This window comes from Durio zibethinus, chromosome 2, assembly GCF_047325235.1.
Source record: "Durio zibethinus cultivar Kanyao isolate XHJ-2024 chromosome 2, ASM4732523v1, whole genome shotgun sequence".
Classification (NCBI taxonomy): Eukaryota; Viridiplantae; Streptophyta; class Magnoliopsida; order Malvales; family Malvaceae; genus Durio; species Durio zibethinus.
The window spans coordinates 34955707-35099885 of record NC_143163.1 but is presented as its reverse complement, the minus strand read 5'-3'; the positions used below and the strand labels follow the sequence as shown (position 1 = coordinate 35099885).

General features: G+C 31.4%; 14 protein-coding genes and 1 non-coding gene across 29 annotated transcripts in view; 9 read left to right on the top strand and 6 right to left on the bottom strand.

Moving 5' to 3' along the window:
* Positions 1 to 1686, top strand: part of LOC111318013 (squamosa promoter-binding-like protein 16) — a 3939-nt gene extending 2253 nt beyond the window's left edge. For all 4 annotated transcript variants that reach the window (XM_089753509.1, XM_089753517.1, XM_022920618.2 and 1 more), the window contains exons 4-5: positions 652 to 788; positions 944 to 1686. In XM_089753509.1, coding sequence (XP_089609635.1) covers positions 652 to 788; positions 944 to 1524 — 718 coding nt within the window. In that variant the 3' untranslated portion in view covers positions 1525 to 1686. The remainder of the gene's footprint in view (positions 1 to 651; positions 789 to 943) is intronic.
* A 25786-nt stretch (positions 1687 to 27472) lies between these two features.
* LOC111318012 (agamous-like MADS-box protein MADS4) lies at positions 27473 to 35657 on the top strand. The gene is made up of 8 exons (XM_022920617.2): positions 27473 to 27981; positions 30656 to 30734; positions 32914 to 32981; positions 33094 to 33193; positions 34473 to 34514; positions 34607 to 34648; positions 34894 to 35033; positions 35255 to 35657. Exons 1-8 carry the CDS (start codon positions 27797 to 27799, stop codon positions 35328 to 35330), a joined length of 732 nt encoding a protein of 243 aa, XP_022776352.2. The 5' UTR covers positions 27473 to 27796; the 3' UTR covers positions 35331 to 35657.
* A 7571-nt stretch (positions 35658 to 43228) lies between these two features.
* On the top strand, positions 43229 to 59820 carry LOC111318011 (agamous-like MADS-box protein AGL70). Its single transcript, XM_022920616.2, has 7 exons — positions 43229 to 43544; positions 55578 to 55653; positions 56561 to 56598; positions 56678 to 56777; positions 57689 to 57730; positions 59021 to 59062; positions 59195 to 59820. The coding sequence occupies exons 1-7, from the start codon at positions 43360 to 43362 to the stop codon at positions 59306 to 59308; spliced, it is 597 nt and encodes a 198-aa protein (XP_022776351.1). The 5' UTR covers positions 43229 to 43359; the 3' UTR covers positions 59309 to 59820.
* Positions 59821 to 72750: 12930 nt separating this feature from the next.
* LOC111318009 (uncharacterized) lies at positions 72751 to 75263 on the top strand (the record flags this gene model as incomplete). The annotated part of the gene is made up of 2 exons (XM_022920615.2): positions 72751 to 73157; positions 74983 to 75263. Coding segments are annotated over 2 exons (591 nt in total), but the record flags the coding sequence as incomplete, so codon positions are not given.
* Positions 75264 to 75695: 432 nt separating this feature from the next.
* Positions 75696 to 76791, bottom strand: LOC149520158 (uncharacterized). The gene has a single exon (XM_089753487.1). It carries the CDS (start codon positions 76296 to 76298, stop codon positions 76089 to 76091), a length of 210 nt encoding a protein of 69 aa, XP_089609613.1. The 5' UTR covers positions 76299 to 76791; the 3' UTR covers positions 75696 to 76088.
* A 2353-nt stretch (positions 76792 to 79144) lies between these two features.
* On the bottom strand, positions 79145 to 79842 carry LOC111317697 (uncharacterized). Its single transcript, XM_022920126.2, has one exon. It carries the CDS (start codon positions 79652 to 79654, stop codon positions 79445 to 79447), a length of 210 nt encoding a protein of 69 aa, XP_022775861.2. The 5' UTR covers positions 79655 to 79842; the 3' UTR covers positions 79145 to 79444.
* Positions 79843 to 84793: 4951 nt separating this feature from the next.
* Positions 84794 to 91980, top strand: LOC111318006 (calmodulin-binding transcription activator 4-like). Of its 4 annotated transcripts, XM_022920611.2 has the most exons (14): positions 84794 to 84882; positions 85047 to 85181; positions 85326 to 85451; positions 85567 to 85682; positions 86064 to 86152; positions 86256 to 86301; positions 86581 to 87358; positions 88486 to 88604; positions 89019 to 89109; positions 89206 to 89429; positions 89546 to 90225; positions 90413 to 90995; positions 91176 to 91478; positions 91677 to 91980. In XM_022920611.2, exons 2-14 carry the CDS (start codon positions 85169 to 85171, stop codon positions 91767 to 91769), a joined length of 3261 nt encoding a protein of 1086 aa, XP_022776346.2. In that variant the 5' UTR covers positions 84794 to 84882; positions 85047 to 85168; the 3' UTR covers positions 91770 to 91980. The 4 variants fall into 4 exon arrangements, with proteins under 4 accessions (XP_022776346.2, XP_089609600.1, XP_089609606.1 ...); XM_089753474.1 differs by having other exon boundaries at positions 84794 to 85181; XM_089753480.1 differs by lacking the exons at positions 86064 to 86152; positions 86256 to 86301.
* A 142-nt stretch (positions 91981 to 92122) lies between these two features.
* LOC111318007 (uncharacterized) lies at positions 92123 to 93395 on the top strand. Its single transcript, XM_022920613.2, has 2 exons — positions 92123 to 92460; positions 92733 to 93395. The coding sequence occupies exons 1-2, from the start codon at positions 92212 to 92214 to the stop codon at positions 93168 to 93170; spliced, it is 687 nt and encodes a 228-aa protein (XP_022776348.2). The 5' UTR covers positions 92123 to 92211; the 3' UTR covers positions 93171 to 93395.
* Positions 93396 to 93820: 425 nt separating this feature from the next.
* Positions 93821 to 95583, bottom strand: LOC111318008 (nuclear transport factor 2A-like). Its single transcript, XM_022920614.2, has 2 exons — positions 95197 to 95583; positions 93821 to 94145 (listed from the first exon to the last, which is right to left on the bottom strand). The coding sequence occupies exons 1-2, from the start codon at positions 95488 to 95490 to the stop codon at positions 94071 to 94073; spliced, it is 369 nt and encodes a 122-aa protein (XP_022776349.1). The 5' UTR covers positions 95491 to 95583; the 3' UTR covers positions 93821 to 94070.
* Positions 95584 to 96469: 886 nt separating this feature from the next.
* On the bottom strand, positions 96470 to 96551 carry TRNAS-UGA (transfer RNA serine (anticodon UGA)). Its single transcript has one exon. It is a non-coding gene; the product is annotated as a tRNA-Ser (tRNA).
* A 167-nt stretch (positions 96552 to 96718) lies between these two features.
* Positions 96719 to 103780, bottom strand: LOC111318005 (histidine kinase 3-like). Its single transcript, XM_022920610.2, has 11 exons — positions 102688 to 103780; positions 101965 to 102246; positions 101487 to 101656; positions 100921 to 101133; positions 100420 to 100606; positions 100285 to 100336; positions 99918 to 100147; positions 99670 to 99768; positions 98119 to 99242; positions 97482 to 97845; positions 96719 to 97272 (listed from the first exon to the last, which is right to left on the bottom strand). The coding sequence occupies exons 1-10, from the start codon at positions 103174 to 103176 to the stop codon at positions 97548 to 97550; spliced, it is 3144 nt and encodes a 1047-aa protein (XP_022776345.2). The 5' UTR covers positions 103177 to 103780; the 3' UTR covers positions 96719 to 97272; positions 97482 to 97547.
* A 15275-nt stretch (positions 103781 to 119055) lies between these two features.
* Positions 119056 to 123020, top strand: LOC111318004 (uncharacterized). 3 transcript variants are annotated; one of them, XM_022920606.2, is made up of 2 exons: positions 119056 to 119326; positions 119867 to 123020. In XM_022920606.2, the coding sequence occupies exon 2, from the start codon at positions 119991 to 119993 to the stop codon at positions 122337 to 122339; it is 2349 nt and encodes a 782-aa protein (XP_022776341.2). In that variant the 5' UTR covers positions 119056 to 119326; positions 119867 to 119990; the 3' UTR covers positions 122340 to 123020. The 3 variants fall into 3 exon arrangements, with proteins under 3 accessions (XP_022776341.2, XP_022776339.2, XP_022776340.2); XM_022920604.2 differs by having other exon boundaries at positions 119823 to 123020; XM_022920605.2 differs by having other exon boundaries at positions 119321 to 119423; positions 119823 to 123020.
* Positions 123021 to 126659: 3639 nt separating this feature from the next.
* LOC111318001 (F-box only protein 6-like) lies at positions 126660 to 131584 on the bottom strand. 5 transcript variants are annotated; one of them, XM_089753459.1, is made up of 3 exons: positions 131265 to 131584; positions 129725 to 129807; positions 126660 to 128143 (listed from the first exon to the last, which is right to left on the bottom strand). In XM_089753459.1, exons 2-3 carry the CDS (start codon positions 129805 to 129807, stop codon positions 126898 to 126900), a joined length of 1329 nt encoding a protein of 442 aa, XP_089609585.1. In that variant the 5' UTR covers positions 131265 to 131584; the 3' UTR covers positions 126660 to 126897. The 5 variants fall into 5 exon arrangements, with proteins under 5 accessions (XP_089609585.1, XP_089609578.1, XP_022776335.2 ...); XM_089753452.1 differs by having other exon boundaries at positions 129638 to 129807; positions 131265 to 131583; XM_022920600.2 differs by having other exon boundaries at positions 129638 to 129824; positions 131265 to 131399.
* Positions 131585 to 136962: 5378 nt separating this feature from the next.
* ACOS5 (acyl-CoA synthetase 5) lies at positions 136963 to 141045 on the top strand. Its single transcript, XM_022919931.2, has 6 exons — positions 136963 to 137767; positions 138158 to 138745; positions 138832 to 139030; positions 139146 to 139291; positions 140451 to 140518; positions 140598 to 141045. Exons 1-6 carry the CDS (start codon positions 137339 to 137341, stop codon positions 140848 to 140850), a joined length of 1683 nt encoding a protein of 560 aa, XP_022775666.2. The 5' UTR covers positions 136963 to 137338; the 3' UTR covers positions 140851 to 141045.
* A 3072-nt stretch (positions 141046 to 144117) lies between these two features.
* The window catches only part of LOC111318000 (squamosa promoter-binding-like protein 2), a 7072-nt gene continuing 7010 nt past the window's right edge, over positions 144118 to 144179 (top strand). The window contains exon 1 of one of the 3 annotated variants that reach the window (XM_022920597.2): positions 144118 to 144179. This exon is cut by the window's right edge and continues 166 nt beyond it. The gene's annotated coding sequence lies outside the window, so the exon portion shown is untranslated. The other 2 variants (XM_022920598.2, XM_022920599.2) reach the window with 2 other exon arrangements.

The following is a 144179-nucleotide window of genomic DNA, read 5'->3' as shown; positions in this document are numbered from 1 at the left end:
TTTTGTATAAAGTGTTTGAGATATTGAGATTGAGTTTCAGTATTCAATAAGCTTTATTTGTTGGTGTTTTGGTATCTGAATTCCGATATGTAACACCATTTATCGTGAAGTAGGCTTCAATATTGTTGTCTGAAGTCAACCTAATCCTACACAATGCAATTGTTTCTTTGTACAAGAAATCTAGAATCCGTATTTGCAAAATCCATGTTCAAACCAGTTTTTCAATTTGACCATAGCTCTTATGTGAATGTCCATGCCTTAAGTGTACCCAATTACAAAGAAAAAACATTCTAACCTATGATTCGAGAATACATGGTAATGAAGAAATTGAATTTCTACTAACATTTTCTGCTGTCTTATTAGAAGATTATTAATGATTCCTTAAGGGCGATTTATGTCTAGGATTGTACGGCTGCTTAATCTCTGCTAAAATTGTCCTTCTGACACGAGTCTATTTAGTGCAAAATTCTCTTATGATTTTCTGACAGCATAATATTTTCTCTATGCATCATGAATGCTAATCAAATTATTAAATGCTTTAATGTGATTTGCTCCTTACAAGATTGTCTGTCCCTTGTCCTCATTCATTTTTTGGTTGTATATTTCATTTATAAGGATAAGAGTTAGTTTCTGATGAATGCATTTTATTAGGTTTCATTCGTTGGTGGAGTTTGATGACGGGAAACGAAGCTGCAGGAAACGTCTTGATGGACACAACCGACGACGGAGAAAGCCTCAACCTGATTCGCTGTCCGTAAATTCAGGAAGGTTTCTTTCTAATCATCAAGGTTTGACTGGATTTTTAATGTTCAAATAAGGAACTTGTTTTACCTTCATTTTTCATGAACATAGAAAGAATTAAACCAGTTTTCTTAATATTTCCATGTAGTAGCTTATATGTGATGTATTTTGCTCTGTTTGATATAATGAGATTCGGCTGCAGGTACTAGATATTTACCGTTCAGTAGCCCCCAAATATTTTCCACTACCGCCATAACCTCTTCTTGGATAGGGGCTGTGAAAATGGAAACTGATATAAACTCAGAGTTAAATTTCAGCAGCAGAAATAGCTTGTTCCCTGGATCCTCATCTAATGACTACACAGGAGAAAAGCAGCTCTCATTCTTGCAAAGCACTAGTTCATCACTCCCTGGAGTTTCTGTGTGTCAACCACTTCTCAATGTCAGTCCTTCATCAAGTGATAGTGGCTGCAGCCGGAAAATGTTCGCAAATGGGTTAAATCAAGCCATCGACTCTAATCGTGCTCTCTCTCTTCTGTCATCCCAATCAGCTGAGACTCGGGAGATTGGTTTGAGCCCCATGGTACAGTCTGGCCTAGCTTCATCCTTGATCCCGAACTTGCAATACAATGGTCTAGGAATGGAAGGTGAGCAAGTAGGAACTATTTTGGCCTCTGATGGCAGTAGTAACACCAACCACCGTGGACATGAAATGTTTGGAATTGGCCATCCTGTGTCATCTGCAAGTGGTACTCATCAGACACTCTCCTTCTCATGGGAGTAATATTGTGCCATTTCCATCTACCTTCAAATCAGATGGTTTGAGTAATCAAAATTTCTTATCCCTTAGAAATAGACTGTTTAGAGCCTTTTAAGCAGTGGCAATTTGAAGTGTGTACAAGTGTGTTTTGCCTTAATAATTTTTAATGTGGCCTTGTTTAAATGAGTTCCCAATTATGCATGAACCTTTGAGACAAACTATTTTCTTCTGCAGTTGTAGTTGTTCGATCTCATTAGATACTTCAGTTGTGAGCACTAATACGTTCATTTATGCTGGCGAAAGACAGAGTTCCCAGCAGAAGCTGCCCGAGCTATGCCAAAACTGTTACTACTGTTAAACATTCTTTAGAGATCTCAACACCTGAGCTGAAAGTGAAGGTTATTACATATAAGTCTTGATGCTTCAAGGTTCAACCCTGCGAAAGATGGATAGTTCAACCAATTACCTGCTGGTCCATTTAATACTAGGTGTTTTAGCTGTACATTTGGTTGGCAATATCTGTCAAAACGTTGGCAAAGGAAATTTGTTTATCAGAAAAGCTGGATAAGCTTTCATTAGCAACTTGGTTATGGTCTAAGATTGTTCCAACGCAGCTTTTATTTTTAAATTTCCAAGTTGAAAGTATCAGATTTAAGGAGAATGAAAAATACATGTATCCCTTGTTCAAAGAGCCGAATATAATTATTTTTCTTTAAAATAAAATAATGATAATAAAAATCACAATTATTTGCTGTTGTGACAACTGACAAATGAAAAGTTTTCTTTTCACCACGTCCATACAAAAGAAACGTTCTTTTTTCTTTTTATCTAAGCAAGAATTGTCCTATCCAATGTATTTCATGGACTGAGAGAACCAATGTTTAAGATTATCCGAGTTCATCCATTCCCTTCTTTATAATTCTTTTTGCCTTTCACGTATTTCCATTGAAGGCAGATAAGAACTGAGCTCGAATCAAATGCTATTACCAAACAACAGAACATGATAAACATAACAAGACAAAAAAAATACTAGACCGGTTGGGATTGAGACGATCGGTGATGTCGTGGCATATTCTTTGACAGCATTGTTGACCGTGATAATCCATCCTCTCTCGAGATGCCAGACATCGGCGACAGTTTATTCTTAAAACCAAAACAAAAAAACAAAAATCCAGAACAGAGCCTAAACACGAAATATGTCATATAAAGCTGGTTAAGAATAAAGACTAAAGCATCAATGGATCAAACTCTTTCGGTTAGGTAAAATGCCTAAACGGGTTAGCAATTAAAAAAAGAAATTCTACTCTTTGGTGTACAACGGAATTTGGCCAAGTTCTGCTACGTTCAAACTGATTTTTATAATGGGCAAGGTCATTGGTCAAAAGTTTTAACAGGGATCAAATAAATCAATTCAAATTAGGCTTAGGAATTTTGTATGAAGTTCAAAACCTTGCTTTAAAAGAAGATAAATAAAAAAAATCTATTGAATAAAGATCTCCTAATTATGTGACATATCACAGTCCTGGAAAAGCAAAAGAGACCCGCCGTATCTTTCAGGGGGGGCGGAAGTATCCAGGGCAAGTTCTGATCGGCAAACCACATCTTGAAACACGGTTGAAAGCACAATACAATAGGCCAGGAATATATCCGTTATCCAGTTCGTACCCTGTCTGGGTCTGAGATTTATAACATTTTGATTATCGATTTTGTTCTTTTAATTGATGGACGGCGTGGGCCAGCCATGGATTTCATTTCATGTTTATCTAAAAAGCCCAGTTTTGCTCAATTCACACAAAAACTCTTTTACAAGAGTTTCTTTAGTCTATTATTTTTTCATTCAGTCACTGTAACTAGATTCTAAAGGGAGATTGTTGCATCAATTAGAGGTTGGTCAGGGGTAGATTTGTCATTTTGGATGATTGGAAGGCTCAACGCTCTATATATAGAGGAGAACTAGCCCATCGTTGTGAACAAGCCAACCATACCATCTCTTCTAAAGCTTCTTCTACTGAAAGAGTTTACTAGTCTTTGATTTGTTATAGTTAGATAACTCAAATGGAGGCAACTCAGAAAAGGGGGTTCTTCAAAGGCAAGCTAGCCAAGTCTTTCTCTCGAATCACCAAGCTACGAACTACATCTCATCAGCAATGTGATAGTAGTAGCGGAAGCAGCAAGGTGGTTCCCTGCTCGGCATCATCAATCTCAAACGGTTCTTCTGCAAGTGTTTTCACAGGCCAGAACTTGGCAAACTATCCGTCAATCCCAAGGGTGTCCACCTATTCCTGTGCTAGCTCCAAGCAGCCAACTAGTTTCCATGAACTGAAGAATGTTGCAAATCTTCCATCATCAACGCAAAAGGTGTCTTATGCCAGCTTTAAGCCACCAAGCTTCTACGACCAGAATGGCTATGCAAATGACACATGGGGTCATGGCGACGAAAACGTGGACTTCAAGGCGACAAGCTATATTTCAATTGTCCGAGAACGTTTTAAGATTGATAGAGTTTGATTCCGCTGGTAAAAAGTAGCATGAATGCTCCAGAGAATAGAGTCTCTGCTAAAGGCAGAACTACGGTAATTATGATAGAAGATCTAGTTGAGCTAATTGTTATAAGGAAGGATTAATAAGTCTAGTGGTATTGTGACCTTTTGAGTTTTGAACGACCTTGGATTTGTATTAGTGTACAAGTTTTTACGTGTACACACTTTGAACTTAATTAATTAGTACTTGCTATATGCATCTGGTGCCATTTTTCTTATATCCTGACAGATAAGCTTCATTTAAGCAAAGGGTAAAACCTAAATAAAGAATAATTAAAAATTAAAAATTTAATTTAATTTAATTGATTTCTGTAATTATCTTTAAGAAATAGTATTTAATAAGTTTAGAATTTGAAGCTTAATACATATAATCTCTTTCTTTATTTTTAGATTTCAATCTTTTATGTAAAAAAAAAAAAGAGTAAATTGGGATGAGAGGGGGAGGGACATGAAGAAAATATCGTTTTAAGCATTTTGGCACATTAATATTATTGAAACCACGTAAAAAAAAAAAATACTCTCTACTAATCATGAATCATACTATACATTTTTTAATACAATCAAATGTATTTTCAAGTTTTGTTTGAATTTAATATTTGTTTCAATGATTTTTAAGAGCATATTACCTCACATATAGGTTTAATATATTCAAGATTTTAATCCCAAAATGACATTCATTTTGCAATTGGAGATTTCGCATATCCAATTAAGAAATGCTAAAAAACAAACTACTATTTCTTGTTAGGGCTTTCAATTCATTCCTTTGATAGAACGAACCTCTTTGATGCAGACATACATGAAGGCTGAAGCATAGTAGTACATGAGGTAATAATTTGGATGTCAAGTTGGAAAATATTCCATCGTGAACAACACACAAGTTTGAAGTATATATGACCAATCAAACTATTTGCAAACCCATAAATTCATCAAAAGAAGAAAATTTTGCTGATTGTAAGTCTAGAACCTTGATTGCACCTAAAAGATATTTATCACAACGAAATTCTCGTAAAATAAATTAAGTGGCTCATTCCTCAATAATTTTTTAAAAAAAAAAGAAAGAAAAAATGGTTCATTCCATTAATTAATTAATTAATTAAGTAATGAGCATTAAATTAATTTAGACTTTTTTAGTTACAAAAGTTGAGACCTAACGAAACCAAATGATTGGTATTAATCTTATTGAAATCGAACCTGAAATAATTATAAACAAACCAAAAGGAGTTGAGCATAACCTAATTTCTTTGGACTTTAGGTTAAAAAAAAAAAATCGCCCCATACCGATTCTAATACACTCGATGGAATCTTCAAGAGAGAGACGCGATAAAAGAGCTCTACCTAGCTATGGTGGTAGGGTTGGTGCAAAGGATATATAATTTAGGGCAGACCTGGTTCTGGACTGGATGAGAACCTGCAATGCCGAATGTGAGAAACAGTCTGGTAGGCATGCTGCTGCCTATGCGGTTCCTAGTTGCTTCATCGGTTAGGCAGGAATTCCGAATCAAATAAGTATCAAATTCAATTATATCACCAAACAATCAAATAAGACAAGGAAGCAATAAAATGAAGATGAAGTTTGTAGTAGTATTGTTTTAGTACCTTTTGTTCGACCTTCTTCTTTTTCCCTAGGCATAATTCCCTCATCAACTTTGTATATTATAAAGCAGGCCAAGCCTAGCTAATATATTCCTCGTATCTTTGCATATCAAAGTGGGCCAAGCTTGTGAGCTTAGAAGGATCAATAATATATTAATAATTGGCTACCACTCCATAACTGGCATCTCAGGATAATTTTGATTACAGGCTTGGCAATTTTCTTTTTTGAAGTAATTAAGATCATTTCAATTCTAATATGACGGTAAATTTGATCATTTTCTTTTAGAATTAAGAGTTTAGTTGTTCAAACAGCTAATAATAAACCACTTTTTTTCCTTCTATTCTCTACTTTTCTTCATTTTTGGAACAATTCCCTCTATCACCTTGTAACCAGACTTCAATTAACCCTTTTTCAATTAATAAAACAATGTTTAAGATTGTTAAAATGATATTCTTTTACATCTAATAAATATTTAATTTTTTGTAATCTAATATTTAAGTTAAATACCTTAACTTATTATCAATTGATTTTATATTAAATACTTAATATGTTATAATTATCAAGATTTCTTTCTTGTTACTCTTTTTAAATTTGTCATAGGATAAACTTTACGTGATGAGACTTGTTAAAAGTTATATTATTTTACATCTAATAAATATTTAATTTTTTATAATTTTATATTTAATTAAGGACTTTTTACTTAATATCAAATGATTTTAAGTTTGATATTTAATAAAGATTACGTGAACAATTAAAAAAAAATTAGTAAAATAAAAGAACCTAATAAAAAAAATCAAATAAAGTGACAATTTATAAGAAGGGATTGAAGGAACATAAGAAAAATGAGACAAAACCGTCATATATGTGCTCCATATGCTCTACTTATTTGGTTTGTTAATGTATGTGATCCGCATTGTTTTTTCTCTTTTTTCCTCAAAATCAAATAGTACTCCCGACCATAGCGATAAGCGAGAATTAAGGAATATGACGTGCCTACAATGGACTTGACAAACGTAAATGGCTTCCACGTGATTTGCCCTTGACATTGCCATCTAATTACTATTTCACACCCAGCAGTTTCACCACCTTAATCGTTCCGTCATAACAATGAGATTATGTCCTTCTCTTTTCTTTTCTTTTTTTTTTTTTTCACAAAAGTGACTGCAATTTGGATAAATGAAAATAAATTATATATATTAAAATTTGAATTTTAAATATAGTAAATATTTTTTTCAAGTGTGATTTCATTAATAAATTGAGTCAAACCGTAAGTTCTGCTCCTTTTAATCTTTTACATATTCATTAATTAATTGCAAGATGATTTAATTTGACATTTCTTTTTCTTATAACAGAAATACCTTCGTGTCCAAGTTTTGTCCGAGTAGAGACAATTTTCTGCGCATCTTGTCTTTATGAATGATAGATCACTTTGTATTGGTTTAGTAAATATCATAAACTTTTTTTAATCGACAAGGGATTTTTAACTTTAACAACATTTATGTGATCTATAAATTTATTGTAAGTTAACTAAGTAAACTAACTATGCCCATGGAGCTGGTAATTCAGAAATGATTTTAGATGTTGTGACATCATATATTAAATATTTTGTTATTCGATGGTAATATTAATTAAATTAATAAAATTAACTATATACTTAAGTTGGTGCTTAGCGAATTTCTGTATACAGAGTGAGGAGAGGGTTAACTTGAGGCGGCTGCAAGAAGGAAATGGTTATTGAGATGTAACATGTTATCTGCTAACCAAAGCTGATCCTTTGATCAACCGACCGGTTCAGTACTTTATGTCTTCACATGAATGATGCAGACTAGTCGGTTACATTCCTTAAGGTTTATCAAATCATGTTTTCATCATAGTTAGAGCCAGATTGTTTAACCTTAAAGAGGTCAAAATAAAAGGTCCAGAATTGGTCCATGAAGAGAGAACAACCTCTCTATCCCATCTTTTCTGACAACTACTCAAAGATGATAATCCGAGGTCTTCTCCTTTAAATGGGTAATCAATAAATCTGGCAATTAGGATTAAAGGATTTTTTTTTTTTTAAGTTTATAAATACAGAACTTTGGAGGCCCTTTTGCTTTGGTTGTTTTGTCTACGATCTGTTGCAAATATCATGCTCTTAAGGTCCAAGATGTGGTTTTTAGAAGGTAATCTGTGGACCCTTTTCAATTTTCTGGTGGATTAACATCACTAAATTTAGGTTAATTTATGGCCAGATATATATCAAAGAACAACATGGACATCATTCCATGAACATAATATTGCAGGGCAGCCAAACAAATGAAAGGAGGTGAACGTGATTTATGCAAAAAAATGACTCACAGCTTTACATTAAATTTGGAATGTGTGTCGTTGTTACTTTCTGCCTTTTTCCCATGTGCGGTGGTCGAGAAAATTTTGTCTAAAAGTAAGCATTGTTCATGAAAAAAGTTGAACAAATTTACTTTCACCAAATATATAGTGTGTTTTCAAGCCCATGGATGATGGATCGAAGTTTAATGGCGTATATATTCTCACTAATCACTATCCAGGGCTCTCTGCTTGGAAACATGCTTTTGAAAGCTTTGCTTTCTATTTTAAGTCGGAGAGAGTTAGGGATGCAAGAATGGATATTAAGTGGTGGCAACCACACGGTTAATTTATATGCATAATAATGACTGGATCGGAATAACATTGATCACTGTCATAGTACTGTATTTTGTCCGTGAAAGAGTAAATTTCCATTGTACTTTTCTCTACCACCAGTCGTTGGGGTTCGAAAGCTTAAGGAGATAATTGCAAACTGCATCTTAACTTGGTGCAAACAACCACTCCTTGGTAGTTATGCATTAATTCTTGCATTATTCAAGCCTGGATCCATGGAATCATATATTGAACTAAATCCCTTCCCTCGTATATCTGCTTTATATCATAATTCTAGAGAATCATGAGGATTAAAATCTGCTCATTGCTTAATTCTTATCCTCAGGATTTACGACCCCTAAAATAACCCGTGTGTTTCATGTTGAGCATTATAAATTTTATGTTGCTTGCTTTGACTCATGTATGCATGTGGCACATGCATGGAATGTTCAATTGTTCATATTTTGTCTGTATTTTTGAAGATGAACAGCTTTCTTAACCCATATTTTTCTTCAAATCTTTTACGTTGGAGAGGGAGAAGGAGAGACTATGATTTTGAAATTACTAATTAAAAGCATATAATGTGTTATTTTTTTATATTTAAAATTATCCAAAATTTTTATTACTCAAACTAAAAATTAACATTCTATCAACAGGCCATATATTTATATACAATGTGTTACTTTTTCATTACCATGTAAAGTGCTGAAATTTTGTACTAGCTTTTTATTTTTTTTTTTCCCAATGTTATCTCCTTTTATCATTTTCAATTTATTCTTTTCTGTTCTAACCTTTTATACCAAACACATGCTATAAAGTTAGAAACTGAAAGTCAACAAAACCGAGTGAAGATAAAAACACGATGGCGTAAGGAAGTCAAAAACTTACCGACCCAAGTTTCTCCAAAGATAGAAGTACTGTCCCAAATCTATGGTGGAGTATGTTATATGAATAGAAAAATGTTGGGAGTACGGTAATTTCTCATCCAAACCATGGTAAAAATATATATATATGATCATAATGTTTAAAAATCTCCAAATTGTAAAGTACGATGACAACAATAATGATCACGATGACCCAAACAGAAGCCAAACAAAAGATGGCTGTTTCTTTTACCTACAGTGGTTTACCCACTAGCACCGCCCACAACCAAAGAGGAGTGTAAAAATGGTGCACTGAGAACGAAAAGAAATGTTATGGTCCTGCAAAAAACAGCCAGGTAAACGAAAAAAGAAAAATAAAATAAAGGAGGGGTTGGGGGAGGGGCGTTGGGTTCTGCTGCCTCTTGCTGCTGCTGATAGGACCTGCCCTTCCGGCTAACCCCACTAGACGTGATTACCTTAAAGAGAAGAAGCCAAAATGGAATAAGGTCCACGTGTCATTATGGTTGACACTGATGGTGTCTGCCTTAAAACGGAATGAAATCGACATTTGCAATTGTACCTTGGGGGGACCCCCCGACCTTTATCATTTTAGCTTCGGCCTTTGGATTTCAATCGGACCTTACCTCCCTCACTGGTCCCCCCCACCATCGCCTCACCGCATTGGTTTAGATCGCTCAAAATTCAACTTAGTTTTTTGTGATCGAGGTAATTGAATATCACAGTTTCCTTACATGCTAGTTTTGGGGTTGAGCCATCGTTTCTAGTTTGGGTTTTGGGCACTAACCAAAGCTGCCAGTAATTCAACATTAATTTCCTTTCTACTATATAAAACAATATCCACTTTTGATTCCTTAATTTTTAACCTATACATCAAAAAATTAATTTTCTTGCAAACTCCTAATTCTAAATCCACTAGTAAGAAATTACAACTCCTGTTTGTTTGAATTCTAGCTTTTAACATGGCTTTCCGACAATTCCATTTCTCCGTCGGAGTTGTTTCGAGGAAAGAAGGGAAAAAGAGATAAAGAGAAGGAGTTTGATAGTGAGATGAGATCAGCTAATGGAACACGGCACAGAAACCAGGCACGTGATAGTTACAAACTGTAAAATCAAATTAATATATAGTATCATACAATTGAATGCAATGCAATGGATTATTTGTTTCTCGCCAAACCACCAAATCCACCAAGAACCATGCATGACCTTAAAACCCCAAGTAGAAAACAGCAATTTTTGAGTAGAAAAGTGGGGTTAATACAGAAAATCAAGACATAACCCGGGGGGTAGTACAAAGGGAGTTGATGAATCACTGTGCTTTGCTTTTGACAGATTGACTAAAGCCATCTGCGCCCAATGGGCAATGGCCCACTTTGTGATTGATGATTGAAGGGGTGCAAATAAAGGCAAAGAGATGCATAGCCATCGCAATCAATGCAGAACCTTACTGTTCAGTTTTCCCCCTAGAGTACTGTACATCGTCCCTACTGTCTATTAAAAATTATTAAAATTATAAATAAAATATTAATATTAGTAAATTATTTTGAATTTGATTTGAATAAAATTTAAATTTAAATATATTATTATTGAATTAAATTAAATTTAAATAATTTAATTTATCGATTGATTTAAATTTAAATATTTTTATATTTAATTTTAATAGTTCCTAAATTTAATTAAAATTTTATATTTAATATATTTTTGTTATTTTAATTAATAAAATATCTTAAATTTAAACTCAAATTAGAGAATAAATAATCAAATTTTTATTAAATATAATAATTAATTTTATTTTTACATATTAATCTAACATAATACGAATTTAAATAATTCGATTTTTATTTCGAATTAAATTTAAAATATAAAAATAAAATTTGATCGAATTCGAATCGAATTTTAAATATTAAATTTTTAATATAAATTTAAACTTAAATTTAATATTATATAATTTGAATTTAATCAATTATATTTTTAAAGGTTTGTGTGTTTTTACTTTTAACTCCTTTCTGTAAATAACTTGGACGAATTTCTACACCGCAGGCACATGTTATGGCTCAATCTCAATGGACCAAACAAATCCAAGGATCCAATATATCAATGAATTGTAATTAAGCATCACATTATTAATTCGTCTTCTCTATATATTGACTATTAACTGAATTCTAGTACCATTAACTTTGATTTCCTTAGTTTCAAGGCTGCTGAGAATATGAGAAAATCACAACCAAAATCATGAAATTAAGAAAAAAAAACTACCGATCTCTGGGAAATATATAGGCATAGGGCAATCACAGTTACCGAGTTACAGACATAACTATGAATTTTAACTTGCTACTACCGTGCGTATATCACTTTGTAAAGAGACGTATGGCCAGACATTTTTTTTTTTTTTGTTTAACGTTTTGTTCATAGGTGCATAATAATATATCACTTGACATTGACCCCATTGATAAAGAGGTAATACGTCAAGGTGCACCTTCTTAGTCCTGTATTATTGGACCACGTTACAATTCTCGCAACTTTGCTTTCAAAGAGAAACCCACGTGGTCTTGATCACGTTACAATCTCCTGGTCAAAAGTACAACTTAATTTCAGTACCACTATTTCCTCGAAATATCATTTTTCTGGGAGCTTACAAGGAAGAGCAACTTGAAGATCCAAAAGCAAACCCTATAACATGATCAGTTGCGTACGGGATTACATTAATTCTTAGATGATTAATTATTCAAGGCTAAAGCAGTTTTAGCCACAAAGTTCCTTGTACTTCTCTGTAAAGGCTAGCTAAGCTTACTTTCTTCTGATTTTTTCCCCGGGAATGCCCAGAGGGGGCGGAGCAGGCGGGTTAAAGTAGCTTCTGGGGTGCTCCTCTTAAAAACCCAGCTAACACCACTTCCTTTCATATGGAATATCTAATTATATCATGTGCAAAGAGGCCTAAGTCAACCATCACTGTAATTCTTGCCCAAAATAACAATTTTTTTTTGTATGAATTGAATTTATTACCATAACCCTTTTTTTGTTGTATATGAAATATTTCTTTGCAACTTTATTTATAACAATGAAAGAATTTTCTTTTTACAAAAAGAAACTGCAATTTAGAGATATAAAAAGAGGTTGTAAGTGTTAAAATTTAAATATTAAATTTATTGAATATTATCTCATAAAGATAATTACATAAATTAATTGAATTAAACTGAGTTCAATGTAAAAAGTTTTTAGCTTAAAGAAATCGTTACCTTATTATATATTAGGTTACAACTTGCAATTAAAAGTGCTAATGGTTCAAGGTTTTGTTGCAATTTTAATTACTTAATCTCTGGGAATTTTATTAAGAAAACTTTAATTGTATATATTAATTTAAGAAAACATATTTATATACATATTGGAACTACAAGTATTAACTAAAATACATTATTTATTTATACATATATGTTAAGAGTAATATCATGTTTAATTCATGCTAGAAAAAAATCTTAACAAGCCGAAATAAGACTTTTACATGTAGACGCAATACAATTTTCTTCAAAAAGGTGTTGATTTAGCTCCACCTTTATAAAAACTTTTCAAGTTTTCATTCTTTCATCAATTTTGATTGTTAAAATACATTTGCACAAAAGTAGAAAAATTGGAGATTTGATGCAAAAAATTTGGATTGTTAATTTTGCCAATTCTATGTACAAATTGGACAAGCACACAAAAGTTGACATATTAGTTTGAAAGCTCTTTCAAAGGGTATAAATAGATTATAACTAATGAGAACTCAAAGGAAGACTTTTTGAAGGACCAGAGACCTTTAATTTATATTAGGTGCAAGGCTTAATAATTTGGTAAAATCCAAATCTGTGTGTATATTGTTTTCAGATATCTGATATCAAATTGCATTGCACTTTATGTGGATTATGAGTACGGATTTCTTTTTATTTTTGCTAAGCGATCAGATTTTAATTGACAAGAAATAGGCCGTTACAGCTATAACTAGCATATATATGGAGAGTTGGAGACTAGCATAAATTAAAGATTAAAGATTTATTTAGATACAAATTAAAGATCAAAGACTTCAAGAGTTTATTTGGATGCAATAAAAATATAAAATCTTACCTAAGTGATAGAATTAAGAGGCTTTTTAATTATTGTAGCCTTTAATCTTATATATGTATGAAAAAGGTGTTATTAATATTTTTTTTTTGAAATGAAAAAAGTTTTACTAATGAGTGAAATCGGTTTGAAAATTGAGAGTTTCGAATTCAAATTTCAATCATAATCCAAAGACAAAAAAATAAAAGATAAAACATATAGAAAAAAAGTTTAAGAAATGGAAATAGTTATAAGTAACTTGTAGCTTGTGGCATAATAATTTGAGTTCCCCACCAAATGGTTCCTGAAATCTATTATAACTGAAAGCATTGATTATTCTTTTCTAGATCTGTTGATCTGCAACGAGAAAACATAGGTGTTTCCAGCAGCTATATCATACCTTAATTAAAAGTTGAATTGATATATCTTACAAATATTAATCACTTAAAAAATTCACTTTTCCCCATTGAAAAATTCCACAAATTAACACGTTACTGGCAAATGTTTCCCAATTAAGCTTGTAGCTCTAAACTCATTTTGTAGGAAAACAAACGTAATCCTTTAAATAAATTTTTTCTATGATACGTTTGTGTTAAACAGAAACCCACCTCAAAATTTTGAAAATTTTCAATCAACTTCAAGTGAGATGCTAACATGAGTTTTAAAAACAGTTATATGAATTAACTGATTAAGTCTCGGATTCCATTAAAATATATATTTCACCTTTGATTTATATTTCTTTCCAAAATATTCTCAAAGGTGTTATGCTTTTACCCTATAAGAGTCTTTGAGTTCCTAAGCCCTGATTAGTTGTTTTAAGTAAAGCGGCAGTGGCAGATGGAACTGCCTGCTGCTGAAGTATCCATCACACCCAATAACATTATCAGTGACAGTTCCATACTATTTCTTAATTATGGAAGGAGATAGAGAAGTTTCCCTTTCAGCAAAATATGCTTCCTGGTGGAAAATAGTCGGATTATTTTGGCCTTTGTCTATAATGAGCAGATGCTCAAAGTATATATTCAAAAAAATACAAGGCCAAGATGATGAAAACAAGTCTTATCTGACAACAAAAACACAATTTCTTACCTTCTAAATTAATTATTGTTCATTTCAATGAAAACAAAACAACACCAAAAAATGCCCCAACCAAATGAATTATGGTTACTTGCAAGTTTCCACCAAATGTATGATCTTCAAATATTGTTTTGGTCTTTAATTAGCATTATCATTCACTTTTTGTGTGTGCATGTGTGTGATCGAATTGCCTATAATTTGGTGCCTGTTGGCAGATATAGAATTGAATTTACAGATGACAACTGACTGTTTCATCGTTATAGAGAAATCTAAATTGTTTATCTTTTGGGTTACATATCCTTGAATCTAAATGTTGGATACAGATTAAGTCTCCTTTAACTTTGTTGAAATCATAATGACACGACTCACTTACAATATAAGAACACTAAAGTTTTATATAGACTTGTACACGGGTCAAGTTTTGAATAAAGTTTTTGAAGTCTATGTTGGACTTTTTAATTATTAAAAATTCTTTTTTATTTAATTTTAATTTTAAAATATTATATATTAATATATTTTAAAAATTTTTGAGTTTATTGAACTTGACACATAAAGCCGGGTCTTGGACAAGGGTTTCCAAAGATCAACCAGATTAGCTTGATTCGGCTCGATCCATGCATGAACAATTTTAATTTTAACAGTGGATCATCATTTATTCCTCAACAAAATCATTTTTATAATCCATTTGTTTGTTTTGTTTAACTTTTTTTTTTAACTAATTCAACTTAAATCGTTGTTTTAAAACACATTTTTTGAAAAGTTATATATGCCAAAATGGATCAATCAATGTACAATTGAGAAGTTTTATACTATTTTCTAATAATTGATTTCAATAAATTAAAAGAACAAGAGAAACAAGTCAAAAAGAAAAAAAATGATTTACTCTTATTTCTTGAATCTATTAAGATCAATAATTAAAAAAAAAAATGTATAACTTTTTAGTTTTATACAGGTGTAAGTAGATTCCCTCTCTCTATATAAATTAAATATAAATTAAAGGTAGCATTTTTATAATCTAAGGCTTAACCCAAATAATTCACCTGCCTTTCTTAGGAGGTGATTTCAAGTAAGGTTAGGGTTTAATTTTCGGCACTTGCAAATTTTCTTTCTTTAATTTTTTTTTTAGATCTTGATCTTCTATATATTAAAAAAAAAATAGCATTTTTATATATAATTTTTTTACTACAATCTTATAATAGTCTAATGATAACAAAAAATTATATGGAAATTCGTCATTTATAATTACAACGTCCATACAAAATATAAATTCTACACAATTTTAAAATTAAGATTAATTAATTGTAATGTAATAATTGTGTATAACATTTTATATATATATATATATAAAGTCGACAGGATTCAAAATTTTCAATTCACAGTCAATTTTAAATTTCAAGATATAATTTATTATTTTGGAAAATTTGTTACTTGGCCATTTAACAAAAAGTCGTTCACGAAACATACAGCTCTTTCTTTTAATAATTGAGGGTTTTTTTTTTTTTTTTTTTGCCCATCTCTTAATAATGGAGTTGGACGGAAGAACTTAGGCCATGCTTTTAATAATTGAGGTTTTTTTTTTTTTCCCCATCCCTTAATAATGGAGTTGGAAGGAAGAATTTATGACTGTTTCGTTTATAAGATAAAATAATAATTGTTGAGAGATGATTTGTTATATTTGAATAAATATATGTTGGACATTATTTGAGTATAAAAACTTAAGTTATGGGGTTTTTGAATTTTTCATATACATATATATATATATAAATATATATATGTATATATATATATATGACATCTCAATTTCATTTCTTAATGATGTGAACTTTTTTACTCACATGTAAATCATCACAACAATAATTGTAAGCACCAATTTTGTCTGATTCTATTTTAACTTAAATATAATTTTGTTTATAATAATAATAATAATAATAATATTATTATTATTATTATTATTATTATATTATTATTATTATCATCAATTAATCTTTAAAAAAAAATATAAAAAAAATTGGTTTCAACTCTGGCAACTGAAATCAAGCTACCAAAGTGGTCATTTTTCTCTCCTAACACTTTTTAACTTGGTAGCATGAAATCCAATAACCAAAAGTTATTGGACAGGTCTCCAGAATTTTTCATATAAGGATCTCAGGAGATTTTGTTTTTGAATCTAAAAAACTCTATAAATAAAACTAATTTCTACAAAACATGAAATCCAATAACCAAAAGTTATTGGACATGTCTCAAGAATTTTTCGTATAAGGATCCCAGGAGATTTGGGTTTTGAATCCCAAAAAATCTATAAATAGAGCTAATTTCTGTAAAACATGAGAAGGGAAACAAATGAAGGGAATATTGTAAAAAAAAAAAGAAGAGGAATACAGAAGATGCCTTAGGGTTCTACCAAAAAAAGAACAACATACACACGCAAATAAAAAATAAAATAAAAACAATCACAGTCCTCTTTGATAGAGGAACTAGCAGCAAACATTAAAAAAAAAATTTAGAAACAAAAAAAGACTCTAAGAATGAAATTCTCGATTTAGGAGGTTTGAGATTTTCTTTTGAAAAATTTGATTTCAAGATAGTGTTTAGAAAACAAAAAAGATCAATTTAGGATTTTTTAAGAATTTTTTAAATTTTTTTAAAGTATTTATATTCTAAAAAACTTTGAATTTTTTGATCACCTTTAAAATTTTTAGTAACCAATATCTAGGAAAATGATCGAAATCTGAAAATTATTTGAATTTACCAACTTTGTTTGAAGTTTTCGACCACAACATGACAACAACTAACCAAAAATTTGGTAACTATGATGGACGATGGAAGGGGGTCGATTTTAGAGAAAAAGGCTCTGGATTTGTAGAGAGAAAGGAAAGAAAGAAAAAATAAAAATAAAAAAGGCCTATTTATAGGACTTCAAAACAATGCCATTTTATACGTCTGACCCTCCCCCGACCCTTACAGGATCTATGTGTTAACCCGTGTTTTGACTCAACCTGTTTGATAGTTTTTTTTTCTTTTTCTTTTTATTAATTTTATTTTTATTTTATTTATTTTGTGTTGATTTTTATGTTATTTTTTATTTTTTATGATATTGTTAGTATTATTATTATTGTTATTTTATATTATTTTATATTATTACCAGTAATAATTTTTTTAGAAATAAATAAATAAAATGAAAAACAAAACTAACATAAAATATGGACCTAAAAAATATAAAATGCAAAAAAAATTAATAAAAATAATAACTATTTAAGGAAAATAAAATTTTATTACAAGCAAAAATGTTATTTAAATTCCACCAAATTGTTGAGATAATTTAAAAAATAATAATAGCATTATAAATAAAGATAAATAAAATAAAATAAATGATAAATTATTTAATGAATCTTTTAAATGTAATTTTTATAGAAAATTAAAAAAATTTGGTTTTCTTTAATTATTGCAAGTAAAAATAATTTTTTGGATTTCACTATAAAGTTGTAATAATCTAAAATTATTTTTACTAGAATAAATGTTCATTTAAACAATATAAAATATAATAAATATAATAATGCAATAATAATAATAATAATTGATATTTTGAATAAATCTTTTTTTAAATGTAATTTTTTAAAGAAAATTGAAAGAGTTTGTTTTCTTTAATACAAGTAAAAAATTAATATTTTTAGATTTTGCCGATGAATCTGGATAATATAAAATTTTTTAAAATAATATAATAAAAAAGATAAAAACAATAAATAGTAAATAATAACAAAAAAAATTATCACAATAAAAATTAATTAATTAATTCAATCCCTTAATTATTATAAAAAATGATTTTATTTAGAATCTCGTCAGAAAATTGGGATGATCCTAAAATTTATTCAAAATTTTTAAGATTTTGTTGAAGAGTCGGGATAATCTTAAATTTTGTTTAATAAATTTTGAGAACTTACCAAAGAGTCGAAATGTCTCTAAAATTATTTTATTAAATAAATAAAATATCTTATAGTGAGATTTCAAGAATTTTATGAATAATCAATTTTTTTGAAATATTTTATAAATAAAAATTTTCTATAAATTTCATCAAAGTGTTGACAAATTCATAGAATACGAAATAATAATAATAAATTTTACAACAAAGAAATATTGTTTTCATAAATAAATTTTAAAAAATTAAATTTAAATATAAAAAGATCGTATCATCAAAATTAAAAGATTACACAAGTTTAATCAGTACCGTTCCTCAAATGAGTGACGTGAGGGTGCTAATAACTTTTTCACTCGTAACCGTATACTCGAATCTAATCTTAATTTCACAGACCTAAACTTCTTTCAGTAAATCTTAATTAATTTCAAGATTTTTATTAAAAGATGATTTTTTAAGTGGTCAATCACACCCTACAAGAAATATTGGTGGTGACTTCAAAAAATTTTTCTAAATCTAACGATCGAGTCTCTCACGGACAAAAATCGTTATAATAATAATCATCCTATATTATATTTGGTTTGCATATAAAAAAAAAGATAAGATTGTAAGAAGGGTAATTATTATCTTGATATATGATGATTTAATCGTCCCAAAGTGGAGAGATTATTTTTAATTTATGAGATTAAACTTATATATCTTATTATACTATTAAAAATTATATCAATAATTTAAATTATATAAACTTTGAGAAAAGATAATTTTAACCAATAAATAAATTATCCTATTATAATCATTATACATATCAAACATAAGATAGAATGATATTATTTAATCTAATTTTATTCATAATATCATTTTATCTTATCATATCATACTTTTGTATATCAAATACATTCTTAATCAATTTTTTTCCTTCTTAATATGCCATGAAGACCATATATATATATATATATGACAAATTTAATAAAAAGTATTTTAGGTATATATATAATTAATGTGTGTTTGTATATTGTTGCATTCATAGTTACATAGCAATGTAAATTAACTCTTTAATTTTTCTCTTCACTTTCAAAATATTTTTAGAAAAGAAAATTATATGCACGAATTGTTACTAATTAATAATTGAAATTCACCAACAATGATGAAATAATGAATTTTAATTTATGTCGCACTATCATGTTATTGTATTTGTTTTCTTTGATTTTTATCTCTATCATCTGTGTAGACACCTCATTTTGTCCAAGGTCTTTTGTCAATTGAGACCGATCCAAGCTCGATTGTAGGGATTTTTATTCATTTTTATTTCAAAATTTTATTTCAGATTTATCATTTTTTTATTTTTATTTTATGGTCTATCTGTTGTATATTTTCTTTTTCTTTCTTTATTATCTGATTAATTAAAAAAAAAGTCAAAAGATCGAGATTAGGCTTGGTGATGATTGTGATGATTGTTATCAGAAAGCATACTAGATGCTAATATTTAGCTTTGGATGCTAATCAAAATTGAACTAAAACTCTATCAGCATGGTTTTATAAATAATTGTGATTCACAGCAATGAAAAACAGAATAGGAGTACAGTGATCAGGGAAAGGATCACAGAGAGAAATAGAAATACACGGCACTACCAGTTTCCACCAAGCTAATTTTACCACCATCTTTCACACTGCTCATTTTTTCCACCATTGGCAATCCACACCATTAGTAGCCTAGCCTTGAAACTCAATTTTGTCTCTATCACTAGTTGAGGCCATATTCATCTTAAACTCACCCTCAGCGACCATTATTGTTAGTAGCATAAACACAGAGACAAAACCTAGCATCCAATTACACTACAACATTCAAGTAAGAAAAAGCCATTCAAGAGAGCTACACCATTCGAGTAACAGGAAACAAAAAAAAACAATAATTTCAATTCCTATTCCAGCTACCAAAAATCACTCAATAAAACATAAGCAATTCTATCAGCAAATAGAGAAATGCAAATTTTTCCTTATCTGTTTCAGTCGCTTCCACCATCGGGTCTTCCCTAACTTTTAGTATGTAATTTTTCTCGTCAAGCTCCACGTCTTCACCGACTGAATTTTTTAGAAGTCACATCGATCATCGCTTGTCACCATTGCCATCAGGGTAGGTTTCGGGTTTCCCTTTTTATTCGTCTTTTTTTTTATTTTTGATCTCCTATGGTTTTTTACTTAGCTTTGTTTATTTTATGAATTTATGTTTGGGGTGACTAACTGTCGATGGGCAATGGTCTAACAAAATCCCAATGATGGTGACTTATTGATCGATGGGTGGGGATGGTGTTGAAGGATAGCTAAACACATAATCAATCTATTGAAAGGTGAACTTTGTGACTTTTTATGTTCTGTGGTTTGCTTTTGATTATATTCTGGAAATCGATTTACAAGGTGTTGGGTTTTGGCTGACAATGGCATAAGGCTTTCTAGTCTGTGATTTTGATGAAGGTGAAGTTAATCACTTGGCTTGACAAATGAGAATTTTTGATATGTAAAACCCTAAAGTTCGTTGGATGTGAATCTCTAAAATTTAAGCAAAAAGCTTTAAACTCAACTTCTAGATATGAATCTTTAAATTTTTTAGTGAAAACCTTTGAACTTAGATATGAAACTCTAAGATTTCTTGAATGTGAATCTTTGAATTCGAATGAGAAGTTTTAAACTTTTGGATGTGAATCTCCAAAATTTGAATGAGAATCTTTGAATGTGGATACGAACCTTGCAATTTACAAATACGAATCTTAAGATCTTTCAAATTTAAATTCTTGTGAAACTAAAATTTTGGGAATCAAATTTTAGTGAATTCTTGTAAATCTGAACCTTTGAATTTTGAACTCAAATTGTAAATCTTTGAGTTTTCATTACAAATTTTATTAGATTTGATCTATGACTCCTCTGCACATAATCTTCAAGGAGCATTTTTATTTTTCAAAATTGTGATGCCTCTATTTAAAAGAGTATTTATTTTTTTCAAAGTCATTGAGCTTTTGTTTATAAGAGCTTTTTTTATTTTTTATTTTTAAAATAATAACAAAAAAAAATGTGTCGAGCTGATTATCTAGATATGAGAGGTATCTACACCTTTGTACAATTCTTGTTGCATAAGAACTGTGCAAAAAGGGATAGCTGTAGATACCTTATTTTATCTAGGTTTTTTGACAATTGAGACCAATCAAAGCTTGATTGTAGGGACTTTTATTCATTTTTATTTCAATTTTTTTATTTCATAGTTATCATTTTTTTTTATTTTATGGTCTATCTGTTGTATATTTTCTTTTTCTTTCTTCATTATCTGATTAATTAAAAAAAAATTGAAAGATCAAGATTAGGCTTGGTGATGATTATGATGATTGTTATCAGAAAGCATAACTAGATGCTAATATTTAGCTTTGGATGCTAATAAGAATTGAACTGAAATTCTATCAGCATAGTTTTCTAAATAATTGTGATTCACAGCAATGAAAAATAGAATAGGAGTACAGTGATCAGGGAAGGGATCATAGAGAGAAATAGAAATACACGGCACTACCAATTTCCACCAAGCTAATTTTGCCACCATCTTTCACACTACTCATCTTTCCCACCATTGGCAATCCACACCATCAATAGCCTAGCCTTGAAACTTAATTCTGTCTCTATCACCAATCGAGGCCATACTCATCTTAAACTCACCCTATGTGACCATTATTGTTAGTAGCATAAACACAAAGACAAAACCTAACATCTAATTACGCTACAACATTCAAGTAGAAAAAAGCCATTCAAGAGAGCTACACCATTCGAGTAACAGGAAACAAAAAAAACAATAGTTTCAATTCCTATTCCAGCTACCAAAAATCACTCAATAAACATAAGCAATTTCATTACCAAGTGATTAACTTCACCTTCATCAAAATTCACAAACTCAAAAGCCTTATGCCATTGTCAGCCAAAACCTAACACCCTGTAAATTGATTTTTAGAATGTAATCACAAGCAAACCACAGAACATAAAAAGTCATAAAGTTCACCTTTCAATTGACTGATTCTGTGTTTGGCTATCCTTCAACACCATCCCCACCCATCGACTAGCCATCGTCAGTTAGTCGCCCCAAACACAAATTCAGAAAATAAACAAAGCTAAGTCAAAAACTAGAGGAGATAAAAAATAATAAAAAAAAGATGAATAAAAGAGGAAACCCGAAACCTACCCTGGTGCCAATAGTGTCAGGCGACAATCGACGTGACTTCTGGAAAATTCAGATGGTGAAGACGTGGAGCTTGATGAGAGAAATTACATACTGAAAGTTAGGGAAAATCCGACGGTAAAATTGACTAAAACAGAGAAGGAAAAAATTGTAACTTGAATGCCAGATTTACACCTTTAGAAAGCGATTTATGAAAAACCAAGCTCATATTTAACATGAGAAGAGCAAGAAGTAATGATGGGGAGAATTTTGGCTTAATCGATCGTCGAAAGATGACGGAGTACGACGACGCCGGTGGTGGATCACGACAATGTCGATGCAAGAATATGAAATCCTTTAAAGTTTTCAACCAGGTTCTTTTGTCCATAAATAAAGAAAGATAGAACAAAAGTTATACAGAGATAAAAAATGGTAAAATGAAAAAAAAAGCCTAAGAGTAGGCTTTTATAGGATCAATAAAATGGTGTCATTTTGGCCAAGAAAATCGGGTTTCCTTTTATTGTTTCAAGGATTTACGTGTCAAATATTGGGCGATCCAACCCAGTTGCTCAGCGCAATCTTCTGTTCCAGTCTAGCTTCGCGCCATTTGAGTTCCAAGCCGAGCCGTTTTCTTGTGTGAAACTGAGCCACGGTGATTTTCCAGAGCCAAATCACGAATTGTTTTGGGTATTCTTTATCCATTTTTGTCAATTTGCTCATTATTTGTCTTTTTTTATGAGTAAAAAGGGATAAATGAATAAAGAAAATTTTTCAAAAAATATTTTTGAGGAAAAGTTAAAAGTATCAATTTTTCTTGAAAATAAAATTTCTAAAAAATATTTCCAATTTCTAAAAAATATTTTTCAAAAAAAGTTGAAAGTATCAATTTTTCTTAAAAATAAAATTTGAAGAAAAATATTTTTAAGAAAAAAGTTGATAGTATCAATTTTTCTTGTATAAAAGCATGAGTTTTTTTTCTTATAAAACAATAAAAAAGAGATCTCTATCAAAAGTTGAATCATCATCCATTTTTCCTTTAATTTTTTCATTTCTCAAATTTTTTTAATGTTAAATAATCCAACAACGAAATATCCGCAAAAGAAACAGTAATTTTCTTGCATACTCTTGAAATGAGAGAATTTTTTTAGTTTTCTACCGAAAGTATTGGAGTCAATCAAGAATAATTTTTAAAAATTAATTACTTGGTAAAATCTTTAAGGCTTAATAGATGACACGAAATCGAACTGGTACTATCTTTCAATGGGCATTGTGAGGATGCTATAACTTTTCTCACACGTAATCGTACTCCCGAATATAGTCCTAGTTCTGCAGTCATTGAATTTACCTTTTTGAGATACCTAAGTCAAACTTAAGATTCCTCTTTAAAAATGATAGATTTAGTTAGGTGATCAATCACACCTAAACAATGATTGATAGCGATTTCTTAAGTCAATGTCTAGCGATAGATCCATAAATCTAGACGTTATGACAATTTGTCTAACAACATGACTCGTGAGTCGTGAAGTAGTAACATGTTGAGTCTTTAGTTTAACGATTAAAGGTGTTTAAAAAAACATCAAGAGATTGATTTCTTATCAAATTTCTTCTTTTTTTCTTACTTATATTAAGATTTTACTCTACTAATGTAACAATATATATATATATATAGTACGCCACCGCACCCTAATGCAACGCGTGTTGAATACCATTTCCCTATTGTCGTGTTTGACAGATTCGGTAATGTCCGCATTTTCACGGTCTTCTATTGCGGGTCAAAGAGCGGAAAACTATATCAACCAAGTTGAAAAATACCCAATCAATTTTCCAAGCAACGGATGAATTTTTTATTTTTTTTCAAAATGCTCACTGGAATTTTTCCTTTTCACAATTACTTTTATTTACACTTTAGACATTGACTGTAAGCAAGAGAAATTATCACATTTATTGTAATTGAAATTTTTATATTTTACAAACAAATTTAACAAAATGACACGTACTATTTAAAATATAACAAGATAAATTTTAAATTCACAAATTATATCTATAGATTTTTCAAATTCACCGTTAAATAGACATTCACCAAATCCATAAATTTGAAAATGATCATGAAAGTAGTATTTACATATATATGCCTTATCATACAATTTATATTAAATTTGAAATTTAATCTCTTTTTTTAAAATGCAACCATATATTTTATGCTATATATCCAATAAATCAATGGATTGTTTTTTGTTTTTAGCAAAATTAACTCGGATGTTCCCAATTGATTGGGACAAAGAAAACAATATGATGGCCTCAACTCACTATCTTGGCAAAAAATGGCATAGTTAAAAGTACATTTCACAAATGCACCACGCTTCTTTTGGTGAATAATTAATTATATTTCAACAGAAGGCCGTAATTACCCTTTTTTTTTTTTTTTTACATGAAATCACCTATAGCCATAGCCATATTCCACTAATCTTCACTAAATCCCCCAATAATTTTTTCATGAAAGTCCCACGATGAAGACAAGTACATATTAAAAAGATTTATATATAGTAATTTTTTTTAACAATAAGAGACTAGGGTTTTTTTGGATGGTGTAAATAAAATTTCAATTACTTCAAAATGAGGCAAACAACTAGAACATTGAAAATATTTGAATCTTCGAAACACCTACAATCTCTTCCTCTATTTTCATGTTATGGCATATTTTTGTAAAAAAAAAATAATTTTCCAGGCTTGTTTGGGCAATGAAAGTAGAGTAATTAACGTTAATACTAACATGTTTGATAGCCAAGAGTATTTCCATTCTGATCCAAGAAACACAAGTTGTATATTCTAAATTATAAGGGTTTGGATCATTTATCTGAATTAATCTATCGGCCAAAAATGGCACATTCTCTTCATGGCTTGAAAGAAAAGTTTATCTCTGATTTTAATGTGTGTTTCTTAAACTAGCAAGAAAAGCTGAAAGGGTACTTATTTCTCTTCATGACCAATTAACATAGGACGGTAGGATCATTAAATTCGAAGGTTCTCTTTATTTCATAGAAATTGACTCCTACATTTTTTAATTTTCCTAGCAAAAAATTATTTGATCAATGGAAAAAGATTTACTGATCAACATAAAAAAAGTTATCTACGGATATAAGGGCTACTTGTTAACTCTGCGAACTTAGTTTGACTCGAAGTGAACTTTTGACATTATTTTTTAGGTTCAAACTTATTTTAACTTGACTCATAATAATATTATTATTAATTATTATTTTATTTAATTTTAATTCAAAAATTTTAAAATAATAAATTATTTTTATATAAAAAATATTTTAATATTTTAATTTTAAAAAATTCTTTTTGAATATTATATATCAAACATAAATATTTCAATATTTTATTAATAACTATTATATATTGTTCTTTTAATAATAAATATTAATATGATAAATAATATTCTTATTAATTTAATTATGAATTTTTAATTAAAAATATTATTTTAATAATAATTTTTAATAATGTGAATATTTTTAAATTTAAAATATATAGTTTTTAAAAATCTTAATGATAAATGTTTTTATATTACAATTTTAATAATAAATATAAATAAATAGTAATTTTTAATTCCATATAAAATATTACTACTTTAATCCTGTAAATATTTTTTTATTTTAATAATAAATATTACTATTTTAATATTAATAAAATAACAATTCTATTGTAAATATTTTAACATATGAATAACATAAATAACATTTTAACAATAAATAGTATTTTTTAAGTATTTAATATTTTAATATTAAATAATATTATTTAAAATTTTTAATACCAAAATTTTACTAATTTGAATATTTCAATCATAAGTATTTTCACTAGTTCAATAATAAATTATTTTTAATGTTTTAATAATAATTAATTTAATATTTTAATAGTTCTGTCAATTATCTATTTCAAATGAAAAAAAGAAGAATTTTCAAAAAATTATTAAAACAACTGAAAATATTTTTTAAAAGTCAATTTTTGTGAACTGAAACATTTATGAATGTTGTGAGGATAAAGTGGGCGTCGCCAAACAAACATGCAATTAATTGATCAACAAAATTTTCACATTGCTTGCAAAATGTATTGACGGGTTTAAGACAATGTGAGAGCCGCATTTAGCAAGTTTCTTTCTTAAAATTCCTTCAAACCCCTCCTCCATTCGAACTGATCATCAAAATATTTCTGCTTCTATTCAGCTTTTCTTTCCCTGCTCAGTATAATTTGCTTTGGTTCTAATCATGCAATTCTTGTTATAATATTTAAAGATGTGGATTTGACTCGACAACTCAAGTAATTCTCGTTAAAAATGGGACATGCACTAACCTTTAATACAAGGCCATGGTAAACTTATTATAGTAAAATCAAGGTTTTTTTAAATAAAAAAGAAAAAAATTGTTATATGATCGATGTAATGTTAAAAATTAACTCAAAAATATATAAATTTAATAATTTTAAATACGATATGATAACATGATACAAAAATAATATTATAAAAAATATATATAATAATTTAATTTAAAATATTAACAAAAAAATTATATGATTTTGACAAAAATCAAAAATATTTTTTATTTAATATAACATAAATTATAAAATAAACATATATAATATACATGAATTGTTAGGAGTACATATGTATATGATTGTTTGATTATACTATTATTACATGAACAGGTAATGTCGAAAGAAGGAAGATTTTCAGCAAAAAAAAAAAAAAGGAACGAAGATTTTAAGACATGAACTTTTCTTAAAATAAAATGCTACAGACAGAGATTCGGACATGAAAAGTGAGCCACCTTGAAGGGTAATTCCGTAAATATACGGTAACACACGAAGGTTGCCCTTCTTAAGGTTAGGTCACATGATTGCCCGAACCCGAAAATGGTCAGGTGGAGTATCAGAGGTCTCTTAACTTCTTCTCTCGACACGTAGCACTGTCCTTAACCTTTGCATTTATTGGTTGAGGTTTCCCATCTTCTCCCTCTTTGCTCTCTCTCAATCCCTTCTTTAAATTCTTTTCCATTTCATCATTTATTTTTCAGCGTTGGATCCTCCATCCAACGACAGACATTAACTAAACGTACAAAATTAGGACCCCAAAGTTACATCAACTCGCTTTTGCTACGTACTTGTTTAGGCGTTAAACAAAGCAAAAGATTTTATTACCATAATTATTTTAGAAGGGTTTTAGTATGTCATCCAAAATTCTAATGAAGTTCTTAGCTGACTATCTAAAAAGCTGAGAGTACAAATAGAGAAGGGGTTATTAAAGGTCAGCAAGAACAAGAACAAGAACACAGCTACCCTTTTCATTTCTTTGGTTTTTGGGAAGCTTTTTAGGGTTTGGGGTTTGTTGGAGATCAGAAACAAATGGGGAGAGGTAGGGTTGAGTTGAAGAGGATTGAGAACAAGATCAATAGGCAAGTAACTTTTGCTAAGAGAAGGAATGGACTTTTGAAGAAAGCCTATGAGCTTTCCGTTCTTTGTGATGCCGAGGTTGCTCTCATCATCTTCTCCAATAGAGGAAAGCTGTACGAGTTTTGCAGTAGTTCAAGGTATCACCAAAACAACTAAAGCTTTTTTTTTGTTGGTACCTTCTTTCAAAAGCAAAACCAAGCAAAAAAAAAAAAAAACACAAATACTACTACTACACTTCAGAAAACACAAAGGATTTTCCTTTTTTTTTTCTTTCTTTTTCTTCACAAAACAAAGCAAGCTCTCTCCTCTTTCTCTCTTTCTTCTCTTTACTTTTCTTTTTCGTTGTTTCTTTTGGCTTGCTTGCTTTGAATTCTGACTTTAGATCTTGAGAGGTTAAAGAGGTGGATTTTTTTGCTGTTTTGAGTGATTGGGTATTGAAGGTTAGAGAGAAATTTTGAGAAAAGAGTAAAAAAGTAAAGTTGTGTTTCAGTTTTGCCGTTTTGGTGAATGTCTCGGCGTTTATAGCATGGCCTGAGTGTTTTTGCTGTTCCAATTGATGTTAGATCTGCAAGTGAAAACCATATAAAGAAGATCACTGTTATATTGACCCTAATTTCATGTCTTTTTTCTTTTCTTTTTAGTTTCCCCAAAGCCCTTTCATTCCTTCTCTTTTTTCCCGTTTTATCTTCTGAATTTCTCTTCTTTTTTTTTTTTTTGCTTAATCCTTTATGCTTATAAAGTTTAATCTCTGATCTAACATTTTTCAAGTTTAACATACAGTTTTTCTCTACATTGAAGAAGCTCAGAGATCTGTTCCATGCTAGTAATTTTCTTTGGAGTTAATGAATTAGTTTTTTGTACCTTTTTGTTCCTCCAAGATTTAAAAAAAAAAAACTGAATAAAGGTTTACTTTTGTTTTTTTACTTGCTTTTTCAATCATTCAAGCTTTGATTAGATCTTTTGTCTTTCCATTTTGTTCTTAATCACTATAAATCAAGGTTATTAACTACTCAGTCAAACCAATATTCAAAATCTTTTATACAAAAAGCTTTTAATCTTCTTTTGTAACTTCTATTTAATCAGTTTAGTTTGCTTAAAAGTTTACAGGATCTTCCAACTTTGTTAAGCTGCAAGTTTCTGTTCCTTGGATGGATTGTAAAGTCTTTTACACAAAAAGCTTTTAATCTTCTCTTGTAACTTCTATTTAATTAATCAGTTTAATTTGCTTAAAAGTTTACAGGATCTTCCATCTTTGTTAAGCTGCAAGTTTCTGTTCCTTGGATGGATTGTAAAGTCTTTTACACAAAAAGCTTTTAATCTTCTCTTGTAACTTCTATTTAATCAGTTTAATTTGCTTAAAAGTTTACAGGATCTTCCATCTTTGTTAAGCTGCAAGTTTCTGTTCCTTGGATGGATTGTAAAGTCTTTTACACAAAAAGCTTTTAATCTTCTTTTGTAACTTCTATTTAATCAGTTTAATTTGTTTAAAAGTTTACAGGATCTTCCATCTTTGTTAAGCTGCAAGTTTCTCTTCCTTGGATGAATTGTAAATTTGGCGTTGAGCAATTTGGAACTATGATTTTGTTAGTGGAAAGTGAAAACATTTTTGAAAACAAAACAGACAAAAAAACAATGGATCATAGTAAAATTGCTCAAAGCTGTCTTCTGATCCATACGGACAGCTTCGGATGTTACTAATCAATCAAAGCAGCGAAGACCAATAAGAGATTTCACAGAATCGTTTCTATTCTTTGGGTGATCGAGTCTTTTCTTTCATACAAACGAACTCCCTTCTTTCCAGAGGATTATATTACCACTCTCTCTCTCTCTCTCTCTCTCTCTCTCTGAGAATATATCAATCAGTTAAAAGTGGATGGAGACATCTCCATGAATGCCTCTGAGCTCTTAGGGTTTTGATTTTCCCAAAGCTGGTTCCCCAGGATAGGGTTTCAACTTTCAATTCTTTAAGTTTAAACTTAAACTCTCTCTTCCATAACACCCCCGTTTTCCTCAGATCTAAATTTTGTGGAAGCTGGATATATATATATATATATATATATATATATATATATATATATTTATATATGTTTGCTATCTACTTTTTTCAAAGTTTAAAAACTGGTTTACTTCCCATTGATCTGGTTGTATACCCAATTTTTGTCCTAATTCCTTTGCCTACTAATTTTAATTAAAGTAATTGAATTTATTATGTTATTTATAGAGCTAATTAATCTCTATTTCATCATAAATTTGTAGTAAAGTATGAACTTTTTTGTAAGTTTAATAAAGCATATTTAACTTTAGGTGTGTTTTGAAACATAGGATGAGGAATTATTTAATTTGTGGGAAAAAGGTTGGAAAGTCGATAAAGAATTTTATCAATAGGGAACAAGTACAAATACCCAACATTTGGTGAATAATTAAACCAATTAATTTATTATACCAAAAAAATATATGTACTTAAAGAACCCAACTAGTTGATTCTTTTGATTTTTATAACTGGTTTTAATACCATATATCAACTAAAGGATCCTTTGCATTTCTTTATTTAAAGGTGAGTAATGTTCAGCTAATCTTTTTTTTGTCAGAATAATCAATTAATTTAGGGTTAATATTTATTCAAATCATTTCTTAATAAAAATTTTTTATCTTTATATTTAATTTAAAATCATTAAATTTTTAGTCATAGATTTAATTGAGAGTGCATTACTCACTTTTGGGTAAAGTAGTGGAATGTTAATTAATTATGTTCCTGTCATTATGTTTGTTAATGGCTTGTATCCTTGAACTAAAGTTTACCATGATAAATAGCATGATCAAAACATTGGAGAGGTACCAGAAGTGCAACTATGGAGCTCCAGAGACAAATGTATCAGCCAGGGAAGCTCTGGTAATGCATATTAACCTCTGCAACTTATTTTTACTTACACTGCCTCTTGCCTTCTGCTTGCTCTTTGTTCTTTATTAGAGTTTAGACTGCTTCTCTATATTACATTAATTACACTTGACTTGGCAATATTCATGTTACTCTTTGTTGTCTAAGAACTAATCTTGTTTAACATGTAGTTAGAAATAGATATTTTGTCAAAAATATTACGGAAAAACATATGCCTTTGCTACAAGTGATCAGATCTTTCCCACTTTGCTTTTTGTTGTTTGTGTTTGCATTATTCCAAATAAAATGTGCCCAATGACGGATTTTAATATAAAATTTTGAAGGAACCAACTAATAATATATAATTTTTTATTTTTTTTAAAAATGTATTTTATCATACTATTAATATATATATGCAAATAATATACTAATAAAAACATGATAAACTCATAAAATTGTAAAACAAAAATATTTCTATGACAATATTATTCTTTTAATAATAACATGATTTACAATAAACCATAACTAATTACATAAGCTAAATCTCTCACAATGAACTATAGAATTACTAATTACATAAGCTAAATCTCTCTTTCCCTAAATTTTCTAAACGTTGACTTCACTTGTATTAAAAAAAAAAAAGAAAAAGAAAAACACATTTGGTGCTTGGTGGAAAACTTGAATCTTGTTGAAAGAGTTGAAAAGTTAATTTGATTTTTGTTATGTTCATTTAAAAATGGTGCCAAATCTCTTGATTTTAAGAATTTATAAGTAATAACTATTGGATACAATAAATAAACAAATATTAATGCGATTTGAATATCTCTTAAATTGAAATACATAAAATTAAGTTGTGAAACATAAAAAATAATAAAATTAACATTTTTAATTTAGAGGACTAATTTAAATATAATTAATATTAATATATATACATGCTAAAAGGTGTTTAAAAAATTTTAGGGGGGGCAAGGCCCCCTCAGGCTCCCATTACCAACCGCCCATGAATGTTTTCCTATATTTGTTGGTACAAGATTAAGCAAATAAAATAAATGACCGTGGTCAATCTCTAGATGATCAACAAGGGGAAGACAAAGAACAAAGCAGAGAAAATGAAATATGAAAATTCGTACTGAGACCAATCTTGGGTGTCCTTAATTAATGTCCTCTGAATGATAAAAACTTGGTAGTGAACGAAATAACCTTATATTTCCATGCATGAGGAGTTAGGTTATTACCATTGTCTACAAATTGACTCACTATTCGCTAGCATTTGTTAACTTTTTTGGTAACTTAAGCAGAACCCTCACCAAAATGCCATGTCTACCTAGTTGAAGATGTTGCAATTAGGGAAAAAAAGGAGCATCATTTTATCATTTTATGTAACCTTTTTGGTCCATAAATCCATAATAGCCGCAAACAGTAGTTGAAGAAGTACTGTTTGCTTGTGTGTTTGTGCGAATACATGTAACAAATGTTTAGTTTATTAATAAAGTTGGATTTCATTAGAATTACAAACTTTTATAAAATGAAAGAAAAAAAAAAACAGTGAAAGAAAATGTACGTAATATCTTATGCATTGCCTTACATTTTCTTCAACTTGATAATGATTAAAACAACAAACAGTGTGCATTGCAATTTGTCTATTTTGATCTATGCTGAAATTGCTGCAATCTGTAGTTTTCAAGAAAGAGAAGAATCATCTAACCTTGCATTCAGAAGCATACTACTATAAACTAGTACTAGTTTCAGAAATTATTTGAAGTCAGGAATACTAATTAGGAAAATGTTCAGAGAAGGTTATTGCACAAGTAAAAGGAAGCAACTCCAGAATTAGTGAAGAAAAATGAACATGCTCTCATTTAGCCGACAAATATAAACTTGGTTATAAACAATAACAAATTAAATACTGTCACAGCTGTGTAACCTGTTAGTAAAATGTTAAATTTTTAATTCTAGTGACCAAGATTCAAATCCCATTAACTTCAAATATAAAAATAATAATAATAAATTAAATACATGCAAATTATAAGATAAAGTATGTTGAAATAGCCAATCGGAGGTTAGTATAGATATAAAAATGCTGCAAAATATTGTGTAAAGTTTTATGACAACTCAAGTTAAAGTTTTTGTATGTGTATCACATATTGCAATTCCCATCAATGCTGTAAATGTATTTTGCATGCTGTCTCTATAGGAGTTAAGCAGTCAACAGGAATATCTGAAGCTTAAAGCACGTTATGAAGCCCTACAAAGGTCCCAAAGGTGAGTGAGCAACCATTGAAATGACCAAAACTCTTGGTAAATTTTATGCTAACACGCGTAGGCCGTTTGAAGTATGGACATGGCTCATTATTTCCTTGATTTATATTACTAGGAATTTACTAGGAGAAGATCTGGGCCCTCTAAACAGCAAAGAGCTTGAGTCGCTTGAGAGGCAGCTTGATTCATCATTGAAGCAGATCAGATCAACGCGGGTACTTTAACTTAACTCCAGAATCTACTACTTACATCGTGTTTACATTAAAAAAAATCCTTTTTTCATACATTGTATTGAAGCCTTGCATCTATTTAGTTGGGAGTGGCCAATCTCTCTCTGTGTGTGGAAAAAGGGACACGAGCGGAATATGCTGAAGTCCCAACTTTTTCTTATGGGTGAAAACAGCAATCCTAAGTCCTAACATATACAACATGTTCAATGTCGCAAGCATGCTTAGAGAAATAATAACATTAATTGTAGATTTTTTTTAAATTAAGATCTTAAATTAATAGCAGAATCGGATAATACAATAATCCTTAACCAAAAAAAAAAAAAAAACAACACAAGCAAACAACACTTATTTATGAAAACCACTTTACAAGATTTTGAGTTCTATTCACATCTAAGACCGTCAGCAACTTCATTAACCTCTCATGGTATATGAAAATCTTACCAAGTTCCTAGTTGTTGTTTCAAGGTTTTCACATGCAATATGTGATTTTTTAATCTCAAAAGAGTATTGTCAGACGATTTGACCTAATTCACGTTGTTTAAACAGTCACTTTCAATAATCAAAGCATGATTGCTAGCCCACGAGGAGGTCACAAACAAAATGAGTGCTCCCTTTTTATTGCCAACAATTAACATTAATTGTAAATTAATGAGTAGTTTGAGTGTTTTATTCAAAATATGTTGGTAAGTTATTTAAATGTTCTTTGTTCTAATTGTAAGCATGATTGAGCTTTTTGGTTCCTCAGTTCTGTAAAAATGCTACTCCCGCCGTCCTATTTTGATTCCCCCATATTAATTTTTGGATTAGTGAATCAATCTTTGATAATTATTTTTAACAAAATTTTAAAATTTTAAAATTAAGATTCGTAAATTTTGAGTTTCAAATTTTTAAAAACATATTTTTAAAATTTTAATTTAATATAATATTTTTAAAAATTAAAATTAAATTGGCTTGACAAAAATTAAAAAAAGAAAAAGAATAAGTAAAATAAGACAGAGGAAGTATGAGAACATAAAACTGTAAAATATTATCTCCTAGACGTAGATATACTCTTAGGTTAGCTATTAGAATATATATATATATATATATATATATATATATATATATATATATGTGTGTGTGTGTGTGTAATTGCTCTTTTGGAAAAAAAAATAGATAATATATGATTGAAGTTCTATTTTGTACATTTTCTTTTCTTTCCCGTAGATGCTTCTTATTAGTGAAAATTGGGTTTCTCATTTCACTATTGTTCTGTTGTTTGTAGACCCAATACATGCTGGATCAGCTCACTGATCTCCAACGGAAGGTTTGCAATTATGTTAATTAAAATTCTTAAATTTCAAACTCAGTTTCTTATCTGTCTCACCAATGCAATATTATTCATTCTCTTTAATGCAGGAACATCTGCTTAATGAAGCCAATAGGACCCTAAAACAAAGGGTAGGTTATTTTTTTAACTTCATGGTTACCAAATTAAGCAGGAAGGGAATTGCCTTCAATTCTATATTTCCCAATCTTAATCTTTCCGTTTAAAAATCATGACATACTCGAATTCTGGTTATGATGTTCCTCCTTTATTTGTGCTCACCAATCAAACTCACAAACTCAACTTTATCTATTGAGACAATCAAAATATCAATTATCTAAGAACTTATTCAATGACTTGTGGACCGGTGGTTTTGTAGTTGATGGAAGGCTACCAAGTAAATTCACTCCAGTTGAATCCAAATCCAGAAGATGTCGGCTATGGCCGACAGCCATCTCACCAGCCTCAGTGTGATGGCTTCTTTCACCCATTGGAGTGTGAGCCAACATTACAAATTGGGTAGGGCCTTCTGAATTTACAAAATTCATCAGTTTTTTTCCCTTAAATTTGTGGTGATTAATTGGAAGACAGTACTAAGATATTTCCTGGTAGTGATACTAAAAAGAAAAAGCTATATCGTTTTAAGTTACATACTCAGGATTCTTGTTACCATGAACCAAAACAAACCATTGCAGATAAAACTACAATCTTACTTACTTTGCTGATTTGTGGAATTACAGATATCAGCCTGATCCTTTATCGGTGGTCACCGCGGGCCCAAGTTTGAATAATTATATGACAGGATGGCTACCATAATATATATATATATATATATATATAAATAAGAAGAAAGCATGGGCAAATCATGCATGCATGGTATTAAACTATGCATTCCTTCAAAGAATCAGCACATTTTATTATCATCTATTTGTATGTTATTTGATGATACAGAATATATGTTATGGCAGGGATTTAATATTATTATAACTTTGTCTTTAATTAGGATGCAGTGTAAGTAACGACTTGTGTGAGCGCTCAAGCACTGCGCATCATCTTTCATTGAGCAGTTTAATTTGTTTGAAATAATGTGTTTGCTTGTAAGACGATTCAAACTTTGTGCATCTACTTAATTTGTTTTGTTTTTGTCTCGTTCTTAGCCAAAAAAACACTTTGTTTAATCTATGTAAGAGAAAATATTGCATAAATCTTTTTTATAATGTCAGTCCTAAGTTCAATCGTTCAAGACATAACTTGCCATTAATAATGATCATTTCAACATGTATGGGTCACACTTCACTAACATCGTCATTATAAACATGGATTCATATATGTTGATATGATAAATTTAATGATGTCATGTATTTTGATTGGTTGGACTGACAATTAAGATGATTATAAATATGTTGGTTTATGTATGTTGATATGACATGTTCCAATTACATGTTATCTTGGTTAGTTAGAGCTACACAATTAACATAATGGAAATACAAAGATCTATACATAATAATTTCTTCCTCTATGGCTCTTTTCACCTGTTTAGATTTCAGGCGATCCTGGAAATCCTTGTGAATTTTGTGATGTAAAGGAGAAAAGATCCAAAAAAATGGGAGTGTAAATAGGGCGGGAGACATTGCTATCCCATTACCTTTTGCATGAAGTGAGAAGCAAGCCCATGTATACCGGCCACTTCTCGTGATTTTAGTTGGGGAAATGCAAGCCCAAAAGTGTTTGGTTGGAGGGTCAAAAGCCCAGTCAGGGTGTTGTTGAAACCGCAGTTCCACTTCGGTGGGGTGGGGTGATGAAGTCATGTCATACGTCTAGAGTCACTCTGTAGATTGTGGAGTCTCAAATAGTAATTAAAGCCGAATGGTGCAGTGGCTCTAAGAAATTCAGAATCCCAATCCCCCACCAGGAAAAGAAGGATCAATCATTCAATTGTCCTGGATTGGACTTCGGGTCTTTCGGCAGTGGACCATGGTTCACAATAGTGGCGCCATCCAAGCGTTGGGTCCCATCCCCGTCCTGTCAAGGCCCTCTAATGCTACTGTGTAGGCATACTTATGGATTTTGTTTTTTCCTTTTTAATTTGAGCACGTGAGACAAATGAAATAATTATATATTTTTTAATTATTAAAACTTGTCGTTTTCTTTTATGTCAAATCGCTATCAGATTTATTTACATCATTAATAATTAAACAAGTAATGACATATTTTTATGATATTTGAAAATTTTCAACTCTTAACTGTTTTTTTAAGTTTATTTTTATCAATATGTAAAAACTTAAATTAAATTAGGCTTTTTAACTTCATTGAAATATGGGATTACAAATCACTGGCAAAAAGAGAAATCAATGGGCTGGAAAATACCCCTGCCCTAAGTGGTTAAACTGGAACTGCCGTTAATGAATAAGCCTGAAAGCTGCTCCCACTGTTTTCATAAAGATGTGACGTGCCATTTTTCTTTTCCCTCTCTTTATTTAGTATCATTTATGTGTGGAACGGTAGGCAAGTACGACGTTAAAGATTTCATTATAATATACGATTGATACTTAAATTCAAATTTTTTAATTTTAAAATCAATTTCAATACCTGCCTTCACTAACAATAGTGGCCTTCTCTGCACTAACAATTATTTTTCAAGATATTCCATATCTTTACCCTTTTTTTTTTTTCTTAAAAGTATATATGAGAATTTTTAAAATAAAAAATGAATAATAAGAATTTAAATTCTATATATTATGTAAATTTTATATATTATTAATAAATTGATAATATTATATTAGTAATAAGTAAATATTAATTTTTAAAAGGTATTTGGTTCTCAAAATTTTAAATTCCAAAAAAATATATAATTCACAGGAAAGTACAATATTTGAGTTTTTTTTTAATTTTTAAGATATCTTATATTTATATTCACTTATTTTATTTGAAAGAATATATATATATATATATATATTATTTCTTAAATAATTATCATAATATTTTTGATATATATGATGATAATTTTTTATTAATTTTTATTAACAATACTCATCCAAACGATAAATAATATCTTTAGTAGTAAAAGAAACAAATATTTTATTTAATTATTATTTTTATTTATAAAATATCATCAATTAATATGTTTGACATTTTTTTTAATAACAGAAATTGATAAAAAATTTGTTAAAAAAATCAATTAATCTCTTTACCACTTTTTTATATAATGAAAATAATAAAAAATGTCATTTTAATTTATTTATAAAAAAATTATTAAATATATATTTTGTTAAAAAACATCTTAAATAATTAGTTATATAGTCTTAAAAGATATTATTTAATGTGGTTTTTATACAAAATTTACTTAAATATTTTTTTAAAATAAAGTAAAAGATTATTTAAGACTTTTTTTATTTAAAAATATTTTAAATAATTTTTTATATTTTTATAAATGACATAATTTAAAATTTTAAAAAAAATACCTTAAATAATTTTTTTATGTTTTTATAAAAAAACGTTTTTTAAGAAAACGTCTTAATAACAAAGATTACAGGGTTTTCAAGAATTTTAGAAAGTGAACGAGACAAAACATGGTTAGTAATAGATCACGCCCTCGAATACACGATGATATGCTACTCACTCCGCTTGTGGTTGATTTCCACATGGATGATATTTATGGGATGATCAACGTCATTGTATGCTGGTTGGAAAACAAAGTCATTGCAGGCAAGTACATCTGGCTTTATCTTTTTAAAGCATGTGATTGATTTGGGCATGTGGTTCATTTCTGGAGATATTTTTTTTGTTCAAACAAATTAAATCTTTCCACGTCATTTTTGTTGCATTTCAATTGGTTTTATTTTTTAAGTTTCGTGGTTTGACCTACTGGGATACAATTTTGTTTCTCTTTTATTAATCAAGAATTAACGGCTCCGATTTTTTTTTTGTTAATAGAAATTTAGTTAACGAGAGATTACATTTTTTTAAGATCGGGGCATGTAATAAGTTATAAAAACTTTAAAATATATTTTTATTTAAAATTTTCAAATATTAGTTTTTAAATATACAAAAGTTAGATTTTTTATTTCATTAAATTTTTAAATATTTTATTTTAATGAATTAAATTTTTATTAAAGAAAAAATAGTTAGTGGCTTTCGTTCAATGGAGAAATTAATAAAATGAAAATAAATATATAAAAATTTAATTAAATAAAATTATATATTTAAATATTTAACTAATTCAAAATAAATTATATAAAATTTAATTAATTGTAATTAAATATAAAAATTTTAATTAATTATTAAATTTTTATTTAAATATATTTTTTAATCCTTATGCTTTTTAAATATTAAACATTATTTAAGGTATTTAAAAAAAAAACACCTTAAATAATAATCATTTATAGAATTTCATCAACTTAAACAACTTAAAAGATTGATTATTTAAGATATATTTTTTTAAATATCATTAATTGTAATATAAAAAAAATTTAGTATTTAAAAATTTGTAATTGAGTTAGTCATTTTCATACGAGCTTTTCAAGAGGATAACGATTATTTTATAATTTTTTATTTAAATTAAATTTTAAAATAACATAATTTCTCTCATTTAATCATAGAATACATCAAGTGAAGGTAAATTTTTTATTTTGAGACTTTGAATATTATTGAAAATATGTCACTTTCTTATGTAATTTAATTGGTTTTAATCAAATATTAAAATCAAATACTCACTAATAAGATTTCGAGATAAAATTTATGAATTTTTTTAAATAAAACACCGTTTTTAAATAATATATAAAATATTAATATTTTAAAATTTTTATTTATAAATAAAATAATTTAATTTAATTCATATCATTCGATTCATTGATAATATATAAAATTTATATACTTATATTACATTAAATTTAAATTATAATAATATTATATTCAAAAAATAAATAATATATCATTTATAATTGTTATATTATAATTAATTATAATTTAAAATTTGATAAGGTTCATTAAAATTTTATATAAAATATATTTATAAATAATATAATTTTATATAATTTTATTATAATTAAATAATTATAAAATTATAATAAAATTTTATAGATAAAACGCATCCATATAAACTATGTTTGACATGTCCAACCTTTTATGCCATTTATTAATTGTCCACGTGCTAACCGACCCCATTCGCTATTACCTCTCTTGTCGATCCTGATATGCAACTTGACAAAATGGAAATCATTGGCAGGCTCGCAATTGGGTCCTCGTGGGCCCTGTTTTAAGCCGACTCGGTTCTGTTTTTGTCCGGTAGCAAAGCGCACCGCAGCTCCCAATTTGCAGTCAAGTGTGACAATCCCATGTGAAATTCCCAAACGTGTCAAAATATGATCCGCCAGTGAGACATCATTATTCCCGATATCTCTGCCCTATTTTCTCTTATCGGTCTTTTTCGTTTCGTTTATTATTTTTATTATTAAATTACCTTTCATCTGCTAAAGTGGATTTTTTTTCCTTATTTAGTAAAGGTAACTAAGGAAGTAAATGGCAAAAGGGGAAAACCCTTCTTCAGTAATTTGGTCTCTCTCTCTATCTGACAGCCGACCTCCGTTTGGATAGAAGTTCAATTGTTACGATAAATTGTACCAATATAATTTATAAATTCAAATAATGTAATGATGCAGCGCGGTTTACGTCAATTTCATAAGAGATAGAATTTTCAGTGGTTCAACGCAATTGCTTTATGTTTTTTGTTTCTACTTTTCTCCTGTAGTCAATAACTTTAATACTTTATATTTATTTTTTATTTAAAAATTATAAAGTAATTTTATTAACTTAATCTAAAATAAAATTTATTATCTAATAAATAAATTTTAATTACTTATTTATAAAATTATTATTTAATTTTAAAACAATTTAATATTTATCAATTATTTATTAATTTTATAAATATTAAATTATTTAATATTTTTAATATGTATAATTTTTAGTCTATATCTTAAAATTTTTTTTCTCCCTACAATTTATGTCACCATCATCCTCTTTTTATATCCGAACACATTCTACCATTAATTTTAATCTTATTATTATAATATTTAATTTTATTTTTATTATTAAAATTAATCTTATCGTGCATCTAAATAAATTTTAAATTTAAAATAATTATTTCACATAATTTTTTAATTAAATAAATATAAAAGACAAAAAATTAAGAATAAATTAAAAATTTTTAAAATAACACAATACTGTAGGGGCCAAATAACGCAGAATTTTAGCATGCGCTTACTTCTAACATCATAGTATTAATAATTGATTGTATTTTTTTTAACTTAAGATTTAATTTAAATAATTAATTTTTTTTAAAGAGTTGGATTGCAGCAAAGCTGAAATTTAATCATAGATATTTACAAATTTTTATTTTTTAATTTTTTTAAGCATCGATCTCTCTTATGCAAAAATGAATGCATGTATTTTCTTCTCTCTAATGTGGCTCTCCCACATAGTTATCCACCTCTGGTTCGTTTTTTTTAAATTATTATCTGTTTGATTTTTCTACCTAAGAACACGGTTTCTGAGTGTGATATCTTTGACTTGATTGCACATCATAAAAAGCAATCATTTTTCATTTTTTATTCATGGGTTCATTAACAATGGCATCGTTTGCAATCTCGGAGTATGTGCAAATTTTAGTACGAAAAAATTGTTTCATCTGTTTCACATTTTTTGTAAAGCTTTTTATACTTGGATATGGGACAAGCGCTATTGAAGTTTCAAAGTCCCTTGATAATTAGAGTAAAATGGGTTGGATGGCACATGATAATTTAAATATAATGTGGATTATGTTTGGCATAATTCGTTATTAAATAATTGATTTAAGTTAAATATGATATATTTGTACATATCATGGTAGGCTTAAAGATTTTAAATTTATAAGTTGATATGATACGATTTATTAAATATTAATATTAATATGTAACATATAAATTAATAAAAAATTTAAATGATATTTTGATTATATAACACGATGTATAAATTTTTATAAATTTTATTTATATTTTTAAATTTTTAATATTTTATTAATAATTTATAAAAATAAAATTATATTAAATAAATCTCTTTATAAAATACTAAATTATTGTTAGATGAATGTATAATCAATTCATTTTGAATATAAAAATGTATGATATCTCACTTTTTTATGGAGAAAATTTTTCATGAAAGCTACACTACAAGTAAATTAAAACTCATAAAAAAACTACTAAAGTAAAAAAAAAAAAAGTACCACTTGATCTAATAGGAATAAAAATAACTAAGATATCTTTAGTATGACTAAAACAAAAGCGGATACTATTGAAATATGTATATTATTTAAAAATTAATTAAATGAAAAAGTTTAATCACAAGACAAAGCATATTATATAAGTTAATTATTATACGATGAAAATGATAAATAGAATAAAATATTTATGATATGTTTGATATGTAATATTGTAATAAGATAAGATAAAATGATATTATAAACACGATTATATTAAATCATATATTACGTTTTAGGCGTGTAAAAATTAAAATAAGATAATTTATTTATTAATCAAAATTATATTTTTTTAAATTTTATAAAATTTAAATTATTGATATAATTTTTAAGGATTGATATAATATGATATATAAGTTTAATTTCATTGATTTAAAAATAAATTTCTTCACTTTTGAAGAATTAACTTATCCCATACTAAGAAAACGATCAATGATTAATCCTTATTGTAATATTATCATTCTCTTTAAATACAAATAAAAAATAATTTATAATTATTATCATTTTATCTTATTCATCATCTTATACACTAAAAAAAATTTTATGTCTTATAATCGACTTTTTGTGTTTTAAAATATTAAAATTGTAAATTTTAATATATTTATTTAATAAATTTTATTATATTTTTTAGATATTTTATCGAACTACATAAATTATATATTTTTATCTTATTTTATTTATTTATCCTACATATTATTTTTAATAATAGATAAAAATAAAAAATATTAAAAAAATTATTAATAAAATCGTACTTGATATGACATATCTTATAAATATTATATATATGTGAAATTATTCTCTTAATTTTTATGAATCATGTCAACATGAGCCATTAAAAAATAGTACCGAGACGCGTCTTGACACCTCTTGTTTTGGCATTGCGCATCGAATAAATCGATTGTTGTTCAAAAATATTAAAATATTAATCTTTTAAATAATTTTTATATTTAAAAATTAAATTTAAATAAAAATATATTTTACTTGTTAAATAATAATTTTTAGATTCGAGCTTCAAAATTCTTATTTGAAATCCGGCTCGAGAACCTGATCCACGGATCAAAAGAATAACCTGATTCATTGCCATAATTATTTTGTTCATTCTTGAAAAATAGATCTCCAAGCCTCGGTGTGAGGACATATCGAGGACAAATGGTTTCTCCTTGGAAAAAGAAAAAAAAAAAACCCCCAAAAAAGGTTTTAAATATACAATTTAAGTAACAAGCAAACGGAACTACTAAAATGCCCATTGCCTTACCGACCCTCTCCCAAAAGAAAAAAAAAAGTAGCCGCAATGAAAGACGACATGCTCACAAGCCACGTGTCATAGAAGCGGGGTTTGCCGTTATCAAGGCCACACATCGACGGACTTACTTTCTTCTAGTACTGCTGCTAAATGCTAAGTAAGTTACTTACTTCCCAGGCCCCTCATTTTTCTTTAAATACCTCATCCATATCACTTATTCCATTAACTTTCTGCTTTTGTTTCCCCTATTCTTTCTTCTTCCCCGGAAGACAAATAAAGTAAATTAAAAAAGATAGGGCAAAAACCATCCGAAAATGGGGAGGAGGAAGGTGGAGATGAAGCGAATCGAAGATAAGAGCAGTCGCCAAGTTACCTTTTCAAAACGCCGCTCCGGCTTGATCAAGAAGGCTCATGAACTCTCCGTTCTCTGCGACGTCGAGATCGCTCTCGTTATCTTCTCTAGCCGCGGCAGGCTCTACGAGTTCTCTAGCGCCGACAGGTACGCTTTTCTCCCCCTCTCTACTCTCTTTTATCGCTTCGTCTCCCTCTCTTTGCTCTGCGTTTTGGTTTCTGAGAGAGTCTAACGTAAAGTCAATTATAATTCAAACAATTTTAATAGTACTACCAAAGCTTATTTCTTTTTTGTTTGTTAATGTACGTTTTCGACTTTTCCTTTCTTTCTATATCCGTGCACTTTATATATATTTCTATTCTTTATTAATGCCGTAATTGATCCCTAGGGATCTAGAACTCTTATGTTTGGGAACTCAAGCGCTTTTCCATTATTTTATGTCTAGAATGGTGAGTCCTTGTCTTTAAGAGAAGCCGATTTAGTTCTACCTTTTCTTTTGTCTATTACCATATAGTTTATTATATTTTTTTAATTGGTTGCTCGTATTAAGTATGCATGTTTTTTGTTTTTGTTTTTTACTTTTTGTTATTGTATTTTAGTTTTATTTTATTTTATTTTTGTTCTCGTATGGCTTCTCTAAAACGTGGTTCAAACTTAAAAATTTAAGGCATCTTTAGTCATTGCTTTAGGATTCTTTGATATTTGCTTTTGCGTAAAAGAGTTGTTTCCTGTTGTTCGAATTCATCATTCAAGCCACAGTGAAGATGCCCGCAAGCTGATTTGTGTTGGTCGGCTTTTCTATTGACTTTTGATATATTCGTACGTAACCACGTTTTCTCTTTCTTTTTTTTTTCTCATCTTAGATTCTTAGGAAGCAACCTATTTATATATTTTTTTGTCTAATTACGAAAAAAAATAAGGCGTTTGGTCCATTGCCTGTCCCTCCAGAGCTGTTCATAAGGTTTTTCCACGTTTGATTTTGACCAAGTGAAACATTAAACATGACAGATAATTGTTGAGGATAAGTTGGGACTACCAGGAAGTGAATCGATCCATTTGTAGTGGATTAACAAGAGGAAGGCTGCTAGGCTCAGTGCAAGAAAAATGCAAAAAAATAAAAATAAAAAATAAAGGAGGATCTTGATTTATGATGAAGAACCAAAGTGGATGATCAATATTTTGCAGTAAGTTGAGGATTTTTTGAATGAATTAAGGTGCAGGCTTTGGTCATGAACCGTTCGAGGGGTTTGATTCTATTGGCCAGAGTTTAAATCTTGACTCCTGTTGAAACTTGGAGGTCACCATGCATTAAGCATGACTTGAGAAGTTATTTAAATGGTTTTAGGAAACTCTCGATGTTAGGATTTTGGTTTTTTTTTTTTTTCTTTCAAGCAATACGAAAAGAGAGAAAGGATTATATCATCATAGTTGCAAAAAGTGATGATATCTTGTCCTCTAGGGAAATTTATCATAAACTATTTGAGGAAAATTCATTGAACTTTGGATACAAACCTCGACATCTCGGCCTCAAAAATAATATGCAAGTAAACATGGTTTCCACAAGGTGTTAGTTTGGTTTTTGAGATAGCAGTCTAGTGTTTAGGCCTAAAATATATGCACATGCGCTTGGTTATATAGGGTCTGCAACGAGGCAATTGGGATGCCAAAGTCGTAAATCTCATATAAGTATGCAAGTTCCTTGAGAGTAGTTATTTACTTGTTTGATAATTAGTGGGAAAATAAAGATTTAGATAGTCATTTGATGATTGGTAAGTAGATATCTCAACTACAAATGATTGTTGGAATTTTAGCAAAAATGTAAGGCACCAATGGAGAAAGTCTGAGAATGAGTTATAATGAAATAATTAGGATTTTGCCCCAAGCTACTTTGCCCATTGAAGAAGAAAAAAAGGACATAAGTTGAATATTGGGTTGAAACTGAATCAACAAATAGACTTGACATAAACAAATATTGGCATTACATAAGAACTAAAGTTGTTTATAAAAAGAAGATTAAGAACAAGGTATAATGGATTAACGATGGGGAAAAACCATGTGATATAAAAGATTTTAGTTGCAGTTCTAATCAATATGGGTACTATTGTGATTGCAGAAAAGTTACAAGCAAAATTATTGTTTTTGATATGAGATTGTACCTGGCGAAAGATGTCATGGATGCAGTGAATAGATGAAAATTTTTCATCGTCATTTATAAAGAATAAATATATTAGACATGGAAATGTTGATGATAGTTCAATTGTTTCTTCATTTCAATGTCAGTGGTTTTAACTTCCACAAATTTAGTAAATTGCAAATTAGAATTAGAAGCAACTTCGTGTTCCAAACTAGAAAGAGGAAGTATCAAAATAAATATAAAATAGCAATAAGTCTAGTGGACTTTTGGTTAGAAGGTTCTCAAGGTTAATAGGTGATATTCTTCAAGCAAGTAAAACTATTTGGTCGTGATAAGTGTTTTTTTTTTCCCCCTATCATAGGTCAAAATAAGAATATTCTACTCACAAGGGTGCAAGGCAAGAGTCTCCTTTATCAAGTTGGATTTTTTCTTATTGGGATATTTCAAGAGTAAAATCTTGAATACACCAGATTATCATGGAAAAGTGCATCATTAAGATCACCCTAAAAAAAGTTAACCTAGGCAAAGCTTGAAGAAATACATAATCATCTTATGAAAAAAGGAATATTCTTCAACCCAACTAAAAACATATGAATGATTTAAAATTTGCTTAAAAATTGGAAATTAGTAAATAAAGTTATCAAACAAGGAAGAATGGAATGTGTTAAGCATCTGGTACATGAAAGAAGTTTAATGTGCCATAGCCGTTTGAGATGAAGAATGGTGCTAGGTGAATAGAATGGTCATAAGGATAAAGGCTAGCCAATTCCCTTTTTGGAGGTTCAGTGTAAGGGCTTGAGTTCAAGTTGTAGTTGCATTCCATGCATAGGATGTTATAGGTTACGGGTTCCATACATTTCCAATGGATTTGTACATCCCAATAGAGTCTTTCCTCTAAATAGAGGACAAGGTTCCAATGGAGGCAATCTAGGTTCCCAGCTCTGAATTTTGCATGCTTGCTCTTAACCCAACTTTCAAGTTAGCTCTAGACGGGAGGTTGATCAATTCAATGAGTGGCTGAAAACTGAAAGAAAGTTGATGAGACATATTCCCCATTATGAATCTTAGTGCAAAATAGGAATCCAATAACAAAAGATAAAAGCTTTAAAAAGTTAAAAGCATTGAGTACCCTCCGAAATGCCTCAACTTTTTTAGGACAAGTCCGAGTCAAATAGCAATTATTTGAAGCACTTTTTTTTACTCTATTTCAAAAACCTAATGACTCAATCATATGGATATGTAAAATACATGATTTCCAATCCTATTAGGAAAATGAGGGAAACAAATAATCAAATTAAAGTGAGTAAACAGAATTCTATACTCCATCTCATAGATACATATAGAATTCTGTGGAAAACCGTATTCGATGAAAGTCGCATGTATGGCTTAAAGGGAGATCTTTCATACCTTTCAAGAACCACCCTACAATATGAGGTCTGTGGAAACTGAATTTATATTAAAAAACTGCTTATTTTGAATTATACAAGAATCTTAGGTTTATATACAACTAACTAGGTGTTAAACTAGGAAACTAAATCTTCCTTAATTCTAGGGATACAAATACTTAATTCTAGAGATACAAATATAAATATACAGATTACAAGATTACAACCAGCTGTAAATAAGTGTGTTCTCACACTCTCCCTCAAGCTGGTGAATAGGTGTTTTTCATTTTCAGCTTGAAAATAATTTCTTGAAATGTTGCACTGCTAAGACCTTTAGTCAACACATCTGTAAGTTGACCCTTGGTTGATACATAAGGTGTACAAATCAACCCATTGTCTAGTTTCTCCTTTATGAAATGCCGGTCTACTTCAATGTGTTTTGTTCAGTCATGTTGCACAAGATTGTGTGCAATGCTTATTGCAGACTTGTTATCACAGTAGAGTTTCATTGGGCCATCCCACTTGATCTTCAAGTGTTCTAGGATAATCTTTAACCATAGTAGTTCACAAATTCCTTGAGCCATTGCTTTGAACTCTGCTTCAGCACTTGATCTTGCCACCACATTCTGTTTTTTACTCCTCCAAGTCACAAGATTATCACCTAAGAAAGAGCAGTAGCCTAAGGTGGATCTTCTATCAGTTACTGAACCTGCATAATCAGCATCTGTATATACTTCTAGAACTAACCCCGAATTTCTTTTGAATAAGATACCTCTCCCAGGATTGACCTTCAAATAATGCAATATACAGTAGATAGCCTATAGGTGCACTTTTTTAGGACTATGCATAAATTGACTTACCACACTCACAGCATATGCTATATCAGGTCTAGTATGTGAGAGATAAATGAGTCTTCCAACTAATCTTTGGTACATCTCTCTATTTACAACAGCATCTTCATTAGCTTCTCCAATTTTATGATTAGGATCTGTAGGGGTATTTGTAGGTTTACATGCAAGCTTCCCAGTTTCCTTCAGAAGATCCATCACATATTTTTGTTGTGAGATAAAAATACCATGCCGTGAGTGAGCTACTTCAATTTCTATGAAGTATTTCAATCTTTCTAGCTCTTTTATCTCAAATTCTCTAGTCAAACACTGTTTTAGAGATTCTCTCTCTTTTCATTATCTCCAGTTACAATTATATCATCAACATACACTAATAGAACTGTGACTCTCCCTGAACCAGAGTGCTTGATAAACAATGTGTGATCTCCTTGACTCTGTTTATATCCCATTACTAGCATCACTTTGGCAAATCTCCCGAACCAAGCTCTAGGAGACTGTTTAAGGCCATATAAAGCTTTTTTTAGCCTGCATACTTTGTTTGCTTCTAGATGACCTCCAAATCCCGGTGGAACCTTCATATATATTTCTTCTTCCAAATCACCATGTAGAAAAGCATTCTTTACACCAAATTGTTGAAGCTACCAATTGTAATTTGCAGCCAATGATAACAAAATCCTAACTGTATTCATCTTGGCAACTGGAGCAAAGGTTTCTTGGTAATCCACTCCATAGGTTTAAGTGTAGCCCTTAGTCACTAACCTGGCTTTATACCTTTCAACAGTACCATCTGCCTTGTATTTTACAGTGAAAACTCATTTACACCCCACTGGATTTTTTTCTTTAGGCAACTCTACCAATTCCCACATTTGATTTTTCTCTAAGGCCTCAATTTCTATTTTCATAGCTTGCCTTCATTTCTCATTAGATAATGCCTTGGATAATATAGTTGGAACAGAAATAGTGTTAGGCTCACAAGAAAATTTTTGTGGGATGGTGAGAATTTTTCAAATGACACAAAATTAGATATTGGGTATAATGGATGCTTGGTACATTCTCTGGTTCTTTTCCTAATGGAAATAGGCAAATCATAATCACTAGTTATAATTTTAGGAGATTCATGCTCATTTTGAGAAACAGAGTCAAACTGTAGTTACCTCATTTTCAGAGTTAGGATCAGATTCTTGGACTGGCACTAGTTCAGGATCTGGAACTTTCCTTCTTGAGTACACCTGTAATTTCTTCATAGAATCAAGAACAATATTATCCTTTGTCACATCTTTCATATTTGGAATGGGTTCAGATTCAAATTCAGTATTTGACTTGGCCTCAGTAGAAACAGGTTTCGACTCAGAAGAATTAATGGGTGTAAATGTTGAAGAAAGGGACAAATTAAGCAAAAAAAAGTCTTTATCTTTATCTTCTATGAATGAAGCTTTCTCTTGAAGACAAGGTTTGAGTAAAAAATGGTTTATTTTCTTCAAAAGTGACATCTGCAGACACAATTTTTTTGGTAGGAGGATGATAGCACTTATATCCTTTTTGAGTTGAAGAATACCCCACAAAAATACACTTAATCGCTCTTGGATCTAACTTTTCCCTGTTATAACTGTGAACATAAACAAATGATGTACAATCAAATATCCTAGGTGTGAGATTGTTTGTGGTATTGAGGTTGGGATAAAATTGTGAGAGTAGTTCCATAGGAGTTTTAAATCCCAAAACTCTTGAAGGTAACCTATTTATAATGTGTGTGACAGTGAGAACAGCTTCCCTTCAATAAGATTTAGGTACATTTGCTTGAAAAAGAAAGGCTCGGATTGTGGCTAATAAATGGCTGTTTTTCCTTTCTGTCACTCCATTCTGCTGTGAAGTATTAACATAAGATGACTCATGGATAATTTTTTCTTTTTGGAAATAGGTGGATAGACTCTGGTTGAAGTAGTCTCTTGCATTATCAGACCTAAATCTCTTGATTCTCACTCCAAATTGATTTTGGATCATGTTTTGGAAGCTTAAAAACACACTATTCACATTTGATTTGGATTTAAGTAAAAAAATTCAAGAGACCCTAGTACAATCATCTATAAATGAAACAAATCATCTGGCATCAGAAATATTAGGAATTGTAGAGGGACCCCAAATGTCACTATGAATCAACTAAAAGGGAGTAGAACTTCTTTTGTTATTGATTGAAAAAGACACACGTCTATGTTTTGCAAATTCGCAAATATCACAATGAAAATCTTCAACATTTAATCCTTTAAACAAAGAAGGAAACATGTTTCTCAAGGTTCCAAAAGAAAGATGTCCAAGACGAAAATGATAAAGCCAGATTTTGTCTTTATTGGAAGATTTTTCAAAAAGAAATGACAAAGGTAAACTATTTTTGATACTACTTGTGTTATTTGATGTCTCAAGATAGTATAGTCCATCCTTTTCCTTAGCAAGTCCAATCATCTTCTCCGAACTCTGGTCCTGAAATTCACAATAAGAAGGATAAAAAAGTTACTTTGCAATTCATATCTCTGGTAAGTTTTTATATAGATATCAGATTAATAGACAATCTAGGAACATGAAGAACATTTTTGAGAACAAATGAGGGATTAACTTGAACATCTCATAATCCTGCCACTGTGTTGAGCGAACCATCAGCAACAACAATTTTCTTATTACGAGGACACAGGTTATATGTACTAAACTTTTGCGAGGAATGTGTCATATGATCATGGCTCCTGAGTCAATGACCTAAGAACTTGTAATAGACTTAGCCGAGACATTTAATCCATGAGAACTGGCTAGAAACTTTACCCAAAGAACATACCATAGTAGGCTTTTCAAGGATTTTCAATAAGTTTCTCAGCTTTTCAATCTCTTCCTTGTTGAACTCTCCTTGTTTTTGAGACATCTGTAGTACTCCAATGATTTTTTCAGTTAACGTTTTCTCAAATTGGGTGGTAGTGATATCTTTCTTTGAAAGGGTTCGGCAATGAAGGCCTAAACAGGATTCGGCAATGAAGGCCTAAAAAAGTTAGCAATGAAGGCTGAAAATTTTGCTTCCTAAAAAGAGCCTATAGCTCTGATACCATGTGGAAACTGAATGTATATTGAAAAACTGCTTATTTTGAATTATACAAGAATCTTAGGTTTATATACAACTAACTAGGGGTTAAACTAGGAAATTAAATCTTCCTTAATTCTAGAGATACAAATATAAATATACAGATTACAAGATTACAACCAGTTGTAAATAAGTGTTTTCCCACAAGGTCAAAAAGTCAAAATAAATTATTTTAACCCTTAAAAAAAAAAAAAAAAGAGGATTCTTGAATCCTTTTCATGCTCACATCACGTCGAGGTACTGCTAAAGAAAAAATTGCAAAATCTGATCCAATTTATCATAATCGATTAGTTAACATGCTGGTTAACCGTATTCTGAAACGCAAAAAAAATCATTGGCTTATCTAATTATCTATCGAGCCTTGAAAAAGATTCAACAAAAGATAGAAACAAATCCACTCTCTGTTTTACGTCAAGCAATACATGGAGTAACTTTTGATATAGCAGTAAAAGCAAGATGTGTAAGTAGATCGACTCATCAAGTTCCCATTGAAATATGAACCACACAGGGAAAAGCATTTGCCATTTGTTGGTTATTAGGGGCATCTCGAAAATGTTTGGGTCGAATTAGTAAGTCGAGTAATTTCCTGAGTCTGTGCAAGCCATTGAGGAATAAGTGGATTTCAAATCTCTTTTTTATAGAATATTTAGTTAGACCCTAGCCTAGATAGAATTCTTCCCTTGTAAAAGGAGGGTCTTGGCCTAAGCTTCCTTTCCTCTTTCCTTCCCATTCTTCCCTGAATCTTAGGCTTTTTAGATTTTATTTGCTTTGCCCTCTATTTTTGCCTATCTTGCTTATCACTTTTTAGAAAAAGGATAAGCCATTCCATTGTAAGTTCACTTGGATAATGTGCTATCCTTTATAGGGGTTTCCTTTATTTGCTTTGTGTTGGGTGGATTGCCTTGAATATTTATGTTTTGTACCCTTGTGATTCAACTTTCCTTTGTTGATGGAGAGAATGGCGTTGGTATAGAATCTAACAACAATTCTTCCTGTGCATTTATCAATTCCTTCAAACAAGCCCTTTTAGCTTCAATCCTCAATTGAAGTGAACAAAAAAAGTCAAAAGCTTTAGTCCTCTTTTTTTTGTTATAGGGTTACTTATATTCAATAGCATGGGATTCTTTAGCAGCTTTAAGAGCTAAAGTTGAAAAGGCATGAAAGAATATAGTCATTGCTCATCTCTCCATTTCTTTTGACGGCATGAGCTTGTTCAATGCCACAACTTTATTCTATTTTATTTAATAAGGGAATTGGCTGCCATGAGGTTCTTGTTTGTAGTCATTTGTTTATCACATAGTTGACCTAGTATCAACCCCCTCTTCCAAATTCGCTTCTATGGGTCAAATCACTTTCATCAAGAGTTATCTCTTAGACTACGCTGTTTTCAGTTTTGTTACCTAGACACTCATCCTAAGTGATAGCAATCTTTTCCGGTTAAACAAACAATTTATAATGATGATAAGTATTACAAAAAAGCCAATGCATTAGGTTTCTCCAATAAAATAAACTATATAAAAAAGAAAACAAGATAATGCTAATATAATCAAAAGGACAACAAAACCTGATTACACATCAACTCAAATTTGTGCAACTTACACTAAAAAAGAAACCCATCAACTCTAATTTATGCAACTTACACTTAAAGAGAAAATAAGCCCAAGCACCTGGTGGACACTAAAATTAAAAAAAGCAAAACCATGAAAACTTTGGCAAACAAGGTTGCCTAGCCATTGATGCCAATATAGTGACAAAAAGAGTGGTTAAGTACATGGTTTCAAATTTTACCTCATATATTTGTTTGTTCTATACTTTAATGAGAAAAGAGACATTGTTAAGAGTTAAGTGGTGCAGTTTCACTTTTGTTAATTTTGCAATGCTGCTAATACTCTTATTAGGTTTCTCTGACAATTCTGTATTTGCATTAGGTTGAACATCTTTACATGATATTGAAGCATTGGCTGTTTGAAGCATTAGGTGCAATTGTTTTATTATCCTAAAAATTTAAGATGCAAGGACCAAGAATTTAAAATATGGTACTTAACTAGAGCTAGTTTTTAAACTATATGGCAATATTCACAATCACCAATTGCATTTAGAAGCAAAGTCTAGTGGACAAAATCATGTTGTTAGTAGGTGCAAATTTAGTAAAAAGTTAATACTGATGTTAGGTTGAAGGATATGTGAGTTGTTTAAGATTTAGGAGGGTGGAGATTGTGTAAATATGAGAATGACAGCATTGGCGTAAAACTTTTAAGAAGCTTATGATTATGAGGAAATGATTTAAGCTTTATTGTGTTCACTTGGGTGTTAAGTTGCAGATATTGCTTTATTAATGAAGGAAACTGACAACATATGGACTACTATGTCTAGGTGTAAATATGATGCGTCGCATATGTTTGGTCTTTTATCAAATTGAAATTGTTTATTGCTAGTAATCAACAAAAAAATCTATTGCTTGCTTAAATGTCATACAATGGAGTATTACCAAGATTTCAAAAAAAGAAGTCCTTTTTTAAACCTAATCTAGTAACTTTTTGTTCTTTTTTGCCTTAAGTTGATTTAGAGGAATTATATTAAAATGATGGTTTAAAGCTTGATACCAAGTCTTTGACTTTGATTGTCATATGCTTTTATAGACATTCTTAAAGGAAAATGGTGAAAATCACTTTTTGATGGTGAAAACTAGTAGGCTTACGTTTAGTGGTGTATGCAAGTGCACTAAAACCCCATGTAAATGTAAAATAGGGGTGTAAACATTTATAAATGAACTTTATTATGTTTGTGATCTGTTCGTTTAATTAACAAATTCTAAAATATTGTTCGTGATCATCTGTTAAACTTGATAAATGAATAGAAACTAAGAGTGTTCACAAACTATTTGTTGAACACTCTCTTCATTCACACATCTATGTTTAAATGAACCGAACATGAATGAACTTTGCTTTGTTCATGATCTGTTCGTTTAATTAATGAATTATGAAATGTTGTTCGTGATAGTTTGTTAAGTTTAATAAACAAACATAAATGACAAGGAACCGAACTTATTCACAAATTGTTCATCGAACGTTCTGTTCGTTTACTCTTCTAATAAAAACTAATGCAACAAGGGGCTTATCTCGTACATTTGGACCTTTGCTCGATGCACTTAAAAACCAGCTTAATAAGTTGGTTCAAAATTGGGAGTTATCTATGAAAGATATGTCTAACTTGGTTGCTTGCTCCTCTTCCATTGGCAAGTAGATGATTCCCATTTTAGTTTCCTATGGTCAAGTGGGCAAATTACTTCATTGTCATATGCTTAGATACCATGCAGATGAGATTCTATCATTGGTGGAGTCCTCATCCCAACAAACAACCTAGAAATCAAAGCTTAGAACCTATAAATAGTTTATTTGTGCCTTATACTCTTCCCACCCTTCCCCATCTTCCTTTTTCTTGAACAGATGAAAACTATCAAGTTTTGAACCTAAGATCTCTCTCTTTTCTTTTCTTTTGTGGGAGACGTCTTTACATATTCTTAACATTGAGAAATAGCATAATAGCATAAATGATGGTACAATTGCAATCTTTTGTTAACAACATGGAAGCAAGTTAATTATTGGCTTAGAATTAACAGTTGTTATAATATTGTGGTGGATGCTAATTCTTGAGGAAACAGCTAAGGTCAACATTGTTCTTTCATATCTATTATATGGGAAAAAAAGGATAGGAGATAAAAGCACACCAAAACTTGGTGGTGGATGGTATTTAAACTTGTTCAAGGTTGCTTGTTATAGCAAATGGGGAAAAGAGGGGTGGTTGTGGAATCCTAGTGTGCTTCATCAATTTTGCAAAAATAGAAGAGATTGGTGTGGGAATGATTCAAGAGGAATTTTGGTACTATGCGAGGAAGTTACCTATTAATTAGTAAAGCTCTATCACAAAATTTGGTCTGAAAGAACGATAATATTCACTTTCATTTTTCCATTTTTTCCCTCTCTATTCCATATTTTAGGTTTGAAATGTGGGCAGTTTTATTCTGTACAATATAGGTTTGACTAGTTGTTTTTGAAATGTAAATCAGTTGATCCTTAAGGATTCTTAGATGAGTTTTGGTGATAAGTTCTCTGGTTTTGGCTGGTGGAATGATATTGGTGCCTACGTGCATTATGGTATTCAAATGTTGGGGATTGGGATACTGGTATGCAACTTAATAGAGTTTTTCGTGAATGGAGTGAAACAGGCTCTGATGTGAAGGAATTTTGCAAAAGAAGTGATGCTAGGAACTATATATTCTAGTTCTATCCTCGGTCATTTATTTTTACTTTAATTGTTGACTTGTCCCTTGTGAGCTCACTTGTATTCAGTAATCTATGCCTAAAACTTCTTTCACTACTCCAAGTACTACATTTACTCTTCTTTAGGCCTTAGTTTAATTTGCCTAGTCAGCCCTTTTTTGTCAATAATGTCAATGTATGAATATTCCCCCATGAACATAACATAGATGTTGAACCTCTTTGTAAGGTTGCCTTATACAACTCGTCAAGTTGATATCTTTTGTAGCACTGTCTTCCAATATATCATATAAGATAGCATATCTTTATATAGAATGCTCAGGACTTGCACAACTTTTTCATGGAAACTTGTTTTATGTAATACTAAACAGTTTTGATCTACTTGTTATTATGATTAATGAGATTAAGCTTTTTCCAGTTTGGCCAAGATTCTTGAACGCTATCAGAGTCACCATGAAAAGGAATCTGAGGCTTCAAAAGATGTTAATGAAGCAGTAAGTGATCCTTCTTCTTTCTACAGTGAGCTTAGTGCTGTCCATCACATGTTGAGAAACATCTTTTTTGAAAGAGGTATCAAATGATTTATCAATTGCTCATACTTGTGCAGTTAAGATTCTGCATGACTGGTTGCTGGTGATTGTGTACCAGAACACCACTAATAGGAAACCCTTGTTTATCTAAGAGCTCTTGGCTTCAAAGCTGATTTGTAAATGAGGTTCTAACAGATATAGATATCTTGTCAATCGACAAAGTGTTTGAACAGTGTGATCAGTGTTGGCCCAACTACCGTTCAATAATTGCTTTCATAAGCTTGCACGAAAATATGAGGTTGTGCAAATAACTGTAATTGTCAGTTTGTCTGCATGCTCTCCAAAGTACCTTATGCTCCTAAGTGCTAAATTAAAATTGGTTCAGCCATTCTTAGGTCCTTATGCTGCTAATTAAAGGATCATAAATAGCTCAGTTGCTTAGACATCCTTGATCCTTGACACTGATAAGCAATCAGCCAGAGCTTGCTTCACTGTAATTTTACCAATACGTTTAAGCCTAGGGTTTGGGTTTCTGTTGGGTGAATTTGTTCTCTAACTACATTGATGCTGCTTGTAATTTGCATCCTAGTATTTTTATTAGTAGTCAATGGTCATGTTCTCCATATGCTTTAAACATGATTCTTCTTATCTCAGATAATGGAACTATTTAACTGCCTATTTGCCCTTCAGATAATGAGTAAACTGAAGTTTTCTAATCAAGAGGTTTTATTTTAAAAAAAGAACAAAATGGACTTACAGATCAATTAGTCAAGCTAATGAGGAGTTTTGCCATTTTAGATTGCTCTGAGCTCCTAGGTGTGGTCTATTCAGGTATTTCTCGTCAATAATAGCTGTCAATTTTTTTCTACAGCTCCTTTCACATACCGAGCTACTGCATATAGTTCAAAGGTGACTTTCTTATTGCTTAATGGTACACTAAAAAGTTATCATACAAGTTGTTGTTTTAAATATTAGTATGTGTTGACAGCCAACTGGAAGAACCAACTGTTGAGCAGCTGAGTCTGATGGACCTTGTACACTTAGAGAAACAACTTGATAGGGCACTTTACGAAATAAGAGCTAGAAAGGTTAGTATACCATGTTGAGGAAAATTTGGCATATCAGGGTAAATATCTTGTGTAAGCTACTTAGTTTGTTCAAAGAAATCAGATCTTATGCTTTAGCTACAGTTTGGAAATATCTTGCAAAACCTCAACTAACCATTCACCCCTTGTTCTATAGTAGCGTACATTTCCCTATCACTCTCTTCAGTTGCTAGCTTTCATCCGAGCTTGTACCATAGAGTTGTGTTATAGAGGTGATCAAATGTATATTTGATTCTTCCTATTTATTGACCACCTGCTCGGTTAAGTTATGCTCCATTGCAGGGTTTAGCAGCCCCTATAAGTGAAATTTTGCTGCTGATACTTGCATTATCTCTGCATTTAAAACTTTTTTTTTTTTTTTCATAAAACAATTTTGACAGACGTTTTGTATATTGAAATCCATGAATATTGACAGATGTTTTGCCCCAGGTTTGAAACAATGAAAGTATTTCACATTGAATTATTTTGCCCACCCCTTACTAGCATCCTCTTTCACTATTATGATCTAACAGATTGAACTCAGATTCTAAATTTGAGCAAGTTGGCATGTCAAGAGAATCTAGAAGATGATTGCCAACCAAAGAATCAACTTAATCACCCAAGTCACTGTTTTATTTTACTGGATAGGCTTCCTTCAGCACAAGAGAGGGAATGGGTAAATCTAAAACGTGATTTCTGAGACATAGTACATCATTGACTTCTGATGCTTTTGAAAATTATTCCACTACAAAACTTTAAGTGACTTTCTCCAGTAATATTTGTGCTGTGCACATCAAGTATGAAATCTTTTGTTTGTTCCTGATTTTATTGGACAAGAATGCTGCTATGTGATATGGAGACCTATTCTATCTGTATGTTTATTGAGATTCTCACCTGATCAAGTTTTTCTGCAGACACAATTAATGATGGAGTCCGTACTGACCCTCCAAGAAAAGGTATGCAACCATTGTTCTTGGCTTTACCTAAATTGTGAAGAACATCCCTGTTGGGTTCTATTATTTTATGATGTTGCAGGATATTTTAACCGTACTAATATAGCTGTTTGCAATCAGTGTAATAGAAAATTTTCAGCCTATCGTGAACCAGAATAGGACCATTCTAAATCACCCTTCCCAGGATTTCATTTTGCTTGGCTCTTATTATTTTCTTTATCCATTGAACTTAAAATCATAACTTGGACTCTTGCACCTATGAAAACAACCCCAAAAACTATGAACAATCTCATCGTTGCCCCTATCTACCATGTGCCTTAGGCTTGATCACATTTGAATACGGCAGAATAGTTTTGTTTGCAATAAGTCTCTTTCCTGGATTCCCATTGCACAGAAACTTTCATATTAAACATTCCTTGCATGCTCTTACAGTTAACAATTTTCAGATCTTCAATATAGGACTTTTATCTTATTTTTATTTATTTATTTTTGGTTTTTGGAGTTTGGGGTGCGGTGCATCAGTATAACCTTACACTAGATGTATTAATAGATAGTGAGCTCATACGACAAATGCTATTGTTCAAGTTCTTGTTCAGCACCCTCATAGTCTACCAGCAGATTTGAAGCTTGTAGATGTGTTCTGACAATTCTAAATCTACATAATACAAGTATACAACTTGATGTTGCTAAATCTATATAATATATATGATCTGATCTGTTGTTCAACTTAGTCCATGCTGTCGACTTACGCTACCAAGAAGCTCCTAACAGGATGAATCGAATATATCTTTGGTTGAACAATTAATTTTCCGGTTACTTGCTAGACCAGTCTTTCTTTAGCTACCTCAAAATCCGAATGTGTGGCTACCACTACTCTTTTTCGGTCCTCAACCAACTAAATCATTGAACCGTAAGTTTCCCCTGCTAACCCTAGTTCTCTAGAAATATCTACTGAATTGGTAAATTGGTAAAATAATAACAACACGAAACTCTGCAGGGGAAGTTTGACATGGCTAAAAGTAGTTGCTCTGCCGATATAATCACACATACTGCCTCCTTCAATCAAACATATTTGTTCCACTAGGGGTCAATACAGAAGCAAAGATACAACTGATGACACAAGTCATCACAGACAAGAAAATTATTGAAAACACGTATAGAGGAACAGCTGAAACTAGAGAAACACAAGCACAAACGTAATAGCAAGACACAGGATAGGACAAGTAGTTATTTAACAGTGCCATTTTCCTTGGATTTGGTGTTCTAATCGGTGACCATTCCTCTTTTATGCAGGAAAAGTTGCTGAAAGCAGAAAACGAACTTTTAGAAAGAGAGGTATAAGATTTTAGATTTTCTAGAGCTAATCTATATGCTCGCCATTAAAGCAGACAAACAATTATTTAGAAAAAAGAAATACACAAGAAAAACTGAACAAGCATTGGAGGATGATGTTCTTGTGACTTACAGATTGAAGCAATGGAAAAGAATGAAGATGACAGGATTGAAGTGGTGATAGGGTTCAGCCATCCCGAACATTTGGGTCATCAAAACCAGCAGCAAACCCTTAGTTTGCTTCAATAAGACGGTTAGTTGGCCTATTATTGTGTGCTTTGCTCAATGGGTGCGATGGAGCTATTGCCACTGAGACTGTCACCTTTTAAGCACCAGCCACTAATAGGTAACCAAACCAAAAGCATGCAGAGATTATTATGTGGCCGTAATAAGCTTGTCGCCAAGTGATTTTATTTTAAATAATTTTTCCCTCTTCCTCCCTTCTCTCTCTTAGTGGATCCTTATGCTGTCCAACCCCCCTTGTAATAAGTCTCAGGGAAGTGGGAACCTCTCAAATACGTTTCTTTCTAAGACTTTGCTCACATATCTGCCATTTCTGAAATCAAACCTACGTTGTCACTTGTAAGGGTGTATCCATTAATAGTTTCTTGTTCCTTAGGCAATATCATCTCTGTCTCTCGCGTTTGCTCCCATCTTTGTGATGAATAATGCTGAACTTTAACTATTTATTAATATAGTTAAAATATACTAATAAAATAGGCGGCACCGGTGCTTACTGCTGCTGATATATTTAAGTACAAGACCATTGTACAGATATTTTATGTTCTTGTTTGCCCCACACACTTGCTTTATTAAACACGTGTAGTGTACTCTGGAGTGGACGGTACTCTAACCGATCAGCTTGAGTGCCTTATCCTCCTCCAACGAAAACAAGACAACACAGTGGTTTTTATTTCTTTTTAGAAAAAAAGGAATCATCAAAGCCTACTTCCACTGTACCTCCATTACTTTAGGCGTACGCAAATAGGAAATCCATTTTATCTACCATTTACTACTCCTGTATACTGTCTTTTATTACTCGTTCTCAGGTTGTTAATTTTTACTAAATTTAAAATAAAATTTTAATTTTAATATATTTAATATTAAAATTTAAATTTTTTTATAAAATTAAATTTCATAATTTTTAATATAAAATATAAATTTAAAATATAAAAAATTTAAATTTAAATGTTCAAAAAATATATAATTTTGAGATATTTAAAAAAAAAAAAACGAGGAGAGTAATTGCTAATAGATAATAGCTACTGGTAAATCATTAGTACTCAACTCCTCATGTTCACCAAAGTACTAGTGTTTAGTTTGGTTACTTTCATATTTCCTCTATTTCAGAATGATTATTTAGGTTTGAGCTCCATTTTAACTTAATTGTCATTTGAAAAAATAATTTCAAGTAAAGATGAAATTTAACATTTATAATTTTTAAACTATGATTTTTTAATAAAAAATATTCATATTTAACTGAATATATTGAATATTACTAGTACTTACATCGATGAATTTGCATGTGTCCAAAAAAAATTTTTTAAAAAAATTTGAATAAGAATTTTCACTTGAACATTTCTAAAACTTTTTTCTGAACATTCGTCCATTGACAAATTAGTAAATCTGTTAGCTTACATATATTATAAATGGATTGGACACCTCCAAAAAAATATCTTGAATCCATCACTGCATACTTATATAAAGACTGTAAATCAACTTATCAAAATTTTAAAAATGTTTAAATTAAAAATTTATTGAAAAGATAAATAAAAATGGTTTTCAATTTGAAGTTAAATATAATGTAAAATTTTTCTTTGAATCATTGAATGAGATGATGAGGCATGTTTAAGGGTTAGGTTTTCTGTTTAGGTCCAAATGTCGGCTTAAATTTTGAAAATATTTGAATAAAAAATTAAGATTCGTTAAATGTATTTTGATATAATTTTTAATATCATTTAAATTTTAAGATGAGTTTTAGATAAAAAAATTAAAATTTAAACTTGACTCGATTCGAATAAAATATATAATTAAAATATTATAATTACATAAATATATATATATATTATTTAATATTTTTTATTTTTTTATTGTACAAATTAGATTTAATATGTCGTTTAAATTTTACTTTTTCAAATTCAGTTGAACTTAAAAAAAATTTGAAATTAAAATTATTCAATGGAGCCTCAACAAATATATAAATTATTAATACTAATTATGGCTCAACTCAAAATCGTTCCATGAACACTTCTAAAGATGGTTGTTTTTTTTTCCTCTTTCTATTGATTTATCAAAAATATATATATTTTTATAAACCATGTTAAAGTTTATTTCTTATCATTCACGATTTTTAATTTTAACAATATTTATATCAAATTAAAATCTAAAAATATATATCTAAGATTCCTTTTATACAAAGTTTTAAAGAGGTTTTCTAATCAATGACGATTTTAAATGCAAGGAAATATGGTTATAATAAGAATTTTTTTTTTTAAGTAGAATTCTGTAAAATGTTGTAATGGGACAAGCAGAGGGTTTATTTTCATAGAAATTAATCAAACACTCACTTCCCCCACAGAAATCTTTTAGTTAAAGAAATTGATTTTTTTTCTTTATTAAATAATTTCAATTTGACAAAATTTAAAAAAGGTTAATGGTTTTTTATTCAATAAAAAAGTCATGATTTTTTTAAAAAAAAATCGGGAATGAAACTTGAATTATTAATTTATTAAATATCATTTAATGATTATATAATTAATTGAATTAAGTTTAAAATTTTTAATTGTTGTACTTACCACTTATCAAGACAATTGAAATCTTAAGGTTTTAGTTATATCAATATATCTCCTCTCTTAGATTTACTAGCACGTACCACTAATAAGTCTATGTTTTTATACAAGCGATAGACAATTAATGATAAGTTTTAAAAAGAAAATTATATAAAAAAAAGTATATTTAATAATTTATATATTTATATTTGTTTATTTTATATTTAATACATATAAAATATAAAAATTATTTATTATGATTTATTATTTTATTTTTATTTTGATGTTATTAAGCAAAATAAAAAAAAAAAACACAATATGATTAACCGCCAAAATCAAAGTTAGAGTCTAACCCTAAGTTATATTTATGAATTTATCCTTTCTTCTTAGAAACTTCTATAAATTACAAGTGCAGCATATTGGATACTGCTGCTAGCTTATGGACATGGACAAGCCACAAGGTATCCTTTTTGGTCATGGCGTTGGAATTTCACCAAAAAAGTAATGGTCAGGGGCTTTAGAAAGCATTGATGGGTCGGGTTGGATTTTGGAAAAGCTCTGTTCAATGCCCTGCCCTATAATATTTTTACTAGATTATGACATTTATTATATTTATTTTATATATTACTGTGATTTTAATTTGAGTTTCATGGCAATTATTCAATGATTTTCTTCTCTAATTTTCCATTATGACGTTTCCAAATAAATGAATTACTCATATATTTTGTATTATATTTTATATATTATATATCGGCAATATGATTTTTAATATCAACAGACGATATTCGAGAGTGAATGGATTTATTTAATAACTAGATTATAACATGTGTGATATACCAAATAATTTTATTTATTTGATATGAATATATATATTATTTTTTTAAAAAATTATATTTAAATCTTTAAAACTCATGACATATATAAAATTTATTATATTGACTTGTCATTAAAAAATAATTTTTTTGAAAACAATAAAAAAATTTATGTCTTTCATTTGGATATTTTTGTTTACAATAATATTTATACATCGATAAAATTATATCAAATAAAAATAAAGTATACATTTTTTAAAATAAATAAAAAAATATTATTGAATGATAAATTAAATAATAAAAGAAGTATTAACATATTTTTCGTTTTAGTAATCTTGACTAAATTATTATACAAAAAATAAAAAATGTTAGAAAATATGTAAACAAAGAAAAAATAAATTAAAAAATATTATTTTTATAATAAAATTGTGATAACAATAAAATATATCTTGAAAAAAAGTTATAAACAAAAAAAAATTGTAATTGTAATAAAATATACTTTAGAAAAAAGTTAATGAAAAAAAAATGATATATAACATATTACATTTGTAGTCTTAAATTTGTAAAAGAATTTTTTAATGACAATTAATATTAAATAGATAATTTTTAAATTAATTTTTTAAAATTTAAAATGGATATAGTTAGTAATAAAGATAATATTATTTTTTTTGCATTTATTTGAAATATAAATTTGATAATTAGAGTTCAAATAGATATAATCATTTTGATAATTTTATTATTTAAAGATTTAAGATGAAAATTTTTTAAATTTTCAAAATCTTATATAAAGTTACTTGAATTTTTAATATCTTATGTAAATTTTTTACAAAGATAATTTTTTAAATCAAGATAAAAAAAGATTGTTGAAGATTTGGATAAACTTAATCTTTATAATTTTTAAACATGTTTAAAAGATTTTGATAATTAAATAATTTTTTAAATAAGATTATTAGGTAAACAACTAAAATTATTTATTAAAAAATAAATAACATATTTAATATTTTTAATTTTAAAAAATAAATTTTTAAATTGATTTGATTTTCAATTATAATTTGAATAAATTTAAAATTATCTAATTTGTAATAAAAAGAAAATATTTTATTCTTTTAAAAAATTATCCTATTTGTCATTTAAAAAAATTTTCCCTATAAACACCAATGTGATAAATTTATTTATGTATGTTGTTATATAATATATATTAGATTACTTAATTTATCACTTTTATAAATTTATTTTAATAGAACAATGGTCAATTTTTTTAATTTTGTTTGTGAAATTTTATATTTTTTATTATTACTAGAAAAAGTTATCTCGCTATATTGTGATGAATTATTTTGCTGTCAAAAAAATTTATAATTTATAATTTATTAATTTTTTATTATTTTAAATATAATTATAATTATTTTAATATAAAAATAATAAATAATAAAATAAATAAAAAATATTAGAAAAGTATTAAAATTAATATATATATATATATATAGTATTTCATATATTGTGATTATAGTTTTTTGTTAATTCTTATATTATATTTTGAACGTTGTATTTTTATTAATCATTTGATCAAATGTATGATTTTTAATTTATGGTAATTTATAAACTTTTTAATAAAATTATTTTAATCTTTTTGTTACATCTTTTTACATTTATATTTATCATATTTTTTTTAATTTTTTTATTATAGTAATTTAATATATAGTAAAGTTTCATCTAATTAATTTAATGTATAAGTTAATATGGATATTATAATAATTTTCATAAAATGTCACGTGTCAAATTTTTATAAAATAATAATAAAGTTACTTATAAGTTATATGTTAGCCTTGAACTGATCTTTATTTTGAAATGATAAAATATTAAAGCTAAATAAACTTGATCAAGATTTTGAAAAAGATTTATTTAGTACATGTTCTTAAGTTTTATATTTTGTTACTAAATAAATAATATGATTTTCAAAGCTTAAACAAACTTTTCTTTGTTTTCATATTTCTCAAACCAAATCTATCTTTAAAGATTATTTATTTGAGCTTAAATGAAAGTTCAATTATTGTTTTTAAAGTGAACTTATTCATTTTGAACTTAATACAAATTTGATAATATTGGTTTTGAGAAATAGATTAACTTAAGAAAGCTGTTTTATAAGAACAAAATTTTTTAACGTTGAACTTGTTTTATTTTTCTGTATTAATTCACAAAGTCTTAATATTTAAAATTTATATGGTTGGAAAGCTCTTTAAGTCTACTTTCTAATAGATTAAACAAGATCAAAATCTAAATATTTTAAGAAAAGATTTTAAATTTTTACTAGACACACTATAGTTGTCTAAAAACTATATAAGGGGTAGATTTCAAAATTTACTATAATTCGTATTTAGTGAATTAGGTGTTAAACTTTAAATGGATAGAAAGCTCTTTAAGTCTAGTTTTTAAATCTTCAAACAGTTTATAATTTGGATTTGTATAACTTAAGATATGATCAAATTAGTAAGTAGAGTGCAAAATAAAAGACTATCACCAAATATAGATAGGATCGATCCCCTCTATAAGGGATCAATTACTTTTTCAAACAGAATGTTCTTAGGACTGAAAATCTAAAAAATGGATTGATCCTTCCACATAGGGGATCGATCACCCCATTAACCAATCGATCCCTTACAAAAAGGGATCGATTGGTTAGGCTATTTTTAAGTGAAAAATGATTCAAAACATGAACCAATCGATCCCTTAAGCAAAAGATCGATCGATTCTGGGTGCAAGCACACCAACGGCTATTTTTTCATGATTTCAACGGGCATTTCTTCACTCCAAGCTTCCCTAACGATTATTTTTTAAATTTCTCTATAAATTAGGCACTCTAACACACTAAAAGGATTGATGAATTAAGAGTACAAGAGCCAATAAGTCATATTTTTATGCTCTCAAAGAATCAAAAGTTTTTAGAGCTTCAAAGTTCATATCTTTGTATTTATTGTATCCAAATTATATTTGTTGTTCATTCATCATTTTCTTGTACTTAAACTTAGCAAACACTTAGCCTTAGAGAGGTTGTTCAATTGTTTGCAAAATTACCTCTGATATATAAGGGTGAAAGAGAACAAAAGGTGAGGTATCCTCTTGATATTGTAAGGGTAGAGGTTGTTATCTAAGCCTTAAGAAAAGATAGAGATTTAGTACAAGATAGGCTTGTATCTTGTAAGAATTTTTTTTTAATTAATGGATTGAAGCTTTGGTGTGGACAACCAAGAGAGAGGACGTAGGTGCCTTGTATCTTGTAAAATTTTTTTTTCAATTAATGGATTGAAGCCTTGGTGTAGACAACCAAGAGAGAGGACGTAGGTGCCTTGTGGAGAAGAATCAAACTTCTATAAATCGTTGTGTTTGATTTCTCTATCCTTATCTCCTTGGAATTTATTGTTGTTTATATTTGATTTTAAGTTAATTAATTATTATTGTTAGCATTATATTTTCATCAAAAGTGCTTATTATTTTAATTTTCATTCAATTATATTTAAATCATTTGAAGAAATCCAATTCACTCCCTTCTTGGATCACCATCTCACCTATAAAGCTAATAATTGGTATCAGAGCTTTGATCTCTTTTTGTAAGTTTAACCACCTTGAATAAAGATCCTATGGCTCAATTTTGGTTTCAAGATGGTGTGAAAATCTTTAAAGCTCCCATGGTTGATAAATTTGAATTTTACGAATGGAGAAGGAAGATGAAGATGTTCATAATGGCCAAAGATTTTAAAGCTTGAAATGTGGTTGAAAAAGGGCTTGGAATTTCTTCAAATGATGCAAACTACATGAGGTAAATAGTAGATGATGCAAAGGTCAAGTACATTCTCTATGGAGCTTTAGATGATTACAACTTAAACTTAGTCTCAAAATGCTCAACCTCAAATGAGATATGGAGAAAGTTGGATAAGCTATATGAAAAATAAATTTTCAATCAACATGTACCATGTTTCATGGCTATTGATGAACCAAAGGTAACCTCTAACTCTTGTGATTCAAACTCTTATACTTTTGATAAGTTACAAGATGCTTACAATGATTTAGTAATTGAGTTTAAAAATATGCATTTGAAACATAAAAAAATATTTCAAAATAAAAAGTTGAAAATGAATTTTTAATGAATTCAAAGAAAGATTTGGAAAAAAAAATGATAAATTGAAAATGAATTTTGAAGCTTGTCAAAAAAGAAATGAAATGCTAGAAAAAGATAATTTAGAATTGAGAAAAAAATTTGAAGTTTTGATGAATGAAAAATAAGAGCTTTTAAATAAGAGTTTAAGTAGTAAAATGATTAAATGTAATTTTTATAATTTTCATGGTTATACTATACGTATTTTTCCTATTAGAAGAAAATTTTCATTTAGAATTAGACAAGTATGGGTTCCTAAAGAAATAAAAGATTTGCTCACTAACGCTCAAGAACCCAAAGCAATTTGAGTATAAAAAATTAAATGAGTTTGTCTCTTGTAGGTATGCTATAGCAAGGAGCCACAATGTGAGAATGAATATTGAATACTCTAAACACACAATGGAGTTAGATAACCTTTAAATTTTTATTTGAAGAGAATTTGAAGTTGGTTACCTATTTTTGATGAAATTTGAATACTCGATTGATTATGCAAAATTTGGTTAACATTGATTACAAGACATATGTTGCATAATCTTGAGAAATGTGAGCTTACATTGAATATGCATTTATTTTGCTCTTAAGTATGTTTGATATGCTTGTTGAAATTGTTTGTGGTGTTAAATTGTTTGAGCATACTTTTGCTGATAAATATATTTATTGATTTGTGATTGTTAAACATACCTATATGACCATGATGTTTAAAATTGTTCATATTTGTTTATAATGTTTGGATCTTGTGAATTCTTTGAACTTGATTATGTTATACATAAGTGTTTTAACTCTTGATTTGTGATTTTAAAAATTGATGATTATCTTGTGCTCAAATAATATATATTGATGTTTGATTGTTCATCTTTTGACTTCTTATAAAATAATCTTGAAGTATGATTTAATTCATTATCCTTATTAATTCAAGATTTATTTCTTCTCTTGTGTTTATAAATTAACGAACTTTATGTACTTAAGTAATATATATTGATTCTTTGTTCATCTATATTTTTGGTCAAGGTATGTGTTCATATGATGATTGGTTCAACTTGACCTTAATACTTGTGATTTGAAAGTGTTTAAATTATCTATTTTTAATTTGTGAAATACTTTTGTGAAATATGCTTATTTTTATGCTTAACCATTAACCAATCGATCTCCTACAAAAAATGATCGATCGGTTAGGCTATTTTCAAGTGAAAAATGGTTCAAAACATGAACTAATCGATCCCCTCAAGTAATGGATCGATCGGTTCTGGGCGTAAGCACACCAATGACTACTTTTTCATGATTCCAACTGGCATTTCTTCACTCCAAGCTTTCCCAATGGCTACTTTTTCAATTTCTTTATAAATTGGGCACTCCAACACACTAAGATGATTGATAAATCAAGAGAGCAAGAGCCAATAAGCCATATTTTTATTCTCTCAAATAATCATGATTTTTTAGAGCTTAAAAGTCCATATCTTTGTATTTATTGTATCCAAACTATATTTGTTGTTCATTCATCATTTTCTTATACTTAAACTTAGCAAACACTTAGCCTTAGAGAGGTTGTTCAATTGTTTGCAAAATTACCTTTGATATACAAAGGTGGAAGAGAATAAAAAGTGATGTATCTTTTTGATATTGTAAAGGTAGATGTTGTTATCTAAGCTTTGAGAAAAAGATAAAGATTTAGTATAAGATAGGCTTGTATCTTGTAAGAATTTTTCTTCAATTAGTGGATTGAAGCCTTGGTGTGACAACCAAGAGAGAGAACATAGGTGCCTTGTGGAAAAGGACCGAACGTCTATAAATCATTGTGTTTGATTTTTCTATCTCTATCTCTTTACAATTTATTGTTGTTTATATTTGATTTTAGGTTCATTAATTATTATTGTTAGCATTATATTTTCATCAAAAGTGCTTATTGTTTTAATTTCTATTCAATTATATTGAAATCATTTGTTTAGGAAAAATTTGAAGAAGTCCAATTCATCCCCCAAGTTTCATCTAATTAATTTAATATATAAGTTAATGTGGATATTATAATAATTTTCATAAAATGTCACATGTCAAATTTTTATAAAATAATGATAAAGTTATTTATAAGTTATACTATCAAACTTTAGGAAAAAGTAATTGAATGTATATTACGACTTGAGGTCACTATTTCTAAAAATCAATTTGGATTTATGCAATGACACTCTAGAACAAAGGTGATCCACCTTTTGAGGCTTTTTATTTGAGGGTTTTCAGGTGAGAAAGAAATAACTATATACGGTATTTATCGACTTGAAAAAAGTATACAATGGAGTTTATTGAGAGGTACTTTGGTAAGCTTTAATGAATAAAAGAGTCCCTTTTAAGTATATAGACATAGTTAAAAATATATATGAAGTGGTAATGAATATAAAAATGATTGGGGGCATGACATATAATTTTTCTATTACCTAATGATTACATTAAGGCTTAGCATTAAATATTTTCCTTTTTGCATTAATTATGAACAAATTCATTAGATGTATCTAAGATAAGGTGTTATATTGTATGTTATTTGCTAACGATATAGTCTTAGTGGCTGAAACTTGCGATGCCATGAATAAAAAATTAGAATTATAAAAAAATACATTAAAGTTTCGAGATTTTAAATTGAGTAAATCTAAAACTGAATATAGGAAATACAAGTTTAGTTGTCACAAAGAAATAGGTACTAGCATGATTAAGTTAGATGGCGAAGGAGTACCAAAGAGTATCCAGTTTTGATATTCGGGATTAATTATTTAAAGTGATATTAAGATAGAAACAGATATCAAACATAGGATTCAAGCATAATGAACGAGGTGGTGAAATGCGTCGAATGTGTTGTGTAATCACAATATACCTTTAAAGTTAAAAATAAAGTTGTATAAAATAATTGTAAAGCCTACGTTACTACATGAAATTGAGTGTTGTGCTATTAATAAATAACGTGAGAAGAAAATGAATGTAGCGAAGATGAAGATACTTAGATAGATGTGTGGTAATACTAAAAAAAAATAAAATCAGAAATGAATATATTTGAAAAAAATTAGGGATAATTCGAATTAAAAAGAAGATAAAAAAAAGTTGTTTGAAATGGTTTGGACATGTAAAACGTAGGCCTAGTTGTGCACTGATTAGAAAAATTGAGTCTTTAGATATAGGAAATATCAAAACATCTAGAAGTAGACCACGAAAGATATTGATGCAAATAACAAAAATAATATGATGGTTAAGAAATTAAATAAAAATGTGATTATTGATAAAAATAAATAGGGTAAGAAAATTTAAATTACAATTTAACTTGATTCTCTTATTAAATTTATCTTACAGTTAATTTTAGAGTATGAGATATAAGATTTAGTATGTTGTTATTTGTTGTTGTAATGATAAGGATTTTTTAATAATTTAATATGTGATTAATTTTATTTTATGCTAAAATTTAATACGTAATTATGATAGAAGAGACATTTCATAATTATGGTAAAATGACTATTATAGTAACTTTGATTAATTATAATAGAGAGAGATATTTTTATAATTTTGATAATAAAAATAATATAATAATTTTAATCATTTAGGAAAAGAGGTATATTATTATAATTTTTGTGATGTAATTAAATATATATATATATAAGAGTATATTTTCATAATTTCGATAAAAGGACAATAAAAAATATCACGCATTATCGAATTGGAAAGCAATCCTAAAAGTATTAATGAAATTTTGATGGGGTTTTCTTGTAATTATAATTATAGATTTTGAAAATTTTGCTTAGTCCACCTGTCTAATTGTCAACCCATAAGTATATAATCTTAATACCAATTATTAAACATTTAAAAATAATAATTTTGTACTATATGATTATGATACTTTCGTTCTACAATGTTATTTATACTAATATATAGGGTATGACATAAGTCATACACTGAAAAAAAGAAAACCAAATATTTTAACCCACAAAAGAAAATGGAATGACCAAAATCCATGCATATGTTGATTCTGAATTTCTGATCGAATCCTCTTATGCCTCCGAAACCAGTTTTAGTAATTAGAAACTCAAACCATTTAATATACTTAATAATTTTCCGTTAAAAAATGACCTTTTGCCTTTGTTAGAATTCTCAAACAACTATATATTCTAATAAGTAGAGGCAATTCTATAGATTTTGATAATTTATATATTTATGTTATATTTATTTCACATTAAATATTTATAAAATATAAATATTATTGTGACATAATTTATATTGATATGTTAAATATGAAATAAATTTTTTATTTTTATCAAATTCATATAAGATTTTTTTTAAATTTAAATATTTTATTTGCGTAATTTTTTTTGTATTATATTATTTTATTATTTTTTAAATTGTTAAATCTACTATTTAGATATATAACTTTTAATCTTAAACGTGAAATATGTATACTGAAATAATAATTTATGTAATAATTAAAATATATTTAAAAAATTAATAAATTTATAATCCTCGTACAATTATATATTAGTAAGATTATTCTCAACTTGAGTCTTCAATTCCGCAACAACACTGGTCTGACTTGATTCTTGCACATCTTTCTGTTGCAGCATGATCTTTATTTTCGGTTTTTGACCATTTAAGAAACGCTTAGGCCCCACTACCTTGGGTCTCAAGCCCACACCAATAACTACAGTAACTCGCAATGCAGTGTGATCAGCCTTGAGCCTGGCTGACTCTTCTCATGAGGTGGACACCGTGGCTTCCAATGTCTAATTTCGTTGCATAGTGCTTCCAATGCCTCGTTGAGACAATTTAATTATATTTAAATATTAATTTATAAATATTTTATTTATTATTTTACTAATCAAAAGATAATTTGTTTATTTGGATCAAAATATTATTTTTATCGGTGTAAGTGTTAATTTTGATTAAAAAATAAAAACGTGACAATTAAGTGGATTCTTGAAAACATAAAAGAGTTCTCCTTTTCTTTATTTGATATTTTTGAATATTTCATGATTTCATCGTCACAAGAATTTGAAGAGTTGGCTTCTAAATGAAACGCGTCATCTCTGACAAGTAAAGGCCATGATTTCCGGACACGGGATGGGAATTCTAACTTCTTTGCTTCTACGTTTAACCAAACTTATGAAGTAATTAATTACAAATTAAAAATTGAAACAAAATTACTTAATTTTTACTTTTAAAGCAGGAATTTTCTTTACCAATCATATTACTTTAACCCAATAATTTGTACATTATAATTTTCTATTATTACAAAAATTTAGGTAAAAATTTTCTTCAAAATTTCGAAAAAGAAGAGTTAATAAAATTAGCAAATACCTAAAAAAAATATAAAATAAAAATGAATTTAGATTTACTTTTTTAGGCAAAAAAACAAAAAATAAATGCAATTAACACTAATTAGTAGCGTCCACGCGCGAGAGAAGTTGATCATAACATCAAGGTTCCAAGGATAAGGCTTACGTCAGCTATCCCCACCTAAGACTTTCACGTCCGCTGTAATCCATGAAGCGTTTTCAATACACGCGCCAAAAATTACGGGTGGAACCTATTACTTCTCTTCCAAAAAATACACTTTATTTTATTTTTTTAAAAAGGTGGCGTGATCATTCAAAAAACGTGTCAATACAATAATTTTCTTTCAATCCGAACTCCGAAACTTTTCCCCCCTTTTCTTTATTTTGTTTTGGTTTCTGAAAATTCCAATTCATTAGAATAACAGCATTACAGCGTCACTTTCTTTTTTGTTTCCCTCCAGAATTTCCTGAGAAACAAACAAAGATTTAACTATCAGAACGCTCCATCTGCTAATTCTTCTCCAATCAAACAGCGGTTTAGATAACTGCCCCCGAGTTTATCCATTTGACTTGTTTTAGCAAAAAAGCAGATAAAAATCCTATTTTTTTTCTTCGGATTATAGGGTTTAGAAAATTTTCATCTTCGAATTTTCAATCGGATTTTGTCTGAGAAAAAAATGATGAGAAGACCACAGCAAAATCATCGACTTCAGGATCAGCAATCAAGGGTTTTCTACGAGTTGTCGGCGCTGCTTCAGAATCTTCTACGATTGCCTCCGAAGCCGATGCCTTTCACCGAACAATCTCCGTCGCCGACGAGGCCTCATCCCCCAACGACATCGATGGCGACAACGAAGATATCGCCGGCGGGATTCGCTTGGCTGATGTTAGGGATATCGGTTTCGTTGATGCTGTGTGGTTCAGTCACTTTCTTTATAGGGTTCATGTTGATGCCTTGGGTTCTTGGTTTGGTCATGGTATTTTATGTTGCTGGCATTGTTTCCATGGTTTCCATGTTGGGTCGTTCTATTCTTTGTTACGCCATGGCCTCTCCTTCACCGCGAAAGGAAATTCCCGGTAATTTTTTTTTATTAATTCTTCTTGAAAATACTTTAAATATATGGATCAATGTTGTCTTTTACATTTTACATTTAATTTTGTTTTATGTTATAACTTATTAGTTATTACCTGTTGATTTCCTGAATCGGAGCTTTCATGCTTGAGATAAATTTGTTTTCTTTTATTCTCTGATTGCATGCTTCGGGGTGTTTTTTTCCCCCTATTTTCATCTCTTTGGTTGTTGTGTTTGATTTTCGTGACGAACTAGGAGAAAAAATTTTTCGGTTCTAGATTCTCCTTTTATTTTGATTTTTTTTTTGTTAATAATTGAAAAGTCATTCATATAAAAACCAGAGAGAACATTTCGTAGGATCCTTTATATATATATATATATATTTATTTATATATAGTACAAGTGACTTTAATTTCAATATCATAATAATAATAATACCACTATGCTATAGGAATTGTAGGTTTGGAGATTAGGGTTTTCTTTCTAGATTGAGTGTTGAATGAATAAAAGATGCAAAAAGTGCATGTTGTTTATCTTAGAGTACTAAATAGATTATTGTGAATTAAATCTCATATTTCCCCTAGTTTATCTCTTCTGGTCCCAGGAATTAAACCCCTTTTGTCCCGTTTCTTGCATTTTTTTGGGGATACATATATGATCTATTAGCCTTAGCTAAATGGTTGTTCACCTGTTCTGCTAAAATTTAGCATTGGATATTTTAGAATGGTGGGTGGTTGCTTGTTTCTTACTAGAGCAATGGTAAACTGTATTTTGAGAGGTGAGCAACAAACCTAGAAAAAAAGAGAATTTGCAGATTACCTGCGGAAAACTAGGAAACAGAGCTTAATTAACTCTTTCAGGTGGTTTTTTATAATCCTTAAAACAAGAGATAGCTATAATTGACAGGGTTTTGGAAGCCCCACCCTCCTTGAGACCTGATTTTTCTCCTGCATTTTATATTTGGAATATTAAGAATGCTTTTGAATACGTTGTTTACTCTTTAGCAAAATATACTTGCCATTTTGTCCAATCTTTAGTTAACTGTGTCCATTGATCTTCGGTGTGTACTTCTTGAGAGCCTTTTATGCAATCAAAGCCGAATTTTTCTTCTTATGATACTGGAAAACTTTGTTAAGAGTGAAAATAAGTTTAAGAATGGATCAAATAGGTGCATATCAAGTTTTGTTTTATAATGTTTCCATGTTCTCTTTACTTTGTTGGTTAGAAGTGTAATGAATGCATTATCTTTGTAGTTTTGTTTTGCACTCATTTGACATTATGGGTATAGCAAGTTCAAGATATGACAAATTGCTGGTTGGTGGTTTCTTTGACAAGTGGTGGAATAAGACAATAATAAATAATGACTTGTCTAAACTGTTATTGGCTGATCAAAATTGGGCAAAATTTTGAAGCAGACTGGCTCATTTTGACTTTGGGTTTGAGCTTTGGATCTAACTCTAGATAAATTGAGCTTGCGGTCGAAAATTATGACATTGTTTAATGTTATAGTAGTTTCATGATTTCAAGTTGTTGACCTTTTTTGCAGCTAATTAGATTAATTACCATGTTGTATCTGATATCTCTGCTCTTCAGTAATCATTTGTTATCATTTATGTTTTGCATGGTACAAGAGGTTTTCAAATTCTTGTGAAGAAACAATAGATTTTTGTTTGGGCTGCTAATTGCATGAAATGAAACATGGTAGTTCGTTGTTGAACGGATTGCTTTTTTGTTTTTTTTTTTTTTTTATGTTTTCCCTTCAGTCAATTAAATGTATGTAACATTTAAGAGATTGCTGATAGGCTTTTTGTTGACGATTTGGCATTGCAGCATGGAAACTTTTGTGAAGAGAAAAGGTGGCTCGGACAGAGAGTTGGAATGCCACGGAGATTCGAGCAGCACTTGGGTTATTGCTAGTGGATTTACCAGGTTTCTTCAAGTATTAATGCAGGAAATGTGGATAACATACAGTTCAAATGTTAGTGAAGTATGTGGATGTGGCTTCTTTGTCTAGTTAAAGTAGTGACTTGTCAAAAGATTTAACTGATCAATGTGTCTTGTTTTCTTATTTGCGAGAGGAAACGGGACAGTTATTTCCCATTTCTTTTCTATATTCAATTTCCATTGGATAGGCCTCTGTCTCTCTCTCTCTCTATTTTTTTTTACTGTTAGGGAACAAACTAAATAGAAATATTTTTTTAACGGCACAGACGGCATTTTAAATTTGGCTTGTCTACAGTGCCTTCTCCATCGTTAACGTGGTCAATATGCAGGGTCAATTTAAAGGGAAGTTCTTTGAAAACCAAAGGTTCTTTTTGTTGTTTGTTTGCTTGTTTTTTTTTTTCTGTTTCAAAATCTTCAGAATTAATCGGCATCGATATTCTTATCCAAAAAGGCAGATGAAAACGAGCAAAAAAGGTATTTTTACAATATCGAAGGGACAGGTGTGAATAAAGAGGGCTTTGCTGCTGCTGGATTACACGACTTCCTCTCACCCTTGTTTTAAGTTATTTTAGTTCTATAAAATGGCAGAGCCATTACGGCATAACCCAACTGCCTCCTTTGTTGTTTTCTTTGATATTAAACAGTCAGTGCTCAACTCAACTCCGCTTAACAAAGTGAACAAACTTCTGATCTTATCAGTTAATCAGGCAAGAGCTTGGGTAATTGGAAATATCAGATATCGAAGGCAAAAACAGAGACTCGGAACACGAACAATAATGTTATTTGTCCAATTATTCATATTATTCTAACACTGCATTACAAAGCACATTAAGAGGAAGCATCAAGAGTAATAGATCGCAACCACTACCAAACCAAAGTAAAACCATCACTTTCCATTAACAAATCACCAGGATAATCAAAGACGCAGAAACGAGAAACATAACACTATAAAAAGGAAAAAAAAAAAAAAAACAAATGTAGAAGTAGCTATCCTATCCAGTGTAGATGTGAACACCTATGGCGATGAGGAAGATGGTGATGAGGCCAAAGAAGATTATGGCATGGACAAGGACTGAAATCCCACTCGTTTGCATGTTCCCAAACTCCACCACTTTGTTCCTCCCTGGCAACTGAAACAACAACCCTGGACTTAACAGCACAAAAAGCACCACTGCTATCACCACCGGCCCCCAATCCGCCATGCTTCTTAATTTCTTTACAAAACGAATCTACCCTTTTTGTCTCTTGATGGGGTATGAAAGGAAAATCAAACAAACGGAAACTTATATAGCTGATGAAGCTGGGAATTGAAGATGGAACTCTGAGTTGTCATTGAAAGAAGAAAGCAAGGAAGGAATACGATCTGTTTTTCAGAGCTGAGGAGTATATGTGAACTGCAAGAAATCGGGTTAAAGACAAAAGGCAAAGGACAGCAAATGCATGTCGACATCGTGGTTTCTCGACGGATGCCAGTGCAAAAGCTACGTAGCAGCATGATGGATCGAATTACTGTCCGTGTAGTAGTATGTCTCTGCTAATATAAAATCGTTTTATGATTAAGAACCCTGATTGTGATTTTCTTTTTCTTTTCTTCTGTTTTTTCCAGATGATGGAAGAAATCCAAATTGCAAGCAACATGATTTCCATTTCAGAGTTTCGAAATCTGATCAAAATTGCAGTAGTTAAAAACAACTCAATTAATTCGTATCATCATTATTTTACTATCATTTCCCCATATCCATGCTGCTCATTTGTAAAAAAAAAAAAAAAAAAAGTTTTAAATTTTGCAAGCTAACATCCCCACCAACCACAATTGAAAGGTTATGAGAGGTAAAAATAGGAATATTCCAAGTTAAACAAACAAATTAAACCAGTTTAGTTTCTTCTCAAGATAACAGACATTTTAAAAATAAATAACAGATTAAAGCCTCTGACATTACATAGTAGAGTAAATTGTAGGGAGCCTAGAAAATACTGATTATAGGCCACAATTGTATAGTTATATTAGTAGCATAAATCAGTAGTCAGATTAGATGTAAGGAGGAATGATTTGAGATATTAATTTGAAACTTTCAGCTTGAGAAGTGGATTCTGACTAATGCCCAAGATAATATTGATTAACTTTTATTTAAGCTCAATCAAATCTGGCGGAAGCCTACATCAAAAGCAGTTGGTGCATTGTATCAGAAAACTCCAAAGTCAAGGCCTGTCTAATCAATTTCTATGATTTCATGGCTGAATTGGATTTGATTGTTGTCAATGTTTTTTTGTATCACTCAATAGCATAATTGGCATTCTGCTGCTAGCTTTCAGGCTTCAAAATTTTTCCTTCTTTCCTGTTGATGATGAGCATGTAAATTCATTTGATGAAAAGATTTACAAGGAGTACCCAAAAATATAAGCAGAACCATTTTAGAGCATTAGCTGATACAAGTTACACATAGGAAATTTAGTCCAAAAAAATATCTTGAAGAATATATGCCAATTTAGTCAAATCAGTTTATTCCTTGGGGGACATTTACATGAACTACAAGAAGTTACTTTATTCCTGGAATTGATAGTAAAGCTGTGAACACTGAAGGATTGATTCTTTAGACTTTGAAAGCTGGAAGAGTAGCTTGCCATTCCATGCCAACTTCAGTACCATGGCACATGGAACACTAAGAGTTCCCTTTTTGTAGCAGCATTATGCCAGATAATACAGCATCAACCCATCACGACGTTCTACAAACGATTAATCAAGGTATAATCTAATTCTAGTATTCCTGTTAGGATACTTCTAGGGAAAGAATAATTGAAGAAAAGAGTTGTCTAGACTAAAGTGCTGCATTGCGGAACAGAGGAAATTGCGAGAGAGAGACTCCCCCCAAGGAGAGCATCTCTCTTTTGTTTGCCTGTTTTTAACTATTTGCTAGTGTCGTGAAATAAAATTATTCTGTGGTACATGCGGTGATGGAGACAATGGACCATGTTAAGGGAACCAGTCTAGAGTAGATATTCCCAACTCTCAAACCGAAGATGACTGACTTGGAGCGATCCTTTTCTTGGAATCAGGTAAATCACTATTAGGGGAAGTTACACCAGCATTGCTTGCTTGAATTTCCGTCATCATTGCATCTGATTTTACCGGAGTCTCGACACATTATACAGGCAATCCTGTTATCAATTTGAATGCCAGAATGATTAATAACCTGAATTACTAAGGCCCATGCCAGAAAAGGGGGGAAGGTGGTCCACTACCTTGCAAATCCCTCAGAATTAACTTCTTCCAACACATTAACTGAAGAAGAACTTTCCCTCTAGAATTCATCTGCCACTGGATGAGGGAACCTGAACCAATAACTTGTCCAACTCTAACTGAGGCTGTATGAGGACTCATGTTATGATGTCACTATGTCAAATGAAAGAGGGATATTTATCTCATTAATAAGCTAGCTGAACCAGTCAGTCATCATGATCAATGTTTTATCCATAAAACTACAAGCCTTTGTTTTACAAGCTTTAATATTATCAACCAAAGAAAGGCATCTGAGTCTTGAAATAGAGACTAAATTCAGTATAGATATATCAGCTGGTTCTACAAGCAAGCAGCTGCATCAGTACAAGTTGGGTTTTAACTTTTACTGTTGAGGAAAAAAAACATTACAATTGTGTTAGTCTTCTCAAGTGGATAATTCTCAGACACCTCTACTTCAAGATAATGTCGGAGACACAACAGCTTCTGGAGAAACCGACCACATATTATAGTACTTTCATGAGATAGATATAACATTTATGGATCCAAAGTTTCAGTGCAACTGAGAACTACCTAGAATTATAAAACTCCGCCAAGCTAAATAATCTAAAAGAAATTTTGGTCGAATTGATTGCAAGTAAAAGGAGACGTTCTCCCTGCCTAATTTGGTCGAATTGATTGCTAGGAAAAGGAGAAGTTCTTACCTGGCAGGCCACGTTTAATCTAGCTTTTGAAAAGAAAGCATTCATAACTGAGGTTAGTTGAATATTTTTTTAAGTGGATGGTAGCCGAAGTAGTTGTTTTTCATAGTCAAGTATTGCAGCATATGATCTAAAGTTCTGAATTGAATTCACCGTGCTGTCAGTCCATCAGTCAAAACGTTTAAAGTCTAGCTCCATAATATTCGACGGAAGCAATAATTTTTTTTAATTGAAAAAAAATACTTGCGAGTTCAGAACAACAGAATCAACAAATACAAAAGAGCTTATGGCATTAAGCTCAAGACTCAACATTAGAACGTGAAACAAGCAAACATGACAAGATTACAATTGACTGGAATAAGATAATACTCCACAACATCCTTAATCAGATTATATAAGACCACATTTATGATCAACCTATATACAAGTGAACCTTAATGGCAAGCAAGAAGACACAAATGAGCCCAAAATACAGCAGGGAATGGATCAGAATCGAAGCACCACTAGTCTTAAAGTTGCCAAACTCCACGCACCTGTGGTGCCCCGGCACCTGAAACAACAACCCTGGTGTTAGCAGCACGAACAACACCACTGCCACAAAAACAGGACCCCAATCCGACATTGTTTCTCCTACAACAAGGTATCTGACAACTTGGGTAAGATGCAAGGGAAGTGATTGGTGCAGCTGATTAATGGAGTTGTGAGAGTTGAGAGTCAGTATATATGCAAAGAAAAAGTGGGGGCAGATAAAGAGAGAGTGTGGAGAGTAGTGTGGGGCGGAATTTAGGAGATGAAGTCATTTGGATTCACTGCCACTGTCACATTTGTACTGCTGGGTTTCTTCCTGTCGTATCCTTTGACAACTGGCACCAGAATAACTTGCTTCCCATTCTTGCTCTTCCGTATTATGATGGTATATCCAAAATTCCAAATAGTTTAATTAGGTATAAACCTTTACTTATTTTATATATCGATAGGAAAATACAGCCTGTATCTGCAGAGAATATGTGATGTCCAAGCAAATTAAAAGAAAACACAAGAAAAAGGATCCCACCTATATTATTGGTTTGATTATTTTATGAGTTTCAAAGTGGAAAGGAAAGGGAAAAACAGAATTGCATGATTTTTGCGATTTACATTATTATCGAGATGCATCCTTTTTAGCAGACTGCTAAGGAATGGATTTTGAGTTTTGAATTCATATTTTGTTTGCCAAGCCTATTAGTATTTAGTAGCATTTTTGTAGAAACAAATTTAGGGAATTCAAAACTATGATTTAATACAGTGCCAACATTTTGGAAGAAAACTAATGAACAGGTCCATTCTCTTACCAACAGTGCCAACATTTTGGAAAATGAACGAACCAATCAAATTCTGGGAACTTATCATAGAGGGAAAACATTGGCTAATTGATTGATTTAAAATGAACTCTTGGTGCATGAAAGAGTCAGACATATATCTACATAAATACTTGAAAATCAATGGCTAATTGTCCTGAAGAATGAATGAAGGATGTCTATTTCTCTGTTAGCATTAAATTTTCAGTGTATTTGATTGTTCTAATATCCATGGAGTTCTATATTTATTTCTTCTATCTGAGAGGTGATACGTTATATGCATGACCAGGTTGGTAATGTTGAAACTTTAAATTGTTACTATGCTCATGGAGAGCAGAACCACTGTTTTCAGAGACGTAGCTATTGGATGCTGGACCCGTAAGTGTACTTGGTAGTTTATTTATTTATAGCGTTTCATTTCCTGATATGAAACATTTAGTTATGGGGAGGCATATTTGCTAATAGTTTAGTACTTTGGCAGGGCATATGAGCATATTGTTCTAGTTCATTATAGAGAGATAAATGAGGTAAGTTTGGATATTTAGACTAATCACGTTGTCTCTTTATGATCTTTTTATTCTTTCTGTTTAGAATTAAATCTTTCCAGCCCAACTTGCTTGCTCTAAGCGTGGTTTCCTAGCAAGTTGAGTGGAATTTGCCATCTCTTTTGAGGGATTAGTTTTCTTAAAACTTTGTCTTCTTCTCTGTGTAGCTGGTATCCAATATAACTTCACCGTTCACCATGAGAAATAGACATGCTTTACTTTATCTTCTAAATTAATGTCACTCTTCACATTTGTATACAGGCTAAGCACAGTTCGGCATCCATTGTGTGGTCACCAGTATCCTCTTCTGCCTTTAGTCCAAGTCCAAACTCTTATAATTCTCAAAATCCTGGATCCAACTCTCTAGCTTGCGATGTACATCAAACATATCAGAATTTGTCTAGTCCAGGGTCTGTTGAAGTTAGTTCTGATATAGTTATTAAGCACAATGAGATAGATAATTCATTAGAGTATACCATTCCGGCTGATCTTCAGGTTAGTCAAGCTTTAAAGAGGCTTGAGGAGCAGTTAAGTTTGAATGAGGACAGCTTTAAAGACAGTTCAGCATCCATTGTGCGGTCACCAGTATCCTCTTCTACCTTTAGTCCAAGTCCAAACTCATATACTTCTCAAAATCGTGGATCCAACTCTCTAGCTAGTGATGTACATGAAACGTATCAGAATTTGTCTAGTCCAGGGTCTGTTGAAGTTAGTTCTGATATATTCATGAAGAACAATGGGATAGAGAATACAGTAGAGTATATCTGTCCAGCTGATCTTCAGGTTAGTCACGCTTTAAAGAGGCTTGAGGAGCAGTTAAGTTTGAACGAGGACAGCTTCAAAGAAATGAGTCCTTTCTGCAGACTGGATGGGACACAGATGATTCAAAATTTCTGGAATATGGAAGGAGACTGCCAAGCAGGACCCACAAGAAGATCTACTGTATGAACCAGATGATATTATTCAAGATCACCTTTATTCTCAACCTGTTGGAAGAAACTTATGATTTAATACAGGTCCATTCTCTTACCTTATAATGCACGTGTGAAGCCATTGATGGTGCCAGTTTCTCATTTTCTTGGGGTCCATTTGTGTTCTCTTCCTTATCACTTGAGCTGCCAATCCTCGACTACAATTCAAAGTAAATTCCTCGTCTACGGTAGGCAGAGTGGGAGCTTCTGATTGAGATTTTGCGCATCCATCTATTGCTAGGATTTCTTCAACCGCCTCTCCAGTCATCATTCATAAAGAAAAGACGTCAAACATTTTTTTTTTCTGTAAGAAGTAGTTAAGTTATGCTACCTCAATTCTACTGAAAAAGCATTCAAACGAACTAACCTAACGATAACCGATAAGTGGTTTGGTAGTCGGGTATCAGGTTATAATCGAGCTAAGTCGAGCCGATATAATGAGAAGCTCGAGCTCACAACTCGCGGCTTGATGCTCGGCTCGAATTCGATCGAGTTTTATTTTTCAAACTCGAACTCAATTCGTAATCGAATTCGAGCTACTTGAACTCGCTCGATTAAGCTCGATTAATATGTAAAAATAAACTCAATTCATATACTCGATAAGAGTTCGATTATTTATGCTCGAGCTCGAATTCGAAATAGTTTATTAATAAAAATATATTCAAATATAAAAATTCGATTAAGCTCGCGAGCTACTCGAGTCGGATATAAGAATATTCAAATTCGGCTTGATCGATAAGTCGAGTTATTCGAACTCAAACTCGACTCGATAATAATCGAACCGAATTCGATTTTTTTTCGAATCGAATCTGAATAGTTTGTGAGTACTAATGTATCATTTATATCCCTAATCGAATATATTAAAGTGATACAATAGATTGGATTAACGAATTAAAAAAGTTATTTTTTTCGACTTTATTTCAAAAGCAAAATCAAGTTGGTTACATAGTCAACAGGAACCATGAAAACAAATTAATATCATGTAGGGGCATTAATGCAAGTTGATGTTGTATTTTACCATGAATGAATTCACTCGTTTTCTGCCAGCTTACTTTAAGCAGGTATGACTTAGACAAAGTAGATAACATATATGATCCGTGTCTTTTCACTGACTTCACTACACTCTCCTCTACAACAACAACCCTTTTCCAAGGATTCATGCTTTAAAATGATGCTGCCCAAAGGCGTGTAGTACAAAACCAAGATCAGAGTAGAGAATAAACTATAGATTGTATATCATACATAGTCCAAAGATATGGAATCGAGTTCAAGTTGAAGGGTTTTGAAGATACTGATTTTAGTCCGAACAGAGACAGGCTAATCTGAAACACTTATTGTGAGCCTATCAGGCCCTTGGACTTAACCCCTTGGACGGGAGGAAAGGAAAGATTAAGATGGAGTGGAATTGTTGGGATTACGCTCATACTTTTGAGTATAGACACTACGCTAGACAGGGCCAATGCAAAGTGGTACGTCCGTGTCAAAGAAAGGAAATGGTTACACTACTTTTGGCTTTTGCGATACAAATTTCCAAAAGCATTTAATAAAAACAAAGGCACCCAACCCAGAATTATGGAGGCCACTGACATAATTTCATTCCAGCCTTTTTGTGAACGTCAACTCCCGAAGACAGAAAGAAACTTCCATTTAATCCTATTTTTCAACTTGCACTGTCTTTTTAAGCTTAAAGGATAACGGAAATTGGAAACAATATTTATGTGGTAAGGGGAGCATGAGTTCCCAATCATAGGTTCCACCACCCAAAATAAACAAATACCAAGACAACAGTAAAACACAAAGGGCCCATGTGTGTTAAATGCACCTTACAAATTTGAACAATAGGTTAAATAGTAGTTCTCATCATTAATCTCAAAAAAGCTGATGCATAAAAAAAAATGGAGACCAAACAATAACAATCAAATTTATTAAATTTCACCCAAAAAATTACACTAAATAAAAGAGGTTCAACCATGGTTATCAGTATTGTACTGGTATCCGCTTATACATATTAATTTTAGGGATGCCTACTGATATAGATACCAATACATAACAATACCAAAAAAATATACAGTACTGGTTACTTTGGGTTCAACAATACCCTTTTATATTTAAAAAAAATTAATACCCTTTTATGGATGATCAAATAATTATATATGAAATCTTATTTTTCACATAAAAAATAATAATTTGAATCAAAAACTGGAGCAGGAAGGAATCAAGGTTCAAACTTTAAATTTTAAAATAGTTATTAATCCATGTACAAACAGACCACGTACGATGAGTTAGCGACATCCTTGTACTGTATGTAGGTGGTGATAAGTGGATAACATAGTAAAATGAATATAGGGGCGCCGTCAGAATCAGGTACCTTTGGCACGTATTTTTCTGTTGTTAAAACAATAAAATGTCTTAAAATATTCAGCGCGTTAATGCATTATCTCCGAGGTTTGGACGCTAGCGGCCACTTGCTCAATGTTAATACTAATGCTTTGCCCAAACCCAACGGCCCTTTCATTTCGCCGCTACTTCTTATAAATAAAGAAATAGATTCTCCACGACCACCTACCTAACGCCATTGGAAAATTGTGGGCCTGCCTTTCTACTATAACATAATTAAACAACGACGTCAATGCTCAGAAGTCTATTTCCTTGTACCAAAATTTGCCCCTCAATTCATCACCCTGGCATCGGTTGCCCTTCAATTTGAGACAGTACGGAACTTCACGATGAGGGCAATGGTCAAAACATGGTCAATGGGTTTATCTCATTGGGTGTGGTCAGCAGGGGTCTCATCTCAAATAGCTAAAAGAGTAAAAGCCAAGAAGCCGTGATCGGCTTTCTATTAATATAACCAGTCCAAACTTGCCACCTCACTACAAGACCAAACCCATCATTTCATTATTCATTCGGGCACCAGCAGATTCCAGCGCGCCTTCGTGGTTCCAGTGGTGATTCCACAATACAAGGCCCAGCCATTCAACGACGGAGAAATTTGAAGTCATATTCCAATCCCTTCTTTTTATCTTTTCTTTCTTTTCTTTCTATATGACTTACTGTTAAGAGCTTAAACTTAAACCTGTTTCAATTGTGTTTCATTAACTTATCCCTCGCTTCCAATACTTCCACCCTTATTCCGGCCCCGGTTATTCCTATTCCTGCAGGATCTTGGGCTTCAGCTTCGGTTCCTCCTCGATCTAGTAAACGTCTTTGCTTCAAATGACCACAATCCAATCGTTTCCTCCATAGTTCGTTTGGTTTTGAATTTCTTATAGGAATTAAAAAAATGGAGCAATCAGGTAAAAAAAATAGGACTTTTGTTTTTGAATATCTCTCTTTACTGTTTAAGTTAGATTAAATCTGATTTTAGGGTTAACTAAATTGGGAATCATTTGAACAGAAATTTGTTTCTTTTTTTTCTTTTATTTCAATATTAATCTCAGGGTATGATATTAATAATCTATTTCGAGAAGCTCAAGCTCGGTGGCTGAAGCCAGCTGAAGTACTCTTTATACTACAAAATCATGAGAAGTATCAACTCACGCAGGAGCCTCCTCAAAAGCCAACAAGTAAATCGTTTAACATGAACTTCAAACTTCGTTAATTTCAATTTTAATGCTATTATATTACATGTTTGGATATCACTATTATTAACTGGAATTTTTTGATATATTTTATGTTCAGGTGGCTCTTTGTTTCTTTTCAACAAGAGGGTTCTTCGTTTCTTTCGTAAAGATGGTCATAGTTGGCGTAAAAAGAAGGATGGAAGAACTGTCGGTGAAGCCCATGAAAGGCTTAAGGTTTAGTCAAACACCGCCTGCATTTTAATTATTGGTTTTTTTCCTTTTTTCTTCTATCACGTCACGAGAGATGAATTTCTGTAAAATGTGTGCTTTTGTTATTTGGGAAATGAACGAACCAATCAAATTCAGGGAACTTATCATAGAGGGAAAACATTGGCTAATTGATTGATTTAAAATGAACTCTTGGTGCATGAAAGAGTCAGACATATATCTACATAAATACGTGAAAATCAATGGCTAATTGTCCTGAAGAATGAATGAAGGATGTCCATTTCTCTGTTAGCATTAAATTGTCAGTGTATTTGATTGTTCTAATATCCATGGAGTTCTATATTTATTTCTTCTGTCTGAGAGGTGATACGTTATATGCATGACCAGGTTGGTAATGTTGAAACTTTAAATTGTTACTATGCTCATGGAGAGCAGAACCCTAGTTTTCAGAGACGTAGCTATTGGATGCTGGACCCGTAAGTGTACTTGGTAGTTTATTTGTTTATAGCGTTTCATTTCCTGATATGAAATATTTAGTTATGGGGAGGCATATTTGCTAATAGTTTAGTACTTTGGCAGGGCATATGAGCATATTGTTCTCGTTCATTATAGAGAGATAAATGAGGTAAGTTTGGATGTTTAGACTAATCATGTTGTCCCTTTATGATCTTTTTATTCTTTCTGCTTAGAATTAAATCTTTCCAGCCCAACTTGCTTACTCTAAGCATGGTTTCCTAGCAAGTTGGGTGGAATTTGCCATCTCTTTTGAGGGATTAGTTTGCTTAAAACTTTGTCTTCTTCTCTGTGTAGCTGGTATCCAATATAACTTCACCGTTCACCATGAGAAATAGACATGCTTTACGTTATCTTCTAAATTAATGTCACTCTTCACATTTGTATACAGGCTAAGCACAGTTTGGCATCCATTGTGCAGTCACCGGTATCCTCCTCTGCCTTTAGTCCAAGTCCAAACTCTTATAATTCTCAAAATCCTGGATCCAACTCTCTAGCTTGCGATGTACATCAAACATATCAGAATTTGTCTAGTCCAGGGTCTGTTGAAGTTAGTTCTGATATAGTTATTAAGCACAATGAGATAGATAATTCAGTAGAGTATACCATTCCGGCTGATCTTCAGGTTAGTCAAGCTTTAAAGAGGATTGAGGAGCAGTTAAGTTTGAATGAGGACAGCTTTAAAGACAGTTCAGCATCCATTGTGCCGTCACCAGTATCCTCTTCTGCCTTTAGTCCAAGTCCAAACTCATATACTTCTCAAAATCGTGGATCCAACTCTCTAGCTAGTGATGTACATGAAACGTATCAGAATTTGTCTAGTCCAGGGTCTGTTGAAGTTAGTTCTGATATATTCATGAAGAACAATGGGATAGATAATACAGTAGAGTATATCTGTCCGGCTGATCTTCAGGTTAGTCATGCTTTAAAGAGGCTTGAGGAGCAGTTAAGTTTGAACGAGGACAGCTTCAAAGAAATGAGTCCTTTCTGCAGCCTGGATGGGGACACAGATGATTCAAAATTTCTGGAATATGGAAGGGAGACTGCCAAGCAGGACCCACAAGAAGATCTACTGTATGAACCAGATGATATCATTCAAGATCACCTTTATTCTCAACCTGCTAGGGTGGAAAATTATTCAAATAATTTTGCGCTGCTTTCAGATGGAGGTTTGTTTGTTTGCCATTTCTTTGGTGATCAGAAATGCCACAATTCATGTGCTGTACTGATTTTTTATCCTCCATATTTACTTGGACATGATTTGTTTTAGTTGAGTTAGAAGTAGGGTTTTTCTTACATATTTAGTTAACTATCCTGAAAAGCAATTTGCCGTTTTTCTCTTGACTTTGTTGGTCGTAATAGCTTTTCTGCATTTATGTGTGTGTGTGTGTGTATAAACTTCTAATACTGGGTTTTGACAGAACAAAGCCTAAAAATTGAATATATGCTATATATTGATAGTACAAAAGTTGAATATTGTGGAATCTTGGCTATAGAAAAACATTGAAGCCTGTTATAAATCTTAACCTTAACTACATTCGTAGATGCTTACATAGATGCAATTGCCATAAGTTGATGCCTAAAATACACTAGTATTGGAATTCTGCAAACTCAGAAGAAAAACTGAGGATGTTGGATGAAAAGGTTTAGAATGGCCCTAATGTTCATTGTTTTGTTAATAGAGGCGATAATCCCGACTTTGGTACCATAACAAATTTAGGAACATGAAGAAAGATCTTTATTTCATAAATTTTTATAGCATTATAAAATTGGAGAACTTTGGGCTATCTTTGATTATATGTGGAGACATTGTTTATTTTTAAATTACCATGCGACCAGTGAAAATTGACTTAGGCATAGTTCTTTGCCCCTATATGTTAGACACCCCTGCCCCTCTTTTAATCAAAGCAAAAAAAAAGTTCCTATGTCTACAGTACACAGTAAGAAGAGTAGAGCAGTTGAAATCACACCCAAGGTATTCCCTATAGTTAGGAAAACTGTAAATTTCAAAATTTCCTCAACCCCCCCCCCCCCTCTCTCTCTCTCTCTCTCTCTCCAGTCTTCCCCAGAGAAATGGAGAAGGAAAATGAAAGGAAAGAAAAGAAATGTAGAAGTAAAATTTGAAAACATCATTCATCAGTTTGATATTTCATATTCAAATTTGTGGCAAGCATGAACATCGGACAGATGAATTGTTATCAAATTTAATGGCTAGCCTCTGTTTTTGTTTTTCTTGGTTGATTCTTGAATATGATGGATAAGGAAGCTGAAAAGAATTGCTACTCTTTTTCTGTAGGTAAAAATGGAGAACATAGCCAAGTATATAGCAATGATAATTCAGATGGAAGTAAGGAATCTCTATATTGGAAAAATGTATTAGACTCATGCAAGAATCAATCAGGTGTCGACTCCCAGGTAAAGACTTTTCCTCTGTGAACGGAAATGTCAAAGCACGGAAAGTGTTTTAATATCCGCATGCTAATGACCCTCTATTATATATTTATTTGCCACGACATAAAGGTTCCCTTTGATACTGAGAATCTTGTTTCCAGCCTTATAGTTCATTGCTGTGTGAGCATAAAGCACCAATACCTCTATAATAAGCTGTTTAAGTATCCTTTTGTAATTATTCAATTCTAGGTTACTTTTTAGCTGAGGTTTTATTGCTGGGTCTGTGGTTTGGGCCATAGACCTGTTGTAATCCCCTACTCAAAGGTGGGTACCTGACCGCATTTGCCAAAGCTCAGTCTTTAGGTTACTTTTTGGACTTAATATGAGGCTATCATTTTTTTTCCTGCTATAAGGAGAGTTTCGTTGTCCTTAAAACAGGGAAGACCACTATCTTCTTCAAGGACAGGACCCACTGAGCAACAGGAACAGTCTGTTTGGCTGAATTTCAATGGATCAGACTTGAAAGATTGTATGATCTCCTTCTACTCTTGATAGTAGTCTTGACACTAGAAATTCTAGTATCTAATTTATTTTGTTAAGATCTGACTATCCCTTTCTCTGCCAGCATCTGTACTGCTATGTCAAGAAGCTGAAAATGTTGAAATTTCTTCATATTCTTCTGCAATACAAGCTATTGGTACCAATTCTGATTATTATACGATGTTGTGCAACCAAGACAATATAGAAATTCCTCTTGCAACAGATTCAAGCTTGACTGTTGCACAGAAGCAGAAGTTCACAATTTGGGAAATTTCTCCAGAATGGGGTTACTCCAGTGAGGCTACAAAGGTGCGTGTCAAGGAATTCTATTTCTGTTGTCTCTAAAATTCTCTTGCTTCAGGAAGTTCTTTATCTCTACCACTGCAGTTAAAGCTTAAAAGTTTAAAGCATATTTCCAAATGCAGGTCATCATTGTTGGATCTTTTCTTTGTGATCCATCAGAATCAGAATCTGCCTGGGCTTGTATGTTTGGGGAGACTGAAGTTCCTCTTGAGATCATTCAGGAAGGTGTTGTCTGTTGTAAAGCACCTCCTCACCTTCCTGGGAACGTCACGCTCTGCATCACCGATGGCAATCGTGAGTCCTGCAGTGAAATCAGAGAGTTTGAGTATAGAGTTAATGCTAGTAGTTGTGCTCGGTGTAATTTATCCCACACAGAAGTTCCTAAAAGTCTGGAAGAGCTATTGTTACTTGTCAGATTTGTACAGATGCTTCTGTCTGATTCCTCATTGCAGAAAGACAGCATAGAATCACATCTTCTGAGAAAGTCCAAAGCTGATGATGATTCATGGAGTCATGTCATAGAAGCTCTTTTAATTGGCAGTGGGACTTCCTCTGGTATTGTTGATTGGCTTTTGCAGGAGCTTTTAAAGGACAAATTGCAGCTATGGTTATGTTCTAGATCCAAGGAAACAGGTGATCGGTCAGTCTGCACCATGTCCAAGAAGGATCAAGGAATAATACACATGGCTGCTGGATTGGGCTTTGAGTGGGCCTTAAATCCAATTTTAAACCATGGTGTCAGCATAAATTTCCGAGACATTAACGGGTGGACTGCTCTCCACTGGGCTGCTCGATTTGGAAGGTAAATGAGATTCTTACTGACTTTTGTACACTATTCTCTTTCTCCCTTTTGCAATTAATCTTTAACAAATCATTAAGGATTATAACGTTGCCAAGTTAAAGGGGTGTCGCTGTTACATCTTATACAGACTGCCTTTTTTATGCATCAAACTTATTTAGTGTGAATTTTTATTTTTTCTTCTTAACAGAGAAAAAATGGTTGCTGCACTTATAGCTTCTGGTGCCTCTGCTGGGGCAGTGACAGATCCAACCTCACAAGATCTAAGTGGAAAAACTGCAGCATCTATCGCTGCCTCCAGTGGACATAAGGGACTTGCAGGTTATCTTTCAGAGGTGGCTCTGACTAGCCATCTTTCATCCCTTACACTGGAAGAAAGTGAGCTTTCCAAAGGCTCTGCTGCAGTTCAGGCTGAAATGGCTGTGAATAGCATCTCAAAGGGGAGCCTTGCTACCAGTGAGGATCAGCTTTCACTTAAAGATACCTTGGCTGCTGTCCGGAATGCAACTCAGGCAGCTGCACGTATACAAAATGCTTTCCGTGCACATTCTTTCAGGAAACGACAACAGAAAGAAGTTGCTGCTACTGCAGCTAGTGTAGATGAGTATGGTATCAGTTCAGATGAAATTAAAGGTCTTTCTACTATGTCAAAGCTAGCTTTTGGAAATGCCCGTGATTACAATTTAGCTGCTTTATCCATTCAGAAGAAATTCCGAGGCTGGAAAGGTCGCAAAGATTTTCTGTCTCTTCGCCAGAAAGTTATAAAAATACAGGTATCTTACTATTTATCAGAATTTACTAATTTGTAAAGATACAGGTAATTTTCTGGCACTTCACCAGAGAGTTGTAAAGATTTTATTCTCCTCCCCCCCCCCCCCCCGGCGGGTCAAATCCTTATATACCATGTTGGTGATGGAGTGTTTCAAAATTGTTGTCTTTGCTTTTTATATCAGGCCCATGTGAGAGGTTATCAGATCAGGAAGAATTACAAGGTAATCTGTTGGGCTGTTGGTGTTCTAGATAAGGTTGTACTTCGTTGGCGCCGGAAAGGTGTTGGCTTGCGAGGTTTTCGAGGTTTTCGTAGTGAGCCAGAGCCCATTGATGAAAGTGAAGATGAGGACATTCTCAAAGTGTTCCGCAAACAGAAGGTGGATGTAGCAGTTAATGAGGCTCTCTCACGTGTGCTGTCTATGGTTGATTCTCCAGACGCACGTCAACAATATCGCCGCCTGCTTGAAAGATATCGCCAAGCCAAGGTAAGTTGACCAACTGCTTTGAATCATCTGTTGATTATAGAATTTGTGATATTGGTAATGGAGTGGCCACATAAGATTTAATACACAGACAAACCTAAACCTACAAACTATTGCTTGTGTTATTGTTTTTGTGTCCTTGCTTTGGAACTTATTTTGCCATGGGATTACAATTCTGAATCTATTCAATTGTTCTTGCAGGCTGAACTTGGTAACACAAATGAACCAGCGGCATCAACTTCTCTAAGTGATATTGATGATATGGAAAGTGATGATTTTTTCCAGTTCCCATAGGAGCACCTTCTGATCACCCTAACTTACCTTCTTCCTCTTGAACCTAATTTGATAGTTTCCTGGATTTGTATAATAGTCTGCATTACACCATGGTTGTAACTTAGATTGCCCATTTTCCATGCAGTTATGCTTATGTATATGCTTCTTGTAAATAGTAACTACCACTGTAATTGATTTATGATGGTATTGATTGAGCTTTTATGACCTAAAATTCCCTAAAAATTCGTGGATACTGATATTTGGAGGACATTAGAGTTATGGGAAACTTCATCTCCTTTCCAATTTTGGCAAAGGGAATGCATTTGAAAATTTGTCGTGTAAAAGATTAAAGGTAGATTAAAAGCTGCTATTATAAATTTTAATTAATTAAGAACCTTCTACAAGAAAAAAAATGATTTTCTGACTTAGTCCACGGCCAGAACTAGGCCTTTTAGAACACATTATGGGCCAAATGCCAAGTGACCTACCAGAACTTTCGTTTAACTTTTGGAAGTTCTGCCTCCCACCTGTCATTCAAAGCTCCAAGGCAAATTTCCATCTCTCAACATATCAAATGGAATCAAGTGAAGATATAGAGCTGATCAATCTGGCAATCCAGAAACTCATAGAAGAAAAGAGAATCAAAGATACCTCTGGGTATAAATTCTCTGAAGACGATGATGATCAGCTCCTCTCCAGATTGCTCTCTCAGGTAGGTACATGACAAAACAATTCAATTCATAGGAATCAACCAGAACCTCGTCTTTTCATATTTGGCAAAATTCCTTTCCTTTTCTCCTAAATAAGGCAGGATGTGCATAGAATCTCCAATCCCATAGTTTTAAATCCCCAGTAAGATGGATTTTTCTTGTCTATATTACTCTTTAACCAATTCAAATGGTCTGGGTGTCCGATCCGATGCGACGTTTTACATCATGGGAAAAAAAAGATATTGATTTTGTTGTCTTACTTCTGTTTGAACAGTTAGAATCATTAAAAGGAGATATCACGCTGAAGCAATCTGAACTAGAGGTAACTTCTCGAAGGGTTGATAAAGCAGAGGCAAAAAGTGAACATGGCAGTCAAGTGGACAGTGGATGTGGGGAAATTGGTGTAGAAGAGATAGTGAAAGAGCTTAAAGCGATTAAGAAGCAGAATACAATAACCCATTGCCTTCTTTCATTGATAATTGTTGTCACTGTAACCTGGCAACTCTCTGAGGTTTCCCTCTTTCTCAAAGTTAAAAATGGTTTGACTCACCCTTTTAGATCATTTGGGAGAGTGCTTGTGGGTATGCTGTCAAGTCCTGTGATTAATACCCATGAAGCTGAGAAACATAACCTTAATCACCTTGTTGACCCTTCGCTCCCTTTCGTCAATATCACTGACCTTCCACATTTGGGATCAAGCAGTGAACACTAAGCCTGAGCCATTGAAGGTTTCGTCCATGACAGTTTATGACTGGTTCAAATTCAATCAGTGGCGAAGAAAAGCAGTAAAGTGGAGTGAAATGCAAATTTGTTTCTTTTATTTCTTTATATTCTGTTGAAATGCAAGTAGTAAAGTAGGATTCGAGAAATCAAATTTTATAGAAACATTTCGAATTTGGGTTTCAAGGAATAAGATATATTTCATTTGTCTTCCAAATCCGATACATGTACATTGCCGCTGCACATAGTTATCAACGTTAGTGAATTCAACCAGAAAAACAGAAACATCTGTGAGGGTTCATTCCTCTGCAAACCCCAGTGGGAGCTTGATCATCCATTATCGATAAAACTGATGTCAGTTCCACCATCAATTTCCTGTAATTAAATATAATTGCTAGAGAATACTAATCTGTAATAGCAAAGCTTTAGATACCAATAAATCCATCTTTAAATCTGGAGAAAAAGGTACCAAAATTAAGTAAACAACCCAATTTTTCAAGCCAAGGCTCCAGAGCTCTGCACAAACAGGGGTCAATCCCTCGAATGAAAATAAGGAAACAAAAAGAGACCATTTCCCGTAGACCTACAACTGCAAATATCTATGATTCATTGACGGAAAATCTGTTTCTGAGAGCCATAATCTTTAACTAAAACAAGTCTTTAATCGATTCATAAGATAGCATCTTCACCAACTCAACCAATCACAACAAAGAAGACTCTGAAATATGGAGGCATAGGAAATCATAACGAAACATGAAACATAATCAACCCAAAAACAATTTTCCATTTTTCATTTAAAATGCCTAAAACTGAACACAGAGATAAACTTTTTTTTTTTTTAAATCCTTGACATTGTATTCCCATCCCTTGATTAATCACAGTGATTGTGTCTTCACGTGTAGTTCAACCTGAATATGTCATTCAACACATAGAAGCTTCCCTGTGCTGTTGGCATCAAATGAAACATCTAAGAGTAGAAAGCAAAACAAGATATCTCAGTTAGTAAAGTAGATAAAAAAAAGAAGTCAATGTATCAGATCCGACGCATTGGTAGATGAGAAATCTATTAATTTTATAAATAGAAGATAAAATCATGCCCTTAGAAACAAAAACATGTATTGCACAAATAATTAGGACAAAATAGAATGGTTAACTATAAATATAGATAAAACTATATATATTTGCTCTACAAGAAAGTAAGGCATAAGCCACAAGGATATCATCAATGTCTCCTGGTGAATTTTCTTTTACATGCTGCACACTGCAGAGTCTCAAAAAACAACATTGAAAGAGATGCTAGATTATAGTTCAGAGAGTAAGCAATGAGAGTATCCACTGTCAATTAATCATGCAAAAAATGTAATTAGGCAAGAAAAAAAAAAATACTAGCAAAGGCTTGCCTAGCATATAACAAACATCAGGAACAGAAGAAAGCTCTTGATTGCCGTATATGGTAATCATACAATTGTTTACAACTTGGCATCCTAAGTCATGGGCATAGGAATATCCAGAACCCAGATTCCAAATAATTGCCATAAATAATTGCTATGAACATGTGAATATGCAGAGCCTCATAGAGCATTAAAAAAAATAGGAAACAACAAGTTGTTTCGGCAAGATGGTGGATCCAAAAATATCCATATCTTTCACAGTGTAATCATGACACAGTTTGATGAAATCGACAATGTTCACTGCATCGATTATCATACACTTATTTCCCCTCAATTCAATTACTATAGATTCAAAGTGATTACAAAACATGCAATTACTGAAAATGTAATGAGCAGTAAGCATTTATAACATCACAGTTAACTGGATTATTAAGATCATGAAGAATAAATCAAAATCCCATTGATTCAACCAGACTTACAGCAGATCAAAAACTCACTTAAAAGACCCATCACCAAGGGAGTAGATTAGCGCTATCGATATCATCGATCACAAAAGTACACATCAAAACCCTAAAAACCGAAAAAGGAAAAGAAAAAGAGAAAGGTGCAAAGACATAAGGGAGTTACCTGGCTGAACTTGAGAGCATGCTGTTCGCCGGCGAGTTGGAGGGTACCACTGACGAAGACGAGCACACCACCAGCGCCGGAAGGCTGGCAATCGACGGTGGTGATATTGTGCTGGCACTGCTGGAAAGGAAGGCCAACGAGCTTAGCCACGATGTTCTGAGAGCCTAGGATCTTTTGACCTTCGAAGGTCAACATGGAACCATCCTGGTAGAGATTGGCTAGACCAGCCCGGTTCGAATCGAATGTCGAGTAGTAGTGGTCGACGAACGCCTTGGCTACTGCGTCTGGATCCATCTAATTTCTTTTATTCTGAGCGATGGCTTCCAAATCACGCTAGAGAGCAGGCAGCCAAAGGGAACTAGAGAAGATTAAAGAGGAGAGAGGGAATTTCTTATAGGTATATATAGGAGGATTGATCTAACGGCTGATTTTGAATCAAAAAAATATCCAACAGTTGGGTGCCTGCTTGTTCTTTTATTTGATTTTCATTTTTGATCGGTCAGTGTAGACGCTCCTCGTTTATACACCCTCTTTACTGTCTATCAACCAGCGGTCGCTCTTTGCGTCAATTTAACCCAGCCAAACCTTTTTTTTTTCTTTTTTGTCAATTTTATTTTAACAAGTTTTCAAAAGCAACAAGATTTTTTTATTAAAAAAATTAAATTATAATTATTATAAACAATGAATTGTGGACTTCAAACTTCACAAACAGTTTAGGAGCTCAATTAATAATATATGGATTATTTAAAAATATGTTTTTTAATATACACATAAATTTTAATTAAAATTTTTCCATCACACAGGGAGGAGAATAATCCAAAGTAATTTCTTTATCCTTTAAAAATTGAAGTAGAGTGAATTAGAGCTATTGATGTGAAAAATAAGTGGTGAGCGACAAGGGAAGTGGAGTAGGTCCCGAGGTTGATGTCCTAGTAGAAATCGGGGGCCCATATCCAATGCACAATATCAGACATGTTTCTGGGTCATTTCATTTCAAGTGTTTTTCATCTATGGTTGTCGCCATGCCATCCTTGTGAGAATTATTATTATTATTGCAAGTGCACTGCAGTGGAGGGTTCATCTCCATCCCCCGCATCCGCATGAACTCTTAATTATGGTTATTCATTCAAGTGCACACTTCTTCTCCTACAGTGCAGGGCCGTTTTGTTAATCTTGTTTGTAAATAGTTAAACAGATTCTTGCAAAAATAGCCCAAACAAATTTACTCATTGGCATTGCACAATAAAAATAAAAAGAAAAAGGAAAATTCATGCGTCGACAGCAGGGTTCGAACCTGCGCGGGCGTAGCCCAACAGATTTCAAGTCTGTCTCCTTAACCACTCGGACATATCGACTGTTGTCTTAATTATGCGAATAAATTTAAATATCAAGGATATTGAACTGTGAAGCCATCTGCACAGGCAATTGGCCATCCATCATCTCATGTTTATCTTTTATATGTCCTTAATTATTTGATCCAAGCATTTCAAAATCATTCTATCAAATTTAATTACAAAAGAAGTGAGAAAATAAATCTAGATGGCTTTGAAAGTTAGTAAAATCATGACACTGCTCAAATTGATACATTGTTATCAACTGTACTAGTTACATGGATTCCTAGTTTCAACACTCTTATGCTGAGAAGCATTAATGTACAAGGACCAAGGTGCAATCTCCCCTCTGATGCTGAGAAGTAGCAATCTTCAATTCTTTCAACTGAATTGGTCACTGTGGGACAATAAATCACGTCCACAGAAACACCAAGGCATCTTTAAATTGCCGGAGTTTTTCATTACTAATACAAGGAGGATGCAATTTCTATCATAGACTGGAGGAATAGGACTTCTTCTATCCATTTCCAAGTGGTATTTTTTTTAACCCTGAGTTGTATCAAAGAGTTTTTAGCCGCACAGTAATCTCAATTCACCAACCCTGGTGAAAGACATGGGATTGTGACCAACTTTGCAAGCCAAAAGAATCAACAAGCTTTGCTATCCGCATCCTAAAATACAAGAAAACTCAATCCCATATCCAAGCATGATTCTATGTACACTCTGCCACAAAACCTATGTTTCCCTGCAAAAATATCAAGCATCGCAAGATTTCAACAAACTGCTAAATAAAAAAACATGATGCTTAATTTTGTAAAGATTTGAGAAGTAATTGCACAGTTTCGTGAGGCTTGGAAAGAAACTAAATCTCCATAAGAAAAACCTTTTGAGGGGAAATATTCAAAAAAAAAGAAAAAAAAAAGGAGAGTTTAACATGAGGTTAAAGGAACTCACTCTTGGGAAGAATCAGAATTTATAAAGGTATCCCGAAGCATGCCAGAGTACAGGCAGTCCAATTGATTACATTGGCATGTCATGAGTAGAAGTCCTTCCAACAGATTCTGATATGATGCCTATCGGAAAAAATCGTGAAACTTCCAGGTATAATTGCTCAGCTTCAAATGGTTTTGACACATATCCATCCATTCCATACCGTAGGCATTCCTCATGTGTAGCCTGGATAACATCTGCAGTCATAGCCAAAATGGGTACATGCCAATTTGAAACATTGTTATAAGTTTCCACTGATGATTCTCTGAAGCGAATTCGATTATTGATATTCTGTTCCATATCCCGAATTCTCCTTGTAGCTTCAAACCTGCAGGGAGATGAGGAAAACACTATCAGCATTAAACATTGACAAAGTCAGAATATAATCAATTGGGAACTATTAACAACCCAATAATCTACTGAAATGTAAACAGCAGCCAGCAAACACAAGATATCAAAAAAGACTACTTCAATGCTCATCGCACCAACTAGAGAAGAATTTTTTTTCTCTTATTTGTTATCTTATTTTGTAAGGTTTCAAAACCAAATTTCCAACTCAGAATTGCATAAGAAAGTTCTAAATGCAATAAGGGCTACATACCCGTCCATTTCTGGCATTTGGATATCCATGAAACAGGCATCAAACTGGTGAGGTGGTGTAAGCAGTTCAATAGCCTCTATTCCTCTTGCAGCAGTAACCACATCAGCTCCGTATTTTTTCAATGCACCAGCAGCTACTTTTAGGTTCACATTGTTGTCATCTACAATTAGAATTTTTTTCCCAAGAAGAAGATTCCGGAGAGACAAGCTAGGTAACTCCCCATTACGGGGATTCCCTTTGTTCCCAACACCCATGGCTCGTTGTAGAGATGCCGCTAACATGCTAGCCCTCAAGGGCTTTGGGATGATGGTCAAGTTACAAACGCCAGAAGTAGTAGCATTTGCTCTGGAAGAGCTGATAGAATTAGACAAAAGGAATACCTTTGGAAGCGTATTATTTTCTGTTTTCTCTAAGTTATTGATGAAGAGAGCTGAACTGTTTAGATCTCCATCCCAAACTTCCTGTTCAATGAGAACCATGTGGATAGCGTTACCCCCACTGCTTATGATAGATAAACCTTTTTTCCAATCAGAAACTACTTCAACATGAATTCCAAGCCGTTGGATATGATATCTTGACACCTTGGCCCGGACAGGTTTAGGATCCATAACTAATGCTCTCATCCCATGAAACTCTGAGGAAACAGAGTTAGACTGGTTGTTGATTTGCTGGCTCTTGTACTCCTTTGAACTAGAGGAGCCGCGGGTGAAAACAGCAGTAAATGTAAAGGTAGACCCTATCTTAGGAATGCTAACAAAACCAATTTCTCCTTTCATTAGATTGACCAAACGCTTGCTTATGCTTAGTCCAATGCCCGTGCCCCCATGCGTTCGAGAAATAGAAGGGCCCACTTGCATAAAACGGGTGAAAACACGAGACTGTGCTTCTAAAGGAATTCCTTCTCCTGTATCTTCAACTGATACTATAAGATTAATGCTGTCAGAGGAAGGATGCATGGGTCCTTCTTGACTGAAACTGCTAAATCCTTCCCAGCTCCAGTGTCTATCTGCAACGGGAAAACCACTCAAGGTATTATTGGATAAAGGTTCTGTCTCAACTTCTATCGAATCAATCACCTCCTCCACAAGATGAACTGTAACAAGAATGTGCCCTTTCTCTGTGAACTGCACCAAATAAAGTAATTAACATAAGTTTATTGCTACTAAAGCATAATCCAGATAAAACCGAACTTAAATTGAAGCTTCTGGCTCCCTAGTTTTCTAGAAGCAAAAAGAGGGGAAAATATTCAAAGATTCTAACTAGTAAGTTTCAGCATTCATATTTATAATGACTTTATTGGGTACATAATAAAGTCATGAAACCATTCAACAAAACAAAAACTTTTAGATCCACATGCTTGCAATGTGTTAATTATTCTTCCTTGGATACAAAGGAAGAGAGTTTTAGATACAAGGGATAATGTTCAAATTTGAAAATAGATTGGTCAGACATACTCCTCCCATCTCTTGCTAATAGCATATAAAATTAAAATTACAAGAAAAAAAAGTCCCAACAGTTTTATATTCATTAAATTGAGAACCAACTACATACTTTAATCGAGTTTCCCATGAGATTGGTGATGATTTGTCTGAATCTCCCAGGATCACCAATTAGCATCTCGGGCACTCGATCAGAAATGTAAACTGCCAACTGCACTCACCCACAAATTGATTATACAAAATGAATATACGTTAGAATCTTGGATGAACATCACATGAGGGGAAAAAGAGAAAGAAAAAGAGAGAGGAGAGAAGAGGATGGAAGGAATAGGGTGAGTCAGTGAGATATAGGTATCTCACCTCTACTCCTTTCTCCTGAGACTTCCCAGATAAGAGTGACAACACATCATCCAAGACTGCTCGTAGATCAAACTGCACTTCCTCAAGCTCTAGCTTACCAGATTCAATCTTAGCCTGATCCAAAACCTCATTTATAAGTGCAACCAGAGCCTTTCCACTAGCTTGTGCAATTCTGACATGATCTAGTTGTGTAACATCTAAATTCGTGTCCATAAGCATTTGCAACATTCCTGCAAAAAAAAATGTCTCACTGTCATGACAAAGTAAACCGTATTCTCTCCTAGTTATTTGAATTTAACTTTCTGAGCATAAATATACATTGCATAGAAATAACTTCAGGGAAATAAATGAAAGCTTAGAGACTAACCCAAAACACCATTCATTGGGGTTCTGATCTCATGGGAAACAGTAGCAAGGAACTGCAAAACGGTCACAATTAAATAGGACCAATTGTCCATAACAGGTCAGAATTAATAGAGTATAAATCAGATATGTTATATACCTCAGATTTGGCAACATCAGCTGCTTCAGCCCGTTTTTTGAGCTCCATCATCTTATGGCAATCATCCTCCACCTTGGCAATTCGATTAACAGTAGCATGGAATATATGCCCAACAAGTAATGCTATCACAAGGATGCCGATTGAAGTGGTTATTGCTAACCATGGCCATGGTGGCTTTTGCTTAAACCTATAGGAAGGAACAAAATTACTCCATGATTTATATTCAAGTTACTTACATTCGGAATGTTTTTACAAAAGAGGAAAAAAGAACTTAGAACCTCTTATAGATTAAGTTACCCGGGTTTTAAGGACATAGATAACAGTGAAAATCATATAAAGGTTGGCATGCCCTTGCAAAGAACAGTTTACAACAATCCTTTGTTTTTAAGGAAATAGTAGAATTTATGTTGAACTGAAATTGGTCAAAAACCAACAATAGAGGCCCATATCAAAGAGACGGTGAGACCCAGATCAAAAGGTGATCCAAGATCTATGGACTACCTGCAGCGCATCTCATGCTTTCTGAAAGGATCTCCAAAATTAAGGTGGCTGACATGCTCCAACCCATCATCTGATGCATTTGAGACATACATACTGATAGGGTAAGACTGATTGGTTGTATCCAACACATTCACAAGGATTGTTTGTTTACTTGCAAGCTGTTGTAGCAACTTGTCAACAAGTGACTCAATATCGAACACTCCACCAAGATACCTGATTGAGCAATTAATGATGGTATTAGGATAACTTCTCTATAACTATCATGAATGAGATCATGTTATCAGAGCCATTAACTTAGTACATCACATCAGGCACCTCTTGCTAAAAAAGAAAGAGCTTGTCTCACCTTTTTCCGGATGGCATTTATTTTTTGATTGTAGTATGTGATCAATTTTAGAGTCCTTAAGCTATTGGATTCCTTCTTACTTCTCTTACCTGCTTCATGCATGTATGCATGTGTGCTTTCAGGGATGGGAAGCCTAAGGAATTCATCTTCCCATTAATTTTCATAAAACAAGGTGACATTCATTAACCATTCCTACTTTTTGTTCCTACTGAAAACATACCCATCAGTTGCTTCAATCCTCTCATTAGGAGTTGCATTTGATGGAAGATCCCTCTTGTAGACTGCAAATGTCAAAATAACTCCAAGACGTTTTGTTTTGAGTAACCTAAAAGGAGCTGTTAGCACCCCTTTTCCTGATTTTCTTGCACGCAATACATTCTCACGATCTTCCTGTTGTACAAAAGAAATTAATGATTCACAACTGAAGATTGCAATGAATGAATTCAAAATTCTTTATTCAACCAGTGTTAAAGCTCTTGAGAGATAGAAGATACTTAATTTTCTTCCAAACTGGAAAGAAATAAAATTAACTCTTCAGTCCAGTTAAGCTTAATACAAGTTACCCAAGGAACCTAGAGTTCTCTTCTATACTATTTTTCTTTAATCAGAAATAGTACAACTTTCGGTGAAATTTATCAGTATGGGCTATGGCTACCGAAAAAACCACAAGAACCTATTAGAATAGTAAAGGAACACACCTTTCCTGAAAGCATATCAATAGAAACCACATGCGATATGATATCCTGTGCAAAGATAACAGGAGCATATTCTTCCTGAATTGGCGATGGTTCCAACAGGTCAGGATTATAGTCATCTTTATGAACAGGATTTTGTTCAAGGGTATCCATCCTCTTAATAGTCCAGCCCTGTTGCTTCTCAAATTGTTCCCTTTCAGAGTGGAGCACCCTTACAGCATATGCCACACCACTTGTGAGGGGCCTCTCAAAAGCAGTTCGTTCCGTGTACCTCGCAAAAGTCCTCTACAGGTTCTTAAAGTGAGTCTCCTTTGTTGATTAAAAAACAAGTGATCATAAATCATAACTAAAATACTCAGATGTGATTTGATCTAAACTTAAATAACCATGCTTAACGTCCTGAAGCAGGAATTGCTATATATCAAGTTGAAAAGATTCTTATTTGATCTAAAACTAGGGAGTAACAATTTCAGGTTGAAATTGTATACTTATAGGCAACCAAACAAATCAGTTGAGTACCCCAGATTAATCCAGATCAAGTAGTTCAATTAATAAGATGAGTTCCATTCTAAATTAAGAGAAGAGTAACAAGATTGACACTTTGAATTGAGCACAAGACAAAGAAGACAGTAGATGATGGCAATCAAGCACTATAAATGCATAATTACCTATCTCAACTAGTTCTAGTATCCTAACTAAAAGTTACAAGAAGAGGATATAACTTACTTGATCGATAGCAGAGGGGTTTTTGCCATGGTGGAAAGTTGAGATCAAAATGGACATAGCCTGGATATGGTTCATGCTTACATTAAACTGATCCTGCAACATCCTAGCTCTCTCTTCACACATGCTAGCAAGTGTCTCCTTCCTCTTCTCGGTAGCTTGAGAGCTCATATAACAGAAGATCCAAATAGAAGCTACAGTCCAACTAATTACCCATGAAAACAAGAGCCTTCTCCACCAAGTCTTGCCAACTCTCTTGGAACTAATATACTGGTGGTAATGATGGTGGATCTTGAAGTTATAGCTTGAGATTTTATCCCAACATTTATACCACATCTTGCTACCACTATCACCAAGGAGACCAGCCTTGGCGTCCTTAAATTCACCATTAATGAACCAGTTCATGGAAATCATAGATGCTATCCAGCAACATAACATCCAAAGCAGATGCCCCACCTTTAAACCAAACCCAAATACATGGAGTAGACTCATCCAAGAAACAGTGACCAATTACCAGCTAACTAAGGAAAACAGTACCCGTATAGCGAAGTGGGTCTTACTTCCTTGTTAATTCCAGCTAGAAGAGAGAGAGAGACCACTGTCAAATCTATAGAAACTGTCTAGTGACATCCAACATCACCAGAAAACCAAAAACCTTGGGATAAGAAGAAAAACCCAGCAAATTCCAAATTGGCTACAAGACAGATTGATTGGAAGGAGTCACACCCAGTGAGGGAAAGAAAAAGAAAAGAAGAAAGATGCTATCTTATCAAGCACTATAGTCTACTAACTGAGAATGGCGAAATAGAAGAACCAGAATTAAGGAAGATAAGGAAAATTTTTGCAATAAACAAAAAAAAAAAAAAAATCAAAGAATCCCTCATGATTCTAAGTTTCTAATCCTAAACAGAATTTGTTTTTATCCTGTTAACTACAAACCAGAGTCCAGAACCAGAAACGGGACAAAGAAACAAAGATTTCAAATTTAGATATCAAATCAATAAAAACTAGCTTAGCTTCCCCCTTCCCCAGGCAAAAGAATCTGACAGGAAATCTAGTTTATAGGAGAGAAGTCCTTAAATTCCTAAAATCAAGCAGGAAGACAATTACCAAACATTTGGATATTAAGGTTTGACCCCAGAGTTCACCTGTAACAAACCTGTAGAGATCTATCAACAGAATTTACAGCTAAAATCAGATTGACACAAGTAATATTATTATTAGCACTATTACAGGTGACACTACCCTTACAAGTTACTGCTTTAGTTGTAGAAAAAGAATCTAACAAGAGTGGATTCATGGACATTTAAGATTGAAAGAATCTGTGAAAGAAAGATAGAAGAATATGGCTGAAGAAATGTCTGCTAGCACGGGGCCATTATCTCTATATCCCATACCCTTCACCCTCTTTAAAAATATACTAGTACTAAAATTTTGTATTCAATGCTTACAAATATGTATTTAATTTAATATTTTATATAGTAATATTTAAGTATAGGAATTAGGAAAGGCATACTTCCACTCAGCAGAAAATGAGAAAAATCACTGCGTCTTTATGGGGTTTTTCCTAATTTATTTTTTATAAAAAAAATTTGTCTGAAAAAAAAAGAAGGATGAAAGACCATAAAATTTAAACTTTTTTTGTCAAAAAAAATTTAAAAGTAGAAAAAGCTATTTCGTTTTTAAAAAGTTAACTCATAAAAAAATTTATAAAACTTTTCATATTTACTAATCATCTACTGACAAATAATCATAAAAATTTAAATTTAAATATCAAACTTTAAACCTTAATCATTGAATCCTGTTGAAATAAAACATAAACTCCATACTTTACGTGTACATCCTATCCATCCATTCCCTCTAGTAGACAACTTCCACACGCCAAGTCGTCAACTCCCTGTCTGTGTATGGCTGCACTTTATGTTGCTAAAAGTACCCTTCGCATGAAAACAAAATTTCAATCTATTAACATTAAATTTCTTTTTTCACTCATTTTGGCATTAATTGCCATAACATAACAGAACCCTGAGTCGAAGGAGTAGATGAAACCAAAGCCCAGTCCCCCTTCCCAGCTCTCCTCTCTTTTTCCATATGATTGAAAATGAAACCTCTCCAGCTGTTATTGTGTCTTCTGCAATTAATGGAATCTAGGGACAGAGGCCTCTGTTTTGTTACGCGCTTACCATTTTCTAGCTTTTTCTGCATGCTAAAACGTCTAAATATCCCATATTGATTATTTACTCATTTCTCCAAATTCTTGAGTGTTATTTTGGTCCCAAATTAAACCAAACAAAATTCCAAATGTTTTTTGCGTTTCTAACATGATGGCAATTGACTAATTGGGTTTGGCATGGCACTTTTACGCGCCAAAAAAGTAATAATTCTTCTTTCTTTTGTATTAGTGACACCTCGGCAACTTTTGAAAGAGTTTTAAGATCAAAAGCTAAACCCCCCAATCAATAGAATACGCTTTTATTCTATTAAAAAAAAAAAAGTGTGGTTGTAACAAACCTCACCGTCCTCCAACCCTAAAAACCTAAATAGGCTTAGGGTTATGATTTTAAAAAATATTAAAATTTACGTAGATTGTGTATTAAAATTTAATATAAAATATAAATATTTTAAGAGTAAAATATTTAATTAATCACATAATTATAAAAAAAATTTAAATAATTATTTAATCATTTATTATTTTAATTTAATTATTTAAATTCAAATAAATTTTTTTTTATCATTCAAACATTAATTTCTAACCATATATTTATGTGACACTTTAATATCAATAATTATAAATCAATAATAATATCACATTATTTAAAATATTGGCGATAAAAGATTTGAAGGTTAATATGACATTCACGTCAACTTATTATAAAAAATGATGTGATAGTGTTATGTCAATGCTGTTAAAAATAAATAATTGAGTGATAAAAAATATTTATTTAAATTTAAATGATTAAATTAAAAAAAAACAATTAAGTAATCATTTTAAAATATAATCATAGTTGAATTAATATTGCTTTGTTTTTTTATTTTTAATTTATAAAATATTTTTTATAAAATAAAATCATTAAATCTAAAATTAAAGTAAACAATATTACAAGCTAATGATAATTGTGATATTTTGATATTAAAACTTGCTTTTGAAAGTACTAGTTATTGTCACTAAAAATGATAAACTTTCGATGCAGTTGGGAGAACCAAGAATGCCACGCTTAAAAGGAGTTATGAATTTTATAACGATTGTGCGTTAAAATTTGATTTAAGATAAAAATATTTTTATATTATTTTTATGAGATATTTTTATAAAATAAATTTGTAAAATCTAATAAATCAAAATAAAAAATATATTGTAAATTAATGTTAACTTGAGCCCGTACATCTCTTGTTTAGTTTTCTTTATAAAATTATTATTATTATTATTATTTGTTTACGTTAGGAAAAAGCAATTATTTAAAGCAAAGGAAGTTGGGGTTTTTGTAAATAAGGGGAAAGGTAAAGGGGCAATGATGTAAAAGAGAAGGTATGTTGGTTGGCAACAACAGTGGCAAACAGTAATTAGGGGGAAAATCGGTGCCGAAAAGAAGGGGGGCACTTTAATCAAGGCAATGTCGCGCAGAGGGGATGATTAAGCCATCACTACCCACTTCTTTTTTTGGTGTCCTCTTGGGAGCTCGTTGCGATAAAGACGTCCCACGTCAGCTTACCCGTTGTCTCTTGCTCCAACCAATTCTACTCTACCACGTGTAATCTGTTTTCATTTATTACAGGCAGCTATCTGCTACTTGTGCACGTGGGGACTACCTCTGTCTTTTTATTTCTTCTTTTGGACGCTTGTGTCGGGGCTCCGTATGTAAGTTCGTGGATGCGCTTCTTTTTCTTTTTTTTTTAATATCTTTTCTCCCCCCTTGTTGACTGGCTCCAAAGCCAAAAGTTGCCCGAACAAGAAAATTTGAAAAGAATGTTGATTTTTAAAATTTAATTTTTTATAAAATTTTAAAAAAATCTTAATAAATAATTATTTAATTTTTTTCAAGATATGATATGCTTTTATTTTGCTCTTATGTATTAAAATGTATAATCAAACTGATATCCTAAAAATTTTATTTTAATTCAAAATTTTCATAATTTTGTTTGTAAAATTATCTTATAAATTTAAATATTTATATGATGTAATTATTTATATTATAATAAATTTTCACAAATATTTGATACTAAATTAAGGATGTTACACAAAATTAGCATCCATAGAAACCAATCAATTAAATACTAAATATTTTTATATGAAATGATTATTTCACGTTACATCTTTTCACGTTTAATTTGAAATAGATATAAATTTTAGAGTTTAAATTGGATTCGACCTAAAATTTTTTTTATTATTAATATTTTTTGTTTAATTTTAATTTTAAAATATATTTAAAATTAATAAAAATTTTATACTTCTAAATATTTTAATATATTTTTAAAAAAAATTGATCTCTTGAGCTCGATGGACCTAGCCAAATTAGGTCTTTGACAAGATTTTTGAATGATCAATTGGGGCTGACTTGACCCGATTTATTAACATATTTATTTTATATTAATATATTTTTTTATTTAAATTATGTTATATGATTTATTTAAAAAATAATTATTTATTATATATCACATATAATAATTAAATTATAAATATTTATTTTCATATATTCATTAATAATTTGAAAATGAATTTGATGATGAATTAACTTTCACTTATATATCATACTCAAACATTCATCGAACAACTAATTTAGGCTTGAACTGGAGCTATGGTAAAGCGCGTTTATCATAAACAATTCAATGAACATCCACTTGGATGTCACCTTTCAGTGCAATTGGAAGCTTTTGCACCGTACTAGAGTTAGAATTTTAACTGGATCCTGGATGGTCCGGTAGAAATCCTTTATTCCTCCACTGCCACTTTGTTTCCTTTTTTACCCCTTATGAATTTGATTTTTATTCGTTAAATTTTTTTCCTTTTTTTTTCTTAAATGTTTTTAAATATTTTCGAGAAATGATTTTTATTTTGATATAAAAGTTATCATATGAATAAGTACCAAAAAATTAAAGAGAAATTATTAAAGATATTTATAATAAAAAATAAAAAAAAATCTAAAAAAAATGAATCATATGTTATCATCTTAATTTCGATTATAAAATTAAACATTTTTATTGTCACTATATCAAATAATTTTTTAAAATTAAATAATTATCCAATCATTACATAAATTTTAAATATCCTTAAGATCATTTTTTCATTATACTTAACTTCATTGTTACAGCTGCATCCAAAATATATTTATTATTAATTTTAATTTTATCTTTATAATATTCAATTTTATCTTACGTTAATTAATTTTACCATCATTATTATTCTTAACGCTCAGTTAAGGAAACTCTTAACATGTGTTTATGCTCCTTTCAATCATTAATTTTTTTTAAAGGAATAACTGAGTGGGTCATTGAAATTATATTTCATCATTATTGGTTGTTAAAAATTAGAAAGATTTTTTTCTGTAAGAAAATTAAATCCAACAGGACATGCATATGCTCCAGGAAACGCAAATGGAAAATTGCTGTCAAACTCAAATGAAATTTTCCAGCCAAGCTTTGAAGGATTTTATTTTATTTTTAATAAAAAAAAGTCTGTAATATGAAATTAGAAAAATAAATATTAAAATATAAATATCAAATCCGTTAAATAAATTTGGAAAACGTATCTCTTCCATGTTTAAGTTGAAAAGCTGAAAGTTTGATTTTGTCTCTATAAATTCTAACTGGCTCAATCTAAGATTCGAACATGAAACCCCACAAAGCTGAAAGTGAATCAAATACTTTGTCTTTGTTATTTTCACTAACATAAGAATATTTTTATATTCTTTTTTCATGAAAATGTGCACAAAGCAATTTGCCAGACAATTTGAACTTCGAAAACATATATTTAACAAAAAATAATAATAAAAAATTGGATTTATTAATGTACTAAAGTTATCTTATATAAACACTTTATTTTTCTTCTACTTTTATATATATTTTTTATTTTATTTTTTAATCGACCTCTAATTTAAGCGTTAAAATATAAATACCGAAAAAACTTAACTTTTATCTTTAACCATTGTTTTTCTTTCTCTTATATTTTCAAGGATTTACCCAAACTCAAAGCTCGGCTTCAACAGCTTTCTTCTCAAACACTAGCTCTTTAGCTCAAAAATATTTGCATCAACGTGGATAATCAACGATGGTTGATCAAAATGATCAGCTTATTTTATTATAACAAAAAGTTCGAAAAAAACTTTAATTAATGGAGTTTTGGACATTTAATTATATAGGGATAGGGATACATTGTCAAAATTTTAAAATAAAATAATGGCAGAAGCATGTTGTCGTCTTATATAAAAATAAATAAATAAAATTATTCGTCCTGTAATGACAAAGACCTTGGTTAGAATATTAATAATAATTTAAAAAGAAATAAGTGCAAAAATAAACATGTCTAGTCCAGTTCAAATTTCGCGTACATGTTAGATAAAAATATAGACCCGGAAATTGCCTCAAAAGGGGTTAGGCCATAGCCGGCCGTCTCTTTTGGAAGACAGCCCATCGATGAACAGGTTCCCATAATAAACGAATTTTTTATTTTTTATTCCTTCTAGTACATTACATTTTTTTTTTTTCATTTCAGTATGATCATATGTAGTCCACTAAATTAAAAGCTAAACCCTAAGAATTATTTTGGCTGACTATGGCTGTCCATGTCTTACTCATTTTGTTTTCAATTTAACCTCATGTTTAGCATATTCACTGCATTAAAATTTTTAAGTGTTTCCAACCTGAAATTTCAATCCAATAACCTTGAAGCTTTCTAACTAAAATTTGTGTTTTTCTTTATATTATGATGGTTTTTGAAGTTATAATTAATTTCGACAGTTTGATTAAGGGTTCATTTGAAAGTTTGAATTTCTATTGTATTGAATAATGTATCTTATGATTAGATATAATGATCATAAAATTGAACTCAAAAAAAAGAAGAGGTGGAGGGAGATTAATAACTTGTAGTATTAAATAAGAGAGTATGCTACAAAGATGAGAAAGAATAAAATGAGAAACTCAGTTTGAATGTGCAGACACTGAAAGCGAAAAGGGGGTGACAAAGTTGATAGTCACACCAAAGCAGAATAATTAAACAGACTTGGGTCATTCTCGTGAACTCTGGCAAATGGCATTTAGTTTAGTTTATTAGTATTACGGATTGAGAAACAAACCAAGCGTCAGAGATTACGGCATTGCCACCCACCAATCGCCGTGGTCCAAAGAAAGAGCTGACGAGTTGCTTTCGTCAACAGGGGAGGAACGAGGAATAAATTATAGTAAAGGCTTTTAAAGTTCCACAAAGATAGCATCTTTCTCTTTAATCTAAACCCATAGCATCTCCCTTTAACCTTTCTCTTTAATCTAAAACCAAAACATGTTTAATTGTGTTTTTGTGCTTGCAAGCCATGTCAGGATGCCGGCTGCTGCCAGGGCTCTTACCAGGTCTCTGAAATGCCAACCATCCGATTGGCAGACGTGGAAAGAACTAATCCTAGAGGAATTAGATTGTGAATGATTAATAAAGTGTTAGTATATTAATTTGGATTAGATTAATCAGTTGGGGTTACATTTATATTTATTAATGTTGATATTTGTCCGCAGAACATTTTCATGGTGGACCCAGTAGCCCATTTATTTGTCTATGATAACGATGCTTCCACGTTATAGATTGGTGGGTTTTTGCCAAACCCTTTTCTCTTTATAGCCCAACACCCCGTGGAGCTTAAAAATAATTGAAGCAACAAATCAAGATTAAAAGAATTGGCATTTGTTTAATCTGAAACGAAAATGGAGTTGAGGAAGGCATATGCCTATCTAAGTGCCGCATTCCCCTTCCTTTCCCCTCCTTGTGGATTAAATGTCTATTCAGATGACAGATGAAATTAAAAATAATAAAGATCATGAGATGGATTATAATATTAAAATTAAAATTAATGTGAAAATACATATTTGAAAACAAACACAACGATAACGATAAAATCAGTGAACCGTTCTACCGAAAACAGTCCACTATCGTAATTGAAAAATATCTAAAAAATGAGATTGGAAGTGTATCGGATGACTCACACCGCAATAGCAGCACCAATCATAAGCAAAATTTTTGGCTCATCCAAATAATGCAAAGCTAAACTGGAAGTCTGACAGAATTATAGGAACCAGTTTGAAAGTTGATCGATGGGTTTTTACCAGACCTTGGTTCTTGTCCCTTAACGCAAGTTCAGGCATTGCAGAAAAGACTTATGTGGACCGTACTTTCTTAACCCCAAATTCCGAACAAGTAGTAGAGTCTAGACCAGTTAATTGAACTGTATGAACCATCAGCTACACCTTGTCTCTCATGTCAGAACAGTAGTTTCCAAATGACCAACATTCTTATAACCCTGAAGATCCGCATGTAACAGTTGTATCGTATCATTTTCAGCTTTTCATGTGTAAATCCCGATATGCATCTGAAGACTACATATGATTCTTCTTTCAAGGTAAAAATTCAAATCCAAAAGGAGACATAGGTTTTTCAATGTGTAAAAATTGAAGTCATAAAAATTGGCCCCTATATAGTTGGAAGGCTACATAAATACAGCCTGCCTTTCCTCTAAAACTCATGAAAGGAGATGAATTTGGAATATATAGACACTGTTGGCCACAATACGTGGCACTTGTTGAACAGTGGAAACAGGAAAAGAGTTACCCTTTTCCTTTTACACATGTCATGGGATCAACTAGGCACCATGGCTGGTGCAGAAAGCACTTGCATGTACATCAATAGAGCCTTTTGAAATGCTAGTATTGGCATGGGTCCGCCAATCCAATCACAATCTGCCGGCCAAGCAAATGGTAGTTTCAATCATTGTTTGTTCCAGTAAAAGAAAAGAAAAAGTGAGTGGCACCAAGCAAGAGAAGAAGACATCAACCGCCCACATCCAAATCATTACATGCAACAAGTAACCAGGGGATCAAGTTCATTAACGAGGATGTTCTATTACTGGAAATCTGCCCGCTTGATGGATCCTAATTTCTAATGGCAAAACATCAAGGGCAGCCCCCATCTCCCAACCAAACATTCTCATCATTGACCACAGTAGTACACCTCTCGTAAGCTAACTCAAATGGACCAGCTCACTTCAAAAAATGAGACTATTTGATGCATTTTGAGTAGGACAAATAATATTTGACAAACTAAAATTATTGAAGGGCTAAATATGATACATACAGGCTCCAGGTGTTAATGTTAGAAAACATGGGGTCATGAACTTTAGCTTAACCATTTCCATTATTGTCAAATACAGTTTTTCATAAAGTGACATCCATATAAGGCTAAGAATTATAATAAAAATAAAAAATAGAAAACGCTGCTTGAGAAATACTTGCATGTGCAACTTTGTCACTACATAAAAATTCAGGTCCTACTGTCACCAAAACTGCAGATAAGTGTTGTCACCCATTCTAGTGACCTGTTAATCAGCAAAGCTCGAGAGCTTGCAATGATAGAGCAATTCTAGAGCATTTTCTAGTCACGTGCATCAAACTAAGACCTAATTATAAATTAAACACATATTTCACTGGGTAGAGAAAAGGATGCACTAAGCAAAGCATTTCACCAAAAGGCTTCTCACGAAGGCATCAACGAAGTTGGCAGGAACATCTCAATGGATATATCTGCACATCCATTGAATGCTAAAACAAATGGTAATGAATGGATAAATTCGGTATAGCCTAAGGAAAAGTTCGTCGTTATGAAGTAGCTAGCAGTAACCAACTTACAATCTGCATTCACATGTTTAGGAAAGCAGGTTGGGGCAAATGGAGGCAACTGCTTAAATATTGGGCACAGAGATGATTTTGGCACCAATATCTACGTTTTACTTTTCGTACTTCTATTACTATTACCTTTCGTTGACCCAGATATTGAATTGGAAAAGATCAGAACTAGTCCCACTGTTACAATGATTGGTCTTCATTGCACTGCACCGAACTTCTTAGCAGGGAATTTCCTGTGATGTCCTAAACTGCAGAATATGAGCTGTATTTTCGTGGGAAAGGGTATCCACCATGATAGTGCAAACATGTTCAGCATAGTATTTGCCAGATTAGGGTCTCAATTTACTAAAGTGCAGACCACATGAGTTACAAGATGATGGATACAGAAAAGTAGAATATCTGCAACCACCAGCGTGGCATACAACATTTACTATTTAAAAGCATAACCAACAGCAGGTTGCCAAAGCTTCTCATACTAACAAAACGAGTCCCATTGATCAAAAGATCCTTTCTTTTTGTACTCAAACCAACCAAATACTGTTTATCCAGAGCGCTACCTATAAAGGAAAAGGGAAAACAAAAATATCCTTGAGCATTAACATGTTAAACACTTTGGTAAAGTTCCTAAACTTTAAGGGAAGTATTTGGTGTTAGCCAAAGATAGAATGAAACTTTAATTAGGATCTTTAGTCAAAGACACCATAGATTGACAGCTCCCCAACTGAGTCCCAAACTCTAAGGCTTATGGTATATTTGAATAAATGGTGATATTAGTTCTAGTAAAATTAAAAATAATAATAAAAATTATTAAAACTGCGATTAAAAAAAAATTACTGTAATTAAAATTGAAAAAAACAATTTAATAAAAAAATTTACATTTAATGGACCTCATTATAGTTGATTTTTAGATTAATTAATGATGCGATAAATTCAACTACATTTTATTATAACTGCAGTGTAATACAAACCCTACTCATAAAGTTTAAAAGGTCAAATGGGTTATTCCAAATATAAACATTTCTATCCAAATAATATTTCTATAGATTGGCATGGAGATCTGAAACATATGGAAAGCTTAAAAATAATAGTAGCATTTTAAATAAAATCTCAACTGAAATATCAAAGAAGAAGATACTATATCAACAATTTATGTAATGAAAACTTCAATAGATCTTGTATAGCTTGAAATTGTGAAAGACTTACATGTAATGCATACAAATTAACTCTTATAAACAGAAAACGACCAAGAAGTTCCTCTGAGCAATAAACAACAAACAGAAGAAGAAGAAAGAGAAATTTGACACTTGCTTCAGCAAAAATGCTGTGAGAAAAACAACAGCAGCTGTCAGAACCTATTTGAAGATTGAAAAAGCTGAATCACAAAGCACCAGTTATTGGAGCTTCAATGTTCTTGGAGAGGTGCAAAAACCATCTATAACGATATCCTATGAAAACTGAAATCTGAGAGTGTTGGTTTGAAAAAGATGTTGTGCTTTGCCAAGAAATCATGTTGGCAAAACCAGCGCCTCTGTTACTTCTGGTAATTCAATCTTTTACGATGAAAACAAAGCTCCTCCTATTATCCATTGATTTCTTTTGGTGTTTGAGATAATCTTGTAATTCCAAAGCATGTTGGAGGACTGAGATTTGGAAGAATGCAGGACAAATCATAATTTTTTTACAGGTAAGATCTTTAGACAGCTTGTAACTGAGAGGTTAACTGGATGAATCCGTTTTTACTATTGAGGTATATTTGGTGGGAAAGATTTAGACGAAATTATTTTGATAAAATTTGTGAAATTTTTTATTTAAAATAATGAAATTAAAATTAAAATTAATAAATTAAAAGATTTTGTTATATAAATTGTGTAAAATTTTTAAAAAAATTTATATTTTTTAAATAAATATTTTTAATAAAAATATTGATAAAATTTTTATTATTGAATAAATATTGATTAAATTTAAATAATAAATAATTTTTTTAATTTTTTTTCGTATTATTAATTTTTACATTAAATTATATTAATTTATTAATTTAAATTTTTATTCAAATTTTATTAAATTATTTAAAAAGAACTTTATATACTTCACCCACAGATTTTTAGGTAAATTTCGTCCATTTTTAATTGATAAGGAAGAGTCAATAATTGGAGAAGAACATGACCGACCTGTCAAAGAAAAAAAAAACAATCAAAGAGGTGTTTCTATATAAGGAAAAAGGTAAGGGAAGCATGTAAGTTAGGTGTCTCGATGAGAGCAAGGTTAGTCTTACCTTCCCGCCCTTTACATGATAGCTCTGATACGTGATTTGCATGGGTCGGGCCAAGTGATGAGGGTCAGCTGCGATAAATGATGTACAAGTGGCATTATTAGAGTTTACCTAAATGACGATTTCCCTAGCGAGTATTGAGTCCAACAATTAGCTTAAGGTTATTTTCCCCATGTCCTAGAAAAAGAAAATTCCAATTTTACTAGTATTTGTCAAAGGAATCATCAATGCTGGTATGTCATGCTAAACGGTACTTGCTTCATGCTATGAGACGGATGTCATATAAACAAATGATCGTATAGCCATAGATTTCCCTTAAATACATAAGAGAAATCGTGGATGCAAAGCTGTTATGGATTAGCTTCTAGAGAAAGCAATCAAGAAATTGAAACTGGGATTTCTTAAATTTCACTTTTACCAGCCAGATGCACCCAAGTTCCTTTTTCTTCCAAATAAAAAAAATATTAAATTAAATATGATAATTTATATTAATATAATATATAAAATATTATATTTATATCATGTTTTGTATAAAAATTATATATTATAATTCGTCGATATAAAATTATAAAATAAAATTTTTTTAATTTTAATTTTATTAAATTATTTATAATTTTTTAAATTATATTATTTTTATAATATATCATTATATTATATTTTAAATTAACAAATCTCGACTGAACCCGTAAAGATTTGGAAGTCAATGGCCCAGTAAAAAATTTTTTAACTTCCAAACGAATCCAAGCAGCAACACATAAGATAGTCCTAGCGCATTCATTTCATTTCTCCCTTACTATCAACGTTATAGAGTCCTTTCATTAAATCAACATCAATTGCCAACCCTTCCAATCAATGGCTCCAATGACCAATAAGCCCCAACGAACTTTTTTATCACAAAAAAAGTTATGGTGATTGAAATGATATCTACTGCGAAAGCACTCAGCTTGTCAAGGGATATTATTTAACTGATTTGATGTTACTCCAATCCCCAGAACTGTTATTGAAAAACAAAAATCTAAAAATATTATATTATTTTAAAAATTCAAGTCTAAATGCCCCAAAAAATAGTGTTCGCTTTAGACGTTGAAGAACAAGGTGTTTAACCGAATTAACTGTTGATTAACCACCCAAAATTTCAAACCAAATGGTAGTTCTTTTTTCCAGAACTAGCCAATCGAGATAAAAGAAAACACTGTAAAAAGAAAATGTGAATGGGTAATTGTCACCTGAAGAACGATTGCGTCCGTCCATTGATCAAAATTGATGTACGAACTCACGAACACGATCCGCTTTCTGGCCAGTTTATCTCAGGATCAAGATCCGCCGTTGTGATTGGGTTGCTCCAGGTTGGCTCTTGAGGCCTACTAATAGCCCGGATTTTGGGTTTGGTCCCCTTTAGAAACCTGGGTTTTCTATGGGCTTTTTCCCGATAAAGTGGAAGGCAAGACATCCTGAATGCTCGCTCGATTAAAGCCGCATTTTTTGGGTCCAAGCGGGGCTGCTGCTTCCCCGTTTAAATTCCCTCTCATTAGAGTCTTATCCCCCCAACAAAGCAAAATCCGATCTCCTTGATCTTGTTTGGGTATGGAAGTACTGAACATGAAGCTTTAAATTAAATTTTGTTCATTCATTCGTTATATTCTTTTCCTATGGAGAGATGAAGATTGAAAAGACAACGGTTATTCATTTCCTCCATGATCGAGGAAATCCGCCATAGAAATAAACCGAGTTTCACAGCAAAGATTGGGCTTGGAAGAGAAACTTTCGGGGTTCTTTGGTCTTTATTGTGAGAGATTTATTTTAATTTTTTTTCTATATATTTAAATTTTACACATACATAGTTATAACATAAAAATACATGAAGTAAACATTTGTATACGTATTTGTGGCAAAAAAAAAAAGAACACATTTGTTAAACTTCTTTTTTATATTTAAAATTATCAGCATCAAAAAATAAATATCTAATTTTACAAATATATTATAAGTTTATTGGCTAAAATTAATTTTTTAATAAAAAATAAAAATTGTTAAAGTTGAATTGTAATTTGTATTACTAAATGGGTGCTTCTATTTGTACCTCATTTTTGCTTTTTACTTTTTTTTCAAAATTATTTTTAAGTAAAATTTTTTCATTATTTTTTATTTCAAATTTAAAATCTCATGATGTGCATGCCCAATAAATTTTATAATTTACTGAATATTTATATTCTATAAGTTTTTAAAAAATTACATTTAGAGTTATGTTGTACATTTAGGGTTTTAAGCAAAACCCATCCAATTAATATCATCTTTATTTAACAAAAAAATTAATTTTCTAAAATTCTAACAAAATTCAGAAATTCTGTTAAAGAGAAAAAAAATCTCATATCTCGAAATCACAATATTGCAAAAAATAAATTATTTGTTTCAAATAATTATAAGTTCATTTACAAATTGATAGATAAAAATCATAATTTTAATAAAAAGAGCATTCAATTACAACATGTGAAATTTTATATTTTTACTTAATTTCAATGATATGATGTGAAAACTTTTAAAAATTTTTAGATATTCAAAAAGATTTTTTTTAAAATTTCAAATTTGTAAATCGCAAAAATCGCAAATCTTAAAATTTTTAAAAGTTTTTTTTTTTTTTTTCAAAACTAAAAGGCTTAAAAATGGGAAGGATTAGTTTGAGAATATAAAATTAAATAATTTCATTTAAAATTTTTTTGAAAAAAATAAAAAAAAAATGGATGCAAATAGAAACTCTCTTACTAAATATCAAAAAATACCACAAAATATGTGAATTATTGGTTGAATGATGTGTTTTTGCATTCGGTTATTAAAGTTCAAATTTTAATAAATATAAAAAATTTTGAAAAATTAAATAAATATCCTTTAAAATTTTTGAAATATGAAAATAGGATAAAATCTTGTAATTAACCTTACTTAATTGGTGTGTAATGTCAAAAGCTACGAATTTCTAGAAACCTATATTTCATGTGAGTCTCATTATTTATTTATTTATTTATTTATAAGTTTTACAGTTAAAATTTTTTCAATAATAAATATAAAATTATAATATTCTCTTTGTCCCATGAATAATATCTTAATTAGACTTTTAAAGGTTAATTTTTTCAATTTTGAATTAATTTATTTTTAAATTACTGTTAATTAAAATATAAAAAATATATTTTTAAAACCTTGAGTGAGAAAATTTTAAATATAATTATATAAAAAATAATTTAATAAAATATTTAAAATATAAAATATCAAACTTGATAAATTTTGATTGCATAAAAGTCAAAGCCAAACATAACTTATAAAAACTAACAATTTAAAACTTTATAAGTTGATATTACATTAACAAGATACGAACAAAATATAAAATTAACATGATTAAAAATTTTATAAAAAATCAAATGAGTTTAACAAAGCAATAAAAATACATATTTCATATTTTTTATTTAAATATAAATTATAATACATAATTTTTATATAAATACATTACGAATACATGAATTATTAATATTTTATATGATATAAATATACAATTTACAATGTCTAATTATGAGATTGTAAAGACTAACTCAAATGATAGAAATTAGGCAAATTTTATTTGCGATCATTTTTTTTTCTTTTTACAGCTAAATGTTAAATATAACCAAATTTTTATGATAAATTAAAAATTTTTAAATATATTTTTTTATATACTAAATAAATAATATCTATGAATGAATATTTTTTGAAATTATCTACATTTACGAAATTTCGTTTATGTAAAATACCTAAGCATTTGAAAATAAATATTCCAATGTGTAATTATTTTTTTCAAAATTGAGAAAAGATTAAATGTGTGGTTAAAGGATTTAAAAATAAATTTAATAAAAATAATCAGGTAATTCACTTTAAGGATAATTTTATCATAAATATTTTTAATTTTTTATTGTAAAAAGCACAAAAAAAACGAGTTTTAACAAAATTTCCCTAGAAATTATAAAAATATTTTTTAAAGAGAAACACAAGAAACAATTAACCCCACTAGAAAAAACTTTGAGACAATATTTGGATAAAACCATTTGAAGAGTTAAAAATTAACCATGGTTAAGAATTCCAACCAATTATAAAAAAAGTTGGTTAGGGTTAACATTGACAATACTTTGATAAAGTCATTTAAAGAGTTAAACATTAACCATGGTTAGGATTCCCAACCAATTATAAAAAAAGTTGGTTGGGGCTAAAAAGAAAAAATGCATATTGAAATTGAGAGAAAGAAAGGTTCCGTACAACTAATAAAAATTAAAATGTTTTTTTTATGGTTTTTGGTTATTTGGGAATAGCCTTGTCTTATCTGGGTTAAGAGGGGTTTTGAGAAAAGTTCCAGTTTTTGGGGGATTTTTTAAGATTTGAGAGAGAAAAGGGGGGCATAAAAAGAAAAAAAAATTGGTGATGGAGGTATGTCCATGGTGTCTTTCCGATACAAAAGAATGTTCCATCTACTAGCCCTCTTCTTATTATAAGGTAATAATTTCACTCTTTTCTGACAAAAATGAAAAATACTCTTCATAAGCTGATCACTTGATATACTAAAAATTTCTGGGTTGTGATTGACAAAATGGTATTCCCCTGTTTGTTTTCTTTCTTTTTTTTTTTTCAAAAGCTGAACCAGAAACTTGATTCAACGTAGATCCATGGATGTTAGTTGTGTGTTAATTTGGATTAGTTTTCCTTGTAACTTGGTTCGGATTAGTTTTATTCTTAAACGTTTCTTTATTACCATTTCATGTGTCTTTGTTTTCAATAATTGCCAGCTAAGCCATGTAAGAGAAAGAACTTGGTATGCGTTTGACCGTTTCTGTTTTGCATTTCTTCATTTATGTTCCGATGTTCGAATTTGTTGGCTTGTAATTACTTGTTGGAAATGAATCACTTGACTAAGTTTTTCGCCTCAAGAAGTTATCTTCTTGGTGATAATTGCTTGCTCTGATGATGTTTCTGCTTTTATGATTTTGGGCAGTGTTCGTACTCGGGTCGTTTATGTTTGTATCGGTTTTCCGTTAGGTTTTGGGATTCTTCTTGTTTTCCAGAGTATGATAAAACTCAGAAGTTGAGGAATTCATAAGGCTGAAACTTTTAAGAGTTTGCTGGTGGGTCTTTTATTAGAGGGCAACACTGGGAAAGGGAAATGGAATGCAATAAGGATGAGGCCACCAGAGCTAAAGAGCTTGCTGAGAGGAAGTTCGTTGCAAAGGATATTAATGGGGCAAAGAAATTTGCTTTGAAGGCCCAGAATTTGTATCCTGGGCTTGAAGGTATCCCCCAAATGATAGCAACATTAGATGTTCATATTTCTGCGGAGAACAAAATAAATGGGGAAGCAGATTGGTATGCCATACTTGATGTTAACCCACAAGCTGATGATGAAGCAGTGAGGAAACAATATAGGAAGCTGGCTCTAATGCTTCACCCTGATAAAAATAAGTCTGTAGGAGCTGATGGGGCATTTAAACTTATTTCCGAGGCATGGAGTTTGTTGTCTGATAAGGCTAAAAGGGTAGCATATGACCAAAAGAGGAGTGCGAAAGTAATACAAAAGGTTTCAACACCTAGTGGCAGTTCAACAGCATCAAAAGCGGCAAATGGTTTTCACAACATCACCAAAACAACTACTTCGAGTGTGAGGGCTTCCAAGAGTAACCAACGTGCTGCTCAGTCTTCAACTACTGCTGGTCGTTCGTCAAACCTGGCTGGTCAGTCTTCATCATCTCATAAGCCAAAGCCAAATACCTTCTGGACTGTCTGTCATCGATGCAAGATGCAGTATGAGTATCTGAGAGTGTATCTTAATCATAATCTATTGTGCCCTAACTGCCATGAGCCATTTTTGGCTGTAGAAACCGCTCCCCCAACAACATCTACCCCAACCCCTTGGAAATTTTCACAGCAGCGGCAGAATCCAAATAGTCAAGCAGCTAATAAAAGCACAAATAATTCAGGAAGAAACCATGCCTCCTCTTCTAATGTCGCAGGATTCAGTAGTGATGATTCATATGGTCAAAACAACGTCCATTGGGGTCCTTTTTCCAGGACTGGTGGTGCTTCATCTGCAGCTCAAGCTGCAAGTGTGGTTCAGCAGGCATATGAGAAAGTGAGGAGAGAGCGAGAGGAAGCACAGGCAGCTATAAAAAGAGAAGAGGCTATGCGGAGAAAGCATCATGCCTCTAAAAGGGCAAGCGTTGCTTCTTCAACTGGATACACTAATGCTGCTAAGAGAAGGAGGGGTATGGAAGACAGTAGTGCAAGCACCCATGGAACTGATATTACCCATCAAATGGGTGTAGGAAATGGAGGTCCAGCTAATCTGTCTGGATCTAAACTAGGCAGTTTAGAAACAGGTTGGATCAATGGAACTTCTAAATACAACAATGCAAGAGATATCTCTCAGGTAGAAATTCAAAGTTTGCTGGTGGAGAAGGCCAAGAGAGAAATTCGAAAGAAACTGCATGAATGGAATTCAATGTCAGCAGCTAAGACTGTATCAAAAGATATTATAGGCAATGAAAATGCGAATGAGAAACAAAGCAAATCTTTTGTAAAAAATGACATGCAGAATGAGAACAAGTCAGGGGGCTTTGTTGATAAAAACAATGGGGATCATTGTCTCAAGACTTTTCCTGGCAGTTCTGGTGTTGCTATCACTGCAGAAACATTGGAAGCGATGTCCATAAATGTCCCAGATCCTGATTTTCATGATTTTGACAAGGATCGAACTGAAAGATCTTTTGAAGATAACCAGGTATGGGCTGCATATGATGACGATGATGGGATGCCTCGATACTATGCTATGATCCATAATGTTATATCTCTGAATCCATTCAAGATGCAGATCAGCTGGCTTAATTCAAAGACTAACAGTGAATTGGGTCCACTTAACTGGGTAGGTTCTGGTTTCTCAAAAACCTGTGGGGAGTTCAGAATAGGCCGGCATGAGATCAACAGCTCACTTAATTCTTTTTCACACAAGGTTAAGTGGACAAAAGGGATGCGCGGGGCTATTCGTATATATCCTAGAAAGGGTGATGTTTGGGCTATCTATAGGAACTGGTCCCCTGACTGGAATGAGTTAACAGCTGATGAAGTAATACACAAGTATGATATGGTAGAAGTACTTGATGACTACAATGAAGAACTAGGTGTCACAGTCACCCCCCTTGTCAAGGTTGCTGGTTTCAAGACAGTCTTTCACCGACATCTGGATCATAGAGAAATTAAAAGGATTCCAAGAGAAGAGATGTTTCGTTTCTCTCATCAAGTTCCTTCATACTTGCTTACAGGTCAAGAGGCTCCCAATGCTCCAAAGGGTTGCCGGGAGCTAGACCCAGCTGCTACTCCAGTGGAACTTCTTCAGGTACTTATAGGTGTTAAGGAAGAAGAGATTCTGGAAAATGATAAGAAGATTAATGAAGAAAATGTTGTGGATGTAGGAAAAGCTAATGATAGAGGGGTAGTGGTGAATTGCGAAAAAGCTAGGTAAGAAGGGGATAATGGCTCTAAAGTTCTTGTGGATAAAGAAAATGTAGCCAATTTTAGAAATACTTAAGAAGATGAGAGAATGGAGCATACTGAATAAGCCTGATTAATTGAGTTCAAGATTAACTGGTTTGATGTGGACAGATGATATTGGGCTGTTGTAAAATTGGATGGTACTGATTCATCTAATGTGTACAACCTTGGGCTGTTGTCTCACTTGAACTTGTGAAGGTGACCTGAAAGTATATCTAACCTTGCAATGATCTTCACGTTGATATTTTAGGAGTAGATCCCCGGGGGGTTTTTGGGGTTTCTAGCGGTTCATCGAGAAAGCTCATTCTGGTATCAGTTCTGCTAAGTGGAACTTCTCAGAGTTTTGAGAGCAGAGAGCTAGACAGGCTATTTCTTCGCTGTTTCAGTCTAGGGAACACCTCTTTAGCATGCTGGATAAGCTGGCACTCTTACTATTTCAATTTTACAGTGTTTTCTTGCTCAATTGTCTCATCCTGTAGCATTTGATAGTCATGGATTCATGATCTTTTGCGCTTGGCTGTAGAGCTGTACCATTAGTTCATATTAGAGGTTCAATAACAGTGTAGATTGTGAGTTGATACAGTCACTGCTTAAATCATATTTATAATGATTATTTACTTTTATCAGATTTATATATATATATATATATATTTTTTTTTTTTTTTCAATCAGATGGTCCTATTTCTTCTAGTATCTTGATGTTATCTAGGAGTTTATCTCTCTTTTGTTAATTTAAATTATAAAATGTACAGGATGGCTCATATTGAAGAATTGTTTTGGGTGGGCAAGAATGATGATGCTTAAACCCTTATTTTCAAGGTTCTGACCTCTCCTCTTAAAAGCTCAACATATATCACTGAAATGCACTACCAGAAATTTAAGAAGTTTGTTTCATCCTAAATCATGTTATTTTCTGGCAGTGGATTGCTCTCAAATGTTGTTTTGAATATAAATAAATGGCATAAGAAGATTCAAAACTGCAGCCTAACATGATTTATTTTTTCTTTCATGCAGCACATCTTAAAATTATAGAATATAAAACTTAATTTGTTATTGTTGTTGTTGGATGGTTCTCAAATGTATATTTTGTGGGTTGCCTTGCATCCACCGATGATTTTTTCACTTTGTTGTTGTTTTGGGATTAGCCTGGAATTCTGAATTCTCCCACAAGTGATGCAAAAAGAGCAAAGCTGCTTCCTGGTTGCTTTGAGCTTTGCCTTTCACAATCAGAACTTGGTCCGATGATCGTACCTACCTTGCAAATTGCCTTGTAAATCTGAAATGTTAAGCATCGTTATTGCGTTCTTTAGTTTTTACCAGATAGGAAGAATTCAAAATCGTCGTATGGCTTGCAACCTAGAAGAAGTTGAATTCATCCATGAGAGAGGTCAAACATAGCAGAGCACATCATATAAATATTTTTTAATTTTCTTTTATATGGAAAATGGGATTCAAATTCAAGAAACGACTGAGTCAATTATTCAAATGTTCTCTAAAAAAGAGATTGATCTTTTACGTTTGTGGTGGACTTGGTAAAATAGAAAAATAGCCGTCCACCTCGTGAATATAATTTTTTATATATATATATTTTTTAAACTTTGCTTTAATCTACCTTCTTTTCCGACAATTTTAACCTATATTTTTTAATACTCTTATTTTTAATTTTTAAGTGTCAATATACACCACCTCAAAAGGTACATCTGCTTTGGTTTAAATCATTTTTAAGTTTTAAACAACATTAAATAAGTAAATTTTAATTACTTGTATTTTTCAAAAAAAATTGAATTTATCTTTAAATTTTAACTTTTATTTATATAATTTATCTGAAAAATATTATAAGTCTAAATCTTTTTTAATCTCTATTTTTAAAAATACATATTATTTGAATTAATACTCTATTTTTTCAGAGAATTAACACTCAATTGATATTTACTAATTTTTTCTAAATAAAAAGAAATAAAAAAATTACTTCGATTAAAAGACGGTTTCAACCAAACTCTTTAAAAACCCACACATCTACGTTTTTCCAACTAACCAATTACATACCGCCACGTATTCCCATAGGGTCAGGACCAATCACAGCGAAGTCGGTGACGCTACGCCTGTGGACCCTTCAATTATCTTTTCTCTGTCTCAGCTCTATATAAAGGCCGATGAATTAGTTGAGACAGTCCATTAGAACCCGGAGATTTTCGGGCGAAAACCAGGGAAGAAAAAAAAAATAAAGAGAGGGGGAAACTTCCTAGCCGGAAAGGAAAGAGAAGAATTCGCCTGAAATTTTCCGACGCTTTCTCGCTGCAATCGTCCCCTTATACCTGATCCCTCTGTCATCATGGTAATTTTTTACTCCCTTTTCCCTAAAAAACTGTTAATTTTTATTATTTGTGATCTTCGGTTTACGGTTTTCGCATTTATCTCTTTTATTAATTCGTTTTTTTTTTTCCTTATGTGCTTTATCTGAAGCGATCTGATCTAAATTTTTTTTTGTTTGTTTTTGTTTTCCGTTCGTTTCTCTTTTCGAATTCGCATGGAAAATCGATTGTATACTTCATAGGTTTTGGATCTCAAATTTAGCAGATTTATATTCCTAATAATTTGAACATGTATTCGTTTGAAAGTTATTTGAATAATTTAGGTTGATGGACCTTAATTTAACAGTTCTTGGATACAAAATTTAATTGCATTATTTCTTATAGTAGTAATTTGTATCATTGTATTATCAATTTAAAACTCTTGACATGACCCGAATGCAAGTAGTTTGAATTCTCTTCCTTTTCAAAGTTTAAGTGATTCGATAAAAATACTGTTTTTCTCAATGATATATTATCAATGTTAAAATCCATCACCAAAAAACAATTCTTCTTTCTGGGATTGGAAAAAAATTGGTTTTTTAGTAAAAGATTATCCAATTTGAAATGATCTCTTTTTTCTGGTTTGTGCAGACAACATCAAGGCGCCTTGCAGATAGGAAGGTGGAGAAGTTCGAGAAAAACATAACAAAGAGAGGAGCTGTGCCTGAAACAACCACAAAGAAGGGGAAGGATTACCCTGTCGGCCCATTGCTTCTTGGGTTCTTCATATTCGTTGTCATTGGATCATGTAAGATTCTTAGCAGCTAATTTGTTTTAGTTTTTCTTTTTGTTGGTTTTCTTTCATTATGGAGTATGTACTATGGACCTTACTGATCCTTACATGATATTTGCCGCTCTTGTATCGAGTTTTCTTGGGGTTCGTCAATTCTATGTTTGGGTTGAGTTCTTGGGTTGTAATCTTCATGGGTACTGCTAAAGCACCTATAATTACGATTTAGAATCTAGCAATAGTCCCCACCAGATATAGTTGGTAATGAAAATTTTTTTGCCTATCACAAGACCTTGTTTACTGATAAAATTATTTTTCATTCTTTGTAACAGCTCTCTTCCAGATTATCAGGACAGCGGCCAGTGGAGGCATGGCATAAGCCTTTAAAACCCATGTTAAGAAATTACAGACTTGTCTTGTCATGTCCTTTCTGTTAGTTTTGTAGGGAACTGATGATACGTTTACCAGATATGCGTACTCATGTTCTGAAGTATGCAGAATTGAATAAGACCTCTCCTTGTCTCCTTGTTCTTTTTTCTATGTCAACTTTTTTTTTTACCTGTTTCATTTGTGAATGAATGAGATAAAGACTAATAGCATTCCTTAAAATCCTTGTTAAACCAACAGATGCACCAATGGTCGTTATGTCAGCACCATTTATTTATGGTTTAAAGTTTTGACATGGAATTTTATGATTATTTAATTCAAGGTATATGGTTAAATTGAAATAATCGATTTCTTTTTAAATTTTCATGGGAAAAAACTCCACTTCATATTCCAAATTTTACTCTCTCACATTATCTTATGAGTTATTCCATTGGTATTAATACCATTCAACTGCATCTGGGTTGATGGTAATGCCGTGTTAACTATATTCAGGAAAAACTAGCCTGCTGCCTGCGCTTTTTCACCTTTAAGTGGGAGGACAGTTGGGCAAAGATACAGTGGTGGCTGGTGGCTAAATACCAGAAAACCCTATTTCCTTTATATCATTTCAAGGAAAGAGAGATTCTATAGGCGTGTAACAGGCTCTCGTGATCAAACAGTATGCTGAATGAGATTTCCACAATCATTTTACAAGAAGCTGCCAGGCCAACCAAATTATTAGAACTACAACTTACCTTTTCTGTTGAGAAACAAATCTATGCAATTAACCACTCAATTCTGTGTAACCATTATCTTAATTCACCATAATTGAGATGAGGTGCGCTTACACAAAACGCTTCTGAAATTAAAGTTATTCATCCACATGTTTGTACAAAAAAAAAAAAAAAAAAAAGAACATAGGCATTCTTGTTTACGCCATTAAAACAAAGAAAATCCGACTAATGAGGAACTAGCAGCAGAGCTTGTTAGTAACCAAAGCATAAATGCAGTGGCAAATTCAGAAAAATAGGAAAAACCTTCCTTAACATGCCAGTGCTGCCACAAACACAAAGGGTTGGCAATCAAGCAGTAGCAGTCAGGCACGGGTAAAAGGCAGTGCCACATGCTATCCACTGACGCTTTCTCCCCCGTGGTACAAAACATCCGGGAACCTTCAGCCACTCCCTGCTTATCACATTGTACGTAACTAATCGATTCATTTGTCTTGATCTCAATGACAACATAAGCATACCTTTGTTGCCCAAGCAAGTCATTCTAATGTGCTTCCCATAAAACTCTAAGCACCATATGTTTGGCATTCTGTCAACCTCCTTCCACAAGAGCGTCATCTTCTGCAGCTCCCATATACAGACACAAGTGGCGGCATTTTTAGTCAGCAATCCCACAAGCATGATCCTGCCCTCACACTCTGCAAGTGTGAGGTCACTCAGCTGTAACGGGCCTGGGATAATAAATTGCTTCCATACCCCAGTAACCATGTTGTAGGACACAATGCCTTCAGGGTCTGATCGCATGAAGTAAAGTGTGCTACCAACTGAAACTGCCTGTGACCGAAAGTTCAGCGATAGTGGCAGCTTAATGTTTGAAGGCATGCTTCCTGGTCGACTCCATGAATTCTTCACTGAGTCATAAACTTCATACTCTCCATCACACCCCACCCACAGGATCTTGTACCCTCCACTGGTTGAATTTCCATTCAGAGTCATTCCCACAGCAACACGTGACCACACTTTAACTGACCTAGCTGGCAACTCTTTAAATGACTGAGTCAAAGGATTGCAGACATAGAAGTTTCTATGACCAATATCAAGAAAGCAAACTAGACCACCTGCAGAAGCAACTGGCAGAGCAATCATCTTTGACGGCAGAAAAGAGATTGTTGGGTGGTGCCATTTCCTTGTGGAAGGGTCATACATGGCTCCAAAATTCATATTTTCATGAGTAATGGTATAGAACCAGGGATTGGCTGGTGGAATTTCAGCACAATGCTGAGAGAAACTTTGTGAGTCTAGCAAGGAATTCCATTTACGGCAAACTGAGCGGAAGCGGAAGAATGTAGCAATGGGAAGCCTTGCAATGACAGCTTCAAAAAGATCCTCGGGGAATTCTTTCCAAATTTCTTGTTCCATAACCTCAAGTGTAGGGGTACTTCCAGGTAATTTCTCTCGGTTCCGCTCCTTTCGTGATTTCTTGCTTGGTGGAGGTTTGAAAGGTTCCAACATCTTACGACTTCCAGATTTCCCAGCAGCCATTACGAGACTGTAGTAATCATCTGCAGAAGTATCATCAACATTGGCCAAGCACCACCTAGATGAAAGCTAACATGAGTTAGACATGTTTCCAGTTAATCTTGAAATAACCTGAGTGACCACTAGATAACTACAATAAATTTAGATCATTGAGCTCAACAATGTTTAAATCTTTAGTAGAAGTGCCAACTGCACCATTGTGCACATCACATTTCACATGCTACATATCCAGAGTTATTATGATCCGTTTAATTGATTCAGGCCTAAAGAGATAGTTCATCAACTTTCCTCAAGATCTTATTGATCAATAGATGCAGCACATGTACCTAATTACCACCAACCTTCCCTATTAGCTAAGTTTATAGGTAACAAAAAATCAAAACTGTTTTAGCAACATTCACAAATGGATGGTGGTAGTTTAAGTAACATTGGAACACCTGAAAAAAAAAAGACTTCTTTAGCAGCATTTACAATATAATTTCAGGAGAATTAGGTCAGGACTGCAGTGGGCAAATAGATCAAAAACCAAACAATCCTAGAAAAATTCTTGCGGTAAAATAAGAATACAAATTATAGAAAAAATTTTCAAAACAGCATAATATAAAAGTATTTGCTTCAAATATAAGATTGTTGGGAATCAAATTTGAAACTGCATATGGTCTATTGGTCTCTATGCTCTTTACATGCAAGTTAACCATCCTCCCAAGCAGCAACTAGGACAGCTATCAGCTACCAATCGAATTTACAAAAAAGAAAAATGTAAAACATCCTTCCATTACCCATAATCAACACAAGAAAAAAAAAAGTAGCTGAAGAAACCTAGTGTCTGCGGAGCAGCATGCTCCATAGGTTACCTATAGACTAATGCTAGAGTTAGTACGTGATAATGCAAGTAACTAGCAATCCATCTGGGTTTCAACATTCACATCATCTTTGAACTTTGATCATGCAACCAGTCAGCTGATTTCAATTAAGGGCCTGTGCAATGGGCCTTCACAGGATAAATATCTTTATGGCCATTTTATAACAAAAATCAAGCTAAGCCCCAGGAAAACTATTATGCCACAGGAATTTGTATGCTCCAGCCATGATATAAAATCATGTTTCCAAAAAAGTAAAATGCACCTTATCATCTTCATAATAACACAAAATGCACCTTAATATTTTCCTTACTGGCCTTTACCTAACATTTTCATTTAAAAGGACCCTGAAAATGCACCTTAGCAGGATAGATATTGACCACCTAGCATTTTCCTTATGAAAGAACCTCAAAATGAATGTTAGAAATATTGATCTTCACCAAACTTCAGAAATTGAGTTTACCACTAATATTTGGACTATGTGGATAGGAGATGCCTATACTAGTTATATCACACACTAACGTTTCATGATTAACAGATGAAAGAAGATATATAAACATTAGAAATATTAATCTTGATCAATTTTGGAAATTGCCTCCATCACTAATATCTGGATTATGTGGATACAAGATGACTATACTAGTAGTAAAATACACTAATTTTTCATGGTTAAAATATGAAAGAAGATATACCTGAAAAATAACAGGTACTGGCTCTTAGTCCTTTGAATTTCAAGAATATCATGACTGATAGGTTTATAGCAATCTCTAATAACTAACCTTTGTATAAAGGTAAGCTCCTTTAGGATTTTAAAATTTTGCTCAATTTTGGAACAAAACATCAGAGGACAAAGATGTGACATCTAGAACATCAATTCAACTGCATCAGAATCAAAAATATAATATTCATAGTACTCATCAGAGTTTGTAATAAATGAGTAAGATTGGTAAAATGAATATAAAAACATAGAAATATACAACCGGACCATGACAAAGCCTCCTATCTAAATTAGGTACACATTATTCTCCCAATTGATTGTGATTGCTTTCACCAGTCAGTTTGTATTTTTTTTAGTCATTTTTATGAATCCAGAATATGTGCAACATGTTTTAACAAGATCTTGAGAAAGAGCCCAAACTCAAAGCATTGCACAGCCAAAAAAGGCTATTCCTCCAGCCATTCCATGGTATGTTGACAGCAATAAGCTGTCAACCTCATGCACTATTAAAAGGGAAATTCAACTACGTGCTCAGTTACATTGCCAAGAATGCTTTTGCTTAAAGCATACCTATGCAGGAATATCAAGAGAGAGAGAGAGATTTTGGAATATCAACAAGGGAATTGACATTAATGACAAATGAGAAGAGCACAAACAAGCCGAGCATTATGAATTAACCAAGGACATAGTGCACTCAGACATTCATTTGTAAAATCCGAAGTTTTTAAGGAGACCTTGACTCGAGTAAAATCCAACAACTCTCTGTTACTCGAATCTCCTGGATTTTGTTGAAATACTAGTAAACTAACCTCTATTTATCTTCACATTTTGAATAAAAAAAAAAAAAAGGAAAATGAGAACAGCTGATTAGCCTATGGATTAATAATTATTCAAGAATCATAGGTTTAAGCCCATGTGTTCTCATAAAATCATAGAGCAAAGCAAACAGTTAATAAATGAGATTCCATGTTCATAGTCAACCATATAATCACACACAAATCAACCAAGAAGAGAGATATTCAAGTATCATTTATCAAAAGGTAATGATCAACAAGTTCAAAGTTGACCATGACAAGATGAAAAGAACAGCATCAACCCCTGATAAAGAAGGGGGAAACTGAAAAATGTAAAAGGGGAAAAGGAAAACAAAAGCAAAAAGGAGTAAGAAAGAATCTACACGATTGGAATACCACGAAAGAATAGTGATGAAAACTTTAAAAATGGAATAATTAACTAATTTTTGCATAAAAGAGTAGAAATTAGGTAAAAAAATGAATATAAATAAGCCAAAAAAAATCTAATGTAAGAAACATGTGGAAGACCCTGAAAAAGAAAATTTGACAGAAAAACACAACAGTGGCATAACAGCAATTGAACAAAATCTCAACCAATGAGAAATGCAAGGAAAGAAACTAACATTATCGGATAACAGAGGAACACCTACGACTAAATCACCTAATTTATTGTCCAAAACAGAAAAACAGAAACGAGAAATGACAGAAGCCGAGCAGGAAAGAAAAAAAAATTGAAAAGAAAGAGAGAAATGTGAGGTGAGAGAGCAAGAAGAGATTGAAGAGATCTAAGAGAGAAAGGAAAGGAACCTGGGGTGGTGGTCGTCGGGTGGATGAGGCAGTTGGTGAAAGTGAAGAAGGTGAAGAGGAGAGGAAGGTGGAGCAGGCGGAAGAAGAGGAGGAGAACCGTAGAGTTGCAAGTGCTCTTGAAGCTGACCGATGACCTGCCTGAGCATGGCCAGCCCTTCCATGCCCCAATAGCCTCTTCCCAACAACGCGAACAACGACTACAAAAATGAATTGTACTTTTGTATTTTTTTTTTTACTCTCCCTTCCTTAACCCCCTCCCAAAAAAAAACACAACCCCCCTTTTTTTTCTTCTTCTTCTTTCAATTCTCTCTTTATCTCTTCGAAGTGCTTCACCCCTTCTTGTGAGTTAGCCAGTCATCTATTTCCACGTCAGATAGCTATTATGATAATTTCTTGCAATTATTCTGACCCGCACGCAACTTTGTCATTGAAATCATCCCACTTGATTTTTACTCGAGTATCTATCTTCCTTCTTTTCCACTTTTCTCCTTTCTTTTTCTCTTTTTCTATTATTGCCCTCCTCTTTGCCCTTTTTTGTTTTTCTTCGTTTGAAATTAGGCCAATTTCAATTAGGTAGTGCCCCGGTATTACTATTGGAAAAAGAACAATCAAAGTTCAACTTTAGGACAAACTTGCACTTGGATATTTATCATAATGGTAAAATTGCATGTATTTTTTAATTCAAAGAGTTAAAATTAAGATTTTTATACTTAAAAAATATTTTTTTTTATGTATTGGTACTAACGAAGTTAAGAGATATGATATGTTTTATTATTAATTATTTTTATTATATTTTAAAATAGTTATGTATCATTCTACTAATAAAAATTGTGAAATTTAAATTTTTGTTATTAGTAAATGTAATAATTTATCTAAAAAGTTGTGTTTTGATAAAAAAAATTAAAAAAAATTGGAAACTAGGTTTACTAGTGTTCAAACATGATTTATAGTTATATATTAACAAGAAAGGTTAACTCTAGAAAATAAAAATTGCTTACTATATACACATTTTCTATTTTCTAAACCAAAAAGTCATGGAGGAAAAAAGTACATCGTAAAATTGAAATTTTAAAAACTTTAAGCAAGAAATGGAAATTTCCCATAAACCAAACATTTTTCTACGAGAGTGGGAGTGGAAGGGTAATGAAGTGAAAAGAAGAAAAATGAAGAGGTTTTGGGGTATATGATTCCCTCAACAAAATGGAATAATTTTTTAGTTTTTGGGTGGTTTTTTTTATTTTTTTTATTTTTTAGTCTTAGAATTAGTGCTTCCACGTGTAGGCTTTTCATGGTCAACAAGACTAAATGACCTTTTGGCTTTACAAAAAGGAAATCAACGGCTGAGATGAGATCTCCTCCAGGCACTTTCTCTCTCACTCACTCGGTTCTTCGTTGCACGCACACGGCATGATTCTCCCCACCCACTTTTTCCATGTTAGATAATTTTGTTTGATTTACGGAAGTGACCTACTCTAACTCATCATGACATTTGTGCCCTCAAATTACATATTTGCCCTCCCTTTTATCAAAATTTTTTGAATAAAATTTTACTTTATTTTTTAGAATAATAAATTTTCTATTAAATATAATATTAAACAAATCCATACTTAATTGAATAAATGTCGTATTTATTACTACTACTATTTACCATGCATTTTTTAAAAGGAATTATTTCGTAAAAACGATATTAAATTATTGAGTTAAAATTATATATATTATTTATATGTACTTAAAATGTTTTTTTAAATGTATATTTTTATTTAATTTAATAATAAAAATATTTATTTTCTATCCAAGCAATGATTTATAATATTTTTAAAAATATTGAAAAATAATTTTTTATTACAAGGAATGGATAATTGTTTGTACACAATACAATGAATGAAAAATATCATTAATTGAAATGGCTTTGGTTGTCATCCAACATAAAAAAACATTGCTGAATGTTTTGGTTTTATGGTGTATACGTTCTACCTTACCTGAAATATATAGAAATTCGTTGAGTAAGGAAAAGTATTTTCCAAGAAAAGCTTTTACGCATTTAAACCAAAATTAAATTCAGTTAAAACAGAAAACAAAAAATCACCAACAAATTAAAATAAGAGCAAGCGGCGACTGCCCATAATTTTGAAACCATCATCACGAGTTTAAGAAAGTTGATCAAGTACAAGCAAAAGCAGTGGATTGAACTGCCACGTGGGACTTCTAGAGATCGTGGAAAAACAAACATTCTGTATCTTAATTTTCTTAAGTTTGACTTCTCATTAGCCAAGTGGCAGTCATTTGTTTTTTAATTTTTTAATTTTTCTTTTTATCTATTTAATAAATTATTTATTTTTTAAAATTTTGTAAAAAATTCATTTGATATTAATAAATAAAAATATTTTTACAATTTTTTTTATTTTTTAATTTACTATATAAATTTTACTCATTTTAATTTTACAAAAAAATTTCCCCGTATGACCTGATCCAATAAAAACAACTATATTAATTTTTGTAACTATAACTTTCACCAAGGTGTGTCATGTTTTGACTCTTTCATTTTTCATTTTTTATTTTTATATTTCTTTCATTTGTCTACTTTTATATTTAACAAATGATTTTTTATATTTTATAAGTTTTTGTGTGAAACTCATTTAAATCAGCTCCTCTATTTATTTTATTTTATTATTATTATTTCTTTGATTTTTTTAATTATATAAATTTGTAAAAAATAATACAAATTAAGGTATTTATGATACATGTGAATTTTTTTTCCCTTTTTAAGTTGTGATCAAGTTGAAAAGAGTTAAGTTGTTTTTAAAAAATTACTAGACCACATCAAAAGTATGTTTAAAGTGCTCTATTTCAATGCGTTTATAAATATATATAAATGTATTTTTATTATTAATTTAATTTTATTATATTTATTAATAAATTTATGATTTAATATTTTAATTTAAAATTTTAATATTTTAAACTCAATGAAATTATTTGCATCATATTTTCTATGAACTCTTTTTTATTTTAATTTTATTTTTTATTTGATAAATTTTATTAAAAATAAACATAATGAAAATGTCTATATGTCATCTCATTTGATTTTTTTTTATTTTTCATTTTAAAAAAATTTGTAATTTAATAAATTTAAACAAAAAATAATTAATAAAAATAAAAAAATTCTGACCCTGCTAGAATATCTATCTAATTAAGTTAATTTTTGGTTGTCAAATACTCAAATGTCACTTTAAGGTTGGTTCGGTGGAGCTAGAGAATCATGGAGAAAATGCCTACTGGAAAACTAATTAAAACTGATTGCAAATTGGTTTGATGGACACGTTGTTGATTTCTACTGGTTATTCTCCAACATTGGATTAACAGCCGTATCAACCAGAAACTTCCACGTTTCCGCAGCTTTTCTGATTGTGTGATCCTTACAACATCGATAAAAATAAAATATTTATAAAATTTAAAATTGACTTTTATTATTGACAATCAAATTTGTAAATTTAATATGAACTTAATTAAATTGTACGTTATATTTTTAATCTAAAGATAAAAATAACTTTCATAGTCTTAAAAAAAAAAAAAAACAGTTGTGGGTTCACTGTCATGATTGATTGAAACCTCAGCCCGAAATGATGCGACGAGTGATGCATCAACAACCCTCAAAACCAAACCGTTCTAGACGGCCGCCCAACGTTTGCTTCTACTTAGAGCTTGAGTGTTCAAAGCATTTGCTTCCCTTAATTGATTACCTAAACTTCACATTTCATCTTTATTATTATTATTATTTTATTAACAAAAACAACTTACAATTAATGAATCAATTATCCCACATGATACAAAGGTTAATTACAATTTTTTTATTATATTCAATTAAATCTGTGATCAATTTTTTCTACAAACATGCTCATAAGATCATTGTCATCTTAATTTTAAATTCTTTGGCTAAACTATGGTTTTTTTTAGGGTATCAAGAATGGGGGAAAAAAAAGTGTGGTTGTGGTTTAAGCTTGGCATGTAAAATTGAGGGATAAACTTGAAATAAAAATAAAAATAAAAATAAAGGAAGTCATGATGAGGGGAGAGGGTAAAGTTACGGTAATCGGGAAGAGATTTAAAATGATTAGGTTTGTCAAAAGCAAGGGTACGGGATGGCTGTGGGTAATCATTTCAGCTTCTCTAGGGAACATTATTTCTTTTTTTATTTTTATTTTTTATTTATAATTTCGATTTTGATGGGAAATGGAAATAGTGGTGGGTATCATGACTCATGATTTTCATCACAATGATTCCTTTTCTTTTAAGTGTGCATTTTATGATATAAATATATTCTCAATTTAAAAAAAATATGAATATTAATATTTAAAATTTACACCCATTATAAAATAATTATATAAATTTAAATTTAAATTTTACACATATATTTTTTATATTTGTGGATTTTTATTTTTTTAAGGGATTAATATTATAAATTATTTTTAAATTATGACAAAATATTTAATATATTATTTAAATTTTAAAATTTTTTAATATAATATATAAATTATTAATATATTACTTCATTTTTTATATTATTAACTTCAAATGATGTGATGTTTTGGATAAATAATCTCATTTATCATATTAATTAATACATTTGTAATTTAAATATTATATTAAATAATTTATTATAATTTAAAACTATTCATGATATTAATACTTTTTTAATACATGGGTTTTGCTCTCCTGTTCCTGGAATTACAATAATGTTTTTGAATTTGGTCCAAAGTGCTTTTGACTTAAGCTTATAAGTAGTCCCATCAGTCTTCAACTGCTTTCTTGAAACAAATATGGCTTAAAACACAAAGCTAAAGTATTATGTTTGAGTTTTGCTAACGAAACGAAAATATTTTTTAAAGTTAATTCATATGTTATTTATAATAATAGTATATTAAATATAATAATTGATCATTTTATTAATATTTTCAACATATTGAGTGAAAATATAGTATATATAATATTTTCATTTCTTGGTCCTTTTCTTTTTTTCTTTTTTTTTTTGGCCTATAATTTGAAAGTAATGAACTTGCGGCAATATAAAATAGTAAGTTTGCGAACTCGTTTGGGTTGTAGTTGTACTTTATATTGGTCCACTTTTAATGGGTTCAACAATTTTCTTCTGATATGTAGTCCAAATTAGGCAACTGAGCCGAGCCCAAAGTAAGATAATATTCCTAAAGAGTCCCAAGGAGGCCCTCACCATATAAAGTGGAGAAATTCTACTGCTAAAGTGTAAAATAAAGAGGAGATTTCCTTATATTATTATAAATATTATATATTTTTAAAAATTTTAAATTAAAATTATTAAATTTAAATGAATTATAAATTTAATTTTTATTCGAAATTTTAAAAAATAAAAGAGATACATCGATATAAATGAATCCCTATTCTAAAATTTTTTTTATACATTTAATTAAATTTAACATGAGTTTCTTTTTTTTTTATTGAAATTAATTGAATCTTTATTTGTATGAAAACTTTAACAAAATTAACTTATTTTTTCAATTGGGCTAAATTAAGAATGATAGGAACCGATTGGAATAGAGAAGAAAAAGAAGTTTTTTTTTTTTTTTTTGAATGAAAAATGAAGAGATGTCAAGAAAAAGAATAGTTCAGTGTATTCATAAGACGTGCATTGATTTTATCCACTAATGTTAATAATTTCATTCAGTTAAAAGCGATGTCAAGACGGATTAAATTGCATCAATTCTTCTTTCAAGATTTCCAGCACATCTTCATTGTTTTTGAGTAAGTGACAAGACGATGACATCACGGGCAATGAATGATATGGATTTAAAAGAGGGAATTTTCAAAGCCAATTGCAGAAAGATCGTTGTTGTACCCTGTAACTGTAACATGACACAACAAACTCCCACCAAAGCAAAAACTCACGGCAATATTCTTACATTTGCCTGTAGTTTACTTGTATCCTTCTTACTCACATTCCCATGCACAGTACATGATGACGAATTTATGGCAATTTCACATTCCTTTATAAAGCACAGGCCGGTGCCCAGTAGGATCATCACTGCAAATCCTTGTAACCCATCATGGAAACTCCAACCCAAATACGACACTCAGAGGATAATGGTGAACATATTTTCCGTAGCAAATATCCACCGGTTTCGGTGCCTGATAACTTGACGCTGCCAGAATTTGTTTTCCAGGATGCTGAATTATATGCTGACAACGTGGCATTTGTTGAAGCTGTGTCTGGAAAATCATATACTTATCGCGATGTGGTCAGGGACACAGGGAGGTTTGGGAAGGCCTTAAGTTCACTTGGCCTCAAGAAAGGCCATGTAGTTCTGGTTCTACTCCCCAATATTGCAGAGTATGGCATTGTTGCTCTTGGAATCATGGCTGCTGGTGGTGTTTTCTCAGGTGCAAACCCAGCGTCACACCCATCAGAATTAAAAAAACAAGCAGATGCTGCAAATGCCAAGTTGATAGTAACAAATGGCCCAAACTATGAAAAGGTAATGAGTTAAAACGCCTCAGTTCTTATTAAGATAGCTACTTCCAATAAAATGATGATTTTTTTTTTCTTTTGTATAATCATCATTTGTGGTGTAGTACTTGAATGGACACTAGCTGTTTCTTCATGCAATTTTGGTCTAGCATCCCGATTGAACCAAAGACTAGATCTTTTTGAAAACTATGATATCTAACAATAGCGCATGGGACAAGCATGGGATGGGAGAATAAGCAAACTGAATATCTCAACGACTTATCTTCTGCAATATCACTTTTTAAAATACTTGTTCTTTCTTGGCTTATTATAAAATACTGCTTCTAAATCTTTAATTGGAGAAAACAGAAATTACAAACTCTTCAGTGTAAAATTAACCATCAGATTGAAATAACAGGTGAAAGGTCTGGAGCTACCGGTCATTGTGCTAGGTGAGGAGCACATTGAGAGTGCCATAAATTGGGACAAGCTGCTTGAAGCGGCTGACCGCGCTGGTGCAGGCACCAGGTTCCCTAAGGAGGAAGTTCTCCAGAGTGATCTATGTGCCCTTCCATTCTCATCAGGCACCACAGGGATTTCAAAGGGTGTAATGCTGACCCATAGAAATATAGTGGCTAATCTATGCTCCTCTCTCTTCAGTGTAGGACCAGAAATGATAGGTCAGGTCACCACATTAGGCCTAATTCCGTTCTTTCACATTTATGGGATCACTGGAATTTGTTGTGCCACGCTTAGGAACAAAGGAAAAGTGGTGGTGATGAATAGGTTTGATCTTAGGACATTCCTGAATGCATTGATCACACAAGAGGTGACATTTGCCCCAATTGTGCCACCAATAATTCTTGCCCTTGTTAAGAATCCCATAGTGGACGAGTTTGATCTTAGTAAGCTCAAACTCAGGGCTATTATGACTGCAGCCGCTCCACTAGCCCCAGAGCTTCTTGCCTCCTTTGAAAACAAGTTCCCTGGTGTTCAGGTCCAGGAGGTGAGAAAATGCCCCATTTACTCAGCTGAATTTCATGCTTTGCCTTATAATACTATACTTATATCTGTTTAATTGTTGGGTACTAGGCATATGGACTAACTGAGCATAGCTGCATTACACTCACCCATGGAGACCCTCTTAAAGGCCATGACAGTGCAAAGAAAAACTCAGTTGGATTTATCCTTCCTAATTTAGAGATCAAGTTCATTGATCCTGACACCGGTCGATCTCTTCCCAAGAATACCCCGGGTGAATTGTGTGTCAGAAGTCAGTGCGTAATGCAAGGTGAAAAAACACCCAAAAACAAGTTGCTGTAGTTCATAAGATCATTGGAAATGATATTCGATTTGGCACTTAAATTATAATTGGTTCTCTTCTGGCTGATATTGCAACCTTACAGGTTACTACAAAAACAAGGAGGAGACCAGTCGGACCATTGACAAGAATGGATGGCTACACACAGGTGACATTGCGTACATAGATGATGATGGAGATATTTTCATTGTGGATCGCATCAAAGAGTTAATCAAGTATAAGGGTTTTCAAGTAAGCTCATGATTTTGACATATTGTAGCTACTTTTTGGTCTTCTTGAAAAAAAAAAAAAAAACCGACCTTTTTTTTTCGGTTGGGAGTTTCTGAGAATAAAACATGACAGCAATAGCCAATGAACCATAGCATGAAAACATACAGAAAACTGGTAGGCTACTTTTTCTGATTTGACATGTCAATGAGCTGATAATAAAACAAAATGAAGTTGGACAACCATGAAAGTTGAACAAAGCCAACGAAGCCAATAAGTGAGAGTTGGCCTGCTTATTTTACTTTTTGGTTTTGACGTTTTGTCTTCATTATCTTCATTTTGTTTGATTATCATCTCTATTTATGAAATTAGCTATTGTGCTGTAAAATTGTCAGAACGATTAAGGATACATGCCATTGCTTAATTTAAATTGTTTAAATGTTACATAAAATATTTTTGAGGGGAACAGGTCATACGTACATTTTTTTTTGTCTTTAGTTCATTGATAAAACTCCAATAAATATAAAATTAATAATTTTTTTGATACGAAAATAATTTTCTCAAAAATTGCTAAATTAGATAGATACGTAAAAGAGATTTTTTTTTTAATTACTTTGACATATATAAAAAAATTTCAAAATTTTTTTAATTCTCGTTCAGATAAAAAGTTTTGTAAACTGATTATTTTTATAGTATGTCTCTTTAAAACGAAAGTATAGTTTGCCCTTTGTTGTTTTGTTTTTCCTTTCACTCGTAATAGCTTTTCTGTTTCATCAATTTTGTTTGGTTCCGCTTTCCTCTAAAAAAAGGGAAGAAGAAGGATTTTCAAGGAGTAGGACAAGAAGATTTTTTTGCCAGAAATTCCCAGGATCAAAACGACAGAATCGGTGTTTTCCTTTGTGACCAAGATAGAACTGCTGTTTAGAACAAAAGAAACCAAACCTAAGCATTTGATTTGCATAATTGCATTGAACGAGTAAATAATGTTGTTAAAGTGAGCAGCAACTTCTAGCCCGCCTCGTTTCAAACCTGGGACTGCCTATTAAATGATAGACCAGGCTATGGTTGACAGAGTTTTGGTCTCACAAGCTACAACAACCAAGTGGCAAAACTTGTAGTAATTGAAAATGATTAAAACTGGCATTTACAATTGGCTAAATTTGAAGTCTTGGTACTTCCACAGGTAGCTCCAGCAGAGCTAGAGGCTATCCTCCTGAGTCATCCCTCTGTTGAAGACGCAGCAGTGGTGCCGTAAGTAGTTTGCTGCATTGCAATTTCGTAACATAAAATCTTTTTGTATGGTATTTCACCAACTGTTGAGTAACTGCAGGCTGCCTGATGAAGAGGCAGGTGAAATCCCAGCTGCATGTGTTGTCAAGAACCCAAATGCCAAAGAAAGCGAAACAGACATCATGGACTTTGTAGCCTCCAATGTTGCACACTACAAGAAAGTGAGGGTTTTGCAGTTTGTGGACGCAATTCCAAAATCCCCATCAGGGAAGATCATGAGAAGGTTTTTGAAAGATACGATGATAGAAAACATGGGAAAAAACAGCTCCACAACTAATGCAACATTTGCCTAAATAAGCTAAACCACTTGTTTGAACTCATATTTATCCTCTAAAAAATGTTTGAACTCTCCTAATATATAATTAATAGATGTATCTTATCTGTTTCTGTTTGGGAATTTTAAAGGTCGTAATCTTAACGCTTGATTGAACTGGTTATTGGTACCAAACCATTGAGCCAAGATTTTGTGGTCAAATCCTAGGCTGACAAATTTGATAAGAAGTTGCTTAAAACTAGACCAATGCGCCAGTTCTGGTCAGCACCATGGCATATAGAAAAAGGAAACCCGGAGAACAAATCTCAACAGTCTGTTTTCCGCGCACAGCCTCTCTTGGACAACAGTTTTAGTGATGTTATTAGATTGATAAATTTAAATATGATATGATGATACGATATAAAAATAATGTCAAAATATATCAGAATAATATAATTTAAAATTTTAATAAAATCATATATAAAATCAATAAAAATAAAAATATATATTTTATTTTTAATATATTAATATAATTATAAAATATTAATTTTTATATTATATATATATTTGATCCGAAATAAATATATATAAATACATAAATTATTGAAGATTTACTTGCTACTTTGATTAACCACATTCAAAAGAGAAAAAAAACAAGAGTGTCAAATTAAATTTAATTTTACCTTATGGGCTCACGTGAGATCTTCCGATTTTTAATCATGAGCATTGGCATTGAGATCTTGCAGATTCAATCCTATTTTTAAAGAAGAACAAATAAAAAAAAAGTTTAAAATGTTTTGAGCTGAGGCCAACTTGTCCAATCTAAATCATTAAAAATTCAACACTAATCATTCAATATTTTTAACATTCTAATACTGTTCGAACCAAGTTGTGGCTCAAACTGATGGATTTTATCCATATTTTATTTTATAATAATATCCGGTGAAAGTGAGAAGATCCACCCATCTACTAACAAATTGTGCACACACAATGAGTGAATTATTTTAATGCATAATTACAAGTGTGATTATATTATAATCAGAAAATTGGACTTTCTTTATTAACTATTTGTAGTATTATAATCTCAACTGGTTCCAATAGTTGGTAAAGGACACCTGCGAGTGTTACACCATGTTAAAGTCCTTGGTGATTAGATTAGTGAAATCTAATCACCGCTGACAGGCAATTCCAAGGACGATGGTCATGAGCCTATAATCATCTCTCTTTTACCTTTTGTTTTCCTTTTCAATAATAAGACAGAAAGCCCCCTTTTTTTTTTTAGGTTGGAGGGCGAACTCAAGAAACAATTGAAGGAAAGTTTCGCTAAATTCACCCAAATGAACATTAAATAATTTATTATATTTTAATGATCATTTCAGCGAAATCTTAATTAATATCATTCGCTTATAATTTCAAAATAAAAAATCATTTCAATTAATCAAATTATCATCCATAAAATATATAAAAAAATCAAATCATATACGCATTATTATTATTATTATTATTATTATTATTATTATTATTATTTACTTTTCTCTCTCTTCATTTATTTACTATTTTTTTAATACATTTGACTGATTTAGATCCCATTTGAATTAGGTCGGAACATTAGAGCGATTCAAATGAGCTTTTATTTGCCCTTAAATCTCACCGTGTGATGTCTGGATGACATCATTACGTTGGGATTGATCCCATCATTTCTCTACTTGGAGATTGGTCCTTTCCTGATGCAACGAGAAACCGTTAGCTTCAATTGGAAGCTTTGGACCATAATATCCATACTATTTTTTTTTTAATTTTTAAAATCATTTTAATAATATTTGTTTTGTTTTTTAAATTTATTTATTTTATTACATGTTTTATATTTATATTTAAAAGTATTTATCTAAATATCATTTATAATTGTTATAAGTATTATATTTCAAATATTAAATATTTGAAATATTTTTATAATTTTAATATTTAAAATTCTAATTATTATTTTAATGTAAAATAACATGCATAAATTTTTTTATTGAAAAATACTTTCAAATTTTGATTTGATATAAAAATAATTTAAGTCGATTCCAATTAATTATTAACTAAAAAGTACAAAAAATATATTAAAATTTGTATTATATACAAATTTGAATTTAATGTCATTAATAATAAATTCTCTTCTTACATTCACCTCATAATTATCTACATTAGCATTTAAATAAATATCTTTATTTTAATCTTATTATTATAATAATTAATCTCATCATTATTATTATTTTTAATCTTATTAAAATTAATCTCACAACTCATTTAAATGAACTCTTAAACACCAAATACATCTTAAAATATTGTTTTTTTCTAACTTTGACTCAATTTGGATGGTGATGAAATTATCTTTAATAAGATTAAAAATAATAATAAAAATGAGATTAATTATTGAAATAATAAGATAAGATACAATAAGATTAAAATTAATAATAAAATATGTATTTGGATATAAAAATAATAATAACGGTGAGATAAAGTACTTACAAAAAAATGAATTAAAAAAACATTAGATTAAAATTTAGATATAATGAATTTATTTAATATTTATGATGTTAAAAAATTAAAAATACTAAAATTATATTTTAATTATAAATAATTGAATGCAAACCATCATAAAATTGATATGTAATTTTCAAATTTATAAGGATATTTTAATCTAAAACATACAAAATTAAAGATAAAATTGTAATAGACATAATTTAATGAAGATAAAATGGTCCCACTGAACCTCTTCCCCTCCAATTGAATTTCAACCTCCAGAGCAGTCTAAATGAAATAATCTCATCATTTGTATCCTATCCGAACACTCATCTAATGAGATTAAATTTGAAAAAAAATATTTCGAACGCAACAAACCAGAAGTGCAATGTAATCCAAATGAAAAAAATTTTTTAACAAATTTGTATACACAGTAAAATCCTTAAATTCCATGTTTAAACAAAACGAAATTCTAGAGGTGTTGACTAGAGCATGTCGTCAACTGGAGTTTTTCCCTACCCAAAAAAAAAAAAGGGAAAGACCTGTAGTTGTCGCCACCGAGTCGGCTCGTCCGTGTCATTGGACTGTAGTTAACGATTCGAGTAAATGTAACTTGGATCGGTTGAAAAAATTCCTTCCCCTCCCTGGCTGTGGCTGGCTGGGTGGTTACCTGGCACTGACAAGAACATGGTCGCCCTTTCAATACTGTCCACTGCCGAAAGTTGCAACCAACTTTATTACCGGCACGTGTCCTTAACTTATAATTGCTACCTATTTTCTGCAATTTAAAAAAAAAAAAAAAGGAAAGGAGATTATTTCTTCGCAAAAAGCTGAGTCATTTTTATTTTCTCTCTTTCTTCTGTA

Bases quoted from the DNA above. Each gene is read 5' to 3' on its own strand.
- LOC111318012 (XM_022920617.2), top strand. From the start codon at position 27,797: ATGGGGAGAGGTAGGGTTGAGTTGAAGAGGATTGAGAACAAGATCAAT. The intron at 34,515-34,606 runs GTTTGCAATTAT...TCTTTAATGCAG, and splicing joins TCACTGATCTCCAACGGAAG to GAACATCTGCTTAATGAAGC. The intron at 34,649-34,893 runs GTAGGTTATTTT...GTGGTTTTGTAG, and splicing joins ATAGGACCCTAAAACAAAGG to TTGATGGAAGGCTACCAAGT.
- LOC111318011 (XM_022920616.2), top strand. From the start codon at position 43,360: ATGGGGAGGAGGAAGGTGGAGATGAAGCGAATCGAAGATAAGAGCAGT. The intron at 43,545-55,577 runs GTACGCTTTTCT...AGCTTTTTCCAG, and splicing joins GAGTTCTCTAGCGCCGACAG to TTTGGCCAAGATTCTTGAAC. The intron at 59,063-59,194 runs GTATAAGATTTT...TGTGACTTACAG, and splicing joins ACGAACTTTTAGAAAGAGAG to ATTGAAGCAATGGAAAAGAA.
- LOC149520158 (XM_089753487.1), bottom strand. From the start codon at position 76,298: ATGGCGGATTGGGGGCCGGTGGTGATAGCAGTGGTGCTTTTTGTGCTG.
- LOC111317697 (XM_022920126.2), bottom strand. From the start codon at position 79,654: ATGTCGGATTGGGGTCCTGTTTTTGTGGCAGTGGTGTTGTTCGTGCTG.
- LOC111318006 (XM_022920611.2), top strand. The intron at 89,430-89,545 runs GTGCGTGTCAAG...TTCCAAATGCAG, and splicing joins ACTCCAGTGAGGCTACAAAG to GTCATCATTGTTGGATCTTT. The intron at 90,226-90,412 runs GTAAATGAGATT...TCTTCTTAACAG, and splicing joins TGGGCTGCTCGATTTGGAAG to AGAAAAAATGGTTGCTGCAC.
- LOC111318007 (XM_022920613.2), top strand. From the start codon at position 92,212: ATGGGCCAAATGCCAAGTGACCTACCAGAACTTTCGTTTAACTTTTGG. The intron at 92,461-92,732 runs GTAGGTACATGA...CTGTTTGAACAG, and splicing joins TCTCCAGATTGCTCTCTCAG to TTAGAATCATTAAAAGGAGA.
- LOC111318008 (XM_022920614.2), bottom strand. From the start codon at position 95,490: ATGGATCCAGACGCAGTAGCCAAGGCGTTCGTCGACCACTACTACTCG. The intron at 94,146-95,196 runs GTAACTCCCTTA...TTCTACTCTTAG, and splicing joins ATGCTCTCAAGTTCAGCCAG to ATGTTTCATTTGATGCCAAC.
- LOC111318005 (XM_022920610.2), bottom strand. From the start codon at position 103,176: ATGAGTCTACTCCATGTATTTGGGTTTGGTTTAAAGGTGGGGCATCTG. The intron at 101,657-101,964 runs GTGTGTTCCTTT...TTTGTACAACAG, and splicing joins TTGATATGCTTTCAGGAAAG to GAAGATCGTGAGAATGTATT. The intron at 100,607-100,920 runs GTAGTCCATAGA...TCCTTCCTATAG, and splicing joins AAGCATGAGATGCGCTGCAG to GTTTAAGCAAAAGCCACCAT.
- LOC111318004 (XM_022920606.2), top strand. From the start codon at position 119,991: ATGGAATGCAATAAGGATGAGGCCACCAGAGCTAAAGAGCTTGCTGAG.
- LOC111318001 (XM_089753452.1), bottom strand. From the start codon at position 129,807: ATGTCACATCTTTGTCCTCTGATGTTTTGTTCCAAAATTGAGCAAAAT. The intron at 128,144-129,637 runs GTATATCTTCTT...GCTTTCATCTAG, and splicing joins CAGTACCTGTTATTTTTCAG to GTGGTGCTTGGCCAATGTTG.
- ACOS5 (XM_022919931.2), top strand. From the start codon at position 137,339: ATGGAAACTCCAACCCAAATACGACACTCAGAGGATAATGGTGAACAT. The intron at 139,292-140,450 runs GTAAGCTCATGA...GTACTTCCACAG, and splicing joins TCAAGTATAAGGGTTTTCAA to GTAGCTCCAGCAGAGCTAGA. The intron at 140,519-140,597 runs GTAAGTAGTTTG...GAGTAACTGCAG, and splicing joins GAAGACGCAGCAGTGGTGCC to GCTGCCTGATGAAGAGGCAG.